At 37.3% G+C, this 121,896-nt stretch overlaps 1 protein-coding gene across 4 annotated transcripts; it reads right to left on the bottom strand.

Moving 5' to 3' along the window:
• Positions 1–6,392: 6,392 nt before the first annotated feature.
• On the bottom strand, positions 6,393–90,386 carry RNF180 (ring finger protein 180). Of its 4 annotated transcripts, none has more exons than XM_080573258.1 (7): positions 89,955–90,386; positions 84,324–84,455; positions 81,327–81,422; positions 73,485–74,435; positions 33,604–33,829; positions 29,140–29,265; positions 6,393–9,780 (listed from the first exon to the last, which is right to left on the bottom strand). In XM_080573258.1, exons 2-7 carry the CDS (start codon positions 84,423–84,425, stop codon positions 9,578–9,580), a joined length of 1,704 nt encoding a protein of 567 aa, XP_080429384.1. In that variant the 5' UTR covers positions 84,426–84,455; positions 89,955–90,386; the 3' UTR covers positions 6,393–9,577. The 4 variants fall into 4 exon arrangements, 3 of the variants coding, with proteins under 3 accessions (XP_080429384.1, XP_080429383.1, XP_080429385.1); XM_080573257.1 differs by having other exon boundaries at positions 6,393–9,777; positions 89,955–90,147; XR_013943288.1 differs by lacking the exon at positions 6,393–9,780 and adding an exon at positions 68,980–69,053 and having other exon boundaries at positions 89,955–90,088.
• Positions 90,387–121,896: the final 31,510 nt, after the last annotated feature.

Raw genomic sequence — 121,896 nt, 5'->3', positions numbered from 1 at the left:
GCTTTATCTTTCAGGAAGGAACATACAGGAATCGTTGTCGCATCTGAAGATTTAAAAAACAAAACAAAACAAAAGCAACAATTCCCTTCATTATGTTTGAAATAATGCTACCCTGCTTTTGAAATCTACCCACTGCTAATCTCTAAAAAAGTGAGTCATTTCAATACATTTAAAACAATTTTTTGTATTCAATTCATATCTCAATTGCACTGTCTTTCTAAAATAATGCAGTGTTATGCTTATTATGTTTTTCAAAGAGACAGCTCAACAGTATTTACAAGCATTCTTTTGTACAAAAAAAGAATTGTATGGCTGCTATGATCACATTGCTGATCACTGATGATAATGATAATGGAAAGGTTTCTTGACACTGGATTGCTTTGCTGTATTTGATAAAAAGCCTAGATGTGAAATGAACTAATCTTTCTAGTGAGTGAAAAAAATAATCAATCAATCAAACAAAATGATAAATCGCACTGTAATTTATATTTTGTTGCTCAGTGTAACATACTGTCTACTCCATTTGAAGGTTTAGACATTTTCTCCTCTTTCGACTGAGGGTACTTGGCTAAGCAATATGTGGAGGAATGCTGTTAGTGGAAATCTTCCAGAAATCTCCTCCTTACCATCATCAAAAAATCCTGAAAAACTTTTAATATTAGCAGGATATGCTACAACAGTTTTTTTTTTTCTTTTTTAATCTATAAAAGAAGGTAGTTAATAACTGCATAACACATGTAATTGGCTGTACTTTGACTTAAGTTATGATAATCATAACTAGTTACTGTTCCCCAAATATGGTAATTTGAATTTGATATCATCTTGTGCTTATAAAAGTGCATTTCACTTAAGAAGCTCCAAGTGCTTTGCACGTTGAGCAATATTACTACTAAAATCCTCATAGGAAATTCTGAAGAACTCGTTTTTAGAGATTCAAAATAATAAGAACTCAGGCTGTAAATCACTCTAAAAATCAGGACATTGAAATAATAGGCATTGAATATCAGAATAATAGGTAAGGAAAGTGGAGGGTATAGCAATTTATGCTATTGTTACCATTATACTATATTTCTGTCTTAAACAGAATTAAGTAACTGTACCAGTACAGTTTCGTAATTTAATTGCATCATGATAGCTTTTGTAGTTCAGAATTTAAGTTATTTCTCAGAGGACAAACAAGAATGGGTCTGTGAGTATTAACTCCTAGGTGAGTATAATGCAGATTTATCAGACAATTTTTTAGGTCATGCTATTGTTTTTAATGAAAAAATGAATTGTGTTCATGTGTAATATCTGTGCTCTTTAAGACATTACAAATAATTATTAACTTCTATGTTCATTTAACTCACAAGTCTTTAGAATAATAAAAAGTGGGGTACACCTCTTTAAGATGGAACCAGATAGGGCTATAAATTGCCTGTAACATTAACTTCTTGCAAAAATTTTCTACTTGATAAGATATAAAAGAAAATTAACATATTCTTCCTCCCCTGAAGTCTAATTCAAATTATTTTAGAACTAGTTTAACTTCTGACAGATGAAATGCATACATTAGCTAGCTAGAGCCATCTGCAAGGCAAACACTTTCTTACCTCATATGTTTCTAATTGGAACGTGTTGTCTTTCAGGCACCATCAGATGCCATACTATGACTGGTAATGTATTCTGGAATCATGTACATCCCAAAGGATTTATAATCACCAAGAATTAAGGACAGGCTTTTGTGAGTTTATTATTTTCGCACTTGGATTGCAAGTCTAAACACTATTTCTTGAACAGCAACCTAATTATTCAAGGAGTTAGCATCCCCCAAACAGGGATTATTTTAGGCAGACTAAGATTACACAGGATTCTTTAAAGTATTATTTTTCACTTATTCATTGAGCAGGATCATTAGGTAGATTTTTACGTCAATATCTAATATCCTTTACTTTATACTAATGTAGTGTGGCTACATGCAGATTTCCCTTCTGCTCAGCTTAAATTCCATTCTCCATCTCAGAAACAGTGGAGTAGATTTCACCATTAACATTTTAATATTCATTTTTTTATGACAGAGTAAAAAGAATTTTATATAATTAATTTTTAATACTTGTATCAATATCAAATGACTTACTATGATCTTTTTATTGATGGCATTTACTCTTTCTGCTTTATCATCTTGACTGAGGATAAAAGATTACATGTGCAATATATTCTAAGTGATTGCCTGATTGTATTTTAATGCCTTACCAGAAATGTAGAAAAATTTCATCTGAAGAAAATGTTTGATGGATAATGAAATATGACTATTCTTAAGTTAAAATGGTATCTAGTAAAGAGTCAGAATATAATTACTTCAGTTTTCTCATCCTAAAACCAAGCTGCAGTCTTAAGCCATCACTAATACTGGGCAGCACTGAGTAGCAACTATCACTGCTATACCAACTCCCATTGCACTGGGTAGCAGCTATCATTGCTATACCAACTCCCATCGATTCTGTTGGAATCTATATCAATACTGAAGTTTATAATAAATAGGTGTATTTAAGGTTTATCAGGCTTACAAAGGTGATCTTTAATTTTTATGCTTCAGATTTCTTTTAAAAGAAGGCCTTATGTTGAGAATGCCAAATTAAATCACCCAGAATTGGAAATTTGTATATAACACCTTTACCTGTAAAAAGTTAGATTTTAGACTTTAACAAATAATAACAAAAAGGTCAGTTTAAATTATAAATTTTGAATATCTATTTCCGACAGTAAGATGAATTGTAGTGGAATAATATGACGATTTCTTTTGAGTCTTTCCTTATTACTCGTCTGAACTTTACTCTTAGAAAACTGCAGTAGCTACAGATTTCAGTAATTATGTGAAGAAAGATGATCCCTGAAAGTTTGAACTGGTACGCAAACAGAGATTGATCATATTGACTCAAGATATGAGCGAGGGAAAAAAAAAAAAGAATACCATGAGTTATTACAGCCAGAGAATTAAGGGTACAGAAAACAACAGAAATGGACCTAAACGTGGGCCAAATTCTTCCAGCATCATATATTCTACCCAGAACTGTTTCATTGATCTGTCCATTTTTGAAGGACGTAGTACTGGTCCTCAACCTTATGTAATAACTTCACAGAATTATTCATGTTTGAGATTCTCCACTACTTTCACCATCGTCATGGCCTGTTGTTGGTCTCTAACCAGTATGTCCCTGCTTCTCTTGCACTGGGAAGCCCAGAACTGGTCAGAGTCCTCTAGGTGTGGCCTCACCAGAGCTGAGCTGAGGAGAAGGATCACCTTCCTTGAGTGGCTGGCAACACCTCTCTTAATGCAGCCCTTAATACCATGAGCCTTCTTGCTGCAAGGGTGCACTGCTGGCTTATGTTCAATGTGGTGTTCACTAGGAGGACACCCAGGTCATTTTCTGCAGAGCTGCTTTCCACCTGCTCAGTCCTCAGAATGTACTGGAGCCAGGGGTTGTTTCTTACCAGGCGCAGGACTTTGCACTTCCCTTAGGTAAGCTTCAAGAGGTTCCTGTTAGTCCATTTTTCTAGTCTGTCCGTCATTCCAGACAGCAGAATGACCCTTTGATACATCAGCCTCCCAGTTTTGTGTCATCATCAAAATTGCTGAGGACATGTGCTGGCTCATTATCCTGATCATCACTGGAGAAGCTGAAAAGGATAGGACCCAGTATTGACACCTGGGGTACACTGATAGTTACTCACCTCTAGGTAAACTTTGTGCCAGTGACCACAACACCATTAGCCTGGCTGTTCAGCCAGTTTTCAGTCCACCTCATTGTCTATCAATACTGTCTGTCTTATTACTTTTTGCTAAGGGCGTGTCCAAGGAGAGCTTGTTATAATGATCCAAATCTAGCCCAGACCAATCCACAGCATATCTTGCCTCCTTTCTCTCAGTATATGCTGGGCTATGGGGCTGAACACCAGCAGAATACTCTCGCTGTCCTAGCTTCACCTTTTCCTGCAGTCTGCATCTCCCCATGTACAGAACTGGAATTCCCCATAAGGACCTCTGAAACCTTTGTGGGCAATCTTCTCTTCTTGATCAAAGCCAAACCACAGGATATTTCTATTCAGCCTGCTGTGTCTTCCTTGAAGGATACGAGACATAACCATGTAAGTAGGATCTGCTGTTTAAACCAAGAAATGTCTCCTGCTACATCTGCTACCCCTGCCAGTGCATGGTGATGCTGCTGTCATGAAGGCAGAAGTGAAACAGGAGCATCTCCATGTCGTGGTCATAGAATTTTACTTAGGAAACAAAAGCCTTCTCACTCTGAAGGCGAGAGTGCTGCATTTAGGCTCTTTCTATCTTACGTTCATCCTATCCACTGTGCATTAGTGAAAACAGTCCTGTCATCTAACATAACTGGTACATCCTTGCAGGAATATCTTTCCGTTTCCAAAGCAATGCTAATGTGCGTTCTGTTTTTTTGCACACACTGTAGCACCAGGAAAATGGCAAATGTGTAATTTCAGTCTTCTCTCCTTTCCCCCTCTAACCTTTCCCTTTTACAGGGATTAACGTACTAATTTCACATACTAATTTCTAAGTTATGCAGTAGTTGGAGTTGTCAATGGCAAAAGATGCTGAATACAAATTCACAAAAGCAGTGCTATGCAATGAGACCATTACTTGTCATGATAGCTACAATAGTTACTCTTTCTCCCAGAGATTCATGTTACCAGCTCTACTTTTCTCTAAAAATGACAAAATAAAACTAAACTCTGCTTCTTCATCATCCTTTTTGATCCCAGAATCAATAACAGTGGTGTAGTGGGTTTACGTGGCAAGGTTTTGGTAGCAGGGGACCATAGGGATGGCTTCTGAGAGAAGAATCTAGAAGCTGCCCCATGTTAGGTAAGGGCCCCACTGCTGACCAGAGCAAAGCCAATAAGTGATGTTGTCTGCGCTCTGTGAGCGCATATTTAAGACAGGGAAAACAAACAAACAAACAAATGCTGCTCCTCACAGCAGCTGGGAGAGTGAGAGGAGTGAGAAACAGCCTTGCAGGCACCAACGTCAGTGAAGAAGGAGGGGGAAAGGTGCTCCAGGTGCTGGAGCAGATGTCCCCTGCAGCGTGTGGTGAAGACCATTGTGAAGCAGGCTGTCCCCCTGGAGCCCATGGAGTACCACAGTGGAGCAGGGTCCACGCTGCAGCCTGTGGAGGAGAACATGGTGGAGCAGGTGGACCTGCACTGACGGAGGCTGCGGTCTGTGGAGGACCCCTGCAGGAGAAGATTCCAGGTTGGACCTGTAGCCCGTGCAGAGGAGACCACTCAGGAGCAGGTTACCTGGCCAGAGCTGCTGCCCGTGGGGGATCCAGGTTGGAGCAGTTTCCTCCTGAGGGATGGACCCTGTGGTACGGAGCCATGTGGGAGCAGTTCTTGAAGAGCTGCTGCCTGTGGGAAGCCCACGCCAGGTCAGTTCATCAAGGACTGCATCTTGTGGGAGGGACCCCACAGCACAGGGAATGAGAGTGACCTAGAAGGAGCAGTGGAGAAGAAGCTCTACAGACTGACCATAACCCCCGTTCTCCCATTCCCCTGTGCTGCTTGGGGGGAGGAGGTGGAAGAGGGCGGATGGGGGTAAGGTGCTTTTGGTTTCTTTCCTTTGTTTCTCACTTCTCTAGCTTGTTAGTAACAGGCAATAAATCTTACTGTCTCCCTATGCTGAGTCTGTTTTGCCTGTCATGACAATTGTTGAGTGATCTCCACGTCCTTATCTCAACCCTTGAGCCCTTTGCATCGTATTTTTGTCCCCCTTTCCCTTTGAGGAGGGGGAGTGAGATAGTGGTTGTGGTGGAACTCGGCCACCCACCCAAGTAAAACCACTACACTGTGGTAATACTGTTACTGACATACATAAATATTTCAGGTGTATATGCAGTGTACTGGCAAAGGCTTTCCTTAGATCTCAGCTTTTGTGAGAAGGTACATGGCTGTGAAAGGATCTGTTGTGCTTCACAAGTACTACTTCCTGTGCAGATATCGTGCAGAGATTTTTAAAAAAAGCTGTGGATGACCGGGCCTCTGGCAGAGCTACAAATATACCCACTGCTAGGCAAGAAACACACACTTCTGAGCATGTACACAGTGCCTTTGCCAGTCATAGGCAGATTTATCAGTCTTGTCCTGGATTTATGCTGCCCTCAACAGTTAATCAGTCTGGGCTAAGCACCAGCAATGAATACTCTGCATTACCAGAATGTGTAAAGACCCACACCTTGCCCCAAGATAACTTCTGACAAAACCTGACCATTCTCTGGAAAGTAGTGAAAAAAAAAAGGCTGCTAGCATGAAAAGAGGTAATCATCATAATAAAAGTTCAAAAGACCCCAGCTGCACCCCAAATAGAACAGACAGGACAGCAAACCAGACACTGACTGAAAAAAATATTAAAATTTAATTCCACCAAGCAAAAGCTAGTACATGGCTGCAAAATATTACAAACAACACAAATTTTATTGCAAACATTTTAATACCATTGTAGATAAGAAAGACGAGATTGCAGAGCAGCATCTACTTGACCAGAAAATTGCTTATAGAAGACCTGCTCTTGCTCCCACAGATATCAACAACATTTTACAGGCAGACTTCAATGAAAATCAGGTTTGAACCTCTGAATTATTATTGTATTTTTACAAAGGTATGTAGCTCAAAAGAGCAGTAAAAGACAAAAAATGTACCTCCTTTCTATGCAGTCTAGTTATTTTATTTTATTTTATTTTATTTTATTTTATTTTATTTTATTTTATTTTATTTTATTTTATTTTATTTTATTTTATTTTATTTTATTTTATTTTATTTTATTTTATTTTATTTTATTTTATTTATTTTTTTCTGTCCTATGGAGGATGTCTCAAAGTTGCAACAGTCTTAACTATGTGCATTAACCCTTTAAAAGTAATTATCCCTTGGAATTAATAACAAACAATATGAAGTAAAACAGTATAGCCCAAGAAAGAGTTCACTGATTAGGTCTTAAAGAAAGGTACTGCTACACAGTTAGAAATGTCATACAAAACTGTCACTCCTATTAAATTTAGGAACATGCAACCACTCCTCAGTCATCAACTCTTGCTCGTACAAAAGGGGCCAATATTACCTTGGATTTTTGACTCATCTTATTGCCTTTTTCAGAATAAATCCATGGTAGCATGTATTAAAAATTATATAAGTAACTCCTTTTTATATTGTTAATTAGTATCAATATTATGTTTCTTATGTCTCAATATATTTCAAAATATTTACTTAAGGATATTTCTTTAGCAGATATCCAGGTTAAATTATTTTAATTTAAAATATTACTGCAATTTCAGATTACGTCAGTTAAGTTAATGTTTCATTACACATCTCTTTATTCTAATATATTCTGAGATCAAAAGGTAGAATTTTGGCTTAGCAGGTAAATCAGTCCCTCTCTTTGCTGAGATAGGCGCATGAAGTTCGTAAGATTAGAGACAAACCAAAAATGTAGGTAGAATCCCTGTCCTGGGATAGATGAGAATACTTTTAAAAATTACTGATAACATTTCAGCATACAGACCTACACATTTGCATATAGCAAAACAGGAGCCTACGACCAAGGAAAACCTAGCTTTTTAAAGGCTTGTTTATATCAATACAAAGGGGGAAATTTACTGAGTGCTTTACTACAACCTTAAAGCTTTTAAAATGGTATGCCTAATGCCACCAGTAATAAAGCCAATCATTTTTAGGTAGAGATCAAACCTTAGGTTAAGATCAAACTAAGGGTACTGCAATTGTAGAAAATGTATTTCTGTGATGACCTTGTCTACATGGTGATGGTTAATTTCAACTATTGCATCTCCTTAAGCTTGCATATAGTGTAGTTAGACTTGTAATTTTTAATTCTACACATATATTCTCAAAGATATGAAGAAATTATTTTATGCAGCCTGTAAGAAAACTAAATAGTAGTAGCTGTTAAAGTTTCTGGTCCTGATCACTGTATAAACTATAAGAGACCGAGCACGACGGCCCTGCTCCAGCAAAGATGCATAAGCACATGCTTAATGTTAAGCACACTGTTAAAACTGATTTCATTCCATTCCATCACATTTGGCAGATGGCACCTTCCATAACACATTTTTCCTTGTTCTCTGCTAGAACAGGGGAGTACACCACCTACTTAAAAAAAACACAGGTCTCCCACACAACTCCTGATACCAGAGCAACAATATACATGCTTTTTAAGATCAAACTACAGTGTGCTTTGTAGATCATGCCCTTAGAAATAAGAACTTCCTTGTACCTTCCTGAAAAGTAAGCCCTTTAACTACCTCGTAGCATTCTTGGGCACTTGATTCCCACAATAGTTTATAATATCCTCCCTGTAATTTAATAGATGCTCTTTCACTTCCATTTGAAAATATTGTGTAAAGCAGCAAGTACAGAATGACTGCTGAACTCGCTGTAGCTTGGTACTGAAAAACAGCAATCTCTACATGGAATAGCTATAAAGTGCTTTATAATTCTTTTACATGAAAGGTGCAAATAAATACTGTGTCCTCTTACATGGTCTCCTTGGAGACACATAGTACTGATGAGCCCACACTTAAAGAGTATCCTGAAATTGTTACAGTCATTTAATAATGATTCAGTCACAGCTAGATTGAATTACAACTGGAGAATGCTCCATTTCCATTATTTCACCATTATTTACAGGGCATCACAGTTAGCAGACCTGCTGCTTGCCCTCATTAATTGTCTTGCTTGATCCATATGCACTCATCTGAATGGATACAAAAGGTACAGTGCTACTCTGGGAATCTGCGCAAAAAAGGTCCCTTTAATGTGCAGTAGTAGGGTTTGTTAGTCAATTTCTTCCGATTGCCATTTGCTGAAAAGATGAATTGTCAGCATGTGGTGCAGTATCATTTCTCTTTTTGGTTAATAGGCTCAAAATTTCAGGCACTGAATACATCACATCCCCACAGCAGAAAGCTGACAGTTCCATCAATTGTCAAAACTTTCTAGAATTTGGATTATGCCAGTGAAATTGCTCCAGTAAATATCTATATAATACATGGTGCAGCACTGCAGTGCTTATCCCCAACAGATCTGACTATAAAAGGCATTTTTTTTTTATATATATACAATGAATTGAAGCACCAATGAGTGAGAAGACTTACTTATGGTTACAAAGTGTGTCAATATAGAGTCAACCCCAAAAATGACTCTATGGATCATATTCTGTTATAGTACACAGAACTCTTCTAAGAACAAAAAGTACTGAATAATTCTACGGAGTAATTATTTTATACATTAGCAGTAAAATGCTGTTCCCACCAAAATCAAGGCAAAGCTCCCACTGAATGAAGAATGATCTGGATTTCACATTATTTCTAGAACCAAACTTGACTACTTTGTCACACGCAGCAGAAGTATCAAATAGCCTCACAGCATGCTTGATGCAGTCTATTACAGTTCTGAATGATAAAAATGCAACATCAAACAAACATTTTGCCTTCTTCAGTTTTTTTTTTCTATTCATATTATTGTGTTCACAATTGTTGTTTTCCTTAAGTGTGATTTTTACAGACTAGAAAGGGAAAAAGAAATAACAAAGAAAACAGAACACAATAAATCCTATTACCCAGTTGACTGAATAAATGTAGATTATCACCATGTCCATATCAAACCGCCATCCACGGCTATCATCTTCAAAGTCCATGTAGTCCATCCTGTGAGCAGCATGTGGGAAATGCCTCCTTGTTACAGTATCTGAGCGTCTTCGAAAACCTGCTGAAAAATACATCATGAGATAAACATCATCATAAAAGCAACTAGATTCAGTAGGACAAAAATACTCCTGACTGGGAGTATTTGCAACTCCTTCTCCCAATTATTTACAAATCAAATGGAAGCAGGAAATCTCACACCTCACTGCTACGTTTTCTCACTTTGCTGGACAAGATGCTCCCCGTGGACTTGATTTTGAAAGATTTAAAAGCTAACTCTTGTCTTCCATGTCTGACAAATAATATGTTTGTCTGGATTTGGTGCTCCCTACTATTGTAAGGTAGCTCTATAGGCTTATCTCATCCAGATCTATGAACGCCTCTCTTTTGGTGCCTTCTTTCACTGGATATGATTCAGTGATCTAGAAGTGAAAGGCTCCAAACACTGTAATTCAACTTGAGTAATTTATCTCTGGATTCCTTAAGTCTACTTCTGAGAATTCTTCAGGAACCTAGCTACATCCACATATGTACCCACACAGTTCAACAATGCAAATATATTTGAATTCCAATTTCTAGTATTCGAATTAATTTTCAAAACACTCTTCAAAGAAATCCTGCTTGCTTTAATACTATGTCTCTCTATGATGTGTACAAGAAACTGAGTTTTTACATTTCTGTTTGTGCCCCTAGTAAATGTATAGACGCAGATACAAACACAGCTTTTCAAGTACAATTAAAATCCCCGTGTGAAAACACAAAACTCAATATACTTAATAAATCTAGACACACACACTTCTAATTTTAAACTTTTCTGTTGTGAGACCAACCTATGCTAAGGAATCCACAAAAGATCAGCATCCAGCATGCCACTAGGAAACCAAATTCCTAATAATAAAATTTTAAGTAAGTAAGTCATTTGATTTCATGTTTTTGAGTTAGATTAAACTGCTAAGTCATGTATAACTTTCTTTGTAACCTACACTATTTTTGTAAGCAATTATGATAACTGTACTGGCAGAACTAAAGCAGAGAGGACATCCACAATGAAAAAACACAGGGACTGGTATACCACACCAGACCAGTGGTATACTCCATCCAGCTTCTCTTTGTAACAAATAACAAGTGACACAGAAAGGTGTAAAGAAACCTCTGTTCAACACTTACACAACAATCTGATCTAATCTGAAAAAATCTATTTTGAAGTTGATTTTTATCCCCAAAACAAAAGGCTTGCTGTGTGCTCAAACAGGATTTCTGTGTAGTTACTCTTGGTTTTTAAAAAGGTTTTAAAAAGGTTACTTGTACCACACTTTCAAATATGCAAAGCTGCAATCATAGTTTGAATTCAGTAAAGCTCTTAATGTCAAAGCTCTGAAGAATCAAGGGCTGGATGAGCAGAAAATGCTAGTTGAGCAGAAAATGTATTTCATCATTTAAAGCTTTTTTCCTAATATCTTTGAACTTTTTTGAACTTTACTAAAAATATATTAAAAAGAAAAAAAAAAAAAAAAAAAAAAAGGCAAGACATGGTGGCCCATCCATTTTGCAAGTTTCATTACTTCGTCTACAATGTCAATCACTGCAACTTTTCTCCAAAGGACTTTTCCATGTTTGATCATCTTTGTTGCATGTCTCCATGAAAACTCTCAATTTCTCTCTGTCACTTTGGAGATGTGTGATGAAATCTAAGCAGCTGAGTTAGAGACCTCCCAGTATTTCACAGCCTCCGTGATACTCCAAGAACATCTTCATTGCAGGGCCCTGTCAAATGGTCATTTCTTTCCATTCCTCCTGACTTCCCTATGTAGTAAGAGAAATACTATTTAAATGTATTACGTGCATACCCCAAGATAAGCTGCTCATGAGTTTAAAGAAGCCTTTAACAATCTGTGTGAGACATCAGCCTGTGGCACAGAAAAGAGTCTGGGATATGAGTTGTGAAGGCTGAAGAACTGGCCCGCCTGTGAAAGACAAGGAGGCAAGGCAGCTCCTGCTTGACTTGTTCTGTTTTCAGGTTGCTCTCAATCATTATGACAGGTCTTTGTTGAGCTGCCCAAACTCTTCTCCTCTAAACAGATGTTGGTTAGTGAACAATAGGGTATCTGGCAATAGAGCTGGCCCTGCCCAATCAAAACTCTTAGTGATCACCTTGTAGAAGGGAATAAATTCCCTGTCGTGCACATCAAGAACATGCTGGGGAAGACCACTTGGGTTATTCCTGCCTTGGACAAAGGTAACACCATCTGTGGGATTGCTTTTGCTCAAGGACCTTGGCGCACTTGGTGGGTAATGTGGAAGGATGGGGAACTCCAATGTATAATACCTCATGGGGATTTGACATTGGGTGAGAATAGCCAATGATTTGAATTCTGTGATTCTGTGATTCTGTAATATTAATTGCTACATAATGCTCTATGTCATCACTGCTATGGTTAGTATCATCACATCAATGGTATTACTGTAAGAGTCACCCAGATTAGTGAAAAATGAATGTTGATGGAACCAAGCAAAGTGCAGTGGCGCTAGGACTGCTTAAGTGCAGCGGCAATGAAACCAGAGCTGGCCTCAGCATGCAACAATCCATCACCAAACACCACCCCTCCTGCCCTGAAGGACTGTTATGACAGACAGATCCCAAAGTCATGGACTAAGTGTACTCAGGAGACATTTTAGAGGGATAGCCCATATTCCCAGACTAAGGGAATGATATCTGTGAGTATATATCAAAGGACAGGAGGGTGGTGGTGATTAATTGGGACGTATTACAAAACATGAGACCTGGGCATGAGGGCATTACATAGATGGTATGGAATAAGGGGTGGGTATTGTCCTGGGTTCAGATGGAATTGAGTTAATTTTCTTCCTAGTGGCTGGTATGGTGCTGTTTTGGATTTAGGATGAGAATAATGCTGATACACCAATGCTCCAGTGGTTGCGAAGCAGTGCTGAAAAGTTAAGGACTTTTCTGTTTCTCATACTACCTTGCCAGGGAGGAGGCTGGGGGTGCACAAGGAGCTGGCCAAAAGGATGTCCTATACCATATGGCATCATGATGAAGAATAAAACTGGGGCTGTTGGCTGGGGGGAGTAAGTGGATGGCTGTGTGGTACTTAGTTGTCTACCAGGTTAAACCAGAACAATGTTATAAAATTCCTTGTTTTTTAACGTTATGATGTAGATTATGTTAATTTCAAATTATGTTAATTTGAAATAATATCTTTGATTAATTAAAAATAATATTAGTAATTCAGTAATTGAATTCTGAAACATGTGAGTCTTCTTTAATTATCTATCAAGATGTAATTCACTTGAAAAATACTCATTAAAAAAACTGTCTTGATTTCAGTTTTCCTTAACTTCTTTTCTAACACTCGTTGAACATTATTGTAAAATACAAATGTGGATTTGTGTTGTTCTATTTTTTTTAAATTTAATTTGCAAATGACTTTAGATTTTAACACTAGTGCTGTATCATTCACTTTCCCTTTTACACATCAATTTTAGTGTATACTATCCTCTCTGGAGGGTCTTAGTCAAGACTGCTACCCGTGATTTCTTTTTATTTATTTTTATACTTACTGTAAAGATAACACAAAATGCTGGAGGCTGTTTTTGGATCAACAGTTTGGGAACATCTCCTAATCAGGGGAATTATGTAAACATGTAGCTGCATTAGTTTTGACGAGATATTCCTCACCTTCTAGAGGATTTAAACAAACATTATCCTTGATTTGTATGTCTGTGCAATTCACCTTAAGCAAATATGCACTGCGTTTATCATGGATTAGACTTTGTAATGTAATTATTCTACATTCAAGAACAGCAGTTTCAGTATAGGAAACTAACTATTCTCTAATTGCTATTGCTATAGAAAGCCACAGAAAAACTGCTGGTGCTCTATTAAAGATATGTATACAGTCAGTAGCTGCTTAGTGTACAAGATGTGTAATCTCTGTGGTTTCCATAAGTGTGAGTAAAGCTATTGAACGTTGACAGCTGGTTATATGGATAGATTTTAAATCTATTTACCATCTGTTAATTGATTAAACTTCAGGTGAAAATGTAAATAGTACAACTCTTCTGAAAACTGAATTCTTGAACTTAACAGAGGCTAACAAAGGACAAGAACTTTCTTTATCCTGAATTATATTACAAAAAAAGCTACAGTACTGAAGCAGGTCAAATTTAGAAACCCTATATGATCATGCACAAAGTTTACTGCAGACATGATGATCCATACTGTGACTACTGTCTTCAGTAAGTTGTGACATGAAAATTACCTTCAGATGTCTCTCTCTCCAGCTAGAGTTGAAATATGCTGCCTCTGCATCTCATTCTAGCCATCTGCAGATAAAAACTGAGAGCTGTAAAGTTCCTTATAAACTGTAAAGCAACATGTAGTATGGGGTTGAATAAGGAAGCAGAAGAGCTGATAGAGATCCAAAACACTCCTAACATATTTTCTTCTTTTTTAAAAAGCAAACTCTACCTTATTTGGCAATTACATTCCCTAAATCATTTCTACATAGGCATATATTTATTAAAACATATACCTTCCTTAATTTTTTGTGCATGCCTGTGTTGCTATATCCTGAACAAGAATGTCCAGTCAAATTACATGCATATGCATGCACAGTGTCCAGAGTTTGACAGACTGCTAGTGGAAACCTGTTGCTGGATAACAAAAACAACGTTGTGTGCACATCACACTTTTATAATGAAAGCGTGCATATCAAAAAGGATTTTCACCAGAGCATGAACAGGCACATCTGTTGCATGTGTCACTGACGAAGTTTTTACAGCCTCTTGTTGAGATACTAGCTCAAAATAAGACTGCAAACAGTTTAAAATATCCTCTTGGTTTTATAAGTTGGCAGAACTCAATTTGCTATGACTGAAGAAGGTAAGATGTGAGAAGGAAAAATTTACTTTGAAAGTGTGCATTTATAACCTGCAAGTTACATTAACCTTTTATCTTGTAAGTGCTCATGTAAGATTAAATTACCTGAGAACAAATGTATCAAATACCAAAGTCATTTTAACCCAGTCTCCTACTTCTAATATGACCAGCAGCAAACAGACAGATCTGATAGGCTAAGAAAAAAGGCAAGAATGGATTGACACCTTCCCCTGTGCATCCTTGCAGAAACCAGCAGCTTAGGGCTCCAGTACTTCAGAAGTTGTGCTCAGAACAATGCATTAAAATATTATTGACAGGACTTTCTTTCCTGAAATGCCTGAAAGCATATGAGTACTTTTCAATCAGATCTCACATTGACCCCACTTACTGCACTTTTTGTCCCTTAGCAGAGTAATCTCAGAGCAAATAAATTGATTTCACTTTGGGTGAAACTAAACCAGAAGATGAGCTCCAGGAGCTCTGATATGCACTGGTAATGTGCTCCAACCACTAATGGGCATTCATTCCATGGGATCAGAAGTAAGCAATTCCTCTCTTCCCTAAAATGCAAATGTAGACGTATGGTCCTCAGTGACAACTGTTTTGCCCTATCTATTATGGCTGATTTAATTGCAAATGTAAGAACACTTCTGAGACAGTGAACAATCTCTCCTAAAACATCTTTATGCCATTCATAATTTTAGAGACCTCTTGAACATTTTCTGTAATATCTTTTCCAAATGAAAAAGTTTAAGACTTCCTCTGCGTGGAAAAAGCTTTCAAAATTCAGTGCATTCTTTCTGTATTATGCCTCACTCTGCATTATCCTTCAGGATAATGGAATTCAAAATTATATCCAAAATTAGAGATGTGGGATCACCACAAATCTAGGTAACAACACCCTGTTTTCCATTTGGTTATGAATGTAATAATTCCTATTTGCTTTCTGACTATGGCTATGCATTGAATATTTTCAGAAAACTAACCACAACATTAACCAGATCTCTCAAAAGGCAATACTTTATTTACAGCTCAAGAGACTGCATAGCCTCTGCGGGCAGCTGCTCCACCACTCAAATGTCCTCGTAGTGAAAACATTTGTCTTAATTGCAGTCTGAACCTCTCATGTCCTCATCCGTCAGGCAGCACTCTGAAGAAGTGGCTCTCTCCTCATGGTGGCCTTCTTAAAGGTATGGCAGTGTTGCCTTGACATACCCCTGAAAGCCCTCCCTTTTCCAAACTAAACAACCCCAGTTCCTGCAGCCTCTCCTTGCAGACCAGGTTGCTCCAGCCCCCTGAACAACTTGGTGTCCCTCTGCTAAGCCTGCTCTAATTTATCAACTTCCTTCCAAAGAAGGTTTTTTGCCCAACTGGGGGCACCAAAATTGCAGTATTGTAGGTGTGGCCTGCTGAATAGCGGGGGATAACAACTTCCCTCATCTATTGGCTATGCTCCTGTTTATACAGCTCAGATTACTGTTGGGCTTCTTTGCTGCCAGGGCACACTGCCAGCTGGTGCTCAGCTTGCTCTCCGACACGACGACCGGGCCCTTTCCAGAGTGCAGCTCCTCAGTGAGTACCCAGCCTGTCTCACTGCCAGGGCCTTCTCCCTCGCAGGTGAAGGACAGTGCATTTGTTGTTGAATTTCGCAAGGTTCCTTTCAGCCCATTCCTTCAGCCCATCTAAGTCTCTCTGAATGGCAGCCCTGCCTTTGAATCTGTCAAATGGTCCGTCAATTTACTGTCATCTGCAGACCTGAAGACAGGGCATTCTGCTGCCTCTTCGAAGTCACTGATAGAGAGAACTTTTAGACGTCAAGTTCCTATTTACTTCATCGGTGAACTACACAATTTTGTATCACAAGTAAACTTTATCAATTCACTCTGTATTCATTTTCAAAGTCACCGATGAATGTCCTGAACAAACTGCTGTGGGATTCCAACCATCCAGTGCAGTTTGATATATTCTTCTATAGCATATTTTTCATCTTCTGTCTTGGTTTGTTTTCCTTTCTGTGTGCTCTGCCTGAAAGAGGACTTTATTTCATGAAGCATCTGCTTCTGCTTCACCGTTTCCCACATGAAATTTCTCAGTGTTAGCCCTGTACTTTTTTTTTTTTAAGGATACAGTATTTTTATCTGCTTTCACAGATGAGGTATCATCCCAAACTTCTTACATTCATACCAGCCTTCTCCCATATGCATATGATGTGGTTTCATATTCTGGTTATAGCTAGTATAATAGCTAAATTGTAAGACTTACTACTTAAAATTAGCAATGAGTTCTGTATTTCCAATAAAGAAAAGAGCATGTATTGCTAGAGAGGTTTATGAGAAGATGGCAGTCATCCTGTGTAAATGCCCGCAAGTGTGTCCCACTGACTCCCAATCTCATCTCTCAGGCTCTAAGTCAGTCAAACTCAACACAACATTTAGTTCCTTCTCCAAACCAAGGTCACTCACCACAATCATCATACTTCTCAGATCCAGAGTTTTAGCTTTTCCTGCATGAAAAGCTTGAACTTCCATACCTTCCTGCCTGCGATATTTCAGCTCTGCACACCTGTTGTCTCAGAGGTCAAAATATCATTCTTTTCTACAGAAAGCCCTTGAATTCCAAACTCCTTGTGCCCCAGGATGCACACTGGAACTTTTGATTTCCTACACTAAAATTTCTACCATCCTGCTTCAAGGCCTTTTTCACTGCTAAGTCAAATCATCTTCCCCAAACTCATCCCCATCTTACTCCTACCTTCCTCTCACTTTTCCTTTGCTCTCTTTTAATACTTCACTGCTCTTGCCCTTCTAATTTCACCTGTGGGCTCTCACTGGCTGCCGCACCTTATGCCTATGTGTGACTGAAATTTTATAATGGCCTAAACATCCTGAATTAATCCTGTTCCATCCTGAAAAACCAGGTCCTGCTTTCTGCTAGCATCTGGGCTTTAAAAAACCTGGAAATAAGCTGTACTTAAGCTGGACATAATCCTTATCTGAAACCATTTTTATATTCACTATGATGTCTGTCTTACTCGCCGTAGGGCTTTTATAGAGCTTTTGGTTTAAATGCTGAAATCTGTGACAGTCCTAGACAGATAAATTGTGTGTAAGCAGTTATTTGCACATCCATAAAAGCTGATTTATTGAACCCACTTTGCATGTGATGCACAGTTCTTCCGTACACAAACAAATCAGCAGCATACAGGCAATTTAGCAGGCAGTATACAGTAACTACTTTTCAAGATGTCCAAAATCTTGTCTGCCAAGGGTATGGAAAAGAACCAATTACTGTGAAAGTCTGAAAAAGCTGTGGCCTTTCACAAGGGACATAAGATTTCATTGTATAGTGAACACTCCTTTTTATAAGTCTGAGTAGTTAGGAACCACTGTTATCTCTCCACTGTTGTAACTAGATTTTTTTTTTTTCTTGTGACTTTCATAAGTCATTTAGTATAAGAAAAAGAACACCATGTACAGACAAAATTGTGCAGAAATCCCAAAATGATCTGTTGGAGCAAGAAGTTTATATAAACTGTTGTCCTACAGAATCAATCTCCAGTCAAATAGTCTTCTTGCTGATCAGTTACCAGTGTAACTACTGACACTGCTATCTAAGAATCCTTTGTACTCTCTTAAAACTTTATAAATCCTACATGGATCTGAAAAAAGAATATACACAAATGAACCAGACATTACTTAGCACTTAGAAGAAAAAATAAACAAAATAATTTATAGAAGTTCTTGTAGCATTACATTTCTTATGAGTATTTCATGCTGCTACACCTCTCAAATTTTTTTTTCAAAATTCAAAATATGATAATTTATTCTTTTTTTTTTTAAGCTATTCTCTGACTTTTTATACAGATATATGTAATCTAGATAAATTAGGCTCTAGATAAACCTAGGCTCTAAGCTTTTATACTGCATATTAATTCTCAGAAGCCCTGCTTGAATTCAGCATTTCTTTGGACCATTTATTGTTAATCACTGAGGGTAACACCTCTCAGGCCTTTTGGACAGAAAGGAAGAAATATCTCATTTGGAGAATTTTTCTGGTTTGAAATAGTGTAAGTTTCATTCAATCAAAAATTACAAATATTTACACATCACAAAGAGATCTTACTCTGGATAGGAATAGGAGAGGATATATATATATATATTTTTTCCATTAAAAGAAGGCTTATTGGAATTTGGTGGATATTATTTACAATTTAAGTTTTTTGCATAGCTACTCTTCATACCATTAATTTGAGTTGAAATATATAAATATAGTGCCTGTGTCATAAATGAACACAAATATTCTGAACCAAATTAAAAATCATGAAGACAGTTACCTCTTACTATTTTATAGATAAAGAATTCAGCTCTTACCAATTAAAACACAAACCATAAAGCAAGCTGGTATATCTAATCAAATAATCAAGTTATTGGAAAGTAAAACAAGAAAAAGCTCTAAAAACTAATAAGAAAATCCATAAAGCCACATTAAATGAAAGCAAACACATTTTCACATTGAGTATTATGCCTAACTAAGATTTTTGTTAATTTTTTAATTTATTCTATTTACCAAATTTATGTAAAATATTCAACAACTACTGTGCCCAGTCACCTTCCTAAAACCAAAGCTAGAATAACTTGCATTGTCTATCTTGGGGTGTTTATTTCCCTGGAAGTAAATGAATCAAGAAGCAAGAAGATTGTGGGAGGGCAGAATGATCTTTGAAAACATAGTCTGTCTCTGTCCAGACATCTGTGATTGTTCAGTAATTACCAATACTCACAAATACAAGCTAATTGGCTAGTCTAAGTGCTGGGATGCATACTAAAACAGTGGCAATTGATCTCACACTCCACAGTCATTTGACTGTGTGAGTTGTGAAAAAATTTTTGATAGCCAGTCTGCAAGCAGATTTTTTTTTTAAGTCAATAAATGCTTTATTTACTTGCTTTTTTTTCCTTCCCCTAAACCATAACAGACTAAGTATCAAACAGGTAGGAGGACATCATACATACAACAGCTTTTAAAAATGATTTACAACAAAACCCACCCTCCTACTTTAAAAACACTTTATTTCAAAATTCAATTAAGGGCATTGCAATAAAAGTAATATGCAGTAATTGAAATGTATGTCCTTGTTTTTCAAGGTGCAACCGAGCTCTGTAAAATGAATCATTGGCTTCTTTAACTTCCTTTCCTTTCACCATCCTGGTACTTCTGACTGCAATCCATGCAGTCTTTGTAACCAATACCAAGAAATGAGGGTGTACGCTGTCTCTGTGAGATATTGTTATGGATCTAAATACACAGTTTACATATATTCTGGACCCAAACCAACATCTTCCTTTAATTTTAAAGGGCACATTTTCAAAGTAAGCTTATATGTGTAATTTTAACATACATATGATAGTCACCATAATTTTTATATATTTACCCTTAAGATGGGTATTCTTAATCCTTTTTTTTTTTTTTTTTCATTTTTGTGTAGACAAACTGTATCTTAACAGTGAGTTTAACTTGTGGACAACCTCTCTTCTTGCCATGACAGTGCAGACAACCCAAAACAGGGAATGTCAAACAGCAATTTGTAACATTTAATTTTCTGAGCATATGTATCAATAAACAACATGAGAAATTTATTTTAAAAAATTCAGAATATTCTGACTCAATATAAATTTTCTTATAAATTCCCTTGTATCTGTTGTTCATTTCTCTTCCCCTGTCTCTTCACAGTCTCAAACGCTGTTCATTGTTGGCACTTTTTTGCATTGCTCCTACTTTCTTATCACTGAACAGCTCCAAAAATCATATTGCAAGGTTTTTTTGTTTGTTGTTTTTTTTTTTCCGTTTTTTTTTTTTTTGGCCACTTTTGTCATCTCCCCAACTGATAAAATACTATATTTCAGATATAATCAACTCTTGCTAAATTATTATAAAACTCTTCAACCTTTTACATCATGTTGCTGTAATGACATCACCTTCTGCTAGTTTCACCCCTCCTTCCTCATTAGATATAATACTAAAGATCATTTAATATAAACTTTGAAAAATTTTGTTATATACCACTGTCCACAGGCTTTTCAGTGCTTAAGGCTTCAATGTTTTAAGCCAATTTTATTGGAAGACAATGAGGTAACAGTAATGCAAATACTTTCTTATAACAAGATAATGAATTGGCTCTACTTGTTTAAAGACAGGGTTGATCTGACAGCAAAGGCCAGAGGCAACATAGAGTGTAGGCATTCTGGAGCCTCACCAAACCCTGCTTTAAGACAAAGCGTATATTTATGCAAAGCCTTTAGTTTATGTTTGCAAATCTAGCTGTCTGGCAGCATGCCTCCCGTAATTCCTTCAGACAAACTGGTGAATGACCTATCTTGGAGCCATGCCATTGTCTTCAAGCAGATTTATATTCAGTTCTATAGCCAATGTCAATTCAGAAGATTCCTAATTCTCATTTGAGCAAACAAAAGAAATACTAATTTTTACAGAGAAGGAAAAATACACAACACAAGACCATATCTTGAGAAAGCTGGCATAGTTTTCTGGAACTGAAAGTTTTCTGATACTGGCATTACTTAACCATTTTTTAGAAAGCTGGCCAAGGTTTTAAAGAACTAGCTGTCTGAAAAGCCACCATATTTATTCACTGGAAGATTAAAAATAAATTTTCACAAAGAGAAGTTACCTAAAAGATTATCAAGAAAGAAACTATTTAAATTTAAAACAGATAAACTCTTTATGAACTGTTGAAAAATTCTTCCTTTAATCCTTCACTAAATGTGCAATGATAGTTATCTCTGACTTTTTCTGATGCCATTTCAAATACCTATCCTTATCTACTCAGAAAAAGTATCTACCATCCCTATCTACTCTATCATCCTTATCCATTCTACAACCTTATCTACCCAGACTCACCAAAAGTCTCTGAGATATCCCGACTTTACTCTGCTGTTTGATCATCTCTTGCTCCTTGGAGAAGCTCCTTATCCCAGCTCTGATCTAATCTAAATATTATCACTTTTTTTTTTCTTATTATTCTCACTCCACCTTGATTATTTTTGTGTTTCCTCTTTTGTACCTTCAACAAATTCAAATCTCAACTTTTGTTTTCACTTTTAGGGATCTACAAAACTCTGCCTATCCAAAAATATTTTGTTTCACTTCATATAGTTATGCTATGCAAATACCAAATTCCTCAAGAAATCTTAACAGCTTTCTGTTTCTTTCAACAAGTGCTCTAGGATCCATCTGAACTCATATTCATGTCCAAATTTTTGAACAGAGTGGAACTGTCTGTTCCACTGTTAGAGAGGCATGAAAAAGAAATCAAGGTCATGTTAGGTAGCAGAAAAAGGTACATGTTCATACTACTTTGTTCTCTGATAACTGAATGGAACAGGTTGCCCTGAGAAGCTGTGGATGCCCCATCCCTAGAAGTGTTCAAAGTCAGGCTGGATGGGGCTTTGAGCAACCTGGTCTAGTGTGAGTTGTCCCTGCCCATGGCACGGATTTGGACCACATGATCCTTCAGGGTCCCTTCCAACCCAAAACATTTTGTGAAGCCATTCTCTACAACTTTTTGTCAGCCACAAATTCTTTATTCTTAAAGTAAATGGGATTTCTGTGTGGTATTAAAATCAAAGCTCTGAACAGTGAGCAAACATAACTTTCAAGATGTGTTTACACCAGCAGATCTTAGACTCTTTAGGAGCTACGTCATTACAAACTGCTCTATTATGCAGTACATTTTAGTGCTAACTGAACTAGGGGAGTATAGTTGGGAAGCATGTTTGACATAACCACTACTAAACATAATTAGTTCACAGCTAATTATGAAGAAAATAAATTTTACTGGTCATTGTTCAGTCGTAACTATTTTTTATCATTCTACTAGGCAAAGCTGGCCAGGATCACTCTCCACTTCCAGTAAAATGCACATAAAGATACTTGCTAATTCCTGTTGGTGATGAAGACAGAAGGCATCTTTGCTTGTACTTGTTCACAGAGGCCAGTCATAAACTGAACTGGTCTTGGCAGACTCCTATGCAAGGCATGAAAAGTAAGCCCATGAAATAAATTATGCTCTAAACAGGCTCTGTGATGAAAGAGTACCACTGCAAAAAACTGGTAGTTCCAAGTTTGGCTAGGGTAGTTTAACCAGGATTATGTACTGTTCTCAATTGTCTTTAAAGGACAAATATTAAATATTTATGTAAACTTATTTGATAAATACATGAAATCATTTTATGATGCCTAAATTAAAATTGTAACTGAAGATCCCATTTTCAGCAAATTATAAGATATCTCATAAGAATAGGTGTACTGGAATAGACTAAAGGTCTATCCTCCTATTATTGTTTCTCTGACATAGGTCAAACAATGAGGAAGATTTTTTCTGAAGATGTTTGAAAAAAAAATCAAAACAAAAAACTGTGTTTAGAGTAAGAGGGAAAGTTCTCTCAGCCGTCAGTAGATGGTTAAAGGATAACCAGTAAAGGATAGAAATAAATTATTCAGTTTTCTCTCTGGAGGAACATTCACAGTCTGATCCTAGAACAGCTGTCACACAGTTTGCACTATCCAGCTTATTTGCAACTAGAAATGGAGGTGTTCAAATTTGCTTACAGTATTAAAATACTCAGGATAATAAATGAAAGCCAACTGCAAGCAGTTGCATAAGGTTGTCATGATACTGAGTTATCTTCAGCAATGTTTGCGTTCTTCTCCTTTCATCACAAAAGAAAGTAATAAAATGGAAAGGTAGAGAGAAGAGAAATAAAGAAGTCAGAAGGTATGTAAATAGACTAGGGTTCTTCAGTCAGAACAAGAGATGACTAAGAGGGAAGGCAATAGAGTTAATTAAAATCATGAGAGACATGGCAGAAGTGAATGGGCTGCTATTATTCACTGTCTCATAATAAAAGAACTAGAGAACATTAAATAAAATTATCATATGGCATATTCAAAGTCAAGGAAATCTTTAGACTTATAATCTTATAGACTTGTAATCAGACAATGGAACTTACTGTTCCAGGTTGCCACATAAAAAGTGTGTAAACTTACAGAGTATGTTTAAATAATGTCAGATTCTTAGAAGAATAATACAGTAAAGTCAAGTAAACTCAAAGATACCACATTTGCCCACAGAGATCATCGAACCACAGGTCCATGGATGCTGAGAGAATATACCTGGAAAGTATAGCAATATGCTTGCCCTGTTCTAATACTCTTTCATCACCATTCATCAATTCCTCATTGTTTAACCTAGCCAGAGGAACAATAATAGGAGGATAGACCTTTAGTCTATTCCAGTACACCTATTCTTATGAGATATCTTATAATTTGCTGAAAATGGGATCTTCAGTTACAATTTTAATTTAGGCATCATAAAATGATTTCATGTATTTATCAAATAAGTTTACATAAATATTTAATATTTGTCCTTTAAAGACAATTGAGAATAGTACATAATGCTGGTTAAACCACCCTAGCCAAACTTGGAAGTACTAGTTTTTTGTATAGGTAAACTAGTTTTTCTGTATAGGTAAACAAGTAACTGGTGACACATATAGATGACTTAGAGTTTGATTCTCTTTAATGCACTAAGACACCCTCAACCAGCAATGCTTGGATCCTGTGTTTTCTGTCTTGGTTTACTCTAGGCATAGCAGAGGCTCAAAGACAACAGTTCCCAGTAACATGTGTCTCGTTAAGACAGAAAATTCACTTGCTGTGAAGACTGTACATTGTAAATTCCTCTGGTGAGAAATGCATGTATGCAAATTGGCCTTCTGTGATTCCACAAGCTATACTGAAGAATCTGATGGATCCTGGCTAAAAAAGGCAAGCCTTCTGGTCAGGAAGCATTGCATGGTCCCACAGCTGCAGTCTTGAGTAGTATGACAAAGGAACAAACAACTTCAAGAAATGAGGAAGAAGGAAATTAACAGAAAGAAAACAGTACATTAAGGAAGGACACAGTAGTAGGACTGGGGGAAAAATAGCTTCTACGGTTAAGAGGAACAAAGGATTGTGTAAGCTGTGCTATCAGACCAGAATAACTCTACAGAGACTACTGAAGTCTAGAATGTCAGCATGTTGAAAGCCATCAAAATGAGAATGGATGTGTGATCATTTCTTAAAAACAGAATATAATTTCCTGTTCTGTCCTGTCCTGTCCTCTCCTTTCTGTACTTCAGCAGCAAAGGCAAATAGTTTATGAAAGTCTGAATAGTAATATAAGGATTATTCTAAGACACTTATACTCCAACATTATTATTTCTGGCTAAAATAAATGCTGCACCTTCTATTTTTAATAACATCTCTTTTGTTTCTATTCTCTGTAGATATCACAGAATCAGTAACTTGAAAAACAGTATCAATTTTTTCTTCTTCACTTCAAACCAAGAAATATGATGAATTTAAAACCTAGCTGATATAATTTGATGGACATACATTTTTACAGCTGTTTAACATCCTTCCTTTATCATCTAACTGAAATCACAGTAAGAACCTTGAATCAAGAAAGTAGCTTTTAAAGTGTTGTACTCCAGTGCACAGTTTTAAAGATAGAGATAAAAAAAATCTACAAATAGGTATTATTAAAATATTTCGCAATATTTCTATTTTTTGTAAACTACATAGGAAATTGAGTGCCCTTTTCTTTAGAGAATGATTATGTAAGAGGACATGGTAGATGTGACCTGCTGTGGCAGTAGGAATTTCCATTGGTATCAGAAGGAGCTGAAGACACTGTTGTGTCTTGCAACCCCTGCTTGATGCAGAAGCCAATAGCTTTTATTATGTTACTGAACAGATGAGACTAGTAAGAGATAGCACAGATTTCACTCTACGCAACACTGGGGGAATATTTTCTAGATTAAACATTCAAAAAATATTTCTAAATTGGCTTTCCAATTTAATGATTATAATTTAAATAAAAATCTTAGCACAAGAACACTTAGAAGGAATTTCCTATTACCTTGGCAAAACCTGTATCTTGAAATAGTCATCAAGGGCTGTAACTTCAGTGGTTTTGTAATTTCCATCTCTCATTCTGAACACCATGTGTGTTCATCTTCAGGCTTATCAAAAACATTTTTCTCTAATCAGGCAGCTTGCACCATTTTTCAACATTAACATCACTGTCTTGATTATATCCTATTTCTCTGGTGTCACTAATGTATTTCTATCTCAGTTATATGCCAAAGCTTTTGAAATAACCCTTTTAGGCCCCATGCCCTAACTGTCTCAGTCTGATTTTGATATTCCTGCTCTTGGCTACAGCAAATTCCCTACGTTGTATTATCATATCCTCAATTTAAATGAACTTTCTCGCTTATTTTTTAATTCACACTTCTGGAATCAAATTACTTTTGGAGATTTACTAAGTTTAGTTTATAGAGTGAAACTCTGGTTTGGCATTGCCTGCCAAAGGCTGAACTCATGATGTTATTAAACCCTAAGTGTTAGAAAACAAACTCCAGCGAGGCATATTTGCTACCTAACTATCCTATCCAAAATACACCATGTATTTTAAAAACTATTTAAGGAAATTATTATTTTCAGATGTTATTTTTATTGTGCAACTGCATTTTTAATGTTACCAATATTCAAAGCAATAAGTAATGGAACATCTTTGTTTCTTTCATAAAAAATAAAAGACATTTTACAGGCAGACTTTAAATTAACTTGTTAACTGTCACATATATTAAGTATCTGAAAGGTAAAAGAAGATTGGCTTTCATTGTTGAATAGCATGTCTGTTTTATCATTAATGTATCCTTGACCAAACAGAGCAATGAAAAGCAATGGCAATGTAACATTTATGAAGCAAATGGGCATTCTGCTACTGATTTTAACTGGGGAAAAGAAAAAAAAAAGGATAAACTATTCTGAATTAATTTTCATCAACTGAAAGCAAAGAAGTGCTACTGTGCTGTGGTTTCTTATTTTCTTTATAAAAACTCAGAAGCTCTAGATTTTTTTTTTTTTTAATTAGAAGAAAATATTACACTCCTTGTGGCAATTTTCATAAGAGAGAAGACTAATGTATTGATTAGAAAATCTGTCTTGGAGAATCAGTTTGGAAAGAAATTAAGGTGCTTGATTTTATCCAGCATTCCTACTATATTCAGAAAGTCTGACAAATCTTCTATATAATCTAAGCTTTTCAACAACCATCTTTCTCTGCTTGCATCCAATCTAATTCTGAGTTCTAATTTTACCAGGTCTCACACCTCTAATGAGTGGTTTGCATGTTCAATATCTACCATTTTTATGCACAGAATGTTAAAAAAATATTCTGGAAATGCTTTTTTCATGTGGAAAACTTGAATCATATGAAATCTGAAAATAGCTATCAGATTCTTAGTGACTGCTACACCTGCTGGATATGAACCAGATAAAAGTGGATATGCATTTCTGATACGGTCAGTTTTTTTTTTTTTTTTTTACAATGAAAGAATATGTTATAAAGAAGCAGTTATCTTCACATTTGAAAATTACGTATTTTCATCTCTTTCTAAACACTGTAATCATGTTCTTTTCTCTCCAGTCACTCCACTCATGTCACCTACCCTTTCAGCTCTGTTCTTTCTGTGTAGTATTTTTTGCCTTCAACTCTCATGTCTTACTACGCTGTCACTTTCTTAATGAAGCAAAAATTAATCTAAGTAATCTCTTTTTCCCTACTGCTCTCAGTGATGTTAGGGTTTCCAGTTAAAATGGCATCTATTATGGTCTCAGCAGGCTTTTGCTCCCAGTATGCTCAGCCTTCTAAGGCTGTAAAGTCCCCAGGAGCCTCCTGAGGCAGGGACCACAAGCGAAGTTAACAATACCAAATATGGAGCTTTAGATGGTGCCAAGTAAAATTTAGATGCAAGACCAAAAAGGCTATCCAGTGAGAAAGTATTAGACACTTGCTTTTTGAACTAACACAAACCTTCCAGTAGCTTTTATTCAAATAAGTCAGAGGAAAGATGTGGTTGTGACAATTGTATTTAAGAAGGCAAAGATAAAGTTTCAGAAAGTTATGTGATTTGGGTTTCCTATTAACTAGATCTAATTGTATTCCTGTTCAGTGTGTGGGATTTCTAGGCTGTCATTTGGAGACACCTGATTCCAAGCACTCTAAATTACCTCTTTGGAACAAAATGCCTTATATGCAGATAGTACCACATTTAAGCTGTATGACCTCTCCAGATTTTCCTTTTATTTTAAATTATTTTTATTTTGTAAAAAGCTCAACACAGTAGCTTTTCACAAATATGAAAGACATAATTCATATGATGTTATGGCACATGTATCAACTACATCACATATATAAGGGAATACTACAATAAAGCAATAAGTTCAATATGAACATCCAAACTATTTTAACTGCCATTAGAGAAAGCAATCATTGGCTTTTGTTTTTTTATGCCAGAAACTTCAATTTCTAAATAATATCAAAGATGATCTGCCAGTCCTCAAACTTCTCAAGTCTGATAATTTTTGATAGCTAGGAATATTTATTATTTTCAGCATCAAATCACCACCATGTGTGACACAGTTTTATAATTGAAGGATGTATCAAATTTGACCCATGGAAAGGCCTGAGTAGACTTATAAAAGGAATATAAAAAAATGTTCTGTTTTATTTTTTTTTCCATGTACTTGTAGAAACAATCTATATTGTTTTTATAAACAGGAAAAATACATGTTATCAAGATGCAGGACTACAGAAAACTGCTATGTAAGTAAACATAGAGGGAGGGGGCTTAGTGAAAAAAGGCCATTAGCTTGAAAACAGTGAAACCTGAGTAAACAGTGAATCCCACATTTCTGTGCTCTAACTTAAATGTGTTTCAGTTAATAATCAGTTAATAGCCATAGAAACACCTAAGTCATAAATTATCAAGAAGAGAACTAAGCTTTCTTGCTATAATAAACAGAAAATAAAGGAAAGCTAAAAAAAAAAAACCCTTTACTGCATTTCATATGTATAAAGCAAGCAATACAGAATAATATATACAATATTTTTCCAACTTTTATATGACTTTATCCATAAAAGGCTGATTCTGATTTTTTTTTTTTGGGGGGGGGGGGCAGTCTTTATTGACAAGATTCAGAACTGCGAACTTTTTATCTGGTCATTTTCTTTCTTCAGCTTTTCAGACACATATTTTTTATTTTTATTTTTATTTTTTTCTAAACAGTAAACTACATAGAATTATCCTGATAATGTGCACAAAATTAAAGATTTAAGTATAAATAAAAAGGTATACACATAAACTGCCTTTTTACAATTTGCAGTTTATGTTTACATTCAGAGCACTGTGTATGAATCATACAAGGAGAATTTTACTCTCTTTTACTCCAATAATCATCCACCTCTGATATCCTATGACATGGACTAGCTAGAGACTAGTGTTCTCGAGTACTCAAGACAGAATAAAGTTTAGGAAAAATTTCAATAAATACAGATAATTAAATCTGAAAATTACTCTTGTCAAAAATATACATAAGTGATTTTCTTACCTTCAAATACTCTGAAAGCTTTCTTGCAGCTTGGTAGAGGCCATTTAGCAGAATTTGATTTTTGAAAACTTTCTTGTAACTTCAAATATTCCGCAGGGAAAAAAGACTTGGTAGAGTTGTTCAATTCTACAATAATTAATGGAAAAGAATGTTTACATATAATTTGCATATGGCTATACTACAAAATATAGTGCCTTATCTACTATACAACACATTTTCTGATTAGAACACCTCTTAAAGATTTTTAAAATCACATAAAAATAATCTTTTCCAGATATAGCAAGAACAAGTCTTAAACATGCTCTGTTGATTTTATTCCTCAGAACTAAAGCATTTAGAAAAGATGATGTCAAATGCTAACAAAATGAAGTACATTATAAATCAGGCTATTTAATTTACAAGCCTATGATGACCTCTATGAACGAAACAACATCTATCAGTCTGACTGTGGAATTAATTCTCAGTTCATGTTGTTTTTTGTTTTAACACTGTCACTCAATAGAGAGGGGAAAAGTCTTACAATTATTTTGGAGTATTTTTTTATACTGTGGATTAACTGGCTTTAAGAAGGTGTTCGTAGAATGATGAATGATAGATTGCAGGATTTGATAATAACCTATAAATCGCAAGAACTCATTAGCTCCTCTGGATATAATCTGGGGACATATCTGCATGGACAGCTACTCAAAACTGGGAAAATTAACCTGTCCATAGCAATACAGCAATCGCAAACAGAGCTTAAAAGTAACTATATTTTCCTACCACAGAAAAGAATTGATTTGATGGTAACAGGCAGAGTAGCCTAGTTAGCAGTTAGCACTGGAAACTTCAAAACCCCCAGTTTTGCTTCTCCTTTCTAATTGTCATAGCTCCAGATAAATACTAATAATGTCAGCTGCTACTGCAATTTCTTGTATACTTCAAAAGAAAGAAAAGACCCTTCACAGACCTTTGAATAGGCTTATGTATTATTACTTTACTTGTTTCATTGCAATTTTACATACGTTTTCAATTATCTGGATTTTATGAAAGGGACAAATCTTTTTCTCAAACAAATCTGAGAAAATTCACTTTATATAAACAGGCTCCAGAAAGAAAAAAAAAACTGCAAATGCTCTTTGGTTGCGATATCTTTTTCTGTGTAACAGGAAGATGTTAGCAGATTTGAAGTAAAAAAAATATGCTGGCCTCATTCTAAAAAACTATTGGGTGCTTTTTTTTATTTCACCATGTGAGAATGCAGGTGGAAGTAGTCTACAAAAGACATACAAAGCACAGAAATCCCCAAATCCTTTTGTCTCATGTGAGAACACTATTACACCAATAACCCTCTGTCAGTGAATGGAAACAGCTATTTTTTCTCCTAAATGTAAATGGAACAAATTTTGTATTTTTCACTCATGTTTTTTAAGTTTTATAGAAGAACTTCATATGCTACTGAACATATTTTGATTAAGTACTATTTGTATTCAGAAAACAGCCTCTTGCCTCTGACAGCATCAACAGAGAGTATTTTAGTTTTAGTTTCCTTCTACAGGCCTAAAAATTGACTCAGCTCTTTCAACTTTATTGTTCAAATTTAAACACTGAATCCTCTGCTGAGGCATTGAATTCCTGTTTTTTTTTTTTTTTTTTTTTTTTTTTAACTTTCTTTCCTGAAGAAAAGGCAGATGGGAGAAGGGAAGAAGGGCTTTCAAGAGTCTTCAAGAAGGATGGGAAGTTCACTCTCAAGGTAACCAATAGAAAAGACTCACTTGATATGGGCAATAGGACAGAATAAGTATCCTTGTGGATCATGTTTTGACATATCCTTTGTGGATAGTTGATCTGTTTGCCTTCATCATTTTTGAGATGTTATGTGCATCCTTCTATTGTAGTTAGGTTCAGTTTGCAAAACTGTACAAACTAAAAAGTTATCTTCTTAAATGTTTTGTTTTTGAGATATCCTTGTAAAATAAAATGCAATTATACAAAAGGAACATTGCAGAAAGCATACAGAATAAATTAATGAGGGAAATGAGACATCCAGGCTGTAGCTATTAGAGAAGTAAATATAGAATACTAGCAATTCTGCTTCCTTAGCTACTCAAACCTATAACAACAGTGACTTTTGCATAACTTTTAAAAGGATTAATAAACCTCCTGAGTAAAAAAAAATATTCACTACTTCTTATATTGGTCCAGCATCATCCATCTTCCCTAATGTGTTGATTTTATTAATTTAAGGATTTATTAAATTAAGGATTAATTTCAGGATATAGTTAAGGATATGGTATCATCATAGCGGGTGATATTGGTAGTAGGGTGATGGTTGGACCAGATGATCTTGAAGGTCTTTTCTAATCTCAATGACTTTATGATCATCAATATTTCTTGGTTGACTTAAAAGCAGCCTGACATGTTAGGCACTGGGAAATTACAAAATATTTTTCTTAGTATATAGTTAATACTAAACATATCTCATATACTGTTCTTACTACTTACATTAGACTCTCTCTGTATAACACTGTATTTACACTTCAGCTGCATAAATCCATTTCCTCAATAAGACTAAATAACTTTTAAATATTTTGACAGAATGGGTTAGGTTGGAAGTCACATCTTGAGATCAACTAGTCCAACCCAACTGCTCAAGCAGGGTCAGCTATAACAGGTTTCCCAGGTGTGTCCAGTTGGGTTTTGATTCTTCAGGTGGAGTTTCCACAAAGTCTCTGAGCAACCTGTTCCAGTGCTTGGTCACCCTCACAGTGGAAAAGTGTTTTCTTGCATTCAGATGCAATTTTATGTGTTTAAGTTTGTGTCCGTTGCCTTCTGTCCTGTTGGTGGGCACTACTGAGAAGAGTCTATTGGTCTCTGCTTTGCTCCCTCCCATCAGGTATTTATACACATTGTACATTAAGAACTCAAAGACTATAAATAATCCTGAAATATTTCACTTAAACAAAAATACCTCAAAAATGTTTAAAAGTTTTCCAAATACATTTTAGCAAGTGTCCATTTCCCTCTTTGCACTCTCCCAGTAATATTTTACTGCAACAGCTCTGTTAAATAGCTTTTCTTTACTTAAAATCCCCTCAATAACTAAAACCAATTATCTATTGGTGAAACACACTTTATCTCTAAATCAATTCCAAAGGAGCATCAAACATAAGCAAATGAAATGAAATCAGCCTGAAACCTCTGAACACCAGCTAGGCATTTTCTTTACTCATCTTCTTCTCTGCTGCAGTGCTGGCTTAGTCAGTCCTTATCCATGGCCACCACCAACTCCCCAGTGAAGCATCCTGTGGCAACTAGTTCATCTGAAAAAATGCCTCCTTCCCATCCAAATAACTTTTTTTCTTTTTTCCTTTTTAGTCCAGACAGTTCCTCAAACTCATCTGTCATAAAATTATATAAAATTGTGCCTGTGCAGTGGAGGAGTCTGTGTACAACCAGAAATACAAGCTGGGCAGCTCTGCAGATTAATGGAAAATCTCTCTTTAATCTACATCCCCAACCTGTCATCATCACAGCACTCACTCAGTTAATAGAATAGCTGCATGATCTCTGAAGCACACAAAAATAAACATTTCTGCATGGCTGAGTTATTTCCATCATTTTGTGACCAGTATATGCACCGTTTTAAGTGCTGTGAAGGGCCTAGCTCCAGTCATTAGTCATAACACAGTGGAATTTTATTGTAGTGGAATTTTATCCATATGGATATCAATATCAATTCATAAATTTTATGAATTTACTTTTTATAGTTCCAGGTATAAAAGAGTGACTCATGCTATTCTAGGTAAACCAGCTATGGCACTCTCTCCTATTCCTATATAGTTTCTGACATCAAAAAACACTTACTGACCATGTTTTCCTACTGCTTAAAGTCAGGAACACTAGAGATGAGGGTGGAAGAGGCCAGGAAAAAAGAATTTAAAAATAAGATTAGTTAGCAGAATTCTATAGTACTGCCAACCTTATTTTCAATTATAGCTGAATTAAAGTGACAAATCCAAAAGGTTTATTTTTTTGCTAATTAAGTTAGCCATTTAAAAAATGCTGTTCTGGTGAGATATTTTGAGAAAATGTATATTTATAATGCTTGGAATTTGTAATTATTTAGCAAGAGAAAACCAAAAAATACAAAATATCAGAACCTCACTTCAAATATCAAAAAGTTTTAAAATACATTCTCAGAATAGTTTCTTACAACTTAAGAAAGCTTGTGTGGCACAGTTCTAGAAAGAATCCTAGCAAATAATTCCTCACAATGGATAACAAGACTAAATTTTAATCTCCATGGATTTTGGATATACTTGTTGTACATTATTATTTCTTTGGACAAGAAAATAATTTTATGACTGTATTTGGTCAGCTTGGATTTACTATACTTTTAACTACATATTTATTCAGACCAGAAATACAGGAATGAAAAGCTAGAAAAAATTGTCTATATTATAAAAACTTTAATTTTTATACCTGCTTGGAAAAAGACTCTGGCTATTGTAGTACGACATAGTGGACATGGAGTGCTGGCTGGATTGTCTTTGGCAAGCATCCTTAAACAAGGTTCACAAAAGATGTGGTGGCATGGATAGCACATGTAAGGATTGAAATAAACATCCAGGCATACGGCACAGAGATAGCTTTCTTTATCTCCTCTGAGTTCAGGCTCATCTTCTGTATGCAGGTTATCATTTGCAGTCTGCAAGAAGAAAAAGAAAAAGAAAAAATCTCTTTACAGCTCATAACTATTTTGGATAAAACAATATGTAGGAAGGTGTTTTTAAATAACACTTTAAGAAGTCAGTGCACACTGGTGATATTTATTTTTAATACAGGTTACTTTTAATGAGATGATGAAACATACAGGTTAGAGAGGAATGCCACAACAAGCATGGGAAGGAGAACAAATATCATATGGGACAGTAAAAGAAAGAAATAACAAAACCAAAAAGGTTGATTAAAATGGTACTCTGGTCACATTTCTTAAAATAAACTTTACAATTTATTTGTAACTTTGTTACCAAAATAACTGGTTAGTTTCCTATGAAATGCAGAAGATAATAACAATCCCCTAAAATAACCTGTGGGTTGTTCTTCCTTTGAAAGGTCATTAGTGAAATACATGTTTCAGCATGAATAATGATTCACAATTTGAAACAAGCCACAACTTGTTACTATATATACTTGTAACTTTATTACTATAATGCAGAACCTTAGCCTTACAGTAGACAGTCTAGGAAATCCTAACACTTTTGGAAAGTGCTTGCTTTTGCCAGCATGTATGCTTTAAATTTCCTTGCACTGATATATTTGTAGGAGGATATAGCTGGACTTCCTGTATAGTGTTCATGTCATATGAACATAAGAATCTGGATATATTACCAGGTTCCTGCCTTGCTCCTGTAGGATGACTAAAACTTTCCATGCAATCTGAAGATTTTATATGAAAAGCAGCTAGTGTTCTTGGCGTAAAGAAAAAAGTATTCTTTTCATCTCTATGAGAGCCACACAAGACACATTGGCCTTGCTGTAGTTCCTCTATCCCTGCTCTGTTTCATAGCTAAAAATCAGAACCCAACATATACCAAAATCCAAGAGACCCACCAGTTAAGAACCAAGAAAGAGGAGGGCGTCAGACACTGCTGAGTGACAAACTCTTCCCTTATGCCCCTTGTTCTGAACTCCCAATCCTTGCCTAATGATCCTAATTTAAGCATCTTATTTCTAAGCTCTTTAGTAGTATCAGTGACTTCTGGCAGGCTCCAGCATCCATACTTAATGCCTCTTGCTCAACCTGCTCTGTATATACCTCCTTGCTAGCCCTGCACGAGTCCTTACATGTTGACATTAAGCATACCTCATGATGCATTTCTACCCCATAAATACTACTTGTGCTAGAGCAGCTGCTTGATTTGCATATAATTTGCATGACTACCTGTGTAAGATATATGACTTGTATGTATGTTATGCAGGACATTTTTGACACTTGTAGGCTATGGCAGACAATGACTGCCTGATGCTGGTATACCAAACATTAATTATAATGTTACTTTGTGCCTACTGTAGAGATGGAAGTCTCTACATCTGTTTCAGGGATGATTACATTTCTAGCATCCTGGCTTGGATTTCTGTTGTCTCTTCTTAGTATTAGTCTGCTGCTGCCTGGGATACTAAACACTGCAAATAATGAATAAACCCTAATATGATAGGTATGGAATGCATTTAAAAACACAGAGCAGAAATATCTTTCCAGAATTTACCATTTCTGTATCAACACTTGTCCCACCAGTCTATCTCAGCCCAGGTATCACACTTTCCAGTTGCCAAAAGGGCTTAGAGATTCTGGCCTGCTGTGACTCAGGTGCATGCAGACAGCTTGGGTTTAGCACTGCATCCAAACATAAGCTCTTGTGCACCCCAGATTGTCAACACCTATGTGGCTCTTGTAGCACTTACCTCAGCAGTTATTACTCCAGCTCAGTTTTCTCCATGCCAGATCTGAGATATGTCCAGAAAGCTTCAGTGTGTACAGAAATTTACTGCAGAGACATCTAGCTTGTCCTGACACACAGTCAGTGTAGTCTGCCTGGGACTAGGAGCTTGTAGCTCCATGCTGCAGGAAAGCAACCATGTAATTTTTTGGGGCAAGCTTGCCCTGGAAAGACTGTTAGAGCAGCACTGGATTGCAACAAATCAATAATTCTCTTTAATGCTTTAATGCACTGTCTCTACACCTACGGAACAGATAACCCACACCAGCACAGTGTGGTAAAAAGTCACTGGGAGTTGACCTAGGCAACTGTAGAACGAGGGAAGCCTCAAAATCATTTTGGACAAAAAACAACAACAACAACAACAACAACAACAACAACAACAACAAAAACACAAAGAAAAAGAAACTGCACCGGCACAGAAAGCAAGGAAAGTAGTCAGAGTCTGATACATGACTTCAGCAGAAACAGTGAAACCCTACTACATTGTAACAAAAACTTCCTCTGCCCCCACCACAGGCAACTCAGCCATGTAAGGACAAAATCAAAATTAAAAGCTAGCACAAAACCAAAAGATACTGGGTTCAGGCAAGTATTTGCTGACTGGTTTTGATGGGTACTGACTGTAAAGGAAATACCTAATGTGCACAGAGGAGCTGCCTCTCTTGCTGGCTGCAAGTTAAACATTTTCCATGAGCCAGTTAAGCAAATGAGGGAGCTAGAGGCAAAATGGCTGAGAACTCGAGTAATTGTTAGTTCTGAGGTAGGTTTGTAATCAGGATAAGATGAACATACAGGACAATCTCAGAGCCATTTGCAATTAGAAGGCAGATCAAAATTATTCTAATGTGCCAACTAGACTCCAGTTAGGAGTAATTTGATTAGTGGATCAGAGAAAGACCTGTCGTTTCTACAGCTTTGCACCCCTCCTTAAAAGACCTATCTGTGCACACTTCATCATTTAGTACTACAAAGCTGATATCAGTGCAATTCCCTTATGCAATAAGCTAATGCAAAAGATCTTAAATGGGTATTATTTTTCCTCTGCAATTAAGCAGTGTCTGAATATTCCAATCAGAAGCAGAGTTTCAGTGCTTCAGAGCTTTACAAACATAAAACAGACTGTTCCTCTTGAAGAATTATAGTACAGACAAAATTGAGAAAGGCCATGCAGACACTGAGGACAGTGACAGGAAGAAAAGATAGTCAAAAACGAACAGCAAAACCTTGAAAGCAAAGCAATACTATTACTACTAAGAAATGAAAGAAAGCAGGACAGTCCTCAAGAGGTTTCATCTTTCCAAGTCACTTGGAAATTGCTAAAACTGACTTTATCGCCTGACTGTAATCACTGATATTTCACTGGCTAGATGGCAGAAGGATGTTATCAAAACCAACCAACCAACCAAAAAAACACAACAAAAACCCAACACAACAGGGGAACAAAGGATCAACTTTTGCTTGAAAAGTCTATGAATAATGTTAACTAACAGAAGGAGTCTAACGTGGTTTGGCTGGACTACATGAAAGTATTTAATTCAGTTTTGCATTCAGAGAGATCACAGGCACCAATGAGTAATATGGCATTTACTGTAAGATTTACCTTACACTATAAGCATGTAAAATACCTCAAAGTAGTGGATGTAGACATTACCAAGAAAACTTTCCGTATGTGTAGTACAAGTAAAAAGAAGTTCAGAGGAAGATCTGGGAGTATGATCAGAACAGCACACCTAAGATGTGCACCAAGATGCCAAACTACAAAAAAGCCTTGCCAAAAACTTCACGTTAAACTCACCAATTCAGAATGCTTTCTAAGTTCAAAAATGTCGACAACTAGGGGGCTTGATAACCAAGAAAATACCAGTTCTGTAATTCATAAGATTATCTTGCAAAGATAGCTGCCCTGAAATAAAACTCAGAAAAAATACGTAAAACTGTACTTCATAGAAATATTAAGCCAGCAAAGTTTAATGATCAAAGGTGGATTTTTTTTTTTTTTGAAGGGCCCTGAAGTTAAGTAAATATCAAAGAATGTTTTCCATATATTTCACTTTTTAGTCAGAAGAATGAAAGCATAAATGTACCTGTGTATGCTTTCAGAACGCAAATATAATTTCAAGTTAATTAGTAGTTGACTTATTATTAGGGCATAATAATTGTACCAATACTTTGCCCTGAAATAAGGGTAGAATATGACAATAAATGCCTCATATGGCTGCATTCTCTAAGTCTTCCAACCAGGTCTTGAAACATGCTGTGGACTCTGCTTTGCAATCTAAATGAAATTGGTGTGAAGGCAGAACCAGGGGTAAGCCGTTCAGCCTTGACATGCCTTTATCAGGCAAGTGCTTTGTAGTGTTGCGTTGCTAATAACGAGAAATAATTTGTATACGGGATGTAATACACAGCATAGTGCTGTGCAATATGGAGGACTAGAGAAACACCTAGCAGTGTAAAGTGCTGACTTGAATTTTACAAATGTGCGCTATGAAATAGCTGGGCATTAAACACTGCATGAGATGGTAAATTGTGTATGAGTGATGGAGAGCCCTGTGGAACAGAGACTGGGAAAATATTACAGGTACATTAATACTGTGTGGCCCATCAAATACATCCAAAAGTTCTTGTGAATGCTTAAAATGAGAAACATTCTTCATCCTTGCCATAAAACTCTGGAGACCCCATTCCAGACAGCATTCGTAATATAATGGTGCTCCACTGGATAATGATCGTCTTTTTCAATTATTTCTTACTAAAAGATATTGGCATATATGCTGATCAGAATAGATGTTCTCTTAGATGCTACACAGATTGGCTAGGAGGGGTAAAATCTCTTTCTGTTCTTACACTAACAGTACCTCAAATAGCACCTCAAAATTTGAGCAGTGGTGTGGGAGGCTCAAGAATACATAAAGCCACATTTTCACCCTGACAAACCAGGAGGAAGATGTGATTTGCTGCGCATTTGGGTACCTCACATTATGAAAGGGGCAGTATGCATATTCTCCTTTGTTATCCTGGAAGCTGCCCCTTGGTAGTCTGTTCCATGCTATTCACAAGACGTACATAAATGATACAAAAATTGATTCACAGCCCCTAAAATAGAATTTAAGCCTTCAGTTATATTATATAGTCAGAACCATACACTACAGGTCTGAAAATTTTGAAAGAATGAATATAGATCCTGTTTTGTAGAGACGTGGATCACAAAGACATAAATACTTCCTGCTTGCTGCTGGAAAAAATCATCAGTGGTTTGAGCCTTATTTCCTACAGAAATGCAGCTTATGCCATGTCTATCCATCTGTCCATCTATCCATGTCTATCCATCTGTCAGGTGGTCCCACAACAGCTTTGGAACCCATTAGTCAATTGTAACCAAATCTGACAGGATGGTTGAGAGAATTATATTGGCTTCCTGAAAAATTCATAAAAATTGACAGTTAGATTGAGTAGAGAGACTGAAGTGAGTGCCATCACTTTAAAACTATTAAAGAGTGTCCAAAGGAGGGCAACAAAGATGGTGAAGGGTCTAAAGGGCAAGACCTATAAGAAGCAGCTAGGGTCCCTTGGTTTGCTCAGCCCCGAGCAGAGCAGGCTGAGGGGAGGCCTCATGGCGGCCTGCAGCTCCCTCACGAGGGGAGCGGAGGGGCAGGCGCTGAGCTCTGCTCTCTGGGGACAGCGACAGGACCCGAGGGAACGGCATGGAGCTGGGACAGGGGAGGGTCGGGCTGGGGGTTAGGGAAAGGTTCTGCACCCAGAGGGTGCTCGGGCACTGGGACAGGCTCCCCAGGGCAGTCAGTGGTCACAGCACTGAGCCTGCTGAAATTCCAGAAGCATTTGGACAATGCTCTCAGACATCTGGTTTGATTTTGGAGTGGTGCTGTGTGGAGCCAGGAGTTGGACTCAATGATCCTTGTGGGTCCCTTCCAGCTCGGGATATTCTATGATTCTATAATCACTATGGGAACGTCTGCAGGACTTGGAAGAGGAAACTGGGGAAAAGTGGAGCACTGTACGAAACTTTAACATCTTTAAATAACAGCTGGGACAGTTAGTGGTAAGGAAAGTAAAGAATGAGAAGAAAATCACAGAATAGGCATAAATATGGTAGTTATATGACAGGAAGAAATAGAAAAGCAGGGTCTACTTACTTGCATAACAACTTCTAGTCGTTTTCTTTTTCTTTCAGGTTAGTGATACTGGTAACTACTGATGATAACAGTAGTAATATGTTGTTGGTTTGATCAGAAATTATCTAGCCTGATTTCTGCAGACTAAGTTGGTGACTTCTGGAGTTTTACAAGCAAACAGAAAACAAATTCATGTACAATTTTAAACTGCAGTAGAAAAATTCCCAAATCTTTGCTAACTAATCTAGAAGTTTGTCCAAATCAGGCCATAGGTTCCACTGGGCTTTGTATGTCTTTAAGCACTCTGGTTTTGTTGACTGATATGATGAATGCAAAAGGACTTCTTTTCAGGCTTCTGGCAAACCTTGAAACATATAAGTCATAATACAGCACTGGCACCAATGCCCATGGATTAAATATTTGTACAAATCAGTAATTCACTCTGAACTACCTGCACTCTAAATTTCTCTCTATACGGCATTTCAAAAAAATCCAAAAGCAATCTAAAAACTAAAAAGCATAGCAAAGCAACTTAAGCAGCTCTCTGGAGCTACCTACTGCTAGAAGCCATGTCCTCCCTTCAGAACCTCTCTGCTGCACTTGGGTTAGATAAATTGCTCAAGGGAAAAACAACTGAAGGACATTTTCTTCCACAGAGAACTTTTGTTTAAAGAGAACAGTGTATTTATTTTTATTTTGTGTCATTTAGAGGTAGCTTTAGGCAATGGAGTTATTCAACTCCTGTGATGAAGTGCTTTGCAGACCCTAGCTTCTAAGGCTAGGTACTGATGAGACACCTTTTTTGAGTACTTTTACTATATGAGGCTCTAAAGAGACAACAATAAATGAATAAGGAATAAAAATGAAAATTAGAATATTCTGAACAGATATTTGTACTCTAACCTCCAGTTAGCCTCTTCCATGCTCCAGAGAAAATAAATTACGTATCTTCCTTCTTTTCAGAAAAGTTATCCTCCTTAACACTCAAATTCCCCTTCCCTTTCTATTTGTTTTTCTGAGGTTATGTTTATTCATGAAGGCTACTACTACACTGACCTGAAAAGATATTTTGACTCTCCATTTCTTTTTTTGCCATGTTCTAGCAGCCTGCCTAATCAAATATGCTTCATTTGATTTGTCTAATCAAATATATGTACACATACTAACTTTATCAATCTCAAATTGTTTCTGTCTTCAGCTAATGATGACTACAACAGTAGACTACAAACTTTTCTTAATCATGAATGATCGCATAAAGAAAAACACAGGAAAATTAAATTACTTACCCAGTTGAAGTTCACTGAATTATTATGCACAGACTGTGGCTAAGAAACTAAAATATCAGATTTTTAATGCTTACCAGATCCACACTTTATACATCTACAAATAGATCCATGTCAGTAAGTCTAAGTTTTCACTGAGATTATCATACTCCTGCCCATGATAATAACCAGTCCAGTATTTTGTTACCTGAGTACTTCACCAGTGCAACTCATGAAAGATTGTATGGTTAGCTGAAATTACTTTCTCTAATATGCGTTAACAGTTTTTGTACTTTATTGTGTTTATTGTGACTTTGTACTATTGCCAGCCTACTCAGCTATGACAAATTCCTGAAGTTCTGCATAGCATCGTTTGGGCTTGACTGGGTGACTGCCTTTGCACAGGTCACTGGTGAATCTTTAAAAGGTCCAAGTCTGTTAGCCACAAATTAAAACACAAGGTGAAAAACTGGATACTGTACAGAAAAGAAATGGGAGATTAAGTAAGGAGAGCAGCCTGATAAGCTGTTCCTGGAAAGCAAGTAATATTTGCTAGTTAAGAACCATAACACATGAGCTGGCACTGGTACTGTTTTCCTCTGCTCAGGTGTACAGTATGACACAATTAGGAGCAAGGATCAAAGGTGCTGACAGGGCTCTGCACAGCAACAGCTCTTTGAGAGATTCTCTGAGTTCGCTTCTCTCCTCCTGAGTTCAAAGAAGGTCTATTGTGCACCCTAAAATCCAAGTAAGTCTTCTCATATGCTGACCAGGAAACTTGCTATGGTTATAATCTCACTGGTGTTACAGAGATGTGGTATGGAGGTCAAGGGCAGCCTTGGCTGCAGTGAACATGAAATGGTGCTGTTCAGGATCCTGAGAGCATAAAGGATGGAGCATAGCAAGCTTGCTACCCTAGACTTTAGGAGAGCAGACTTAGTCCTCTTGAGGGATCTGCTTGGTAGAGTACCATGGCCCATGAAGAGGGGTACCAAGAAAGCCAGTTAATATTGAAGGATCACCTCCACCAAGCTCAGGAGTGATGCATCACAACAAAGAAGAAGTCAGCCAAAAATGCCTGGAACCCTGCATGGAAGATCAAGGAGCTCCTGGCCAAACTCAGGCAGAAAAAGATCTACATAGGGTGGAAGCAAGGACAGATAACCTGGGAGGGATACAGAGAAATTGTACAAGCAGACAGGGATTAGGTTAGGAAAGCTGAAGCTCTATTAGAATTAAATTTGACCAGGGATGTCAAGGACAACAAGAAAGGCTTCTATAGGTACATTGGTGGTAAAAGGAAGACCAGGGAAATTGTGGCCCTTGCCAGAAGGAAAGAGGAGACCTGGTTACCTGGGATACAGAAATGGCTGAGGTACTCTATGACTTTTTTTGCATCAGTCTTCCCTGACAAAAGCTATGGTCACATAGACCAGGTCCCAGAAGGCAGGAACCAGGAAAATGAAGAACTGCTGTAGGAAAAGATCAGGTCTGAGACCAGCTAAGGAACCTAAAGGTGCACAGGTCCATAGGACCTCATGACATGCATCCAAGGGTCCTGAGGGAACTGGTGGATGTAGCTACTAAGCCACTGTCCATCATATTTGAGAGGTCATGGCAGTCCAGTGAAGTTTGCATTAACTAGAAGAGGGTAAACATAAGCCCCATTTTTAAAAAGGGAAAAAAGGAAGGCCTAGGGATCCACAGGCCAGTCAGTCTCACGTCTGTGCCTGGCACCCTGGAGCAGATGCCATGGAGCAGATTCTCCAGAAAACTATGCTAAGGAATGTGGAAATAAGGAAGTGATTGTTGACAGCCATCATGGCTTCACTAAGGGCTGATTGTGCTTGACAAAACTGGTGGCCTTCTATGATGGGTTTACAGCATTGGTGGTGGATAGGGGAAGAGCTACTGACATCATCTACCTGGACTTGTGCAAACCATTTGACACTGTCCCACATGATATCCTTGTCTTTAAGTTGGAGAGGTAAGGATTGGTGGGTAAGGAATTGGGTGGATGGTCACACTTGAAGTGTAGTGGTCAATGATTCAATGTCCAAATGGAGATAAGTAATGAGTGGTGTTCCTCAGGAGTTGGTATTGGGACTGGTGTTATTTTACCCTCAGCAAGTTTGCTGATCATAACAAGCTGTGTGGTGCTGTTGACATGGTGGAAGAAAGGGATGCCATCCTGATGGACCTTCACAAGTTTGAGAGGTGGCCTATGTGAACCTCATGAAGTTCAACGAGGTCACATGCAAGGTCCTGCATCTGGGCTAAGGCAATCCCAAGCACAGGTACATGTTGGACAGAAAATGGATTGAGAGCAGCCCTGAAGAGAAAAACTAGAGCATGTTGGTTGATGAGGAGCTCATCTTGAGCCAGCAGCGTATACTTGCAGCCCAGTAAGCCAACTGTAACCTGGGCTGCATCAAAAGAAGCATGGCCAGCAGATCAAGTGAGGCAATTCTTCCCATCTGCTCTTCTCTTGTGAGATCCCGCATTAAGTAATGTGTTCAGCTCTGGGGCTCCAAGCACAAGAAAGAGGTGGAACTATTAAAATGAAGCCAGAGGAGGGCCACAAAGATGATCAAGGGGCTGGAGCACCTCTCCTATGAAGACAAGATGAAGGAGTTGGGTTTGTTCAGCCTGGAGAAGAGAAGGCTCTGGAGAGACCTTATAGTGGCCTTCCAGTACCTAAAGTGGGCCTACAGGAAAGTAGGAGAGGGACTCCTTATCAAGGAGTGTAGAGATAAGAGAAGGAGCAATGGCTTTAACGTAAAATGAGTGAGATTTAAATTAGATTAAGGAAAAAATTCATTACTTGGAGGATGGTGAGGCACTGGCAGTCCCTACAGGCAGTAGGGTTGGAACCAGACAATCTTTAAGGTCCATTCCAACTCAAACCAGTCAATGATTTTATGAAAATTCTTCTATTATTTATTGAATATCAGGATACCTTCATACCCACAGGATAAATGTGCATATAGAAAACTATTTGAAGAAAATAGCTTGTACCTACCCAAAAGGAGTGTCTTCTCTTATTCCTTACACAAGTTGATTTTAAAGGCTCTCCTGAAATTTAGTACAGGTTGTTACTGAGACCTCTTCTAGAATAAAATAGCTAAGTCTAAGCATCTACAATTTAAAATTGACATTGAAAACCAGAGAGGGCACAATGTATGCATTTAACAGCCTAAAATACATCTTACAACAGAAGGCAAAGGAATTCAACCAACCTGAATTTTTAAAATCTACCATAAGAAGGAATGAGATACCACATCTTATAGATGCAATTAACACCTCAAAGTTAAAATAAACCATAAATTTTAAATGAGAACAGTAACAATTTGAATGAATTATCAACATGTCATTAAACTCTTCTCCACTTACAGGCTTCATACATGGACTATTTTTTCCAAAATAGCTAAACTCATGGCCTATAAATTGATGGAGTAAGTGTAAGACATACTGAGTGCAAAGCTTCTAAGAGGCTGTTTTTCAGTGGATGAACTACAGCCCAGCTGCATTCAGAAGTTAACTAAGAGATAATGCTAGCACTGCAATTAATGGATTAATTCAGCACTCTATGGAACATCAAGCCCATTTACTGCAGTCTAAGTAAGTTCAGTCTGCATTTTTCTTCTCTGGAGAAGCAGTTATCCTCAAAAAATATCAAGGTGATCTGGCAGTATCTTGAAGGATGTTGATATTTTAGAACAGGTCCAGAGGAGGACCACAAAGATGATCAGAGGGCTGGAGCACCTCTCCTATGAAGAAAAGCTGAGAGAGCTGGGACTGTTCAGCCTCAAGAAAAGAGGGCTTTGGGGGAACCTCATTGCAGCTTTTCTGTGTTTAAAGGGTTCTTATAAAAAAGATGGAGAGCAACTTTTTGCTAAAGCAGATAATGACAGAACAAGTGGGACTGGTTTTAAACTAAAAGAGGAGAGATTTGGATTAGAGGTTAGGAAGAAATTCTTCACTCAGAGGGTGGTGAGGCACTGTCACAGGTTGCCCAGAGATGTTGTGGATGCCCCATCCCTGGAGTTGTTCAAAACCTGGTTGGATGAGGCCCTGGGCAACCTGGTCTAGTGGGTGGCATCCCTGCCCATGGCAGAGGGGTTGGAACTAGATAATAAGGTCCCTTCCAACCTGAGTGATTCTATGATTCTGTAATTATATCTGACTTTCATAGACCTAAAACTATTAGGAAAAAAAAACACAAACCAAACCAAACCAACCAACTAAACAAACAAAAACAACAACAAAAAATCCATGGCTGACCCAGAATAAATTTGAAGTTTTAGAGGGTGTATTTATCTATTCTGATTATTCAAGGAACCATGTCCTTTTTATACATGTCATTAAGTCTTACTCTTTCTACCAAAGTAATTAATGAACATTATTTAGACCTTTCAAAAAACTTCAGGTTAGAAATCTATTTAGAGTTATAGAACCATAGTAACCTCAGTAGCTTCTTAATGACAAACATTATGTAATGTTAGTTAAATGACCATGAATGTGATTTCTTTTAAGTAAAAGGACAATCTGAGGACATGACTAGATTATGTTAAGAGAAATAAATTTATAAAATGGCTTGATACATGAAAAGTTAATCAGTTTGTCTCATTGAAATATTTTTACTTCAGCAGAGAGTTAGTCTTATTAATATCAGGAGATAGAGGATTATTTTATGGAAAAAGTGAAAAAAAAACACCTCACAAATATAGGTAAAGGAGAAGAAAATGACGCAATGCCTTCACTTTTTATTCCCACAAACACCTCACAGAACTAGTAAAGTAATGAATATTTTAATGTATTACTGATTCATACTGTTTTCATCAGGTTGCAACAAGCCGCACAGGACAGAATAACCTTTGTGCTAGATACTGTGCGTAGATACAGTATACATCTCCCCTTTTTTACCAAGCATCATATATATTTCAGTTGCCTGCTATGATGGATTTGAAATTGTTTACACATCTTTTATTAAGCAGCTTGGATGATCTCTACAGTTCTTTTTATGGAATAATTGAGCTGTTAAGCTTTTGGAATATACATCTACATTGGCAGCTCTAGATATTATTACCCTCTTGGAAATTTCTCCTACGAGAATCACATTTATTGTTAAAGGAACACCTGCATACACAGCTTTTATGAAGATCTCTTGAAGATAATGGCAACTACTTCATTCAAAAAGATTTTTTTCTACTAAAATAATTTAATTTCCAAGATGAATTCAGAGATAGGCCACGGGAATAAATATTACTCAAAGTACTTGAATGACAATCACTTTAATGCTTGAATATTTATACTCACCCCTGAACTAGTAGAGAAGAAATGTGTCATGTTGCAAGTCTATCTTCATTTTTACTTTGATTTTGCATCTAATGAAATACACACATTACCGATTCAGGCATTTAAGTAAAGAGAATAATGTAGGCATTACAGATAAATTGGCAAATGAAGCTTCACAGCAAAAATTAATATGCAGAGAACATCCAGGCACAGCTATTAGTTAGGCTACACCTAACAATAAAGCAAATTTTAATAATAATTCATCATTATAGCAGCTAGTATTTCAAACAATAAGGGGGAAAATTAATTCCCAGAGGTCTGCAAAAGCTTCTGTGAATTTCCTAGAGCCTTGATCCAATGAATAAATTACAGATAAAAAGTTGGGCTGGACCTTCTGGTATGAATTCCATGCAGAGAAAACACAGACATATTTTTTTTAAAAAAAACTTTTTACAGAATCCCTTTGCACTTTGAAAATTAAAAAGTTATAGAACTGGCAGTAGCACATGTGCTAAACTTACTGTTGAGGTTAACAGATGCATTTTTGCTGAGAGGTTAAATGACAGACCTGAAACAGTAAAAAGGCTGTAAGCACTAAGACTGCCTTCTGCTAGATCAAAGCAATCACTATTTACATCTGAAAAGTTCTCCTCTGCTAGTAGTGTTTGTTCTGAAACATGGTAAAAAGAAAGAGTCCTGTTAATTCACATGTATAAAGAACTAGAAAATCAATAAATTATTTTTGTTGATATATTAATGTTATTCCTGTAAAAACATTTTTTTTTAAACAGATTTGCAGCACTGAAATAACAGACAATTGTATGTATTTATTTTTCCATTTTAATTCTAGGCTTTGTGGGAATGTATATAGTACTACCCTTTTGGGGAACGTGCTCTTAACAAAATGCCTATAAAGGGATGTCCGGAGCAGTGCTGCTATATTTTGACAGCTTTGAATAAATATAGTCATTGCATATCAAACAATTAATCTGAAATTCTTCTTCAGCATAAATCTAAAGCAATTTATAGTGAAGCATGACACAATCCCAGTTAATAGATAGTGTACAAAAGGCCCTTTTCTGCACAACTCTTATTGCCGTCATTAAAATAGGTCTCTTCTCCAGCACTATATGGCAGAACATGGAGAAGACAACATGGAAAGAGATCTGTCTGGATACAGCGTTCCACTTCTGTTCTGAACAGCATTTACAAGTTGTTTTTATCTCCAATGTATCTCCACTTCTGGGACATAGCTTTATAAAAAACAACATCAATTGATAGATTTTAGTTTCCTACCAATGTTTCACTGTTCATGGGATTTGTCAGCTCCAAGTGGCCTATGTAGTTGCCTAGAGCCTATAGTCTCTCGCTCTATATATGTAGACTATATATTTTACTGCTTATATAATCTACAGCAACTGCAGAGTTATCTGCAAACAGCTATCAAAATAACAACACAATGAAAGCTACACAGATTTTCTGGCTTGGTTATATATGATGTTCACATATATATGAATATATTATATAATGATAGATATTACATGATATATTATATAGAATATATAATATACATTATACAATATATATATGAATAAATATGATATGGATATAGAAGGCTTACTGATGTTTTGGACAGAAAGATGGGTTTGATAAACTTAATTCTCATCACAAGCTCTTTTAAGGAATTACTTTAAATTTTACACAAATTCTACAGTCTTTTCATTCTTTTACATAAGCATGACCTTCCCTTCAGTCATTCATTGCAGTGTCTCTAATTTTATTGTTAAATGATAACACAGACTTCCAACACAGACCAGGGACAGGAGTGAGAAAGTTCTTGCATATAATTCATCAGATAGAAAGTAATTTAGGTAAGAACCATCACAACACTGACTTGAAACAGAAATTTAACCAATATGCATTAATCCGTGCCTCTGCCTGCATTTACCTGGATATGCATTATGGTATGCCCCAACCATAACCAGCTGGGCACCTGTTGAAATGTGACATGCTTCCACCTGGGCTGGTAGCCCAGGGTGTCATTTCCATTGGGCTGGGATATATCTACCTCTCACCCCAAAATCAAGATACAAACAGGGCACCTAGATTTATGAATCTGCTAGTACCCTTGGTTTCCACAGTCAAGGCATAGCTTCTGACATATTACAGTAAAAGAAAGATTCACCGAGTGAGATGAATTGATTTAAAATATGTCATCCTAAAATTAGGAACCTTTATCTATATTTAGACAATTAAATGACTGTTCCAGTTTTCAAATGTTTCCTTACCTGGATGGAGGAACTGGCGATCATTTTGCTTAGAACAATCAGGCCACCTATTTAAAGTGTCTTGCCCGAGTTTCTTAAACTGAATTTAATTATTTATTACATAAACAGACTCCATCTGCAAACAGTGTTTAAAGTAAAACATTCACTTACACTGAAGTAAAATAAAGGCAAGTGAAGCATTTTGAATAAGACTATATTTAAGAAACTTAGGTGAAATTTAATCATCTTTAATCACTCTTGGTTAATCCTTTATGCACAGTAAGATCACTACTGAATAATCCTAACTTTAGTAGCCTCGAATCTTTGAATTCACTTCTCACATAGTTCAGGAACAAATTGACAAAATCATAAAGAGTTTTTCCTTAAAATGCAAACAAACAACTGAAATATAAAAAATATGTTTTTACTTCAACAACATCAGGAAAATTAAGGTAGGTACTCTGTTAGTACCAATATGCAAGGCCAAATCTCTGTGATTTCCTGCAGACCTTGTATTGCCTTCATGAGATTTTCAGTTGTAAATGATACTTTGAAAAGCATGGTGATTTAGGTTTAAGATACTAGGACTCAAAACCAACAAACACACCTGTAAACAGGCCAAGTTTTTAGTTATTTAGTTATCTTTTAGCTATTCCGACTCCGTAAAATTTGAAGTTTATAATCCATCTGAAGTAGACATTTCAATACAAAATGAAGACAATAAACCACCAAAAATATAAGTGTTTTAGATGTCTTCATGTATCAATTGAAAAAAAAAAGTTCCTTTTGTTTTTTCTTTTCAAGCACCCTTCTGAGTGACACTGAAATTTGATCCTGCTCTTAAAAAAAAAAAAAAAAAAAAACCTAGCTTGATCTGCAGTAACAAAATGCAATTCAAATATTCCATATATTTCTTTTTTGAAAAATTGAGATCGAGATATTCAGTTTGATTAACCAATCTCAACTGTTTTTTTATAGTATTTGATCAGAAAATGTAAATTATGGCTCTGTGATGGCAGCTGTCAGCAATAAGCACTGTATTTATTCCTTGGAATTTTATCCAGTTGTATCCAAAGTCATCCAAACTGTGCAAAAGCTTGTTTCACCATTAAATATCCCAGTTTGAAAATGCTGAACATGGATATCTTCAAAGGGGTCAGTTGTCAGTATGCTGGTACTTAAATAAATCCTCTTTCCAGATACTCTATTTAAACAGCTGCTATCCAAATCTTTTCTGTCTGATAAACAGAGCAGAAATTATTGCCTATTTTAATTTCTCAGTATAAGTGGAAAATCTTGTATACATGCGTGCACATTTTTTTTGTAATAATTAGTAATTTAATACACAGTTCCATACAGAGCAAGCTACACTTCCTGTACAGGTATTACAACATTCCTACTTTATTTTATGTAAAGGTGAATTATCTGTGTTGTGTAATCAGCATGTTGCATCCTACTTCATTTTCCCCATAAGTTATTTATAATGATGATAAGAACATTTTATACTTTAGGGTGACAACTCTTCTCTTCTTATAAGCCTTCCTTCAAAAGCCTTGAGGGGACTGAATAACACACTAACAATTTCAATCTTTTCTCATTGCTGTGATTTAACATTGCAGATTTTTCTTCTAGTGATGTCTCTCACAAAGCTTCTCAGAAACCAAATATGAAGATCCACCTTCTCAACCCCCCTCCAGAGAAAAATCTCAGAATTTAAAGCTCTGCTTTGGAGTGACAGAATGATGAAACAGAAAAATGGAGCTGAACATCTGCTATTTCACTATTAATGTTGGTGCAACATACTCATCAACAGAAGGATTTAAGAGTTACTGTGCTAAAGTGTATAACTGACTATAAATAGGATTAGTAGCAAAATGAAAGTACTACTAGAAACCTCAAAGTGGTTGATAACTATATGAGAGCCTACAGATAAAAAAAAATCCAAATCATTTACCTGTGGCCATCATTTCTCAAGCACCATTTCCTTTGCCATAACTTCTTTAAAACATAAACTATACAAAAGGTCTAGCTAGTCCACAAATAGTAGCTTTCTGAATTTTAAGAAGCAGACTGATGACAAGGAGATCTTGTAACAAGCACTGCCAGCTGTCCACCTCTCTTGTAGAGATCTCTTCACCTCTCTGCAGTGGGCTAGGCATAATATATGTTACTTCTGTAACTCGTAAAAAGATGTTATGTGCAGTTTTATTTGTGATACATATGCTACTCTGCTAATTGTCATGCCTTAAGTTTCTGTTTAAACAACACATTGCTACAAGACGGGGCCTTTTGATTAAAAAATTTAAAAGAACAACAATGGTAGAAGATTTTTTTTTCTGCTTGCATGGCTGATGAAATTTTATTAGCAAAGGAAACAAGCACTTGACTATAGTTGCACAGGATTTATTATTTTTTTAAATCAACATTTCTCTTGGCTTAGCGTAAAGGAAACATGGTCCTGAATATGACACAGACATGGCAGAAAAAATCTTTCAAAGAACCAGATGGATAAAGAAACATGAAAACCTGCCTTGGCTCAACTTTTCAGGGACGCACTGACAAGCAGTATTTAGGAGGTAGAATGAGACCTCCCTGTGCTTAGGAGATCTTGGACACTCAGCTGTGATACATCTCTTTTAACATCAGTTTCAGTCTTGACAAGATCCACATCCACAATTCCATTGACCAAACATAATTCTTTTTCCCTAAGTCACAGGATATGGAAGAAGCCATTTGGCCCAAGACATGCTCCCAAGTCTCTATCTTCAGGGGGTGTGTGATACACAACGACATGAAAGGGGGAAAAGTCACCATTGACCACTGCTATTGCAATGCTCAACAAAATTACTTTTCCGGTGGTCTTTTTGCCTGAACAACACTAACTTGCATTCTGATCAGCTGCATAGGACAGTGGTAAGAAATGTTTCTTTATTTTTGAGAAAGTGAGAATAGTATTAAGTTATGATTCTGCAACCATGTGTGTTCGTTCAATCTGATGCATTTTCTGTCCTTCCTGTATCGTTTACACTCATACTGCACACTAATCTGGAATATATCTTTCCATTATTAGCAACATATAAAACAGCAGTGTATGTTTTTATTAAAGGAATCTATACAGAAATGCTCCATGTTCTCATTTTCACCTATAAATTACTCTTTTGATAGTGTAATGAAAGAAAATACAGCTGATACAAAATAGTAATAGACAGAATTTGAAAACAATGGTTGTACTTTTGGCTGTCACAGACAGAGAATTAAAGTACATAATTTGGATATTCAGTTAACCAATTAGCTAGAATCTACAGAATATGTTAGTCAAATGAAACTAGCATCCACACACAAAGTTAAAAAGTTAAAAAAAAAATGGAATTAACTTTGGGAAAAAAAAACAAAAACCTTTATGGTAGCTATTGCTAAATATAACACACTTTCCTCCTTCCCTCACCCTCTCAAAGCCCATTAAAAAACAAACAAACCACCACCAACAACAAAAAAAACAAACAACAAAACACAACAAACAAACAAAACCCAGAAAAGTCAAGTTTCTTTCCACTGCAGAGTGCCCTAATTTGGTCTTCCATATGGAAATGGTAATTAAGGAGCCCAAAGCAGTAATCCATGTTAGCACACTGCTGTGTACAAGCTAATGAACTTTTCCTCTCAACAGGGATAATTAGTGTGGGCAAAAGACAGTACTAGCATGGCTAGAATAATTGCTGTTCCACAGATAAGTTGTGTGTATCTACACTATATCCATTGTGAATTGCAGGCATAGTCAATGACATTTGCTCATGGTAGCTCCATTAACTTTTCTCAAGAACTTCATAATACAGAAAAAGCTTTTCTTACGTAGGTGAACAGGAATTTAGCATAGAAGACTGTATCCAGACTTAATCACCATATAAAACAACCTGCTCCAGAAAGTTGCTTTCAAATTTTGTAGATTTTCCTCAGCAGTAGAAAAGTTGAGTAATCAGGCATAATATCCCTATTCTTTTTAATACCAATTCAGCTTCAGTGGGCCTAGAAATTTCATGAAATCCATTTTAACTAGACAGCTTCTATGATTCAATGGGAGCTAAAGTCAAGTGCAATGGTGAATGTAACTGTCCTGATCAAGAACTCTGACACCAACTTAAAAAATAATTACTGCCAGTCGCTCTTATACCTTGGCTTCTTGTGAAGTCAGCATCTCTAAAAATGCAAGAGACACTCAACAGTGGGAATTTGCTCTGACTTTCTATGCTGGTAAAATGATCATAGGAAACTGCTGAAAATGCTGTGAAAGTACAGAAAAGTATGTGTACCAAAGAAACAGAGAAAGATACTGTAAGGTGTTTCAATAATAATTTAAAATTACTCCTGTTCTTTCATGAGAATTTAACCTGCATCACTGCAGAAAACAGGCAATGACGAGCCGCTGCCTGAGAAAGGGATACAATTCACTCTATTGCTTACATTCATTTCACACTTTTATTCTTTTTGTTTGTTTGTTTTGTTTTGTTTTTGTTAATGAATTTACTGGGAATCTACTGGTCAAAAAGCACTTTTTTAGGAATATTAAAAAAATCATACTCAGACAATCTCTCATAGGAAGAATCCACTTCAGAGCCACGTTACAAATGAACATTTTCATAGTTAAGAAGCACATACAATGTCCATTGGGATTTTTTACTAATCGCCTATCCTTCAGGGCCCAAGAGGATATGAAGGAAATAATTTATTAGAACAGAAAAAAAAAATCTTTTATTGCAAAACTGAAATGCAATTTAGAATGAGACTACTGGAGACAAAATGATTTAACTCCACCAAACAGCAAACAAGCTCTTCTGTAATTACAACATTGCATTTTAAAGCCATGATACTTTTGGCTCTTTGGTGCCAATAGTGTGAAACCAATGTCCATTAAAGTCACCTGGACAGGTCTAGGATTTTGTTCTGCTGCATTAGTTAAGATGACATTACCGTGAGTTTATTGCAGCAGTACAGTTTGCACAAATTTGTAACTATTACAAAAATGTGTATTTATAAATATATAGGTTGCAGCTAAAAGATTATGATATAAACAGAGGCATACAGTAAGTCTTAGCAATTAGTGATCTTTTGAAAAAGCAGCATTTTAACATAAAAAATTATTTGTGATCATTAGATGCAGGCTAAGACTCTTGTTTAAGGATTACAATTTTGCAGAAAGTAGTCCAGGAAAAACACATTAAACATGACCATCTTCTTTCATCTAAAATGGATCACAAGCTTTTGAAGTTATCTCAGCACCAGTACACCTTATCTAAAAACCTTAAATTTTCATGCAGCAACCCTCTCAAATATATATTCACTAAGAGTCTCAATATATTTGGATTTACAGAAGTGAACACATTGCCCTACAATTCACATATTTGACTCAGCTTAGATATATGACAAAATAAATAGACAGATCTGGCTATGGTAGACAATATACAAAACAATTCATCATTAGTAGGCAAGGCATCTCAAAAATTCACTGCTGCCAGCCTAAAAGTTCTTGCCAGACTAACACTAAGAAGGCAAAAGAGAATTTGGAAATTTGTAGAAATATAAACAAACGAAATAGAAAACAGAGCTTACAATATTTTTATTAGAAGAACATTTGAAAATATGCTCAAGGAAAAAAAAGGAACATCAGAAAGGGTTACTTATGAATCATTGCTGTAAATTATACAAGATGAACTTTTTTTTTTTTTGCAAAGCACTGTATTTTAGTTTGAAATCAGAATACACATAATCCTTTTTGAAAAATTCAATAGATTTCAAATTTGAATGTGATAATCTAATACTGCCCACTAGTATTGACATTAGCTAAAGATGGTTTTATTTTTAATTATCTATACTGAAATGAAGAAGTGACTCTATTACCTACCTTGCATCTTGTAAAACAGTGGGGAGAAAAGAGAAACAATCAAAATAATCTTATTAAACTTCAGCAAAGGACAGATCTCATATAAGAGCATCCCACATTATTCAGGACTCTCAAGCAAGGTCTTGCAAACTTTTTTATTTTAGCTAAATAAGAGCACTGAGCAGTGTCCCAGGATATATCACAGTTGCCTAGTTGTTTTGGATATGACTGCTGTGACACAGCACACTGGGACCTACTACCCACCTCACCCTTCCCCACATAAGACCCCAAAAATCAGCAATGAAAGAGAACTCTCTGGTGACCAAAAGAGGCATTCAGCTTCAGAAGCAAGGCTTTCACTTAAATAGAAATACCAGGCTCCTGCCTGAGGTATATTTGCTTTTTTTTTATTTTTGACGAGTAGATGTGTTCAGAGTCTTGGTAGCTGAATGAGACAGGGCTTCCTTTGCTGGGAAAAATCACTCTTTGATGCTGAGGTTAATGCATAAAATGAACCCTTCTTTAGTTTAGCATATTTTAAATATTTTAAACATTCTTAACCCTCCTAGGTTTGATACATAAATGTTCTAATTTTTTTTTACAGAATAATTTGACTTATGCCCTTAATGCAGGCAGCATCCTGTGACCTAGTTTAGTAGAATGGAAGAAATCTTTCCTGATAAGGAAATGTAACAGTCAAAGACAAAAGACACAGTACAGCAAAGCACACAAAGTAAACCATTGCCATTTAGTTTGGTTGTGACAGGTTGGTTGCCTCCTTAATGTAAGTTTGTGGCTGATAAACTGTGATCATTTTTAGATGGATTATTTATGTCAGTTCCTCAGGCAAAACCAGGGCATGTTTGGAGCAATGAAGCTCACTTTTATATTGTTCAAAGACCTGGCTATCTTAAAAGAATAAAACATGGTAACCTACATTTTATTTTATGGCTTTCACAGTGAATTCAGTCGGAGGCTGGTACTTTAGTTTGGGTTCTTAAAAGCCCTACAGCAGAAGATCCAACACAAAGCCTTTGTGAAGGGTAGAACGAGCATGAATACTTAGACTGCCTATGACAAACTGAAATCCTCTAGCACCGAGTGTTTTGTTACTAAAAAGTAGTTCTTACCCTTGTTCTGCAGAAAAACCTTTAAAAATAATAAAATTTAATTGGTGGAGACAACCTGAAAGAAAAACTCAGTGATGCGAACTCTGCCCCTCTTAAGCCTGACTGCAGTATTAGCTCTGAAGTCCATCAATGTCAACTTAAGTCACTTAATGACTGAAGTATGGGGTATGAAATGGTAACGAAACAGACTCAGATCTCAATTAGAGTTGCTGCTGGGAAGAAAATGCAGAGAAAAGTACAAAGGTGTGTCAAACTACCAATTAGAGAAAAAATGAACTCTCTCTTTCCCCTCCACTGCATTTAGGTTGGGTATGGGCTTGAGCCTGGGAGAAGACTTAGCCAAAAGAGATGATCCATACTGACCAAAGGTATATTCCACATTACAAGACATTACCCTTAGTAACAATAGCTCAGGGAGAGGATGACAAAGTAGTGACATGCATAGTTCTGGTATTTGTTTTTGCCAGCAACCGTTATAAGTGCTGAGACCCTGTTTTCCAGGCAGCAGATGGACATCTGCCTGATGATCAGAATTAGTAAGTGAATTCCTCTTCTGCTTTGCTTACATTTGCAGCTTTTATTTCCCTAATTAAACTGGCATTATTTGGTTCCATGAGTCTTCTTGACTTCCTTGTATTTTCTCTCCAGAGAGGTGAGAGGGGAGTGAGAGAGAGGTTAGGTGGGTGTTTGGCTGTTGACCAGGGTCAACCCAACATAGCCCTGAAGGTACTACGCAGGTATTACCAAGTAAGTATTTAATTATTCTTCCAATGGCAGTACCCTGTCAGGATCAGGAAAGCCTAAAGATCATAAAAAATATATTAAAATACATGTATCTATCTATATATACATATATAAAATCAAACAAAAACATAGCACCGGTTACATAATTTTGGAGGATAATCATACAGAAGATGAGAAGATAAGAAAGCACTATAAATGCCACTTTCACACACTGAACCTTACATTACTATACGCACAGTCCCAAGTTTCATCAGCTATTTTTTAAATACCGGAAGAGACCACTTAATATTATGGACAAATTACTTTAAAATATTATTTCAAAAGGTCTTGTAAGAGGCCCAAACAAATCCTAAGATGAAATAAATGTAAGTTTTATGCAAAATATTACTTTAAGCCACCCTCAAATACTGTTCTTAATTCAGTATCTCATAAACATAATCATCCACCTTTAAAAACTACAAGAAACTGTGAAAACAATTCTTTTGTAGTACCTTTGCACAGCTGCAGCAGAAAACTACAGAGTTAAACTACTTTCACATTCAGGGAAAGGCTGCCAGAAGTGACATACTATATACTACTAAAGTAATTTTCCTAAGTGGTAGAAAGCAGTATTTGTTAACTCCTAAGTATATATATATATATATACTCCTAGAGTAAGTATGTGTGTGTGTATATATATATATACATACTTAAGTGTATATATATATATATATATATATACTCCTAATGCTTTATTGATTTTCAATTATTTCCAAAAAAAATATTCATAGTAGTTAAAACTATATAGCAACTGAATTTTAGTTTGTTAGGTAATACCATACAAATGAAGTCCATATAGCAGCTCACTTTATACATCCCATGCTTCCAGCTCAAAACACACAAGCTCACTCTGTAAGACTTTATACAGAAACAATCAACATATAATGACTGCATAAAGTTGCCAACCAAACATAAAAAAAACCTGAAAAAATAGACAGCAATTAAGATAGTTAATTGCAAATATGCAAAATTGGCTTAATTTGAAAAATCAAGATACAATAATTTATAATACCAAAAATATTAGTTATATATCACCAGTTCGAAAAAGCTCAAATGTTACGGTATCTTCATGTGACAAGTGTTTAGGAGCAGTACATTCTGAATGTATATATTAATGCCAGAACTAACTTATAGGTAAATAAACAAAAAGCAAATTGCAGGAAGAAAGGTAGTATATGGGAAAGGAGAGAAAGATACACCTTCCTTTACATAATTTAAGGTTTTGCATCCCATATGCTCAGGTCTTACTCTTAGCTATGCAATACCTACTCACATTTTGATGTTGTAAAAATCACTGCACTGATATGCCGTGGAATCTGTAGTCCTTGTATCAGTCCAGAGACTTTGAACTGACAGAGGAAACATCCAAGACCTGATTGCATCTTCAGACTGTGGTGCACCAGTTGGTTCTCTGACCCAGAGCCAAGGGATTTATAGGAAGGACAAAACTAGCATTCTCTGGGGGAAACGAACTCTAAGCAGAGAGCACAGGACCATGGCTTTCCAGCTTCACATGCACGTTTCCTAAACCACATTCCAATATCCTGAGACAAATTTTACATTTGTACTGAAAGGCAAAAGCAAAACCAACAACCTAGCAAACTAAGAGGAAAGAAATCAATGACAGATATAACTGGGCAGTATGAACTTGTCCAGAGATCTATATATACACCTGCATTCACCAGTTCAACATGTGCAAAAATTTTTTTCCTGGCACCAAATCTAGTGATTAGGTTTACTCCTGAGAATACAAACACAGCATGTCAACCAAGCATCTGAGAACTTAATGCCAAAACACTCTGTCTACATCATCTCTAGCTGTGGCAAATTTGCAATGCTTGGTGACCTTCTAAGAGCCTAAGTCTTATACAAACAAAAGCTAAAATCCAGCGGTATAAAAAATAAGTTGTGCAGAATGGTTCTTTCCTACCTCTGCCATGGTAAGAATGATACTCTGAAAAGACAGGTTAGAATGGTTAGAAGGACCTCAGATATTGCCTTTGATAAAAGGTTTATTTAGCATACAAGATGACTTTATTCTTATTTTTACCTCATGAATGTTTAATTTTCTGTGTTTACAAGAAAAGCACATAACCTGACATTCTGAATGACACAATTTTCTTGCTTTGTATTTCAAAAGGACAATCTTGTAGAAGAGTGAAAGGCACGCACACTAACTTGAAGCAGATGCTAGTGTTTCATTTTTCTTCTTACAGATGATTACCCTTTTAGAGCACAAATACCACAATTTAGTGCTTTACTTGTTGTATCAAAGGAGATTTGAGATCAAGATCCTGAACATTTTAATGGAAAATAACCCTGAACTATTGGTTTCACAAAATGTGTAGCTGTACACATTATAATTGCTTGAATGGCAATTTAATATAATTCCTTGTAATAGAGCTGCAATTCTTTTGAAAATCCAAAGGCTAACATGATCCTTAAATTAACTATAACCTAACATTTCTGTTAAAATTGCAACAATTTTTTGAAGGCATCAAGATATTCTGGTCAAAAATCCAGGAAGAGTCTTCAGAGAACACAATAATTACCCCTGTTCTCCCAGGTTTGAGCATGACCTGTTTTAACCTCAGTTTTCAGTACAGCAAGAGAAATTTACTTTACCAACAGAAATTGCTTTTCTAGACAACTGCTGTAAACTGTGAATCTGTTTTAACCACCTTGAAAAGGGTTCATTATTTTTCAGTTAATTAAAGTTTTGTATGTATCTACTTATCCCAAAAAACTGCATCAGAACAATTCACCTCACAATCTCAACTCCGTTACCCAAACCAGAGCTCCTAACTACTTCTGATTTTTATGACAGTTTTCAGACAACTATCCTTTGTCAAGCAGGCATTTTGAGTTTCAGATTATGCTCTGTTTTCGAGCATACTGATTTATTCAGACTTAACATTAAATATTCATTAATATCTTTAAAACATGGATAACAGCTCTGTAAAAGCATATATCACCTTTTATAACAAAATCAATTAAGAATTATTTTACCTGCCAAATGAAACTCAATTAATAATTCAGACTGCTCCATAATACCACAATCAATACAAGCTTTTAACTCAACTTAGAAAAATACTTTATAAGACTATGATCTGTTATACTGGAGATGATCTGTGGTTTGTAACAGGCATATACATGTATATGTATATACATACACATACATTTAACATGTAAAATTTTTGCAATTAGGAAAGATGGTCATGTAAGGAAACAAGAATTACCCACATGCCTTGCAAAGCAAACATGTAACTACTCTATGAAATTTAACCTTTTGTAATATTCTAACACTGGAAACACCTAATGAAAAATCACTTGCCACTGTTTGCTGCCGTTGTTATATGGGCTAATCCTGCATTCTGCACTGGCAACCATCTGTTTCTGGAATGTCTGTCTGGATTGTGATTAATTGTCATCAGTGCAAAGACAACTGGCTCTTTGCACATTCATTTGTATCTAGCAGGTCTCATAGGACATATCGAGAATCACATGAAAGGTTATCTTAAGCTTTCAGGGCCAATTAGACATATGAGCAGTCTAACCACTTGCAGTCTAACCACTTTCATATGGTGTGAAGAAATAAAAATAGCATACCAGAAATGCTTCTGTGCAATGTTAACTCAAATACTTCTGCTCAATAGTCCCAGAAACAGGAAGGTATGATGAAGAAACATATGAAGAAGCTTAGATGTTTCCATCACATGCACTTTCTTGACAGTGCAAAGTCATGGCATCAACTTGTATGTAGCCCTCACTGCATTCATGCTAATTGTCCTGTGATACACGAAATGACAGTAAAGGAACTGAGGAACACTTGCAAAATTCAGCTTGCTCCTGAACAGTCTAAATTCTCCATACTAGAGAAAGTGACATGCTTAGTTTTGCATCAGATTCTATGAAAATCTGAAGACATGGGGAAGCTCTGACTGCCCCTAGCATACCTAACCCCATGTATTGTATCTCACAGCACCTGGTTTGTCAGTGTTTCTAGCTTGACCATAGGATGTCTTTTTTCACCCACAGGTCTATAAACACTATAAAACACTGCAACCTCCAGAAATTATCTAACCATTAATCACCACAGCACCTACTTCAGCCACAATAAATAAAGAAAAAACAATTTATTTCTAATGTTGTTAACTAAATTAATTTGGTCATGTGCTTCTTGATATGCTATGTTTTGCTGAGAATTTCATTTTATTTCTCCAATTTTCATTTTTTACTTCAGCTGATCTTCAGCCTTCTAGCTGAATCTTCCACTGAATCATTTCTGAAGGTAAACTGCATGCCCTTGAGGCAGGGATTATTGATTTTACCTACAATGAGAACTATCTAACAGTTCTAAAGTTCTCTGAAACAAATAAAGATGTTAGGATACTCTACCTCCTAAAGCCTTCGTTAGAAAATGATGCAAATCAATTCTACGGAAATGCTACACAACTAAATGGATGTTGTTTACTAACCAAATGATTTAGTATGAACTTAGCAATATTAAAAGTAAATGGTATAGCAGTTCTTTGCAGTTCTTACACTCTTAGTCTCCGTAACTGTACATTTAGAATGACTGCACACTGTACACAGGTAAATTTCTACATTTAACTTCATTTCTATCCTTCCAGAATGCTGAGTCCTTTTTTTCCAATTTGTAAGTAGCAAATGCATGCTTATGTACCTCAAGAAGTAATGAATTTTGTGGGATACAAATCATCTGTGATGACAGCTAGCGTCTTTTCCAAAACACCACTATTGAAAAAAAGAATATGAAATAATTTTTATAGTCTTTGGAAGGAATATATAATGCAGTATGAAGAAGCTAAACTAAGCCAGGTCCTCCTTATGGAGAGAATTAATCAAGCACAAGAATTAGCCTTAATGTACTGGCAAACTTTTTACTTTCAATTGTGTAATTATTGGTATCCATATATTTGGCATCATTATAATTTGACATTATCGCTAGAGCAATATTCTGTGAAAACTATGCACTATTGAAATAAGTGCTGTATACTTTTTACTAATCTATCAACATATGTACTGCAGTGGATGATTTTTTTTTTTTTTAAATGTGATATTCCTAAGAAAAAAAACAACAGCAGGAAAAACATTCTTACTGCTTCATATAATACAAGACTACAGCATGCTACTATGCAACATAATTAATGAGGCAGTGCAATAGCTGAAGTTACGCTAGTATTCCCAGAACACATTTGTACTTTCAGAGCATATATTTCTTTTTTTTGAGATTCTTTTATGAGATAAAAAATCTCCTAGAGATAAAACTAAAATGCCACTAACTGAATTCCAGTACAACATGGATGAACTTTTTTCTGTTATCAAATGACCAAAATATAACTCTTGTAATTTCAGGTCAGTTTTACAAATATTGGTAGCAAGTAGTTGATTGTAACTATGTTTATGATGTACTGTCTTATCCAGTCAGGCTATATGTAGCTATCAAAACTAATAAGGCCATGTTTTCATGTTATAGCTCAGCTGACCTACTGGCTACCATTTCTTTACCTCTAACCAGACAGTTCTACCTGTCCTCTTATGTTGGCTGTAGCTATCCACTGAATCCAGTGTGAGCTGACACTGCAGAAAGATCAACAAAGAACCACTCAGTTTTTGTTTTGTTTTCCACTCCGAACAGGGACGCTGTGGAATCAGATGAGATAAGAGAAGTAGACAGTTGTGTCCAGAATCATAGGGGGATTCCTTTTCACCCACTGCAACAACTAAGCACTAAGTTGCCAAATCACACTAGCATTTAAAATAAAGATAATTAGATACTGGAATATTTTGGTACTGGCATGTGGTTCTTTGTTTCTGTTTTGTACATAGAACTGTGCAAATTGCCCAGAAAATCATTCATAAAATTATGTGGCAATAGTATATCACTGACATGGTGATTCATATACCTTCCTTGCTGCTCATGCTTGGAAAAAGGAAAGCATGAAAAAAAACTGAAAAATTCTGGTTCAGTCACCAATCCAGTATGTCAATCTAGCAGTTCTGACAGGCTGGTGTTCTTAAAACAGACTAAACAAAGTCAATAGTAGGAGACCTGCAGAAAGGCATATGACTCAGTATTGTACAAGTGTCATACCTTTTGCTTTGTCTTGTGCCAAAAATCTAGCTCAGTTTGTAAGCTTGTCAAAGGGGCAATCCTATAAAGTACCAGGCACCTTGAACTGCTAGCAAGTTTCCAGCAGAACATGCCAGAGAAGCTGCATCTTGCATCAACAGGGTCTAAATCAGGAAACGTGAACTACTGGCATTGATAAAAAGTTAGAACATCAGCAAAAATTTTTGTTGAAATGATATTTCAACATTGTTGAAACGATATTTCAACAAACCACCATGTATGTTTCTCTGAATAAATTAGGCACCATATAATAATAAAAAATGTTCAACATTACTGCATTACACTGGATTAGAGGTACTTCTTTAATGAAACTCCTAAGATTATACGAAAATACAAAATATGTTCTTGGATACATGTTGGAAATTGCTGCAATTTGCTTTTTAACTATATGTCTTAACTCTTTCTTTAAAAGAGAAATGCAAAGGCAAATGAATAAAAGATGCTCTCCATTTTGTGTGTTCCACATCCTCATATCCTGCCCTCCTCTACCTCCCCAATTCTTTGCATCTTTCTTCAACATTCAAATTACAAGCATGAGTTGAGAGGCTTCATTTGTTTCCATTTTGCAGTAAGTTTGCAGATGACACCAAGTTGGGGGGAAGTGTAGATCTGCTGGAGGGTAGGAAGGCCCTGCAGAGGGACCTGGACTGGAAGGATCAATTGGCTGAGGCCAGTGGCATGAGTTTCAACATGGCTAAGTGCTGGGTCCTGCACTTTGGTTACAACAACCCAATGCAGCACTATAGGCTTGGGGCAGAGTGGCTGGAAAGCTGTGCAGAGGAAAGGGATCCGGGGATGCTGCCTGAACAGGAGCCGGCAGTGTGCCCAGGTGTCCAAGAAGGCCAATGGCATCCTGGCTCTCCCCTTGAGGGAATGGCCTCAAGTTGCACCAGGGGAGGTTTAGGTTGGAAATGAGGAGACATTTCTTCTCAGAAAGAGCAGTCAGGCATTGGAACAGGTTGCCCAGGGAGGTGGTGGAGTCACCGTCCCTGGGGGTGTTTAAGGAAAGGGTGGACGTGGTGCTTAGGGACGTGGTTTAGTGGGTGACATTGGTAGTAGGGTGATGGTTGGATCAGATCTTGAAGGTCTCTTCCAACCGTAATGATTCTATGACTCTATTTTCTATTTACATTTCGCTTCTATGTGTCTATAGAAATATCCTATAGCATAATAGAAGCAGAGAAGACGTGCATTTGCACTTCAGCTCCACCACTTTTTGTTATGCTTCTCTCACCTTCAGTTACAGTCCTATCCAACACAGCACTAGCATGATGAGACAACTGAAGAAAAATACAAAACTTGTATTTTGCCTACTCTCTTAGACTAAACAGTTTCTCTCCTGGACTCAAGATGCATAGTTTGTCAGAGAAGTTCTCACTACACACCAGCCAACTGAGTTGTGCCTGCTCTGGGCCAGGTCTCTTTCCTTTCCATACAAAAAGGGTCCCTATAAATTAGTATCTGAGGCACACAGGAGTGCAGAAGGTCACATGAAATCTAGTTATGGGCCACTCCATAGCATGTTTAGTGCATATTCCATTTGGCTAGGAAAATACTGACGAACATTTCTTACACTGCCCATTCCCAAGTTTACCAAATGTTTTCTTCTATTGTGCTCAGAATCTCACTCTCTGCCTGATTTTCATGAGGGAACAGTTGAACTGGCAATAAATGACTGTAAAAAGCATATAGCATACAAAAATATAGCAAGTCTTTTCTCAAAAGACATGCACACCCGTATTTGAAAAGTGAAAAAGATTGATAGAAGATAAATAGGAAAAAAATGTTTTAGGGTGAAAATAAGCAAATGAAGATATGATGATGAGAAAATGCACATGAGAATTCATAAAAAGAACTGCAAAGATCCCAAACCTTTTGATTTGGTAACACGTGGAAGGGCAGAAGAGACAAAATGCTGTCAAGAGCCCAGGGAAAAGATTAGGTAGAGAAACTTGGGACAGATAAATGGATAATCTGAATCTCCATCTACCTGGAGCACTGGATTTGTAGAGATTCAAAATGCTGAGCAAAAGCTGCATTACAAGAAAGAGAAAAATGTGTCTTTGTAGCTGAAGGTGACGAAAAAGTGGTATAGATGAAGATAAACAGAGAACTCGTACAACATGCTGCTAGAGATCAAATCCAAGTAATACATTTCATTGCTATTGCCCAAGACAGGCTTAGAAGAGGTAAAGTCACAGACTCGTACAATAGCCTGACTTGGAAAGGACCCACAAGGATCACCGAGTCCGACTTCTGGCTCCACACAGGTATACCCCAAAATCAAACCAGATGTCTGAGAGCATTGTCCAAATGCTTCTGGAATTTCAGCAGGCTCAGTGTCGTGACCACTGACTGCCCTGGGGAGCCTGTCCCAGTGCCCGACCACCCCCTGGGTGCAGAACCTTTCCCTAACCCCCAGCCTGACCCTCCCCTGTCCCAGCTCCATGCCGTTCCCTCGGGCCCTGTCGCTGTCCCCAGAGAGCAGAGCTCAGCGCCTGCCCCTCCGCTCCTCTCGTGAGGGAGCTGCAGGCCGCCATGAGGCCTCCCCTCAGCCTGCTCTGCTCTGGGCTGAACAAACCAAGTCATTTGGGAGAAAAAGTGAAGAACAACTGTGAACCTATCCATAGGAGCCTGTTTGAGCAATCACCTGCTACATCAGCTCTCCACTGAAAAGTGAGACTACATGCTATGCATAGGGTAGTGACAATACCATTACTCCCAGAGACCCCCATCATATTCTTTCCCCACAGTCACAGGTCACATATTGTACTTTCCAGCATACCTCTCTAAAATTCAGTTCTGCTCATATAATTGTATAAAAATAGTTTCAGTCAATGCTACATTTATATTTGAACTAAAGAGAAATAGGATATTTTTAGAACAAAAGACAGACATCTACGCAGTGGTTAATACCATCCTAAATACATATATATATTCCATAGATTAACAGATTTCAGTCTAGAAAGATTCATATAGTACTAATTCAAATGTATTATTTATATCCTCATAAAACAGCGTACTGTTAGAAACCAGATTGGTCTGTTGTGCTGGAAACAACAACATATTATCACAGTGACTACAGAAATGGTGTTCTGCTTTTCAGTTTAGTAGTTCCCTGTACAAGAGCTTTGATCATCCAGGAAAAACCTGTTTCTGTTCACTGTTTATTTTAATGCATAGAACCAATATTCACTTTGCTAGTACGACAAGATGAGAATTTCTTTTTATTGTAACAAAATTAACATTCTTACTTCGATCTTGATTTTGGACCCACCTCAAGGGGACCACTGCTTAATTAATGTGTCATTATACAGCCACGAGCAACTACCATGTCTGCCTGTATCTAATCTTCAAACAGTCTCTGTATATTTTCACACACCCTTGCTTTTCCTGTAATAAGCAAGACTGAACACTGAACCCTCCTAAAAGAGGAAAAAAAATAAAAATAAGAATTACATACAATTGCCAATATGCAATGCTACATTTTTTATTGCCTATTCCAGAAACCTACTTTTCCAACGTTAAGTAGACAAAACATATTGAGGAAATATGCCAAAATGAAGAATGTAAGTTTTGTTTCTATATGAACGATTGGCACACGGTTTTCACCTTTTTCCAGAATCTCAGGTCTAATATTATTTTCTAAACACCTTTTTATTTTGTTTTATTTATTTATTTTTTACAACAAACCTTCTGTTACTACCAACTGGAAAACATTCAGAATGCTCCAAAATCATTTATTTCTGCCAGATCTGGGAACCCAGTGAATGTAATACTCCACATTGCATGTTTTCTTTCACTGTTCAGTATTTTTTCTTCCCCCACCATGGCTGCAGTCATGCCCTTTTTAATATTTTAATGAGTGTTTTTTGCTCTGATCCTTATGAATTCAATAGCTCTCTGTGTCTTTTTTTTTTTTTTTTTTTCTTTACCAATGGATTGCTTTGTATGAAAATTAACAAGACAAGAATGATAGTGGAGTAAGTATGCAGTTGGAGTTTTGTTTCTTCAGTGAAACGCATTTCGGAGCCGCACTGTATTTTTAACTCTGCTCTTCCTGAGATATACTAATTTTAATCTGCAAATGGAAGTTGACATATTCTAAATTAGATCTACTCGGATCTACTTCTAATTTTACATTTTAAAAAAAGTACACAGAATTGTTTTTTATTTATTTAAAAAAAATATTTTTTCATCTTCTATACAGCTTTCACCAAATGATGAATTAGAAATTTTACATTTATGGAAGAGGTTAAATTAGAAAATCATCATTCTTCACCAGTTACTTCTTCATACTCTCTCTTAGCTAAGATCATATTTTAATGCAAAATTTGCTAATTATTTGCAATTTGCTTCAGAATCTATATTAGCACTGCACCATAGCAAAAAGTCTAAATCACGATCAAAACCCAAAATGGCTTTCAAAAGTTGGGCGAAGAATCAAATGGTTTATTTCTCTAAGTGTTCATAATGTCAAATACTTATTTGATTTTCCACACCTACAAAATTGGTTAGTAAAAGTATTGCAAGCTCTCCTCACCCTGTATGTAGAAGAAAATAAGATATACAAATTATGAAAATAAATTTACTTACAATTTTTCAACATTTTGAGCTACAAAAGATTAAGATTTGATTAATCCTCTGTCAAACTGCTGGATTTCTTTTTAAAGATTACGGGGAGGAAGCCTTCCTTAATGAGGATGAATTTGTTTCTTTCTGTCCAATAGTATTTTCAAAAATGTGAGATCATTACTAAATCAGAATGTTTCTGCTTTTCATGCCCACTGTATCTAAATGTTGTATTGTTGATTCTCCAGTAATCCAGTCTTTAGAAACAATATATCTAAACTCCTAATGATCAAAGGGAAGGTGAAACATTCAAAATTTAGAAAACTAAATTAAAAAAAACTAAATTTAGAAACTTCTTCAACTATAACCGTAGATGCCATCCTTCCTTACATTTATTTCTGAAATGCAGTTACCAAAAAAACATCTCTTGAGTACTATATATAACAATTAATTTCACTATTTTTTACTTTAATTCTTCTATTTCTTAATAAAATCACTGAGAGCTTATCAATTTCAGAAATGGTGAGGTTGTATTAAATCTTTTCTGCCCTATTCTACTTGCGTGATATCTTTGTGATGCTTAGAGTGACTTCTTGGTGCACGCCTACAGTTTTACCTAAAATAGTTGAAAAACTGTAGAAAAAAAAAACAGATAGCATTATTTTCTTCCAAATGGAGATATGAGAAAAACAACAACAACAAGAACAAAACAAACAAGCAAGCAAACAACCCACTTGGATGCTTGATAGCATAAAATTGAAGAGGGGTTTTGAATGAGAAAAATTCATCGATACCTTGACCACTATATAGCATGAAGGATTAGATCTTTTAAAAACAAGCAAACAAATAATAAGAAAAAACAAACAAACAAACATACAAAAACCCAACTGTATGGACATTTAATATTCCCAGATGTGAGGAACTTCTTTCCTGAAAAAAAATATTTCTGCATTTCTAGACTCAAGCTGTGCTCTCTACTTAAAATTTCTACTTAAAAATATAAGCCTCTATTTAATTTGCCTCCATTTATATGTATTCAGAGAGTTTAGTAACATGAAAACCAATTAGAAATACAAAACTGACTCAAATGCATACTCAGCAAGTCATTAGCAGAACAATTTTTAGAAGTGAAGGATTACAGGTCTAGGGCACAAAATTGTATAACAATTCATTCTTTTCCAATATAAAAACTAATCTTGAACTCTCTCCTTACTGTGCACGTGATGTGGTCCTTCTGGTAATCCACAGTAAATCTCATAAATATGAACGTACTCCTATATTCTTGTTCATACCACTGTTGAACTTTGATTTTTATCTGCCATGAGTCATCCTACTTAACTGCACAATTTAGTCTGCTTTTCACTCTGTGTAATAAAGATCCACGCTGGAATTATGGCATGCACCTAGCTGCACACCACTATGACTTACTTCCATGAAAGAGTCATTGTCATTTTTAGTCAAGGGAAAGCAAGTCTCATGAATTGTTATTATCCAAGTTGTCTGTGGGCTTCTAGAAAAACTAAAATAAGCAGCAGATACCCCCCCCCTCCCCCCCCAAATGAGCATTTAACACAAAGCAGCTCAACTGTGGACTTGGCAGTGCTAGGTTAAAGGTCAGACTAGGTGATCTTACTGGTCTTTTCCAAACGAAATGATTCTATGAATCTATGATTTCTGCTATGCTGAGGTTACTCTGCAGCAATTGTATATTCTGAAAGTATCTTATAGACAAACAGATTAATCATATGTATTTCACTTAAAGGAAGGAAAATACAACACAGCTGACTACTTTGGCCTTCAGTAAAACAGTGTACCTACATTAAATTCTACTCTATAGATTCTAGCTTCAAGATAATCATAAAAAAATAGAATACATACTGATACACTGAGACAACCTTCATGTGTTCTGTTTGTCCAGTAGCTCCATGAGTAATTTTACACAGAGAGCACAACTGCAATTTAAAGAAGGGAAGTTACAGATTTTGGCATGAATCCACCATTGTCAGTACCTCCTTGTTACTCTGGTTTATAATCTGTGACAGAATTAAACTCCTAATTACAAAAATCACCAGATAAGAGTTACAACCAAATCAAAAGCAAAGATAGACAAGCTTTGGCTCAGAAGCTACTCAGGTCTAAAATTTCCTAGCTAAATAAAGATACCGCCTCATGCTTAAAACCACGTAGCCCTGTAACACAGTATTGTCACTGCTAGAAACAGACCGTCAGCTTTGTACTTAACCTGCAAGGCCTCAGGGCTGAGGCTTGCTCTGCCTGAACTTTTCTTGACTTGGTTTAGCAGTTTCTCTATCTGACCAGGTATCTGCAGCCAATATGTTTCTTTACCTTTGCTATCTTTTTTATTTTTTTTGTTATCTTTGTACAGTGTAATCACAGCCATAACAAGCAGTTATTCCATAGAAAATGTGATATTTACAACTGTAATTTAATGTAGTGTAAAGAAATACAAGCCTGGTAAGATAGCAGAGACCTTGGGAAAGAGACACATGATGCAGTTGGGGTGCCCAGTAGTATGTTTTTTGGATGGATCAGTGTCATGGTTTTGGCTGGGACAGAGTTATCATCTTCGCAGAGGTTCACACAATGCTGTGTTTTGGATTTTTGATGAAAATAGTGGTGATAACACACTGATGTTTTAGCTGTTGCAAAGCCGTGCTTGCACAGAGCTCAGGGCGATTCAGCTCCTCATGCTGCCCTGCCAGCGAGGAGGCTGGGGGTGCCCCAGGAGCTGGGAGGGGACACAGCCAGGACAGCTGGCCCAGGATGGCCAGAGGGGTGTCCTACACCATGTGGTGCTGTGATCAGCAATAACAACTGGGGTAAAGAAGGCGAAAGGGAGGGACATTTGATGATGTTTGTGATGGTGTTTGTCTTCCCAATAAACTGTTACTTGTGATGAGCCCTGCTTTCCTCGAAGGGGCTGAACACCTGTTTTGCTTCGTCTGCATGTGTGGCTTACCTACGAAGCTGTCTGTATCTCAACGCATGAGTTCCTGCACTTTTACCTTTCTAATTCTCTCCCCCATTCCACCTGGGAAGAGTGAGAAAGCTGCTGTGTGGTACTCAACTGCCTGCTGGGGTGAATCCACAACAATCAGGATGATTTCCAAGAGGATACCACAGTTTTGAAGCTAGCTACATAGACTTCCTCTATGTAAAATGATTGTGAACAGAAACAAAATAAAACAGGAGGAACAACAAATTATATTTCTGCCTTTCATGTTTCAGAAAATTCATATGAGCTTTAGACCCTAATAAACAATGCAAATGTAACAAGATGTACACAAAAGAGAGTTTGTAATGTAAATCTTCTTAGCTATAGCAGCAATTACAAAAATGCTTATTAACACTGTCAATTCCTAGACCTAAGTACTTATTATTATACTCTACCAATATACCAGACAGCTAAAAATCCCCCACGAACACAAGCATGCACACATACATGCACACAAAACATAGGTATCCTCTCCAGGCTTTAAGAGCTTTCTCTTGCAGAGCAGTCAGAGGAAGCTTGGGTCCCTCTGCTGTTAGCAGGGTATCTCATCTCAGTCCTGCACCTACTCCACAGAGACAGCGTAAGTGCAAGGGCAAATGCAGGTAAGGAGCTCAAAGAACTGTTCCTATTTACAATTTGAGGCTTATATACTTCAGCTTCACTACAGTGCGCATTCTGCCATGACACAGCATTCATATTTTAGTTTACTTAAAGACGGAAGAACAACTTGACAGATAGTTATCATGCTACAAAATAAACTGGGCTTTGCATTTGCAAAGCAAGTCCAAAGTCTGAAAAGGTCTCTCAAACTGCTCTTCAGAAAGGCTTTAATTAAAGATAAAAATAAGTTATACAGTACCTTTAACAGAGAGAGCTTAGAAGAGATTTACTCCACATCACGATTTTGCTGTGTTGAACTGCCTCTTGAAAGAGCACTTAAATAAAACACTCCCCAGTGTCATTTATCAAAACTCTTTCACTTCATCCAATCAGACCTTTAAGCTTCTTTTTTTTTTTTTTTTGGTGAGGTTTTACTGTCTGATTACTTTAACACAGATAATAAGTATGTTGGAAATCATAGTTACAATGAGTCCCATAGCTCATCTTCCCATTCTAGGCTGCACTATAATAATACGTATGTATTTTCAAAGAAGGGTTTCTGAGAGCCAAAGAAAAATGGAGACAAAAGGAACTTGCAAGAGAAGGGAGGATACCTACACTGGAAAAGCAGCAAGTAGTCTTTGGCAAAGTAGCATCACGTCCTGTGACACTGTCGGACTGTAGAGGGGATGTGATTTTGTGGTCCACATTCTTGTGGGAAGATATTTACAGTGATGGGAAGTGCAACTGCATTAGCCACACATGCTGACAGACAGTCTGAAAAGTATGGGTTTTTACGCTCTTTTTAATATTCCATGCCAAGGTCATAGACTTTCAGCACAAGTAAAGAAATCAATGCCCTTCAGGGAAACCAAACTGAAATAACTACCCCTCAAAACTACTATTTAAAGCTGATTATTTATTTCACATACCTCTTAAACATATTCTGAATGTGTAAATTGTATGCTTGCTGATTAGACATACCAGATTTAACAACTGTATTCATTTTTAAAGTTCAAGAAGAACATTTGAAAGTATACTTTTTCTTTCTTCAGCTACCACAAATTAGGAAAATTTGTACAACATTTTACTCTTGAAAGTAGCATCTGGAGAGACTGCATATGACATGACTGTGCAAATGCTCATATAAGCCAGGCTTTTGCATCCTTATTTCATTCAAGAAAAATAATATAGACCTGGAATTTTTAAAGCCATTTTAGGGATGCTGACATCTAATAATCTTTAAACTTAGTAGAAAATAGGCATTCAATATTAAGACATCCACGTCTTGGAAAGGTTCTTTATTCTCAGTATCAGTGAGGTATTTTACAAAATCAGATCTCCAAATATGACAAGGCCAATTAAAACCTCTCTTTAAATTAAACAAAAAACCTTCCCAAAGACAACAAAATAAAAAAATGTCCGGTATACTAAAAAGTCTTATGATATGTCCCCAGACGCAGCACATTCTCAAGTTGGTTCTTAAATTTAATTAAGAGACACAGCCTCTAGGTAACTATCTCTCGATCCTGAATTCAGTGCTCTGCCTTTATTCCGTACTATATTCTAAAGGTTCTACTGGCAGTATGTAGGAAAGAGCCCACAGCCACTCAAGGTCTGAGCATACTGGAACTGTAGGAGGTCAGTGGAATATTAAGGGTGAAAACCATTTATGTACAACAGACTAATGCAAGATTCATACATGAACCATTGGTATCCTATTTATTAAATGAAAACCAACAAAAACGGTTTAATACCTAAGCTAAGCATAGTCTGTTAAAACAAGATTGGGATTTCTGAATAAAGCATAAATATCAAATTAAACTTTACTGATACCAAATGCAAAACAACCACATAAAAAAATATGTATCTGTGAAATAAGGCTTTCTGCAGCTTTGCATGTCACTGCACTTCACAACGACATACCTTCCTAAAGTGGGAATGATTTCTGGATTAGATATTACTTCTCTGGTGAGAGTTAGTATGTTTGCTCTCTCTAGCCACACGGTATTTTATAGCAGGAATTGTATGAGGAGGAATTTTCTTTTAAAGGTATACATGTCATCAACCTTTCTAATTAATTTCTGAGCAAACTATAACTGTTATTCATGTAAAGATATACTCCCAGTCTCTGCCCCCCTCACCCTTCCAAATTTGCATGACCATCTATAGTCTTCAATTTTGTTTAATTCTGTTCTTCTTTAATGGAATGAAGAGGGAAAACATAGCTGTATAATTGAGCTGTATAAAAGCTTTATAAAAATATGTAAGTTGTTTTTCTAGATTAGTAGACAAAGTATTTAGCTACTAAAGCTATAGTAAACAGCAACAATCAGTTCTTTACTCAAAGAAAAAAATTTGTTTTACAATAAATAGTAAATGCAAACATCTTTAAAAAAATATATATTTTTTTAATGCAAAGATAACCCCAAATCTCATTACTTAATAGCTAAGAAGTTCTGAAATGCTACTGTTTCTGATTTAAAAGATTTGTATATTTAGGCCTCCTTTAATCACATTGATTAAATTTTACCTTCCATTTCAGATTTGTTGTTACATCACAACAAAAAGGTCAACAGAAATGAGTTATGTATATCTACGAAGATCTGATTTTAATACAGCAAAAAAAAAAAAAAAGATTGGGTTGAATTAGAAAAATTACATGCAGGAAGAAGTTGCAATACCTTACGAGACAGCATCAAAAACTAAAAATTATAAAAGCAGGCGAAACAAAAAAAAAGTAGCACAATTCACTTTAAACACCTACTTGCTTCTGTAGCCACTGTTCTCGCCTCCTTTGTTTTCTCCTTAAGCTTTTCAACTTGTTTCTTTCTCTCTTACTCAGTTTTTGGTTGATGGAAGTATTTGTAGGCTGCACAAGACCAACAAGTGCAATGTATTGTTCCTCTTCTACAGCACTTGCAGATGAAGAAATGTTCATCACAAAAGGTGACCTGTCAGCAATGGCACTCCCAGAAGATTGTCCAGCAGCTTCAAAATCACATTCACTCTCTGTGCCTCTATGTACCAATGTGGTAAAGGAAGTATCTCGAATCCTCTTCTGCAGTTTGTCAGCATTTGACCTATATTGTTCCTGAAAAGCACTACTGTCGGTCTCTAACTGCAAGCCACTTTGTGTGTAAACAGGTGGATTTTCATTTTGTCCATTCGACCATTTCATATGGTAAATAGTTCCTGTACTGGAAGTTTCAAATGAAGGTGACAAAGCAAGTCTCTTGCTGACATTTAAATCCCAACTATGTGATCTTCTGTGGAAAGGTTTTAGAGTGCATGCATCATTCAGAAGACAGGAAGCAGAAAGATTTCCTTTTTGATTTAATGCCTTTAAGGGAAGTTTTTTACTTTTCATCTCCAATCTGGGAGACCTTGCTTCGAGATAAAGTGCTTCTGTTAATCTTTCAGTATTATTATTTCTGACCATGTATGAAAGCCTTTGTGGTTTGATTTCCGAAGTTGCTGTTACCACTTCTTGGTGGTTATCTGTGCTAAAACCAGACTTAATTTTGCAGAGAGGTAAGTGTTTTCCTGATGATTTTGCCAATTTAAGAGAGAAAGCTGGCTGATAGTCAGTTCGACTTTTGCAGAAATGTATGTTTACTAACTGTCCACAGGAACACTTTGTGTTGCAGACAAAGTTAAAGCCCCCTAAACGGGCCTCACAAAACGGACAATGCAGTTTTCCAATTGTCCACTGTGCCTATTAAAAAAAAAAGAAAACAAACTGACATCCAACACATTCATTATAAATCAACGATTAAGAAATCATTACCAGATTTACTTTTCTCCTTTAATAAAAGGGTTTGTTTTTTGTTTTTCAAACACAAGAGACTGCACAGCAAAAAGAAAATCCACCATAGAAAATGTTCCAGTGAAAACTCTGCTAGATGAAGTGAAAATTATTTGTAAGTGATAACTATCCTAAATCTAAGAAATCTAGAACTAACACACATTTCAAAATGTAGAGGCTTTAAAGTATTTTAATTATTTGTCCACAGATAGAATAATGCTGCAATGCCAGCGAAAACATTAGATCCTTTAAAATAGTGAAATCAATTTACCATGTTAATCTGGAACTGGCAAGCATTGTTTCTCAGCTGAGTTTTCTGAGTGCTAATACATTTCTTGCATACTAAGTACAGTGGAAGGAGATTTCTCACAAAGAGAATATAGCTTTTACTTTGCTTACCCACAAAAGGCTTGAAATGGGACTGGCATTTTGATTTATGTAGTATTACAACATAATCTGTGTGCAAATGCCATCGCAAATCTTCAATACTGTATTATTAGGGACACACTTATTTACATTATCTGCATTTTTACGAATCTCATATCAATCCTAAAGTCACTCTTTGAAAATAAAATACATATCAGACAACTACAAGCTCCTACATACTTGCACAACTATTAGTGTTTTTACTAAATATATTAATCTGTTCAGCAGAAACTTTTTTGACGATTAAAGTCATGCTAGTGTTCTCATGATCACAGCCCATAGGAAAAACAACATTATAAACTCCAGTCACACATTACTCACTAGTGTGCCCAATGTGGGGTTAAGGCATGAATACAGAAGCTATCCAACTTTTCTAGCATTGCTTTCAATTGCAAATGTCTTTGCAAGGTAGTTTGGGAAAATGATTCTATGACTGATGCTTGTCTGAGTGAATGCTCTGGAAAGTTTCAGTAAAACCACTTTTGCAGTTTCAGAAAAATGCTGGTGTGGATGAAAGGTTATATTCCATATGCAATACTACAAAAAGTTCTGGAAACACTTCTATAAGAAGCTTACGTGTGTGTTGTGGGTTAAAAACTCAAAATTTCACGAAGTATCAAAGATGTGCCTCTCACGGCACTTATGAGAATCTGTTTAAATCCGGACACGTTATTAACTTAGAGAAAAAGAAATCTGTTTACATATGCCCCAAACACTAAAATCCCTGAAAACTCCTTCAACACACACAGTCTTAGTTTATAAGGCTGACAAATTTGTGTCTATGCCATTCCCTAAGAAATACTAAGCTGGCACAGAGGTTTACTCTAAATCTCCCACACTCTGTTTCTCAGATGTTATGGACTAGGCACTAAAATTCAGGAATAAGCACTTAGTGTCTTTAGTGAGTCTTGCAGGCACTCAGCCACTACGGAATAGTAACCTAGATTGCCAAAGGGGGAGGAAAAAATATCCACAAAGGTTGGGGAAGAAGGCTAACAGTCTGGTAAACTGGAACACAAAAGGTTCCTCCTGAACATCAGGAAGCACTTCTTTACTGCGCAGGTGATGGAGTACTGGCACAGGTTGCCCAGAGATGTTGCAGTCTCCTTCCTTGGAGATCTTCAAAAGCTGCCTGGACATTGTCCTGGGCAACCTGCTCTGGGTGACCCTGCTTCAGCAGGAGGATTGGACCAGAAGGACCCTGAGGTTCCTTCCAACCTCAGACGTTCTGTGATTCTGGCAAAAATGGGAAAGCACGAGTTTGTAGGGAAGAAAAAGGACAATGCTACACCCTATGTGCAGAGAGACCAGGAGATGAGCTGCAGTACAAGGAAGTCTGGGATTGATTTAGTATGAGCTTGGCAAGGGAGTGTGGAAGCACTGACTCAGGATAAGAAGTAACAGCCTACTAGTGGAGGCGGTGGCAGCGGGAAAATCGGCAAGATCTGAAAAGAAGCTGAGGGTACACAAATTTAATGATGGTGTGCATAAAGAGGAAAAACTAGGAAGGGTTAGCTAAAGAAGCTAAACCAAGTGATGCGTAATGGGGAAAAGAGAATGCAAGTCAATAAAGGTCACTAACAGAGCTAGCTAGGTATTTATAATTATTGAAGATTCACTATACACTAATTTGTGCATGAAACCCAATGAGATTGGTTAAGAACAGGGACAGATGGCAAAAAAGAACTGGCTGGGAAGCAGTGGGCTGTTACAGACTGCAAATAGACTTTGTGCTTATGTAAAATGTTTTAGCCTTTGATTCAGGAGTCATACAGGAGAAAATAACACATGATCACAAAATTATTCAAAGCCCAGGAGGATCTGGGGACAAGCCAAAATTGCTTAAAAATGCCACACATTTATCCGTAAATCTGCAGCATCTTTCCAGAGAAGTCAGAAGTGAATGAGACAAGACTTCCAGGACACAAAAGGATGAAATAAACATTATGACACTGAAGGCTTTCAAAGAGTATTGTACTCTCTGCCTCGGCCACCAGAGGAGCATTGGTCTTCTCCAATCTTGAGAAATATGCTAAGCCTTTTCTTAGCAGTCACTGTCTACAGGTTTTTTATCTTGCAGGTTTCCAACTTGACCTTTTAGGCTTTCAAATGCATAAGGCTGGGCATTTACAGCTAAAGGTGAAAAGAGATATACTAATATCAACATTAACTCCAATTGTACTGAAATAATATAACAAACTACTATAAAAACTGTGTATTCATGATCAGGCATTCAAGGTTCTGCAATTCTGTAAAGCAGGAAAATAACTCATCACCCCTATTTTCTCCTCAAAGATTAGTATTTCTGCAACCGATACACTATTCTGTCATACACTATTGTAGTCTCCATGAGATCATTATTTTTCAGAAGGGCTTAATTAATGTTTAGCAAAATAAAATATACAGCAAAACTCTGAAGGAAGATGAAAAAAATTTTCTTAATTTTTGAATGTTTAGTTTTACAGTCATATTTTTTTTCTTTGTGTTGTCATTTTCAGAGTGGATTTGTTTAGATCAGAAGTTATTTGCAGTATAGAATAGAACAGAATAGAACAGAACAGAACAGTTGAAACAGACCCACAAAGATCAGTTCCAACTGGCTGACCATTTTGGCCACTTCACAGCAAATCTAAGGTACATATATATACATATACATATATTCATATTCTTTTGTATACAGTATATAGTAAAACTTAGACACCGAAGCCTAGTTAGAAAGCAATGCAAAGAGCATTTGCTTCTCAAAATCAAACACTAATCAGAGGAAATCTGTAAGGCAAACATTAACCACTGTTGCTGCTTACTACATCCATGCCACAACATTAACTTCCAGCCCTAAAACAAAGTATATACTCAACAGAAGCAATAATTTCAACAGGAAAGTTGTGAGATGCTTTGTAGTTTAAAATGGGCAGTTAAAACTCAAAAGCAGGGACACTAGGTTGTCATCAGATGTTTGAATCTGCAAGAAAGCAACTATTTTCTAGCCACGTGCCAAAATCATCATTGAATCATAGAATATCCTGAGTTGGAAGGGACCCATAAGGATCATTGATTCCAGCTCCTGGCTCCACACAGGAACAAGCCAAAATCAGACCACGTGCCTGAAAGCATTGTCTAAATGCTTGTGGAACTCCAGCAACTTGGTGCCGTGACCACTGCCCTGGGGAGCCTGTCCCAGTGCCTGACCACCCTCTGGGTGCAGAACCTTTCCCTAACCCCCAGCCTGACCCTCCCCTGTCCCAGCTCCATGCCGTTCCCTCGGGTCCTGTCGCTGTCCCCAGAGAGCAGAGCTCAGCGCCTGCCCCTCCGCTCCCCTCGTGAGGGAGCTGCAGGCCGCCATGAGGCCTCCCCTCAGCCTGCTCTGCTCTGGGCTGAAGAAATTAAGGGACCTCGGCTGCTACTCAGATGTCTTTTCCTCCAGACCCTTCACCATCTTTGTAGCCCTCCTCTGGAAACTAATAGTTTTATGTCCTTCTTATATTCTGGCACCTAAAGCTGCACGCAGTACTCGAGGTGAGTCTGCACCAGTGTAGAGCGGAGCAGGACAATCCCTTCCCTCCACCAGCTAGCAGTGCCGTGCCTGATGCACCCCAGGGTACAGTTGGCCCTTTTGGCTGCCAGGATTCACTGCTGACTCATGTTCAACTTGCCATCAACCAGAACGCTCAGATCCCTTCCCACGAGGTTGTTCTCCAGCGCCTCGACCCCCAGTCTGTATGCACATCCAGTGTTGACCCATCCCAGATGCAGAATCAAGCACTCGCTCTTGTTAAACTTCATATTATTGATGATTGCCCAACTCTTTAATTTGTCAAAATCTCTCTGCAATGCCTCTCTACCCTTGAGGGAGTCAACAGCTCTTTCCAATTTAGTGTTGGCTGAAAACTTACTTTGTATGCTTTCAAGTTCTGCATCCAAGTCATTTATGAAAATGCTGAAGAGAACTGGCTCTAAAATGGAGGCCTGCAGAACCCGTCTAATGATTGGCCACCAGCCTGATGTTACTGGGACCCTCAGCCAATTGTTCACCCATCGTATTATGAATTTGTCTAGCTGTATGCTGGACATTTTGTCCAGAAGGATGCTGTGAAAGACATTATAGAAAGGTTTGCTGAAATGCTAAAAGATTACATTAACTGGCTTCCCTTGGTCAACCTTGTAATAAAAGGAAATTAAGTTTGTTTAGCAGGTCTTTCTGCTCATAAACCCATTCTGACTGTTACCAACGACTGCACTGTCTTTCAGGTGATTTTCAGTAACTCCCAGAATAATCTTATCCACAATTTCACCAGGCACTGAAGTAAGACTGACAGGCCAGGGTCTTCTTTCTTATCCTTCTTGAAAATTGGAATGTTTGCCAGGTTTCATTTGACTGGGACCTCTCCAGACTCCTGAGACCACTGTGAGAGAGGTCTCACAATGACATCTGTCAGCTCTCTGAGTACCTTGGGAGGAGTCCCACAAAGCCCCATACACTTATATGCACCCAGCTGGAGCACCAAATCCTGCACAAGTTTGGGGCTGGCTGGGAGGTTATTGTTAGAACAGTCATAGTCCTCTAACTCAGGGCTCTGGGGGTCCCAAAGCCCACCACTGGTGTTGAAGACAGAGGCAAGGAAGGCACTAAATCATAGAATCATAGAATGGTCTGGGTTGAAAAGGACCTTAAAGATCATCTAACTCCAACCCCCCTGCCATAGGCAGGTTTGCCAACCACCAGACCAGGCTGCCCAGAGCCGCACCCAGCCTGGCCTTGAACACCTCCAGGGATGGGGCATCCACAACCTCTCTGGGCAACCTGTTCCAGTGCCTCACCACCCTCTGAGTGAAAAACTTTCTCCTAATATCTAACCTAAATCTCCCGTCTTAATTTAAAATCATTCCCCCTTGTCCTATCACTATCAACACATGTAAACAGAAATAAACATCTCTGCTTTGTCTAAGTCCCTATTTATGAGGTGACTGTTCCCATCAAGAAATGAATCAATGTTATCTCTGGTCCTTCTTTTGCTGTTAACATATTTTAAAAAGACCTTTTTATTGTCCCCCATAGTACTGCCCAGCTTCATCTCCAAGCTTTGGCTGCATGAATTTTCTCCCTATAATGGTAAACAGCATCTCTGTAGTCCTCCCATGTCACCTGACCTTACTTCCAGTGGCCACACACTTTCTTTTTCTGCCTAAGCTCTAGAAGAAGATCCCTGCTCAGACAAGGCAACCTTCTGCCCTGCCTGCCTGACTTCCGACATTTCAGAATTGCCTGTTCCTGTGCTCTTACAAGGTAGTACTTAACATGTGACCAGTACTGAGGGAGCCCAATGCTTTCAAAAGCAGGTTCCCAGGGGACCTTAATAATGAGTTACCTGAGCAGCCTGAATTCTACTCTCTCCATATCCAGGGTTGAAGCTTTGATGGCACTTTTGGTGGCACGATTACCAAAGATTTTAAACTTGACTACTTTGTGGTTGCTATGGTCAAGATTGCCACCAACTGCCACTTCACCCATGAGACACTCCCTGTTCACAATCAACAAATCCAGGAAAGCAACTTTTCTAGTCACCTCCTTTAGTATCTGTACCAAGAAGTTATCATTAAGGTATTTTAGGAATCTCCTGGACCTGTTTGTATCAGCTGTATGGTATTCCCCATTCATGTCTGGCAAGTCACCCATAAGGACAAGGGCAGCTGATCTACAGGTATCTCTCAGTTCCTTAAAGAATAATTCATCAGTGTCATCATCTTGGATAAGTGGCCAACAGCAGACTGCCACAACAGCATCCACTTTATTTGTTTGCCCCCTATTCCTTACCTAGAGGCTTTCAACTGTTTCATTGCCATCTGCAACCTCTGTACATTCAGGCCCTACTTTACATACAGTGCCACCCATATCATGACATGTAAAAGAAAGACATCACATTGTATTCTAGCAACTGAACTCTAATAAACCTTCACTCCAGTCTTATAGAGAAGCATTTTCTTTACTGTTAGTGTCAATGTATGTATTAATACTGCAAGATACAATACTCAAGACAAACCAAAACCCAAAGCCTAGGTAATTCATGTAATTTTAAGTATTGTCAAGATATGCAGTGTTGCCCTTAACAGTCATTTGGACAAATGTATATACATTCATCTATAAATGGGCAGGAACAGAATTTATCAATTCTAGGTTTTGAACACACGTTTAAAAAACATCAAAAGGGGATAAAGATTCTATGAATGGTAATAATAAAACCTACTGACAAAAATTCTCTCAATTACAAGGTCTCTGTAATATATATGGACTATGTCAGAAAGGTACCCTTGAAATTTGTTTGCCTTACTAATTTCACATTTGCTTGAATGATGAAGATGTAAGGAAAAAAAATCTACCTTCTCAATGACGCATTTAACCCACTCTGGAATGGCTTCTAAGTTCACATGCCATACATTGCAAGACTCCTGAGCAGCAGCTGAAGGTTGTGATGTCTATTAAAAAAAGAAATATTGTATTGATATTCAACATTCATGTAAACTTCTGTTGTTTGAACATATCTAGAAATCAGTCTCCCAAATTCAGTAAATATTTTTATTAATAAATGGTAAATCTCAATGCTGTTGGTGCATTCTTTAAGCCAAAAATCAGGTAGCTGCTGTCAATAATACTCTATTTCTGGATCTAAAGACATTGGACAGACTCCACTGTGGAGATGGAGGCGTTTGGAGGTGTTTTTGTTTTGTTTGCAAGAACAGAAAATATGCAATGGCTGATCTTCAAGTATATTAGGAAACTGATTTCACAAGCACTATCACCTCGCTCAATTTTCCAGTAAAGACAGTAAAAATTTAAGTTCTAGTTTATATGAAGACTGTGGTCAGTACTGGATAACTATTCCATGAATAGTTTTAAATTCATTTTCTAAAATGTTTGTTAGAAAAACAATCTGAGAAACCAGGGACTTTTAGGATTTTTTCAATTTTAACTGCAATTGTGTGACCAAATGAAGACAAAATAAATCTGAAAAAGTTGTTAATTAAGATTAGCATAGCATTTCAGTAACTGATACTAAAATAAATAAAAATATCTAACTTCCCTTTAGCACAGGAGTGATACAAGTGTAATTAAAACCTTTTAATATAGTTTAGAATGTCAGTAAATTTATAAGGATGGCTACAACCCAAGAAAACTCTGTTGAGTGTCAAAGTCTTAAATTCAGTTGTAAAAAGTGATGAACATCAAAAAACAAAAAACAAACACTGACTCCTATGTTATGGAACTCACGGTAGGAAAAAATTTATTATTATGAAAATTGAAAGGGGGGCTATATACAGAAGACAGAAACTTTCAAAAATTTTCCACTTAATGACAGAAGAACTTAAAATATACAAATAGATTCATTTATCATACTCATGCCACATCTTCCTCCTGTCTATGGAGACTGCCTGTACTCCAAATTAGATATAATTCTAATATAAATTTTTGATAGTGCATTCATAACTTCAACATTTGTCTTTTAGGTTTCTTCTAAGAACCTTCTTTTACTCATAGTCCAGCTACATCTTTCATTGCAAGTAAAAAATCCAACAGTGAAAAAAATATACTAAAAACATTACTCTTCTCATCTGAGTACATTCTTGCCACCCACTGCCTTAGAAAGCAGCACTAAGTTACATTTTTTATCTGCTATCTACATAATTAAAGAGTGCTTTCAGTCCTGTGCACACGGAAGATGGCCCTCTGCTAGCAACTGAACGTTCAACCACATTCTTCCATGAAAGGATTGAAAATCCTCCCCAGTAAAAAACAAACAAACAAACAAACAAAAATTAAATCATGCATAAAACAAACAAAAGCATTAAGCATGAAAAATATTCCGGAACCTCAAGCTCTGTAAACAAAGGGAGTGCACTATTAGAAATTTAATCATTAAAAAATGTTAAAAAATAGGAAGGAATTCATCTTCTTTCTAACAGTATATATAGGTTAGGACACTGAGATCCCATCTGTTATTATGGGTACCTGGCTCCACCCATGTTAACCATAGATCCTGAAATACAGGACAGCATAGAGCAGCGACAACTGAGTCACCTTGGACCTACAACAGCATATGCATGTTGGTACTGAATGTACAGCTCTGCTTGACAGGTGTGTCTTACTACTTTGATAGTGTGCCACACAACCCCTTGGAACCAACTGAATGTGTCTGCAGAGCTATGATGGTTTAGGAAATCTACACTAGACTTGATTTCCCAAAGATATCCCCTTCTACAAAAGGAAATAGAAGGTGAAAAAAAATGCAACATGAACTGAAATTGAAAATATAATTTGTGTACTTTGCAATGTGAGGAAGACAAGAGCATATTATGTGAGTTATTTTAATGACAATGTGTCCCCATAGCCTGTACAGAAAAGTGGAGGTTTCTAGTATGTATGCAACAGGTCAGTCTTTGCCTACCCTCTAGCAGGTACCTTCTCACATGCAGGCATGACATCCACTGACATGTATGATCTCTGTAAGAACAGTGATGTATTGGAACTGAAGTATTTTTGAAAGTGGGCTTTCATTTTACAAAGGGAGTAACTCCAGTAATAAGGCACTTAGCAATTATACTATTTAAGTACAAGTTCAAACAAAAAAATTAAATGCATTAAAAGTGAAAAGATTTTAGTTTAAATAAAGTTATTCTTGTCAAGAAACATCTGCAGTTTCAGATACTTAAGTTTTCAGGTAGTGTTTAAGTATTTGTTAGGTCCAAATATTGCTGACTTTGATTGCATTATTTATTGAAAAGGAATAATATTACTAATAAACTTTTGCTTCAGAAATTTTATAAAACCATGTAAAAGCTTTACTTTTGTATTGTAAGAGAGTTGCATAATAAGTAGGGGCACTACATTTTAAGAAAATGGAGCTTTTAACTTTAAAATAAATATTATTCTGTACGATCATTTTTCTCTTTATTTTAATGATAATGGTGTGAGTCACTAAGTCCTATTTTAACCTGGCAGGGCATCCCCCTTCACGGCAGGCAAATCTGAGTGATTTATGTGCAAAGACTATCCCCCATTTTTTTAAAATAAGTAGCAAGAGTATCTGAGGTAGGTAACACTATACATATTACAGGAGCTAGTAGACAAATGTATCATGAATACCAGCCTTCATGTTGCAGAACGTAAAGGTGATTGTTTCTTACTTGGTTTCAGTAGCATTACTGCTTACATTCTTCTCTATATTTTAATGACATATATTTTAATTTATCCACAGGAAAAATTAAGTGAAGGCAAATCTAATAGTTCTCCTTTATTTCAAACCAATGGCACTGGAAAAAAAAAGGAAAAAAAAAAAAAAACAAAAAACAACCAACAACAACAACAGACATTATACTTACATCGGATGGTTCTTTTCCATGACATTTTGCAAGGCAGTTAGAATTTGCTATGTATTTTCTACATCTCCAGCAACGTAGCACGTCAGTCTCTTTGCTATTCATTTCCACTTCTGATTCTTCAGCTCTGTTTGTCTATTTGAAAAGACCACAAAAATGTACAATTCAGTCACCTGTTAAAATTACGTATGGTTTCGTCTTGCAACCTCAAAGTCTATCAGTCATCTCTTCACGATGGACGAGACCAATACTCTGTTTATAAGCATTCTCTGATCATGTACAGCACACCATCTAAACACTTTAGCTAGCAAAGAGAAACATCCGTTTTTGTTTTCAGGCTGCAAGGGAAACTGAAAAAAAAAAAAGCCTAGAAAATAAACCAACTTCCTCAGTGCTTACACAATAGATGAGAACTTCAGCCTTCCCATTTAATATTGCCTCTTCCACACTATACTACTTCCCAGCCTATGTCCATAGAAACAAGTCATTGTTATCCCACACATTTAATACACACACATACACATTTATGCGATGTCACATAACAAAAGTGAATGCTGACATAAAAACAAAGGTTGTTTACTCGGTATGTCCCAGGAGGCTTGCTACAGGGAGGTGGGAGAATCAGTGCTACAGCTGTAACAGAGCTTTTCAAAAACCAGAATCAACCTTCTTGTAAAACAGATTCAAATTAAGACTTAAATTAAGAAGGGCAAGATGAGTATTTTTCTTTCTTTGTGCCTTGCTATGTTTCAATGTTTCTTTGGTCTACTCTAACCTTTTTCCAAAGCCTTCTCTTTTGCCATGCTTTCTCCAAATGTCCCCCTCTTTTCTACATACTTCTTTCTGTTCCACCCTCTTGTGCTAGCTACATGGAAAAAAGCTAAAAATACCTTTACATATACACACTCAACTGGATGGGTATGCCAACTCACAGTGCTAAATTGCACCGTCCTTGCTAACAAGGAGGCAGTAGCATAAAACTCAAACCAGTATTGAAAGAATCTCTATTCTTCTATAGTCCAAACATCTGGTTTAGAAGTTCTTTCAACAATTTCATTTTAGTATATTTTTCACTGAGGTCATCAACACCAGATGCCTGTACAGCTATGTGGCTTATACATAAAAAACCTGTGCTCTTCCCCATTTCTGTCTTGCCTTCTCCTGCCTTGTTTTCTGAATGGAAGACTAGGAAATGAACGCACACATTGGTTATTCATTGTTTCTCATTTATATCTGAGTTCTTCTCTCATGGGATATCCTACTTTTTCAAACTATGTAGACAGTCTAGACGGTATGGCTTGACAAGGAAGAGCTAAAACATCACGTGCATTCAGTAGACTCTTAGCTCAATGTACACACAACTTTTTGTAACCAGATCCACACTAAGCTTAGAAAGTGAAACGAGGGCAATCATTAAGCCTTTTCTCGCAACGTCAAAATAAATTAAGATGAAATTTTATCAAGATTCCATTTTTCTTCCTTTCCAGATAAATAAACATATGTAGTTAATGTAAGTTAAGATGGCCAAGCAAAAGATCATGGAAGAGACACTTGCAGAAAAGGCAGAATTTATGCTAGAAGCCTGTCTTGTTCATGATAAAAATTTGATGATTCAGAAATTTGATGATTCGGAATCTCAACTTTTTATTAACCTTGCTCTGTGAAACACTGTGAAAGTGAGTAACATTAAAAAAAAGAAAAAAAAAAGACAAATTTAGGCTCTGAAAGATTTTACAGGTAGTGTGCATCACTTTACAGTGATAAATACAGCATTAGACTTCACAGGTTATTGAAGGAGTGATTACCAGTTATGAGTGTGTATCACTCCCACACCTGTAAAGCTGTTGTAATTAATTTATTCTTGGCAGTTTCATAACATGCTTCTAAAATTCATTTATTCTTGTAACAGCTCAGTGGGAACCTCAGATCTAAGACCAACAAGGAAGGCCAGACAGACTTTTTGCCTAAGGCTTGCTCAAATAGGCATTTCAGGTACAGCCGTATCCCCATATGCCTCTAAAGATACTGCAGTTAGTGACATCCATCTTGTATACCATATATCCTGTGTACTCAAATGGTATATATTTAAGTCTCTGTATATAGCCTGTTCTCCTTATCATAACTGTTCTAGAAAAAACAAACAAACAAAAAGCCCTGCTTTGCTATCTGTTCAGCAGCTGCTTCATTTGAGGCTAGTGATGCTTCCTGGTTGAAGATATCTGAAGTGATGTAAACATCTCCCTTTCCTGAACATTATCTAGCAAGCAATCACTGTTACACTGCAAAATGAAAGCTCCTTTGTTTTTTTTGATAAACATTTTAAAAGTATTTTCTTAGTTCTGCATAAGGCTTTTATTTAAAAATACACTTTAGTAAGATAAATGAATGTATAATGTATTATAGATACAACAATCTGCATACCACAGGTTGCATTTTGTATGACCAAAAATGCTGACAGTGAACTATATGAAAAAAAATATCCTTAAAGTGCAAATACTTTTTAATACAATATTACAGTAGGCGTAGGTATTCTTCTGGCCTAGCAGAATTTAAAAATGAAAGTTCCTGTTGGTCTATTAAAATTCTGCATGTATGTGCCCTTTTGCAGGTCTTACTGAGGGCAGAAGAAATGCTATAATTGTACATTAACACATTACAGAGCTTTCTACAAGCACCATGTTAGAAAACAGCAAATGAGACATTTCTGATTTTTTACATGAGTGTTCATTCCTCTTTTGATTTGCATATAACTTAAACTGGAACTCAAATGAAAGCACACACACAAAGAATTGTGAAGTGTTTTTATTATTCAAATGCAGTTTAACCATAGTGTTCTGGATGTATTTTAGCAAATTTTCATCTCTCGCAGTTTGCATTTAGAACTGTGAAAAGGCATATGGTTCTCACTTTGCGTCGTCTTTCAGCAAAAATGCCGACATAAAGGCCAGAGATTCCATTTTGAGAGGCAGGCATGCAGAGACTAGATAGTGTCACTCTCAGCAGGCCTTTTCAGCTTGGCACAGGGCCATGTTTGTTGTGGCTGTACTGCTTTCAGATCAGTTGCCTTGTGCAAGCTCATGTTTTCCTCCAAAATAGCATGCAGACATATACGAGTGTAAAAAAGCCTACTCTCCTCTGTGGCTTCTTTTACATCCTTCAAACTTTTCTTCCTGTGACTCAGTCCCAGAAAAGCCAAGAGCAGAGGGTTCCTTCCCAAGTCAGGCACTCAGTCCTCTTTCTTGAGAAATGTCTGTCTAACCTTCCCTTACAGACTTTTGATGGAGATTTCTCAGCCTTCCCAAACCATTTCATTACCTTGTTATCTCCTGTCATTATAGCCTTTCCCCTTACATCTAACCTGATTTTTTGTGCAATTTAAATCTTACTCTTTCTCTTATTTGCTGTGAATGCAGAGGACAAAATGTCTCCTTTTCTTCTGTGCAGCAACATTTTAAAACTTTGAGCACTCACATATCAGCTTCTCTTCAAGCTTGTCTTTGGGCTAAATAAATTTAATTCTTTTACTTTCTCCTCACAGATCATGATTTCTTGATCTCTGTCACTACTATTCAGCTATTCGGTGAACTCTTTCAAATGGGTCAGCTATTCTTGCACAGCAGTTTTCAAATCTGGCTGCAGAACACAAAATGAAGTAGTACTAGCCCTGAATTGATCATTCAGATGATAAAAATTTCCATGAGGGTAAAAAGAAGAGAACGCTTTTTTAGGGTTGAAAATAATACAAAACTCACTAGATCTTTTTTAAAATGTTGTTTCTTACATTTATAAGGACAGGAAATACTGTAAGATTAAATAACTATTCCAATCGCAAGTAAATTTCACATGCAATCTCTGCATAAGATCTCCAAGATTTTCAGATTCATACATGCTCATCAATATGTTAAGGGAAGAAGAAACAATAATCACATTTTTTCCTTTCTCTCACTCCATCTGGAAAACTTATGAGCAACAACACTGAAAGCTAGTGGGACTATTTGCAAAGAAAACACTAAAAATGAGGTGAAGGATCAAGTGGCAGACAGCAATCAAAGAAATGGCACAGAGCTGATCTGCTTCCTGTTTACTTATCATTTCTTGAATAGGATGCTTTCCCTTTTGGCATCTTCTCATAAGTAGGAAGTCCCCTTTGATATCTATATCTATACAATTTGGATTGTGTTAAGAAACAATGTATTAAGCTCTGACCATTTATAACGAAAAAGATTGCTGAAAAACATGAAGCCCCTCCCCCACATTTTTCAAATGTGCAAAGTGAATGACTAAACATAAAAATATATTTCTGTTGAAATCCTGTTCAAGGATTTCCCTGCAACTAGCTTCACTTGCCTCTCAAAAACATAAAACTAAAAGAATGGGTAGAGCAGAACACATGTTTTTTGATGCTTTTTTCTTCAAAAGTCATCTATGACCCCTTCAGGATGCCACAGCCACAAGGATGACAATAATAATTAGGTTGCAGCAAGGAATTAGGGCACAGAAACTTGAGCATTAGTTACAGGGAGCACTGTAAAAAACAGTAGATGCATGCCAGCTTTGAGGTAGGGTGGCGAAGACAAGCCAGATGAGCTGTCCTGGCCAACAAGTGCCCAGAACCAGAAGTTCCTGCTCCCAAGAAGGCAGGAACGGACACTTTGCTAAACAAGGAAACAATCCTGGAAGGCATTCAGGCACACGTGAAAACTAACTGCAAACTTCCAATGTCTGAAGTTTTTCAGTTTTGAGGAGACACGTCTAAAAGGACACTTAAGAAGCATTTCTCAATGAAGTAACTGTTATGCAGGGAGAAAGAAAACAATGTTTAAGGAACTGTCTCCAGGCTGCCAGAGAAGCAAAGCAGCACGGCGGGTTTAGTGTCATCCAGGCTGCTCCTGTGTCGGCTCCTGCTGGATAGTGAACTGTTTTGCCAGTTCAGCTATTGTTGTGGGATCAGCTCCCATAACATGGTCCACTGGTTGACGAGACAGGGTGACGAGACTCCCTCTTGCAGCAAGAGTAGCCCACATAAATTGGAAAGCAGTTAATGTAAAAATGGGAAAGAACGTGTTACTTGCAAGGTGTTACTTAATTGCTAACAAATCCTACTGCATGCTGGCAAAATGGATGGGCGTAGAAAATACAGCAAGAGAACGCGGAGTGCTTAAATCGCTTTGACAAGGAACAGACAAAACAGGTCAGCGGGAAGCCAGGGATCAGCGCGTACGCTTTTTCTCTCATGCGATCCCACAGGCTGTCTCACGACTGCTCTCTGCTTTTGCACGCACAAACACCAGCCTCTGCACAAAACCGAGGACCAAACAAACACGCACACCATGCGGGCGTCCCGGTGCGAGGCTAGCACCCGGCCACAAGCCGCCGGCCGCCACCCGTGGCCCGGCCCAGGCCCTGCCGCAGGGCAGCGGGGCACGGACCGCAGGGCACCGGCCGCAGGGCAGCGGGACACCGGCCGCCTCCAGGCCGCCCTCCGGGCGATTCTGGTGCTGACAGGCGGCGGCAGCGCCGCTAAGTTCACTGCGAGGAGAAGCCGGGGCTCCCCGCTGCTCGCAGCGCCCCCCGCCCCGCCGCCCCGCGGGCAGGTGTCGGCCCCGCGGCCCGCGCCCCCGACGCGCCGCTTACCGGGGCCGCGCCGTGCGAGGGAGGCTGCGAGGAGGAGGAGGAGGCGGGGAAGGGGTTGCGCAGCGGCAGCTGCTCCTGCGAACGGGAAGAGACGGGAGACAAACGGCAGCGGAAAGCGCTCGGCGAGAGCCGAGATCGGCCCCCTCCCCGGCGGCCCTGCCCGCCGTGGAAGTCGCCCTGCGGCCGGCCGGTTCCCCTCGGCAGCTGCCTTGCCCTGTCCCTGCCGCGGGGGGCCGGGGAGGAAGGCGGCGGGCGGCGGCCGGGGCGGCCCGCGCCGCGCCGAGGCCTGAGGGTGGCACGGCCTCTCGGCTCCTGACTGGCAGAGGGGGAGCCGGGGTGGGGTCGGCCCCGGCGGCAGGGTGTGACCGAGGCGGTGGGCGAAGTGAGCTGGAACGTTTCAGTAAAAATTGGAAGATTTGAGTGTGTGTGTATGTGTTGGGGGGAAGCGGTCCCTGTCCGTAAAGGGGGGAGTACAGGTACTCGCTGACGCGTCAGGCTGCTGCTTCAGGTGCGCAGCGCGGTGCTCGCCGTGCTTGGGGCTCTTCAGGGCCAAGGAACAAGCCCTGGCCCAGCTCACAGCCAGGGGCTGGGGCCAGGGCGATCAGAGGACACACAACCGCCAGCAAGCAGTCGTGTATTGCTGCCTGTCAGCTCATCAGCAGCCTCTGCGTATTTTAATAGGCACCAAAGGAAAGAGGAAGTTTTAAACTAAATAAGGAACAACAACAAAGTAAATTCGTGAACTTTTACACAGAGTTGCTGTAAATCATGTAGGGCAGCATGGGAGAGAACCCAGACACAAAAGTGAGTTCAGTAGCAGATGCACCAGAGGGTCGTGCTGCCATCAAGGGGAACGTTGAAGGGGTGGAGAAGCAGGCTGACAAGAATCTCATGAAAATCAACAAGAAGCGCAGAATCTTGCACCTGGGGGGGGGGGGGGGGGGGGGAACCCCAGGCACCAGGACAGGCTGGGGGCTACCCAGCCGGAAAGCAGCTCTGCAGGAAGGGACCTGGCGGTCCTGGTGGACACCAAGCTGAATGTGAGCCAGCAATGCAGCCTTGCAGCAGGAAGGTTCATAGTGTCATGGGCTGCATTAGTAGAAGTGTCACTGGCTGGGCAAGGGAGGTGATCTTTCTTCTCCATTCAGCACTGGTAAGGCCACAGCTAGAGAAGTCCTGCATCCAGTTCTGGGCTCCCCAGTGCGAGAGAGACATGGATGTACTGGAGAGAGCCCAACAAATGGCCACAAAGATGAAGGAGCTGGAGCATCTCTCCCATGAGGACAGACTGAGAGAGCTAGGACTGTGCAACCCGGAGATGTTGAACATCCCCTCTGGCTTGGGGGAATCTTCTCAATGTGTATAAACAACTCTGCAGGGTGCCAGGCTCTTTTCAGTGGTGCCCAGTGGCAGGAGAAGAGTCAATGGGCAGAAACTGGAAAACATGCGGCTCTGTCTGAACATCAGGAAGCACTTCACTGTGTGGGTTATCAAGCAGTGGTAGAGGTTGCCCAGAGAATTAGAATTAGAATAGTTCAATTGCTAGGGACCTACAAAGATTACTGAGTCCAACTGCCAGACCTATTCAGGTCTAATCAAAAGTTAAAGCACATTCCTAAGGCCATTATCTTGAGCAGGGGTGGGCAAAGAGATTGTGGAGTGTCCCTCCTTGGAGATACTCAAAAGCATTTGGACATGGTCCTCAGCAAACAGCTCTAAGTTGGTCCTGCTTGAGCAGGGTGTTGGACCAGAAGACATCCAAAGGTCCTTTTCATTCTCAGCCATTCTGTGATTCTGCGATACCACTGATGTTTGCTATTTGCTATGCTGTTGTTCTAACAGACTGCTTTCTAACAGAGGTATTATTTAGTCTGTTGTTTCTTGGCAGAGTGTATAGATTTATTCAGTTCCAGATATCTAAAGTTCTATTCATGTGAAGAGATTTCAAAGAATAGCATGATACAAATAACAATAAATATTCATTCAGAAAGTCTTATGTTTTTCAATAACTACAGTTAACTAAAATACTTGATGCTTGTTGGTTTTGTGGTTAAACACTATAATTGCTTGTGTTTGTTAAACAAACAACAACAAAACACACAACCTCCTCCCCACCCAAAATTACCCTGGATTATGTTCAACTATTTACCTGTCTTATTGTTTTCTTTCTCCATGGTTAGAAATGCTGTTGTTTATATTTTTGAGAAACGGATTGTTAGGATTAATCACTAAATCCTTTTAGCGAGTAATACATTTGGTGAGATGTTGTGCTAATTGCTTCTTTTTCCTGTTCTATGTAGACCCAGTAAAGAGGGTCTACATAAAGATGTTCACAGGTAGCACGCTAAAAATAATTAAGTTCTGTTGTGCTGTGCCATGATTGCCCAGTAATCTTATGTAGAATAGAGAGACTTATTTTGAAGTAATTTCCAGTATGGTACAATATGTTCAAATTTTAACTAAAAGTACCATTTAGAAAAAGCAGTATTTATCAGTAATGAATAGGTATAAGGCATTGTATAGCAGACAATTAGTAAAGTCATGTAGAACAAGCGAAATAAGGAAATGAATGGAGTAAATAAAAGAGCTGCTGATTTAGAACTTCATCTTCAGAGTTAAAAGAAATCAGATCAGAAAGCTTTTGCTATTTTAAAAGTTTGTCATCTCATTTGATTCTTCTTAAGGAAGATGTAGGGTTGGATTAAGGGGATTTATTGGCATCCCATGCTTACAGAGAAATATTGAAGATGGCACTGGGGAAAGAAATGAAAGACACTGTATGGCTTTTGTCATAGAAATAGCAAATAAAATGAGGAAAGATAAAACCTTTCTTCTACTTATGAGATTATATTTTGAGAATTTTTGTTCAGCATCTTTGACTTTATTGAACAAAGGGAAAGTGTGCTCAGCTGTGTGGTTAGCTGTATTTAGTGTCTTACAGGTAGTTTTTGTCTGTCATAGGATGAGGACAAGGCAGCTGGCCTGTGTGAGGTTAGAGAGGGTAAAGTGATCAGTAAGAATGTTAATGGATATTGCTTGTGTTGTGGCTTTAGCATACATGACAGCCTGGTACAGAAGTTAGCTCTTAAACTTGTATAGGTATGAAGTGCTTTTTTTGTTGGGATGACCCCTTAGGTCTACAGTGGGCAATGCAAGTAGCAGTACCAGTACCAAACTGAGAGACAATAAAACAGAAAACAGAATATTTTTGACCTACTGTTGAGACAAGGATGGGATATCAGGAAGGCTATAATGAAGGCTGTATGCAGAGAATTATTGAACACTGCAGAATGCACTCCAGTGGTGCCATCCTTTGTGCATGTCTGGTGGCACATACTGCTTTCACCTCCATGGCACATGGATAGTATGTTTGGTTCACAAGTGCTGTAGGAACATTGCCCTGGCTTCTAGTGGTGGTAGCCACAACAGGGACATGTTCTCCTTGCCAACAATGATGCTGAACTGGAAAAAAAAAATATTAGCTACTTAGGAAATTGGATTACTAGACTTTTACTCCTGTAGTGTTCATTTCTTTACCAAAATACATCTAAAATAGAAGAAATTACATTTTGTCCAAATATTCAACAGTGAACTAAAGATTACCCTAGGCATTAACCCAGTTCTGTAATACCTGGCCCTTTGACACATTATGAGAACAATCCCAGACATGAGTAGACTGGGAGAAGAATTATTAAGAGCAGTCTTGCAGAGAAGGATTTGTGGGTTCTGGTGGACAAAAAACTTGACATGAGCCAGAAGTGTGTGCTTGCAGTTAAGAAAGCCTTCTGCATTCTGGGCTGCATCACCAGAGGAGTGGGCAGCAGGTCGAGGAAAGTGATTGGGAAGGTGATTGTCCCCCTCTGTTCCACCCTTGTGAGGCTTCACTTGGGGTGCTGTGTCCTGGTCTGGGACCCCCAGCACAAGAAAGACATGTACCTGTTAGAGCGGGTCCAAGAGTACCATGAGGATGGTCAGAGAGCTGGAGCACCTCTCCTATGAAGCCAGTCTGAAAAAGCTAGGGAGCTTTTCTTTTACAGGCTTGTGCAGCCTGGAAAAGAGAAGGATCTGGGGAGACCTCCTTGTGCCTTTCAGTACTTAAAAGGGGATTATAGAAAAGATGGAGAGCGACTTTTTCTACGGGCAGATAGTGATAAGACAAGGGGTAATGGCTTTAAATTAGAAGAGATTATTTCATTTAGATTAGATATTCAAAAGAAATTATTTACTGTGAGGGTGGTGAGGCACTGGGACAAGTTGCCCAGAGAAGCTGTGGATGCCCCATTCCTGGAAGTGCTCAAGGCCAGGCTGGATGGGGCTTTGGGCAGCCTGGTCTGGTGGGAGGTGTCCCTGCCCATGGCAGGGGGTTGGAATGGGGTGATCTTTTATATCCCTTCCAGCCCAAGCTGTTGTATGATTCTATGTGATTATACTGTCACCATCAGCTGGGTTTGTCTCTAACACCTGCATATCTATTATTTGATTAATTGTGCTGGAGGAAATTATCTTAGGAAATGGCCAGAGAGTCAGCATTAGGAAACATGAGTGAAGAAATAGAATCTGTTATGCAGAACTTTCAGGACTTGATGCTGAGCACAGGAAGAAATTTATTGTTGCCATTAACTTCTCTTTCTTATCCTAAGCAGCTTGCATATTTGAATATCATTATATTAGCAGAACAGCATTATATTAGCAGAACCGCAGTGAGAAAACCCCTGTTTCACCTTTCACCATAGGATTCATTGTTAGAAAAACTTAGGTGACTCTAGGCATTTCAATAACCATAAAGCACAACATTTCACTGTGTGGAGATTACCATCTTGCTCTTTATAGTCCTTTTAAAAAATACACCCTGATTTTCAATCTGATTTACCATTGAAGAAATCTTACTATTACAAAGTAAATTGTAAGAAAATGACATTTCTTTCCCTTTCCCTTGAAGATAATGGTTTATATTTGCAGTTAAATTTCCAAATCTGATTTGTGAAGCTCATCATACTCCTATATGAAATCTCTAGACTATACAGAAAATCCATCTTTTAACAAACCATAAACTTTATTTTTGCTTCCTTTCAAAGGACAATCAGATCAGTCTAAAATTGCTGTGTATGGTCATAGGCCATGTTAGAGCTAGGGTAAACATTTTTAAAGCATCTAAGTCACTCAGGGCTAGATCTAATAAAGCAACTCTTGATACCACTTTCTTTCCTGGTAGTCACTTGTTCACTGGAATGGAATCTTTAACAGTGTTATATGCAGGAATCTCCTCAGTGCTTCAGAATCCTGATGATCTAGGAATCCTGTCGTCCTGAGGCAGGAAAAAGAAAATGCCACAAAGATTATATGTTCTGAAAACTGTTCAGGCTGTTGAAGTTTATTAGTTTGTGTTCTGTTTATTACCTGTTGGGATCTAGTTCCTGCAAATGAAGGCACTTAAATGGATATAGAACTAAGATTACTACTCTCCATAGCCTGTTCATTCATCCCACATTTCCTACAATCTGAGAGAACATACTAATTAACCAGGTAAAGATAAAAACACTCTGTCTTTTGCTCTGTGGTGTCCCAGCTTCAAAGAATTTAAGATCTGTGTGACTATACACAATGGAAGAGAACATGCCCGTGCCCAAAGGATTGTAGTACTCACATGGGAAAGGGAATTTTACTGATCTTCAAGGACTGACTTCTGAGTTTTACTCTAAGCAGACATGTAGAAATTCATTAACAACCCTTTGAAGAGGGTTCTGTGCTATTTTATATTTAGTTTAGGTAGCAAGGTAAAAAAATAGTGACATTACCAATAAGCCTGTCATTGTAAATTTTGATAAGGGTTTTTGATTAACTTGTTTCATTTTAAGTTAAATGGAAAGATAAACAAAACTATATTTTCAAGTAAAGTGCTTGACTTGAAGAGTGATCTTAGATATGCTAAAGAAAGTGATATCAAACTGCAGTTTCATTAACTCAGCCGGTCTGAAATGCTCAGGAATTTGAATGGAGAGGTTATCTGGAATTAAAATTTATTTCAGCTACAAAGAATATATACCCAAGCAAGGAAAAGGCTTCCAGAAATAATGCTAGACCTAAATGAACAGTTATCCAAAGAAGGATTTAGAAATATATGGATACCTACAACCAATAGGAAAGAACAGAAATGAGTAAAAAAAGCTGATCAACAAAATTATTCCTTAAAATGTAGAGTAAGAATAAAAATTGTTTAAGCCACAGCTGAATTAGAACTTGCAAAGAATATGAAGAAATGGAAAATATGAGATTCAGGTGAATAATATTCAAGATTATGTGCTTGGAATCTGCTAACAAGAGTTTTTCCCATTGATGGAGGACTAATTAATAAGAAGGAGAAATGTTAGAGTATAATAATTGGTCACAGGATATCAATGCCTTGAAAAGGCAAATTGTGACTTGGACTTTGGATGTATTTCCAGTACGTATAGAGGAATATCAATGCTTTGGTAATTCTTAATTTGAAATCATACAGATAGTTGTAATCACCCATTTTCAATAAAGAAATTAAAGATAGAGTAGATAAAAGAAGTACTAATAGGAAGATCAAAATGGAGAGAGCTAGTCTTATTGGAAGACAAAATTAGCTTTGCTTAGGTCAGCAAAACAAATGTTGAGAAAGTTTTATCTTGCTAGGTAATCAGTGAGAAAATAAAAGAGATTACAACAACTCAGAGAACTAAGTAAAAAATAGTTATGAATTGGTTGTTAAGAAATATAAGGTGGAAATTAAAAAGTTGTAGCTGTCTCAGTAGGGAAATGAATGGAATTTTTCATGGAAGTGTTACGGAAGTATTACAGAAAAACAGTAACTACTGTGAAGGTGAAGTACAGCTGTATGAAATCAAGCTTACAGTACTTGGTTGGAATTCAAGATCTGGAAGGTTCTGGAAGTGTTATTACACACTCTCTGTTATCTATCTATATATTTATTTATCTATTTATTTATTTATCTATTTATTTATTTATTTAAAATCTTACACTTTCTGGGAAAAGTTTGTCTTTGATAATTTGCTACCTTGTGATGGACTGTGTTTCTGTGTACTTAGGTATGATTTTCCTGTCCTGGAAGAAGCCTCATCAGTGCTTGAATATAAAACCAAAATTTCCGAACAAATGTAAAAATATATTTTTATATCGTTTAGAAAGGATATAAAGGGTATTTTATTTTATTTTATTTTATTATTATTTTTTTCCAGTGCTGCTCTTAATCAAAAACGCTGAACAGCTCTCTGCACAATAATTTTGATTGGTGAAGTTTAAGCTTTCATGAGATTCCACAATCACATGCTGTTTTATCATTGCCTAAATTATTTTTTTTTAATTATTTATTTGTTATATAGCTTGTAAGAGCACCCTAGGATTCACTCCATTTCTAGAATTGTCAGTTTCACTTTTTTAGTAGGAATCGGTAGAAAGCAGTGAAAGTTCGTTTCGCTCATTATTGCTAATATATGCACGTAACAGTGTTGTTCTAAGGCTGTTATATTATAAATAAATGAATCACTCTGTTAAACTGAAAATCGTTTTTAGTGTATAGTATCATCAAAAAAAATCAGCTTTTAAACATTGTTTTTCTTTTATATAGATTTATGTATGCATGATATATTTAATCTTATATTTTATGAATATTAAATAGAGAGAAGCAAATTGTCTGACTGCTGAAGAAAACAATGTGATCTGTTTTTCTTTTTAGAAGTCAGACTAGGTTAAAATATCTCATTCTCCTTGAAAGTAGTTTAAAGTCTTAATTTTATAGGATTTTTTAAATGGACATATACTGTGAACAAGACATTTTTGCATAAATAATGATTTACAATGATTTTGCGGTTGTTTTATATTCCTTTTCCTTTTCTATTAATGTATTTCTCATCTCTGTTTTTAGCCTATTAAATTGCTGGAATTTATCAACTGAAAAAGCATGGTATATTGCAAATAATCACTGAGCAATAAATTCATCTACACATTACTTCAGAGTTAGCTTGTTTACATACGTGTTCCAGTTATGTTCCATAATTAACAGGTTTAGTTATGAAAAACTTCTTTGTTTTACACTCAGAGGATGATATTCTCATTCAGATACCAATTTTAATTGACATAAATCATTCTAAGATATTTTCTGTCTTTCCTTTTTTGAAAATGTTGTTGATTATTTATATTTCATGGTTTCTGAATCAAGAATTGTGGTCTGATGTATGCTATTTTGTGCTTGGGATATGCAATTTGAAGGTGTAATAAAATATAGGACTTTGAAGCTTTATCTTTCTAACATGATACTGTGTTCAAATATTCTTTTGTTGTCAAAAGAACCACCTACTCTCATGCCTGATTATGCATAATATTTTCACTATTACTGAAATATGATGCCTGTGAATTCTGCTGCCAGTTCTTACAGAGATCCAAAATTCTCTTCTTGTCATATAATCATCTAAAATGTGTAATATAATAAGTCACTACATTAAACAATGTTTTCACTTTAGTTATGTATCTGTTACCAGTCTTTATCTCAATTGAGAGTTACTGTGCTGCTTTTGCTGTAGAAGCCAATCTGTAATCCTTAAATGTAAACTTTGGTTTATCCAAACAAAAGTACCTGCTAAAGCAACCATTTCAGATACCAGAACTAAATACTGATTCGCTGAAAGGAGACTCCCTGGTTTAGTGAGGTGATTCAGGGCAGCTGCGTGCCTCACAGAGGCAGTGAAGGGTGAGATCCCCAAAGGGCGATTTTCTGTTCCAGTACTGAGTAGGATGCTGCCAGAGCTAGTGAGTAAGAACTCACGCCCATGCAGTCATGATGCTCAGCTCTCTTCAGGTCAAAGCACTGATGCTAACAGAGCAGTCACTTTTATGGCCTTTGATATGGTTTAGTCACATCCCCACCTCATGCTCAAGGTGCAGTGGACTTAAGGACAAGGCTATGGACGCATGACTTCTGAGCAAGACGCTAGGCTTAAATGTTTAGACAACCGTGTGGTTCATAATGTGGACATATATAAACTGCAGGCACTTAAAGGACTAGTTGGCCATCAAAAACTGGTATTCTGAGTGTTTTTTATGATTTTGGCACAAAGCTTGGTTTAGATACCAACACATATGACTCCAGTGCTACTTAAAATGCTCACATATTTATAATAATGGTAAGTATCACATGGCCTTCCAGAGCAACAGCAGCAGACCAGGTTAAATACCTGAGAGCACCTCAAATGGCACTACAAACTTTGTTACTCACAGCTGAACTGAGTCATAACAGTCCATCAAAATGTATCCAAGATGCCCCCCAAAGTAGCTGTTCCCCCCCCCCCCCCAAAAAAAAGTATTTCAGTTTTAAAGGCCTTCAAATTCTGATGCCAAAGACAGTGTAATGCTTAACGCATTGCATCTGATCTAGAATTATGTTCTTAATTACTCGTTTGCTATAGTTGTTCATATGTCCAATTAGGTTCATGTGTTTACTTTCATAATTATGCTAAGACGTTCATACATGTTTATAAATGTTTGATTTGTGTAGCATTTTATTATCTTCCCTATGTGGTTTAAAACAAGGGATACAAGAATGATATGAATGTTAAATTCATTGTTTATGAATATCCAAAGGTTTTAATCATACAGTGCATAACTTCAGAGCAGATTTTAATCTGAACAAGAACAAGGCTTGGAGAGAAATTCTAGACGATTGAACACTGAATCTGAGCCATTTTATGGAAAACACCATATATAAAGAGAAAACTCCATGAGAAGGATGGATGGAATTACCATGTTAAGATGTGGAGCTGATCTATACTCATGGTAAAGATGTCATTCAGGTGAAAGATACTTAGAGTTTAACTTGAGTGGAATGGAATAAGGATATATGGGTAGAAATAGATAGTACAAATTATAATTCAAGCTGCAACAGGGGAGGTTCAGGTTGGATATCAGGAAAAGTTTCTTCACCGAGAGGGTGGTTGTGCACTGGAACAGATTCCCCAGGGATGTAGTTGCAGCACCAAGACTGTCAGAGTTTAAGAAGTGTTTGGACTGTGCTCTTAGTCATATGGTCTGAATTTTTGGTAGACTTATGTGGAGGCTAGGAGTTGGACTCGGTGATTCTTATGGGTCCCTTCCAACTCAGGATATTCTATGATTTTATAATAGTATGAGGAGCAGTATATATGATTGTATATATACATTTATAGGTTGTGATTCAGTTTACAGTTGGATAAAGGACAGCTACATTCTTGTTAAAGCTCTACAAAGTCAAGAGTACTTTGTACACTGAGTTACGGGATCAAAGATAAGATGGTGATTTACAGAGATATAAAGCTGTAAATTGAAGTACAATCAGTAAAAAGGATAAAAATGTGATATTTATATTTTCATATTTATAGAGAGCATATTGGTTTTAGAAGCCTTTATGCATCCATCAAAGCTTGGCTGGTGGCTGTGAAACACACCATCTTTGCAACATAACCTTTACAATCAACATAATTGTTACAATCTTTATAACATGATAGTACACACAACACCTCCCACTTCCCACATCTACTGAGATGATCCACTTGCATTCCTCAAGCTGAAAATCCTTAAGGGAGGTGTAGTGGATTTTTGTGTATCTTCAGGGATTAGCATGAAAGAGACTGGATCTGTGATCTGTGACTGGAAGTCTTAAATGATGCCACAGTGTAACAGTGACAATGCAACATACAGTTGGCATGTAATTGTAAATTTTACATTAAGCAGCAGTCTTCCGCCAATGCTTTGTCCTTTGTTCCATATCATAGTTTCAGAATATCTGAAATACTAGCCGCAGCAGCTGTTGTTCTCTTCTTCAGGAATCTAAGGTCTGTGAATTTATACGTTTCAGGCTTCTATTTTGATGCATCTCTTCCCCCCCCCCCATATGTCTTTAATATTAAAGACATATGAGAAACAATAGTACAATACTGTGCTGATTTCTATGCTAGCACTGTTGTACTTTGCAGGAGAACCTGTGGCTCCTCATGCTAAGTGCAGCAGTGCAAAATCATTGTAAATTTATAGACAGTAGAAATAATGAAAGATTATAAGAAGCTGTTTTTTAATTTTAATGAGTGGTAAATTCCATCTATACCTCTGCAAAAATACTTAATTCTTATTACCCATTCAAAGGTAAGTTGAAGTGGTAAGATCTATTAGTATTTTGCAAGCAAATTTAGTTTACTTCAAGAATCTCTGTCCCATTGGTGGGGCTACAGAAATGTATGTAGTAAAATTTTACTATCTTTTAAAGCTGAATTTTTAAAAGTGTAATTCTCATTAATAAAAAGGAGGAGTGAAATATTTATGTGTTAGGTTGCAAACAGAATTTCATTTACAATACCAGAAAAAAATTATACATCTGTAAAAACATCTAAATATATGGCTAAAGGAATCTCAATAATGTCAGAAAGTGTTTGTGTTTAGCATGTTCTCACAGCCAGGTAATGTGCCAAGGAAAAGCATGTGTGGGTCACAGAATGACATTCCACACCTGGAGTATTGCCTATGGTTGATGGTGGGAGCCTACCTAGGTTAGTGTTTGGAGAACTCCAGGGAGAACAGTTGGAGACATCTATGGATTGGAGTTCTCCCACCTGGGAACACACTTGCTCTTCATTTTTTTGCTTCTTGTCAGTCAGTGTGTGTACAGCTGTCACTGCTGTGGCTGTTTCTTTATGGTCCATGGACACAGGAATCTGCCAGAGCAACTTACATGCGGTGGGCCATTAAAGTGTCACATCACTGACCAAATGAGATAAAGATACTACTTCTGCCTCTGAGAGAAGGAACAACTAGACATCATTAGCAGACTCATGTCCACAACCGTATTCTCCCGTCTTCCAACCCGAGAAATCAGATTCATGCTCTGCCAGCTTTTCAACATGACATTTTAAATATAAAGTAGAAATGTCAGTAAAATTATATTTTCAACTACCCACAAGAGGTTAAACTGTCAGTGATCAGGAACAGTATTGCCTTGATTTAAACTGATGGTCCTGCACAGGAACAATCCTATGCTACAGAGGATGAGTACATTTGTCACTGTATCTTCTAGAAAGTGCATGATTGGGATAGTTACAGAGTCCAGGTCTAGGTATCTACCTTTGTATTTATTTGTATTTGTAATATGTTCCATATTTCTCCTAACTGCATAGTTTATATACTTGTTGGTACCTGCTTAGCCTCTGTAAATTTTCTGCAATATTAAGTTTAAAAAATGTTCTTTGTCTCCTTTTCAATCTTTTATCTCTATCTTGTTAAGGTATTGGTTTTCTTGTGTTTTGTTTTTTGTCTATCCTTATTTGCATTCAGTATTTCTTCATGTGGAACTGTTTTTCTTCTTTTGTGTTTTTATCAAACATTGCATTTTTCCATTAAATCTCTCTCTCTCAATTTTCTGATTTCAACAGGAACGTTCAACAAGTACATACGAGACTGCTTTATGTCAAGCAAAAGTACCGACTGTGCTTCTAGACAGTGGGACACCAAACAGATAGGAGAAGATAAAACCATAGGTTAGACCTGTCTGGTAAATGCTGAATTGATATTGTGAAATGCAAAAGCAAAAGGCTCAAAAAACCAGTAGAGGGAGCGATTTCCACAGTCAATGCCCCTCTGTTAGGGATGACCTGACTCCAGCCCCAAAGAGCAAGTGTCAGCGTACCAGCAGATGCACAAGCATAACGTTTATGAGGAGATGTGCAATAAAACGAGATGGCTAAAGCAGTTAGTGCAGAATATGTCAACTATCTAAACAGAAGGCTCTATCTTGAAATGGTTGCAATTCTTAGTTAACTAGTTAAAAGCTTGAGAAATTTAGGAAGTAAAAATACAGAAATAATGGTTAGAATGACTAGGTGTGAGACTTTAGGGAAACATTTTAATTAATGATGGTGACATTTATCTTCAAGATTGCTACAAATAAAATATTGATGAAGTGAGATTAAGTCTTTAGCAGGGAAATTTATTTCATTACTGGAACAAGTAATTTTTCAAATCTGTTCATTAGAGTAAAATGAAATGATACATCTTGCTGAAACGGTTACTGGTTAACATGAATTTCATCACTAACTATGGAAAATATGTAAATAAATGATTAAAACAAACAGCTCATAAAGGCTGACCTATGTAAAGAGCAATTAATTCACTGGTTGTGTCTGGGACTTTAAGAATCTAATTTCGATCACTATGTTCTGAGCAAGTAACAAGGTAGAAATCTCTATATTCTTGCAAAAGGTTTGTTCTTAATTATTCTAAAGATTTTTCTGAATTACATTCCTGGGATTGAATGGGGAAAGCTTGTAGACTTACCCAAGAGCCATCAGCATTTTGCAGGCCGTCACTGATCTTTAGGTATAACAAGCCCTGAGAAGAGTGTGGACTGTGTTGAAGTACTTAGCTACTGGTTTCTCAATTTTTTTACTGACAACAGAAAAGGAGGTGGGATATAGACAAAGTGGACTGACTTGAATAACAGTCCAGGAGGAATTAAACTGACCCAAAACCCAACTTGTAGTTAGGTTTGGTATACCTCCTTTCTTCTATAATTTACCGAAATTTTCAGTTCCATTAAAAATAGCGCTGTTGGGGAACAGCCTTCTTCTTTTCAGATTTGAAACAAAATTAATGGGCTTGGTTATTATGTGCTAAAGAATAATTGTTCAAACTAATTGTGAGGAGGTAAGTGTCAGGATTCAACAAAAAAGTCTGTATTTGGGACAGTATCAGTTAATGTGCCTTGTTAATGATTCAAGTAACATTTTAATTAAGGAATTGGCATGGTTTTAGGATGTCCTTTTAGCACAAGATAAAGGGAAATTATAGAATAGTTTGTAGTTTTCGGAAAGCATACTGTGATAAAAATTATTAGCAATCGGAAAGACTAAACCACAGCTTAAAAGACACCCAGAGGAGTTCTGGGCAACTAATCCAATCTGTAATACGTAGAATAAATAAGCTTGTTTGAAATTTAGGTAAAGTAAGGAAGCTTACTGTTGTTGATCTTTAGGCCATAACAAACATCAGAGTAATGTTTACATTTTTTTTGTAATTTAATTTAATTTGTAAATTGTAATGTTTACCTTACAAGTTTTTATTGGGATGGGTAGTGAAAGGTTACTTTTTTTTTGTTAAGGTTGTGTTGTTTTGTTATGATAGCATTTTCTAAATATATAGAAGCCATACTATGAACTGCGCACATAGACTCTGCACATTTAATACAATGTAGTATTCAATAGAAAGACGGAAAAAATGCAGCAGCCATCTGAAAATTATAAACTTTACTTGATTACTTACTGTAATTTGTACAGCACCTGCCACAATAGGCCTCAGCATGGCTTTGGTCATTAGGAACTGTTTTAAGAATATCTAGTAATAACTTCCAAAAGGAGACTATACAAACATCTTCCTCACCAAAATTAATTGCAAAATGTTATGCTAATTTCACAGTAACTGAAGCTGAGGGAGGGGGGAATATTGTGCTACGTACCATACTGAGATAGATGGCTTCTTGTAAAAATCCCATATCAAGCAGGGAACCAACAATGAATAAAAACCTACTGGTATTCTCATCTAATAAAACAGAAGCTTTGAATCAATCATTATTGTCAAAAGTGATGGACACTTGTGATATATCTGAACAGTCTGTTACAGTCTGAAAATCAGGCACTGAATTTGCACTTTGATAGTATCAGCCAAATTTATATTCTCAAAAAGGGAGGTGACACTAGGTAATGTTTTCATCACATTTTATTTTCTTGACTGGAATACATGTAATTCAGTTCTTAACAGAAAGTGAAAATGTCAGAAGATAAGATTTAAGTTCTTGACAGTGAAGAACATAACACTGAAGAGTTAAGGGATGACAAAACCTGTATACATTGGCACTATTAAAAGAAAACTAAAAGTAACATAGAAATTTGTACATTATGTCAACATATTGTATTTGGTCAACATGATATCCACAAGAGGAAACTTAAGCATCGGAAGGGAGATGATTGAGGAGTGACCTACTAACTATTTTTGGCTCTGGCTGTTGTCATTATTTTCATATAGAATTAGAGATGTCAATTCTTGTGAATAGTTTATATAGATAAAGGGTTTGAAAGACATATTATGATATTAAATTTATGAAAGAGTATTTCTGACTGACTGAGTGTTCAGAAATGTTTTGCCAGGAAGTGTCATTTTTAGGATTTTTTTTTTTGAGTCAGTTTCTTCTCTTTTGGGGAAATATCCTTTTAGGGAGGGATAGTGTTTTATGGTTGACTGACAGGATTTGAAAAAAAAGCAAGCAGTGTTTCAGAAGGCATACAATATCGCAATGTCATGATATAAATGGCCTTAAGCATTTGTGAGAGCAATCACAGAATCATAGAATGTTTTGGGTTGGAAGGGACCTTAAAGACCATCTAATATATGGAACATGTCATCTTGAATGCAGTCACACAACATGTGCAAGACAACCAGGGGATCAGGCCCAGCCAGCATGGGTTCATGAAAGGCAAGTCCTGCCTGACTAACCTCTTTTCCTTCTATGACCAGGTGACCCACATGGTGGACGAGGAAAAAGCTGTTGACATAGTCTACCTACACTTCAGCAAAGCCTTTGACACGGTTTCCCACAGACTTCTGGAGAAGCTGGCAGCCCATGGATTGGAAAGTACACTCTATGCTGGATTAAAAACTGACTGGATGGCTGGGCCCAGAGAGTGGTAATGAATGGATTTAAATCCAGCCGGCAACTGGTCATGAATGGTGTTCCCCAGGGGTCAATATTGGGGCCTACCCTCTTTAAGATCTTTATTGAGGATTCGGACAAGGGAATTGAATGCACCCTCAGTAAGTTTGCAGATGACATCAAGCTGGAGGTAAGTGTTGATCTGCAATTCTACAAGCTTGGGGCAGAGTGGCTGGAAAGCTCTGCAGAGAAAAAGGATCTGGAGGTGTAGGTCGATGCTCACCTGAACATGAGCCAGCAGTGTGCCCAGGTGCCAAGAAGGCCAACGGCATCCTGGCTTGTATCAGGAATAGTGTAGCCAGCAGGCCCAGGGAGGTGATCTTCCCCTTGTGCTCTGCTCTGGTGAGGCCACACCTTGAGTACTGCATTCATCTTTGGGCCCCTCACTACAAGAAAGTCATCGAGGCCCTGGAGCGTTTCCAGAGAAGGGCTACGAAGCTAGTGAAGGGCCTGGAACACAAGTCCTATAGCGAGCAGCTGAGGGTACTGAGGTTGTTTAGTCTGGAGAAGAGAAGGCTTAGGGGAGACCTTATTGCTCTCTACAACTCCCTGAAAGGAAGGTGTGGGGAGCTGGGGGTCGTCCTCTTCTCACAGGTAACTAGTGACAGGACTAGAGGGAATGGTCTCAAGTTGTGCCAGGTAAGGTTCACACTGTAAATTAAGAGAAATTTCTTCTCAGAAAGAGTAGTCAGGCATTGGAACGGGTTGCCCAGGGAGGTGGTGGCATCACTGTCCCTGGGGGTGTTTAAGGAAAGGTTGGATATGGTACATAGGGACATGCTTTACTGTGTGATATTGGTAGTAGGGGGATGACTGGACCAGATGTTCTTGAAGGTCTTTTCTAACCTTAATGATTCTATGATTCTTTGATTCCAACCCCTTGCCATGGGCAGGGACACCTCCCACTAGATCGTGTTGCTCAAAGCCCCACTGTATTTGGCCTCGAACACTTCCAGGGATGGGATATCCACAGCTTCTCTGGGCAACTTGTTCCAGTCTCTTACCACACTCTGTGTAAAGAATTTCCTCCTATTGTCTAATCTAAATCTACCCTTTTTTGGTTTAAAAAACATTGTTTAAATTCTACAAGACCAAGACAGAGACTTTATTCAAACACGTTGTTACACTTAATTGCTTCATCCTCACCCACAGCAGTATTTTCATCAGTGTTTCTAATTTTCTGTGACTTTGATCAATAAAAAGCACATACTACATGGACTGCACCAAAGATAATAACCTTTTAGGTAATTATCTAATGAAATCTCTCCCTTTTTTTTTTTGATCAGTTATCTATCAATGATGCTTTAATCATGTATAGTAACTCCCATCATTCTCTCATCATCAGACTGTCCTCAAAATAAATATCCAAAATACTGAGTTCACCTGGTTTTATTTGTATTCTGGAGACATTTCGCCATGGAAAATAATGTATGGTGGGAGAGACAGCTAATGCAAATTCACTCAAAAGCATAAATTCAATATTTTCTTTTGTTGAAAGGGCATCAGGTTTAAGATAACAGAACAGTCAAAGGGACTGACACATAGTTATTCTGTTCTTCTTCTTCTCAGTGAAACTAAACCAAATTAAAAAAAAAAAAAAAGATTTTTGTAGGTTGGCCTATGGCACCTTATAGCTCAACGCAGGGGACAACACAACTATAAATGTTTTTTAACGCTATATGCTGGCCATCCTTTTCTTCATTATAAAGGTATGCAGGAGAACGCTGAGCCATAGGATGTCAAACAGATCCTCTTGTAAAACTTCTAGAATTGATGCTAGACTCTCAGATCTCTTCTGGACTACTTTTATTGGGAAAATATTTCTGGCTTCTAAGTAGGAGATACTAATTCTCTTCCTTATAAAGGTACGTTTGACTTCATCTTTGAATGTTTTTACCTTTTTGTGACTCCTCTCCCATCTGTTCAAGTCAGCTACCTGAAACATTGCAAGAGAGAGACAAAAAGGGAATGAGGGGATGGAGGAGGAATACAAAAAATGGTACTGCAGCTTGGAATGAGGAAACAGAAAGTAGACACCTATCTAGCAGTCCACCCAAAGAGGCTTCCAGAAGTTCCCAGCTGCCTTATGGATGCTTAGCCAAATGCTAATAATAGTGTAAATTAATACTAATTAAGCATTGGTGTTCTTAAAAGCAAATGGTGGCCTTCATCCCCTTCTTTACAGTGTTTAAATCACAGAATACAGCATATAAAAAATGGTTAACCATCAAACTGACAATTTCTTTCCTATCATTTTATTTTTTGATCTAGTACCATCTTTACATTAAAGATGAGTGTGCCGCTTATTGCTCTTTTGGAACCTGACTTGGCTTCATTACACAGAGCCCTAATCCTCCTTGCATTCAAATAGAGTTGTATCAGTAATCAAAACAGAAGGATGGTAAAATAGAAGCAGCACATATGGTAATAAATCCCATGAAAAGAACACAGACTGTAGCATAAATCTACCATCTGCTGTAAGATTTACAGACTCCCTTTTTGCTTACTAGATGACAAACAGATAGATCACCCACCCTGTTAGCCCACATTGAAAGGGATTTTTCTACTGTCTAGTAATACAATTAGCTTGGGCTGAAATGTGCCTCATGCCTAGAGTTGCCCATTTGAAACTCCTGAGTGTATGGAAGAATTCTAACATTCTACAAACAGTCTCCCTTCCCCAAAACTGAGATATTACTCAAGAGTCATTGTAACACCTAGTGGTTCCTCCAAACATGGTGAAAGGGAAGGCCACACATTTCTACTTATATAAAGCAAAGCAGCTGTAAATCTGCATTTACAATCTTCTATAGCTGAAAGCCTCACCTTGCTATGGCTATTTTTTATGACTACACAGTGGTGCCCTTTTTTCGCAGGGGTTATCCAGTGACTTAGTTGCTTCTACGTATAAATAAGATTTACCTCTGTGTAAAAAAGGGTCAATCAGGACTTTGTATTTTCCAAAACTCGAGTTTAAAATCCTTCCTTTTGAACTGGAATTTCAGGCAGCAGAGCAAGATTGGAAGGAAGCTATTTTCCACTTCCAGAAGTTGCAGTGATTTTCTTGCCTTTCACAGAAGCCTGCTCCATGCCCATGCATTTGCTGCCAGGACTCCTGCAAACACGTGGAAGAATCTCAGTTTCTGTGGGAAGAATCTGAATCAATATTGCAAAGGCTTAACTCTTCTGTTCCTGCCCACTGCTGTCATTAACTGGAGGACAAGAGTCCCCAGTGGTAAGCAAGAACAACAGTTTAATATCTATACTGCCTCATGTTCTGGAACTAACAATTGTGCTTTTAGTAAGGCATAACACCCTCAAACCCTCATGCTTTGTCATCCCCTTGGGATGTCCTTTCAGATGAATTTTTCACCTCTGAATATAACATAATTGACAGTATTGTTATTTCAAATGTCTACATTGACTCCAGTGTTAAGACCTCAGACATAAATGAAGCACTTCAACTATATTCTCAGAACTCTTGTTCCACATCACTGATCTGCATTCTCATTAGGATCATACATAGGTTTCAAGCACAGAGCCACAGCTGCAGATAGAGGAATTAGAATCTGAAAAGCCCGATCTGCAAAACTGCTGAACACACAAAACTTAAGCAAGTCCTGATAGAAATCTCTGAAACTCAGAATACACAGGGAAAATTGTACACCTCCAGAAAAAAAGCAAAAAGACAAAACAAAACAGAAAAGAGAAAAATTCATATAGAGCATTAATCTGTTGAGTTGAACTGGATTTCCATAACATTTTATGCTTTTCTTTCTTATAGTGTGGTCTCACTTGTTAACAAGTCTTGTACACTTCCAAAATGAAAGCATCTTATGTAACTAAGTATGTCATTTGTTCTTCTGCCTTCTTGCAGATTTCTCTTAGAAAGCACGTTTCTTCTACTCTTTCCTTGTTTGAGCATTGTCAGGCTCATACGAAGCTAGAATATGTTCAAGAAGATCGATGGGAATAAATGTTTTCCATTCTGAATACAACCTTTTTTTCTCAAAGATACATTTTATTAATGCAGATTTAGCTCTAATGCTCCAAATACTTTTAACTTCTAGATACACTTCTCCTTTGAAGTCAGGCTGAGGGAGTTGGGATTATTCAGCTTGAAGAAGGGAAGGCTCTGGCGAAACATTATAGCAGTCTTCCAGTACCTAAAGGGGGCCTACAGGAAAGCTGGGGAGGGACTCTGTCAGGGAGTGCAGTGATAGGACAAGGAGTAATGGCTTTAAACTAAAACAGGGGAGATTTAGATTGGATATAGGGAAGAAATTATTTACTGTGAGGTTGGTGAGGCAATGGAATAGGCTGCCCAGAGAAGCTGTGGATGCCCCATCCCTGGAGGTGCTCAAGGCCAGGCTGGATGGGACTTTGGGCAACCCAGTCTGGTGGGAGGTGTCCCTGCCCATGGAAGGGAGTTGGGACCAGATGATCTTTAAAGTTCCTTCCAATCCAAACTATTCTATGATCCTATGATTCTATAAACAGCAAGGCCATAGATATCGAAGACACGATTAAGTTGGTTAGTCTTCTCTAGTATCTGTTATTTTCTTTTGGTCAGAATTTCCTTGAGAATTTTTTTTTCTTTCTATTTCCTGTAAATTTTGAGGAAACTCAGAAAATTTCTGTGGCATCACAGACTGGCTTACTCTGTGGAACTTTTAAGTGTGATTAGGAATGTTAGAAAAAAACTCTTAATGCAGTTTACTATTCTTATTTTTGCACAGAAATTGTGGGGAATTGCTTACACAAGGGTTAAAATTATACATACATTTTCTTGTAGAGAAAAACAATTAGCAATTCCATTTTTCTTTCATTGTAATGACTACTTAATGCACCTCTTCTTTTAACAACTGATATTTTGTTACAGGAAGTCAATGTATGCTTCATGTAAACAGACTTTTACGTCACTTTCTAGATTATACAAATGCTTAACTAAGCAAACTACCTCAAGCAGTCCTAAGGGGCAAACTGAAACCTGCTAGCAAATTGAACAGTGCAAGGGAATGTCCTTGGCACTGAAATTCAATTGTACATGCTGTGAAATTTTTAATGTGGTTCCTAGTGGCCCACATGTGCTCCTCCAAACAATTTCCAGGCTCAGTTTGCTATACACTGTGGACCATTTCCACTACTCAGTTTGCATGTGCCCATGCTGCTTTACAGTATGAGATAATTTAATAACAAGGAAGTGAGCCATTCTCTCTTGGTTGTTATCAGAAACAGCAAATGGTCTCAGAAACATGTACTAAACTTATTTTAGGTCTATCAAGTGACATAAGAGAAACTACATAATTTTGTTCCCTCGCTTACTGAAGACCTATTAACAATCTCACTTTGTAAGGCTATCCTATTCCCTTTTTCAGAGTAGCCATCCAACATGTTCTTGGCTTCTTGACATCCTGATGGACTGACTGACTGATACCCAAGTCTGCTTATCTCCTTGCCTCAAATCTCAAGCTGAAGTGACGATGCTCACTGTAACGGAATCTTTGCATACTAATGCATGGATAGTCTTGCCAGCTCTCAGTCACAGGATTTACTAGTGTGAAAGCATTGATCCTGGTTTTCAAAATACCTCTGCAAATGCATTTTCTCACTCAAATTAGGCAGGAAAGAAACAAGCTGAAAGTGCAAATGCACACTAAAAATCATAGACAATATACGCTGTTGCAGAAAACTTTGTTAGGCATTATGAGATAAAAGAGAAATCCCAAAGACATAAACCAGGCAGAGTACAAACTCTGTTTCTGAAAATCACTTTAAAACAGATGCCTGTTCTGTGTGTACCCATCCAGTTTAGGCCAACTAAAACAGATGCTAAAAGCACCCAATCCTCTGTCTTAATGTATTCCCAGAAGATAATTTAACTTTGCTTGAAAACAATTACTAATACAGTGATGTAGTTGAAGGAAAATGATTAACTCATATTCTCAGAGGCAATTTCCTACTTGTTTAAATATAAAGATATCAAAGAAATGCTTGAACACATAGAACACATAGAAGGTAAGGTACCTAATTTTAAATCACACTTGTCTAAGTTATATAGATTCTACAGAAGACAGAGGTAAGTAGTCAAATATTTCATGTCCTCACTAGTGATGGAAATGGAATTCCCTGTTTAAAACCAATTGAAATATATTCTGAATGAAATCCTAGGCACTGAAGCAGAGACTGAAGTCTTGAGTTTCATATCATAATTGCTAATTGTTAGACATTCATTATCCATTATATTGATGTCTTCTTACACTCTGGAGTGGTCTTGTTCTTCTTCCTGGATAATGCAGTATGCTGCTTGTCACATACTGTGTCTGTGGTGCTGCAGATTCTAGCCGAAAGAATCAAGAAGCCAAATAATGAGGGTACAGAATCAAGAGCAGATGAAAGTTTATTGTCGCAAATGTAGGAAGATCTGGTAGTACTTCTGAGCAGTAGTTCTTACTCTTGTCAGGAAAGCAGTTTTGAAGATTTCTGTCATTTCAAGGACTATCTATTTTAAGACTTCATTTTCAAAGTTCTCTTTCATTCCTGCTAAAGGTAATTAGTACAAAACATAAACAAATCCTGAATGTGTATTGTGTATTAGTGTACTGTCTGTCCATTGATATCTGTGTATGCTTTTAGGCTGCTAATTATTTTTAAAGCTGCATATATTTCCTTCACACAACTATAGTCATGCCATAAAATTGTACAGGGATGATATACAAAAACACCTGTACAATGCAATCAAGTTTTGCAAATTTGATAGAAGGGGAGGCAAAAATTTCTAACTGCAAGTCATGTATTCAGCAATGAATACATGTAATGAAAACCTCAGAAAACATGTACTTTCCTTAAACAGCCTTGTTTTTTTCCATAACACCTCTTGCAATCTTTTCTTGATTACATTTTCCCATCATCCCCAAGTTAGTGTGCCCTGAATAGAAGCTATGAGCAAAAACGGTTGGAATCACAGAGGAAAAAAACTTCAGAAATTTGGAATATAAGGGGAGCTTTTTGCTCCTTCTCCTCATATAAAGTGTGCTGTATGGGTCTGCAAAGATACACAGGAAGCTGACTGATCACCACAGGCTCAAAGTCTTAGTAAGAGATATGAGAATTGCCAGACTAAAAACTTTCAGTATAAATGTAAATAAAGGGCAGTGGATAGAGAAAGGGAATACTGTATATAATCACAAATCATAATTTCTGCATTTGGATGTAAGGATTATGAATTGTAATAAAAGGATAGCAAGTTTGTCTCACTGTTGACTTTTAACCGATGTCTTAAAAGCTGATCTTGGTCCCATCAAAATCTTTTTTTTAATTATTATTATTTTTTATTTTTTATTTTTTATTTACATCTGTAGGAGTCAGGCAGGATATATGGCCTATGAAGTCTAATTTAAAAAAAAAGAAAAAAAAGAAAGCAAACATCCTCCTTTGCTTTTTTCTTGTAGTTAAATAAGGAAGCAGTAAAAATTATTAGCAGAATCCTAATAACTATACACCACTCTTACACGGAACAGCAACAAGAGCAGGTCTCTAACAAAAGTAGTATTTTGACAGTTTTCTTGGAGCTGGGCTGTGACTTTCTATATGAATTCTGATATTTTTAAATGGATTTCCAGAGTGGACTGTTCAAGCAGTTAAATCCAGGCACCACATTATGGCCTCTAAACAACCTAAGCAATACAGATACAGGCAAAACATTCTTATGAGGACAGTCTTTGGAGTAACAATAAACCAAATTTGTTATTACAACCTTGACTTAGAACTACCTTATCTAATGAAGTCACAGGTAAAAAAAAGAAATCTCTATTCAACCTGCTTACAGTCTTAATGTGTTGGCGTTGAAGTGTCCTTTTTGTTATTCCATTTAAGAGATTATCTATGAGGACATCACAGATAATAAGCAACACCATTCCATCCATGTTGCTAATTTCTGATGAGGTAACTACAAAGGAGACAAAAAAAAATTGTAGAATGAAATGAATCATTGGAAAAATAAGGTACAATATTTGTAAATAATTTGTAACTGGTAAAAATATCAACCATCCAAAACCAAAAATGATGTGAGAGAGAAAAACAATATCAACAATCTGTCAGTTTATATCAATTAATTTTAAATGTTTATCTGTATGAATCCACATTTTTTTTCTTTTTAATAGTAAAAGCAAGATTTTTTTTTCAGATTTCTTTTCATACACATTTGATGGAGTTTTTCCCCTTTTTTGATAAAAAAAAAAAGTTTTCTCACCCTCTGTTTGTTCCATTTAAAAATAACATTTAAGGAAATGGAAATGGTAAGTAAACTGTAAAACAATAATTTCTTGGAATGTATACTTGCCTAGCGCAAATCCTCTTCCACTTGCTCAGAAGACCTATCTTCAGTACTTCAGCAAAATTCCTTCTGTAAACAAGGAAAGCAGGATTCACTTTTTTTAAGAGGTTGCATTCTAATATAAAGATGCTCTTTGGTAAGATTCTGTATGTGATCTTCTGTAGAACCATTAGGATTTTCATATAAGCTACTGTACTTGACTATTCTACTATCAGGAGGTATAAAGCTATCCAAGCTAGCTTTAAGAGAGCTGGCTTGAGTAACAATAATAGTAATGACACACTTCCGTAGGCTTCTGACAGTACAGATGGTCAGCTTGCACTGAAGCCTACAAACTCCTGTCTTCTTTGGAGCTGTCACCTAAGCTAGCGACATTTCTTCATTCAGACCAGCTCTCTACCTGCACTGTATTGAGTATTCTTTCCATACCTTCAGAATCTTTCTTCTGCATCATATATGATCTCCATTTACGCAAGCTTAGCAATAAGATACTCTTCTTCTGCAAATTTCACCTTTTTCATGGCAGAGAGCTATAGACAATAATGAAGCTCTTTTGAACTTTGAACATCACTCATTTCTCCTAGCTGAGCTAAAGACTGATTCCATGTGTTCTTCACACTATTTTAATGTCAGGTTCCTGTAAGTACAGTAGCATAAACATACTATTAATATCCGTGATTCAGTGTTTGAAAGTGATATTTCAGTAGTGGAATAGTTGTCTCAGAATTACAGAAAAATGGTTGAGGTTGGCAGGGTCCTCTGGAGGTCATTTGGTCTAACCCCCTACTCAAGAAGGGACACCCAGAGTAGGTTGTCGACGACCATACCGAGGCAGTTTTAAAAATCTCCAAGGAGGGACACTCCACAGCCCCTCTAGGCAAGCTGTGCCAGTGCTCAGTAAACATCACAGTAGTCAGAGTGTCTCCTGTGTTCCAGCTGGAGCCCATTGCCTTTTGTCCTTGCGTGGGGCACCACTGAAAAGAGCCTGTCTCCGTCTTCTTTACAACCACCCTTCAGGTATTTATAGACATTGACGAGATCCACTCCATTATTGCCCCCTGAGCCTTCTCCAGGCTAAACTGTCCCATTGTCATTGGAAACAATCATGCAATTAGGATCATGAGGGCATATCATACAAATAAGTATTTTTCACCTTCAGTGAATGTGAATCCTTTCTGAAGATTATTTTCTAATGAGAGGTTTAATAAGAGAAGTGTAGGTTTTTGGAGAAGACATTTATGTGCGGCATTTTTTGCAACATTGATTAATCTATTTTCTATTGATTACCATATAAGTTAATACAAACCATCTTTCCCTTTTCAAAAAATTACAGAATAAAATTTACACTTCTCACAATAAAACCTGAATAATCTGTGATTGTCTTCTCTTCAGAATTTTATTTCCAGCAATGTGATTAAACTCAGAATAATATAAATAAATAAAAAACTGATTTAAGATATTCCAGAGTACTCAAATATGTACTTACTTGATATAATAATTCAACAAAACTTCCACTATCTAGAGTAATTTTTAGACAGTCTGTTTTTGCCCATTGAAGTGTGTAGAGGATGAGTATTTATTTTCTGCTTATTTTGCAGAGGGAGGGAGTGAGGGAGGGAGGGAGGGAAGGAGGGAGGGAGGGAGGGAGGGAGGGAGGGAGGAAGGAAGGAAGGAAGGAAGGAAGGAAGGAAGGAAGGAAGGAAGGAAGGAAGGAAGGAAGGAAGGAAGGAAGGAAGGAAGGAAGGAAGGAAGGAAGGAAGGAAGGAAGGAAGGAAGGAAGGAAGGAAGGAAGGAAGGAAGGAAGGAAGGAAGGAAGGAAGGAAGGAAGGAAGGAAGGAAGGAAGGAAGGAAGGAAGGAAGGAAGGAAGGAAGGAAGGAAGGAAGGAAGGAAGGAACACACTTCTTATGGTCAACCTGTCATCCACCAGAACCCCTAGATCATTCTGTGCAGAGCTCCTCTCCACCAGGTTGTCCCCCAGCCTGTACTGATACATGCGGTTGTTCCTTCCCAGGTGCAGGACGCTACACTTGCTCTTGTTAAACCTCATTTGGTTTCTTCTTGCCACAAGACAAAGATGATGAGAGGACAGGAGCACCTGTCGTATGGGGAGAGACTGAGATAGCTGGGCCTGTTTAGCCTGGAAAAGAGAAGACTGACGGGAGACCTCATCAATGTGTATAAATATCTGAAGGGAGGGTGTCAAGCGGATGGGGGACAGATTCTTTTCAGTGGTGCCTAGTGACAGGACAAGAGGCAATGGGCACAAACTGAAACACAGGAATTTTTGCTTGAATATGAGAAAACAGAACACCTCTTTACTGTGAGGGTGACAGAACACTGGAACAGGTTGCCCAGGGAGTCTGTGGAGTCTCCTTCTCTGGAGATACCCACCTGGAGGCAATCCTGTGCAGCATGCTCTAGGTGACTCTGCTTGGCAGTGGGGCTGTACTAGATGATCTCGAGAGGTCCCTTCCAATCTCAATTATTCTGTGATTCTGTGATTCATGCCTGTCCCTTCAAACCATAGAATCATGATTTCTTAGCTCATACTACAGCAATTTTAAAACTTCCGGTTACAGAATTCGCTCATTTTGTCCTTTGTGCTGAACAGGAGACAGCCTTTGCCAGCAGATTTCTTTTGGTGAGAAACAAAAAAGTCGTTGGCACACAGATACAAAAGGTTGCAACGAGATAGACAGAAGCAGCTAACATAAAGCAGTTTAATGGCCTAACAAAGATGTGCATGATCTTTTCTAATTCTTTACCTGACTTGAATCAATAAGTCACCTATACAAGCTGAATAATCTTGTTGTTGTTGTTGTTTTAAACTTTTCTTTCTTTCTTTCTTTCTTTCTTTCTTTCTTTCTTTCTTTCTTTCTTTCTTTCTTTCTTTCTTTCTTTCTTTCTTTCTTTCTTTCTTTCTTTTTCTTTCTTTCTTTCTTTCTTTCTTTTTCTTTCTTTCTTTCTTTCTTTCTTTCTTTCTTTCTTTCTTTCTTTCTTTCTTTCTTTCTTTCTTTCTTTCTTTCTTTCTTTCTTTCTTTCTTTCTTTCTTTCTTTCTTTCTTTCTTTTTCTTTCTCTCTCTCTCTTTCTTTCTTTCTTTCTTTCTTTCTTTCTTTCTTTCTTTCTTTCTTTCTTTTTTCTTTCTCTCTCTCTCTTTTTCTCTCTTTCTCTCTCTCTCTTTCTCTTTCTTTCTTTTTCTTTCTTTCTTTCTTTCTTTCTTTCTTTCTTTCTTTCTTTCTTTTCTTTCTTTCTTTCTTTCTTTTTTTTCATTATTATAAGAGTATAACTGATTTAAGACTCTGCAGTAACTACTTTTTATAGTTCAGTGAGCATTAAGGGAAAATCTGTAAATGCTCATCACGAGAGTCTCAGAATACAGACCTAGTAAACCAGTAAACATGATTTTTCCTTTGGCTTTAAAAATGCAAATCTTATTTGGGCTACTTGGCAGGAGTACCTACAAGTAAAATATTTTGCAATGAAAAATGATATCCTTGTTATTTTGCAATCTGGTACCTAAAGATTATATGATTTTGTTTAAAACTAATAGTTAAAATTAAGATTTCCCTGTGCTGTTATCAAAGGCAACATTTTGATAAACCATATAAATCACAGCTTGTGTTGACACAGTTTACCAATTATGTTCTGAACAATTCATCTATAACCAGGTGTTTTAGATAACACCTTGTTGCAAAATATTTCATTATTGCAATAGTCTTTGATAGAATAGGATCACAAGGTATTTTTATATTGGTTCTCCTCTCTGTGTACATGAACCTGTAGGTAAAACTGAGATTTATTATTATCGCTATTACTACTACTATTATTATTATTATTATTATTATTATTATTATTATTATTATTATTATTTATTACTATACCAGCTGTGATATACTTAGGAAAATAAATATGCCCTCAGCCTGTTTTTTCATGATGTGCACAGGGTTCCTAGTAACAGACCAAAATCACTACCATTGCATGACACAAAAGCAATGACCCAATGTAAGCTCTTTGCTGCTTGAGATGTTTTCACACTTTGAATGGGCTGACCTTCTACCATGGGCCTATCATCTGACTTCCTGTATCTAACTTTTGGCATTAAGCCTGTCATGAATTTCACAGTATATTCCAGCTAAAGCAGAGTAAATACAGCCATAAACTGCATGCTTGATTTGGATCATTTTCTTATAAATATGTGATTTGATAATGTATTAATTTGGTATTGATGACTGTGGAACTATGGCCTCACTCTGGAGTAATATGGTTTAAAAGAAAAGCTATTAAAGATGTGTCAGTGGTACAATTACTGCACCATTTTTCTAACTCAGATATCTGATGTGAATTTCCAATGTGAGAAGCTGGTTTCCTTTCTACAGAACAGAATTTGCCCTCTTAGCTGCCAGGGCGCACTGCTGGCTTATGTTGAGCCTGCTATCAGCCAGCACCTCAAGCTCGCTTTCTTCTGAACTCTTCCCCAGCCACTCATCTCCCAGTCTGTACCTGTGTCAGACATTCCTCCATTCCAGGTGTAGAACATGTCATTTTCCTGTTTTGAACTGCATGTCATTGATGATTGCCCACTGTTCCAGTATCTCTAGATATCTCTCAGCAATGCCTCATCTCCTTCCAGGGAGCCAAAACCACTTTGAAGTTTAGTATCCTCCACAAACCTGCTGAGGATGCATTACACTTCTGCATCCAGAGCTCCCACTAAATTACACAGTTTTGGACTTCAGGATTGTGATCAAGTCAAACATCACCTCCTCTATATATACATACGTATACTACCAATATTCATTCCTTTGCCTCCTCCTGTACAGGTTGTCTGTAATAGGTTGGAACCTTTCTTTCAGTTAGGGATTGAGTACGCAGGGCAAGTTCTGCTCCATGCTTTTTACTTTTTCTTACTGTTAATTTCAATAACAGTCTCTTTGTATTATGTGATTAAGAGTTCTGTAATCCTTTTCTGCTAACTGTTGTTCACATTATTCATGAAATACAGTTGTTGCACAGTGGCTGAAGGAAGGTTTCCAGGCACATAGCTTTTCCTGGTCTGAAGTACAGTCTTCACATTCCTCACAGGAAGACTAGACCAAGGATTAGCCCCCCCTCCCCCCCCGTCCCCCCCCCCCCCAGTAAGAAACCCCTATGTATCACAGCCAAATCTCTGGAATTACACCCTGTGAAACACCACATCAGACTGTACTCCTCCATTTCACAGCAAACAGCAAATGGTCAGGTGTGCCTGAGGCTCCGCTGCTGGATTCCCCAAGAAGTAATATCGCTCCACTGGGGGAAAACAGAAGGAGTCAACAGACTGCAATACCAACATACCAAGCATAGCTCAGGAAATACACTGAGATAGTGCATCATAGTGCATCTCAAGAGAAGTTCACAGTTCATATCAGGGGTCCTTTTCCACACAGAAAGGAAAAAAAAAAAAAAAAAAAAAAAGGAAAAACAGCTAACAAGAGTATCTTGGTTTGCTGTGATGAAATTACTCTCCATATGTACACACTGGTGTTACCAGTTCAGGCATCTGCTGTTGTGTTTATGGATTTCTCCCAAGTGTTAATTTCCCTAGTGTTAATAAGATGGCCTGTTCTGTACAATATTACGTTAACTGTTGCTTTTTTTTTCACTGTAGTTCTATAATAATAGATTCTGTCAGATTTGTTCAACTCTCAGTATGTTCCATTCATATCTCCCCTCAGAGTACCCTATTCTGTGATTTTTCCCCATGAATCTTATATATGATTCTGCTCAACTGCTTATTCCTAAACCACAGTTTATCTCATATATCCAGCCTGGTTTGTTCCTGTGGGTTACATAAAAATAGCTTCTAATCTCATTGGTTGTTCAGTGGACTATGAAATTCTTGCTTATGTATTCACCCAAAAATATGTACATTTCCTCTATCATTTTGTGGGTTTTGGAGTAGTGTTTTCAGGGTCAATCAATTTTGCAAAGATCTGTGAATGTTTATTAAGATATTTTCCCCTAGTATCTATACACTCCTATGAATTTAAAGGAAAAGTTAACCTTTAAAATTATACAAATAAAGTGAATATTGTTTGCATTCATTTTGTGAATGGAATTCACAAAAGGAAGTTCTTTTGAGTTTGGACTCATTCTCATAGAAAGAACACCCTAATTTTCAGTCCTCCTGTCCTTCATCCAAAGTATTCAAATCTCACTGTGGTCCCATGATATCTGCTCGCTGTCTTCTTCCTTCCTTCCTTTTCTTCCTTCCTTCCTTCCTTCCTTCATTCCTTCTTTCCTTCCTTCCTTCCTTCCTTCCTTCTTTCCTTCCTTCCTTCCTTCCTTCCTTCCTTCCTTTCTTTCTTTCTTTCTTTCTTTCTTTCTTTCTTTCTTTCTTTCTTTCTTTCTTTCTTTCTTTCTTTCTTTCTTTCTCTCTCTCTCTCTCTCTCTCTCTCTCTCTCTTTCTTTCTTTCTTTCTTTCTTTCTTTCTTTCTTTCTTTCTTTCTTTCTTTCTTTCTTTTCTTTCTGTCTCTCTCTCTCTCTCTCTCTCTCTCTCATTATTTCATGAAAATCTTGAACAGAAGTATGCCCTAAACAGAGTTGTGTAGGACTCTTGAAATTATTACCCAGTTTGAAAGCTCACTGTTGAGTATCACTTTTGTGTTTCTCCACTGGATAACTATTTTGTCTGGACTATACTTCCTTCAGTTGGAAATTAGAATGTCATTCAAGTCAGTGACAAAAGTTTCACTGATGCCAGAATATCACATATTCTGCTTCTCCCTCACTTATTAGGCTGTTTCTCTTAACAGAAGAGGAAATTACATTGGCTTCCACATTTTGTTCTTGACAAACCTACATTACATTAATCAGCGTTGTTATCCCTCAGATGTTAATAAAATTGATTGTTGTAGCTCTTTAACCAATACTGACATTAAGTTGGATCTATAATCCTTTAAGTCCTCCCTTTTTAAGATATGTGCCATGCTTGCCTTATCCTTTTCAGATTCAAAGTGATAATCTGTACTGATTTCAAGGTTGCTTAGGATTTCTTCATTAACTGAGTGGTAATAAATGGCTCTTTGAGAGAATGTTTCTTCCTTCTCTGCACCTGTGACTGATCACCTCTTCCCTTTACAGAACTGGCCTGTCTGTTCCTTTTTTACTTACAGAATGATGTCTGTTTCTTGATGTTTTTATGTCATTTACTCTCCAATTTTGCGTTTTGAATTTTGTCCTTAGGTACTTGTGCTTGCTTGTCTATTAAATAATGGCTGATGCAGCCATATTTGTAATTTATTGCATTTCTCAATTGTTTTTCTCCACAGCAAGTCAGTTTGCCATTCTGATTTTGATATTTATTTCACTAATTACTTTCTCTCACACATTCCTTGAAATGATTTTCCTAAGACCTCACTGACCAGCTGTCTGCATTCATGCAAGTGTCCTTGTGGAACATAAGAAAGCTGTATTCTGTTCTGTATTAGAAGTCCACCCAATTTCCAAAATAAGGCAGACTTTTTTTATACCTGTTTTTGCACTCTTACTTCTGATGCATTTGAGTGACTACTAAATACCAAACTTTAATTTCTACTTCCTATTTACAAATTCCTATTCTCTAAGCAATTTTCATTTTCTTCAATAGTCTTGCTACAAGATATTATTCCCATTAGTCCTCTGATACATTAGCAAACACCTCCTACCAGTTTTCTTCTATTTCTCTACTGGTGCCTCTGTGATAAACCTCCAGCCTCAAATTCAGAGTAGTATCATGTTCATTTGAGACATTCTGTTTGAAAGAAACAAAGGAAGTAAGAAAATAAATGGTTTTATCCCCTATACTCAACAGTGACTGATGATTCC

The sequence above is a fragment of the Anser brachyrhynchus genome, assembly GCF_964034855.1.
Source record: "Anser brachyrhynchus genome assembly, chromosome: Z".
NCBI lineage: Eukaryota > Metazoa > Chordata > Aves > Anseriformes > Anatidae > Anser > Anser brachyrhynchus.
The sequence above is the reverse complement of the archived record's forward strand: the minus strand, read 5'-3'. Positions and strand labels throughout refer to the sequence as shown.

Coding starts and splice junctions, on each gene's coding strand:
- RNF180 (XM_080573258.1), bottom strand. CDS start 84,425: ATGAATAGCAAAGAGACTGACGTGCTACGTTGCTGGAGATGTAGAAAA. Junction 81,423..84,323: donor ATGGAAAAGAACCATCCGAT/GTAAGTATAATG, acceptor TTTTTTTAATAG/ACATCACAACCTTCAGCTGC. Junction 9,781..29,139: donor AGCTTTCAGAGTATTTGAAG/GTAAGAAAATCA, acceptor TGTATTTTTCAG/CAGGTTTTCGAAGACGCTCA.